We start from the raw sequence: 126193 nt of genomic DNA, 5'->3' as shown, positions 1-126193 counted from the left end.
AGTCTACTTATGGGGATATTACACAACAGAATTGTTGAGAAGAAGAATTCCATTTAGGACTTTATCCTTAAACTGTTAATTTATCTTAATCCATACCTTATCTTGAAACTAGAAAAAGGCTTAGCTTTCTGATGCAGCAAATAACTTGTTGCTTCTAATGTGTTAGAGGCTTAAAATTAAATTGACTCTGGGTTAAATTAATATCCCAGTTGCCCTTTAACTTCTGCTGTGTGGAAATTTTCCACACTATAAAATCAGCTTTCATTTTTATAATCACATCAGGCAGTGCTTCAAACGAGGTGGGTCAGGTCCACATTTCAGATATTGTAATTGAATAGAACACAGGGTACTGCAGGGCTTGTGCAATGGAACACAAAAGTCAGTGTCATCATGAATATACTTTTGTGGAATCTGTGGTCACCAATATATGTCTCAGTGCCCTCTGTGCATCAACAAAATTGTAAGTTGAAAGTATTCTATAGCTGGTTGATGAAACTTTGTTCAGACAAATACCTCAGGCTAAGAGGGAATACTGCTAATTTTGACATAAGAAGAATTTCACCTGAAAAGAAATAGAAAAGGGAGTTACATTTTTCTTCTGTTCTGGCCTCTGTCTCTTCAGATGATATGATAGTTCAAAGGTAATCAGAGGAAGCACATCACTTTCTTTACTGGAGTGGCCTGTAGGTCTGTGTTTGATTTCAGTACTCAGTTTCTCAATAATGCATCTTTGTTTATTTTTTAAATGATGTTTCAAAATAAACACAGGATTAGTTAAAGGACTATGAATTACAGTCCAATATCTTGATTAAAAGTGTGATCAATGAGCAGCATTCCAAAAGTTTCCTTGGCATTTACCTACATTGAAATTCTCTTCACTTATTTTTCCCCACTGAGAACATTGTCATAGAATATTGACATATGACCTGCAGAACATTTACTTGATAGTTTTTGTTCTTTTACTCCATTTAATTGCTTAATTTATAATCCACTTTATTATTAGGAAGTGGTATGTGTAAGTTCATTTGTGGGTATCTTTGAAATGTCAAAATAATTGGATTTTTGACTGCTCTGTTTCTTAATAAGTGTTTTGCAAAGTTAGATTTCCCAAGCTAAGAAGCATACACCTTGATTACTGCCTGAAACAGTCTTCTGAATGATCTCCTTAACAAAATTCTCACAATAAGAGAATGATACTAAAATTTCAATTACAAGGTTTTAAAAAACAATGGAAACTGGAAGCCAAGAGTGGAAATATTAAGTTTCTCTACGTACCTAATGTATACAGAAAACTGATCGTAGGTTCTGATCAATTAGAGATTTACTCCATGGAGACAAACCCTCTGCTATTTGATTGAAAGTGTACAATTTGCTTCAAAAATTTCTGAAATATTTCCTTGCTGAGTATCAGGACTATTTCAAGATAAAGACACACCTTAGTGACCAGACAATGGCTCAGTCTCCTAATTATCTGAAACAGGCAGTCATTCATCCTAAACACTGAGCTAAGTTTTGCCTGACATTCAGCGAGGATAAGAACTTTAATTAATTCACTTCAGGTTGTCCAAAATAGAATTGGATACAAAGTAGTGTTCTTCAGGAAAAAAAAATCTTAAACCACTCACTTTCATAAGACTTTCATAAGACTTTCATAAGACTTTCATAAGACTTTCATAAGACTTTCATAAGACTTTCATAAGACTTTCATAAAAATAGCCAAAAACAAAGCCCAATAGCCAGCATACTAACAGATAAAATGTGTAAAAATAGAAAACAAATGTTTTTATTTAATTGTGCTCTCTAGGTGATATGGACCATGACGTTGAAATGACAGAATACTCCTCTTCAGATGATCAACTAAACCAAAATGGAAGCGTTTCAGTGAATCCCCTCCATTTCTTCCCCTCTTGTCTTCAAATGCCTTGGACACAAAACTATTCTTCATTGGAAAACAAAGGGAATATATCTCTTTCTGCTGTCTCTGAGTACATTGCTTCATGTGACCCAAATGTACCTGATCTCTTCTGGGAATCGGGTACAGATATGAATAACAAAGAGACAGTAAACTCAGGTTATTGTTCTGAAGTTAGCTTCAAGTCAGAGAATTCACAAGAAGAGACTACTCTGCTTATGTTTGAAGGGCTAGAAGACTCTTACATGAAGGAGCCCCAAGAGAAGAAAATGTTGCTTGATGTAGAAGGGAATTACAGGTCTGCTGCAGCCAGACGTGTACAAAGCCGACGCTCTTTCCACAGGCCAAAACCTCAGCATCACCCTAAGCTTCAGAAGCTGGCATCTCTTCCAGCATCTTGCCATGTCCCTCCACATTCCTTGGAACAGGAGGAAACACAGTTGTGAGCCAGGACTTAACTGGAAGAACAAGATGAACAAAGGGCTTTTGTAAAAATAGAGAGCAACATATTGGTTCATAGTATCTTCTCTAGAAGGGCTTCAGATGGAAAGGGAGTGGGGTCCTGTGATGTCAGAAACACTGGAGCTTTTCTGCTGCACTTACATTTTTAAGTTCTTATTCATAATGAAAGGGTGCATAGTGAAGGGGAATTATGACTCCTTGTTATTTTTTCATGTAGACTGTTACAAATAATCTATTATTTTTGGAGGGCTAAACCGAGAATCTTTTCAAATGGTAAATCCTTGGTGTTTTTTTACATGGTTTATTATGCCATTATGCCATAAATACATTTAAAGGAATAGGCTGCATTTGCTGCTTCAGTAATGGAATTAAGTATTTATGCTATATGAAATTAAAGTAGGAAAAGCCAATGGTTAGCCTCTTCCCTGCTAAGTCTACTCTGATTGAAGTGGATCAGTGCCTTTTATAAGTGCAAGATAAAGAAAAATATTTTCCTGCTCTTGAATATTTTTGTCACTGAGTAATTGTGGAATATTTGCTCTTGTGTAAAACTTTCCAGGGAGAGGAAAATCCTGGCATCTTGAAATCTAAACAAGTACTCCAGGAGGGCCATATCCTTCCTTCACCTTCACTCCCTCAACTCAGTAGCACTGGAATGAAATAACATCCAGAATTAGCTCAAAATTTTAATTTGCATGGTCACAGGCAATTCATTTCATATTCTTAATTAAGCTGCTCTATTTTAAATAACCTCACTCAGACAGAAGTGTAAACATTTGTCATTTTTACTGCTTTGGAAGACACCTTCCAAATACTGTTAGTTTATCCTGTTAATTTATATATCACTTTCAATAGATGATCAGGATAGTGGTCTCTCAGATGGTGTTCTACATTTTGCCACATGGTTTAAGTGCCACAAAGACTTAGGATGTTGATGGTTCAAAGTATTGTACAGAGGCAGTTTGGCTACTGTGCATGTATTAGGAACATCCTTGTTTTTGTCCATGGTTTTCTGTCAAATGATAGTTATGATTGCACTAGACACTTACTGCATATAAATTAGATCTACATCACCTTGAAGACAGCTGGAGACATCAGTGAAAGCCAACTCAGATGAAGACTAAGTAAAAGTGAAAACTCTTAGACCTCTCATAGATGTATAATACTACATGCTTGTGTGTTGTCCTCTGGGCATTTTGCCTTGGATAATTCCAGTCCTGAAATTTTTGGCTTGACATCTTCAGTGGTATAAATTTTAAAGGTTCTATGACACTAATAGAAGGACAATGCTTTGCCACTTCTGTGATCCTAATGTGTTCCTACTTTCTATTTGATATCAGTGTAAACCATTTATAAATGAGCTGTCACCTTCAGAGAGGTATCTGAATTGTTTTAGACTGCATCCTGGACAGTGGTTTTATATGTGGTAAATTTTACTTTATCTACAGGATACTGATTGTTTCACTCTACCTACTCAGATTTTGAACAGGTTTGAGATGATTCTGTCAGATATCAAAACTGAGATTTACCCAGACACCCAAGAAGAGTAGAGCTTGTGTGAAAACTCATGCCCACATCTTTTTTCTACCTTTGTCCTGTATGCCAAAACTGTATGTTAGGATGATATGAATAGTAGAGATGTGATAGCAAATAACATATACAAACCTAGATACATACAAAACATACACCTCTAGAGACTAGATTCAGAGAAGTTCTTTTGGTATCATCCCACAAGCAGCTGCCTGTTTGTCTGTCATCATGACTCAAATCAGTGGGCAGTGATTCAAATCAGTGTCCCTAACTGGAAAGCTTCATCACCCAGAGCTAGTCTTGATAAAATTTAACAAGGTAAATACAATTTTTTTTAAACCAAGTACATGTGAACCTATTCTTTTGATGAAGTAGAGCATATTAATGCTGTTCTAGATATTATAATTGAAACAAGTATTTTAGTAGTTGGCATAGATATGTAACAGGACCATGACTGATCCCAAATGTTAGTACAGGTAAAGTGCAATGTGCCAAAATCTGTCCTCCTGTCTCATAGCATAAGGCTGAAGTACCAACACCAAAATTGGCAAGATACTCATCTTGCTTTTGTGTTGGCTTTGAAATAAAACTTTCATTGATGTTGTACAGAGGTCATTGCTGTGCTGCAGTCAGAAAGAGAACCACACTGTGGGCTGTTTTCTGCATGCTTGTTAGACCATTACCAATCTGTTTTTGTACAGGCTACCTCAAGGACACATTTGTAAATTGTCATCAACAGATGGGAGTTTTCACCACACAAATGTTGCACAGGCAAGAGTATGCAATTTTGAAAATCACAGGATATGTTTTTATTGTCCTTGTAAGCTTTTAGGCTAAAGAAAAGAGAATCCATAGACACCACCATATTTATAAACACAGCAGTTTCTGTGAAAAGCCAGCAAGACCCTGTATGATTTTGAGGGGGCTGTGGGATGTAGTATTACAAAACAGAGAGAAACCTCACATCATTTCAAACAACAGCAATGAAAAGACAAAGGGCTTGCCTCTCTGTTTTAAAGGCCTTAAGCATTTACTATATGTTGCATTCTGATAGTGAAGAGACCTTTCCCTGGAATATTTTGCATAATTCCTGAAGCTCTTGTGCTCCTGGAAGAGATTTTCTAGTAAAATTGATTCTACACCAAGGTTTTGTTTGTCATAATTTCTCACTTTGAAATGTTATGAAAAAAACTTTCACGTCCCCAGTCTCCACATTTGAGAATATGTAAAATAGTGGATTATAGTTCCTTTTTTTGTCAAGAGCAATTGCTCAAAGTATGTACCAGGGTAAATACAAAAAAGCAGGTTATAACAGTTGATCATTTGTCATATTCTTTTCCTTTTTTGCATACTCTTTCATTGTACATTCACATTTCCTGTGGTATGCGTACCTATGGGTGAAAGTGATTCTTCAGCGTGTTTTAATCAGTCAAGCACCATTTATTTCTATCACAGCAATATAAATTCAGAGCTGCTGAGGATATGGCTGTAAGTATCAGCTTTTTTCGCCCTTGTTTATTAGATTGGAATGATCAGTTGACAACTCGTTCACATCTGGCGAGGCCAGGTCAGTTCTTACTTCCCTGAAAACTCTGTCTCTAAATTTTTTTGTGACGTGTTCTGTCAGAAAAAGGAAAGCTTGGCATTCCACAGTTGCTATTTATTTAATAAGTAACTATGGCCTACCTTGTTGCAAAAAGATGAAATGAAGAAATATTTGATGTTCCTTCTACATATTTTGCTCCATGAATAAAGTCCTTTTTAACGAGGTTTATTATGCTGCACTATGATCTAGCAATGTTAAAAAAAACCCAGAAGTGTTGCCTGCATTGAGATGAATTCTCTCTGAGCTGTGAACCTAGTTATTAAAATATTTGAAATGATGTATTACAAATACATGGTCTAGTCAGAGATTTATGTAACAAAGGTTGCAAAATAATCATGTGCCTTAAATTGTCACTCTTTGGAGTGCTGTTGTTTGGAGATCCTTGTGTGTGCTTTCCAAAAGGTGTCAACTTACTTCATATATTTTTAAACAAGTCAAGTTGTTCTGCTAATGTCTTTATAGAAATGTTTTAATAGTATATCATCATGATAATTTTGGCAATAAATCGTATCACTTCGGTGGAACCACACTGCTTTGGCAAGTGATTTAGAGAATCATTTATTTATTACACTTAGAAAGGACTTTGCACTCAAGACTGCTGAGCAGTATGTATTTCTGCTCCCCAATCAAAGTTTTAAAAGACAATAGAGTGCTGCTGATAATTCATGTCATTTATAAAACACAAATCTCTAAAAGTAGCAACAAAACTGGTAGATCTCCTGAGAGTTATTCAGAGAACTGTAACAATTTTGTATAGTTCTAGCCACACTGTAGTCAGTGACAGAATTCCAGTTGACTTTATAAGCCAGTATTTCCATCCATAGAGCAGGAAGGCACATATTTTGTCAAGTTATATATAGAGATATAATCATAACAATTATTTATAATTTAAATTTTACATAAATGACATATGGCTTATTAGTAGTAGTAGTATTATGCACCTGGATCGGGGCAATTCAGCATCATAGAAGCAAAGATCTGACCAGTCCTAGAAAGCAACTTCATCAGTTTCAGCAAAGTTTCAGGAAAGCTAAGTGATAAACACAAAACCTACTGGCTCTAGGAGGTATTTATAGTTTATTATAAGTGTCATCCTCCATGCATGATCAACAAGGGAAGAGGCTTTTCAGACCCATTGCTGAATACTGCAGTGCTTTCAGGAAGCATATGTGCATGCATAAAAGGGATCCTGGAAGGCAGTGTAGCTGTACTCATGACTGAAAACAGAAATGAGGAAACTCTGAAACAGAAGGATCAGTTTAGTGCTGCTAAGGTGTAAGTAGCTAAGAATGGGAAAAAACCATATGTGGGCTAAGTATGTGCAGTGAATGCTCATAATAGAAACAACAAAAACTGAAATGGGTAAAACTGACCTCAAAGGAAGATAATGTAGAGAGGTGCAAAACACACCTACACCTGCCTAATAACTCATGCTTAATTCCTACCCACACATACATATTTTCAAAGAATAACTCTATAATGCACAATTTTCGCTGACATTTTAATACTAACATTTCCTTCAGCGTAAAAGCAGTAGAAATGCCAAATAACGTAGTCACAAATAATCCTGGATCTACAACCCAAGATATGAGAAAAATATTCACAGAACTTTTAACAAAGACATAAAACTCACTTATCCAGTGACTGCAGTAAGGTACCAAGAAATGATATGATGATTGCACAACTTGCAATCATCCTATACTCACTGTCTCAGAACATTACTCTATAGAGTAGAGAGAGTTTCAACCAGGAAATAGAAATTGATTTTGATAAGAGGACACGAATAGAATGCATTGACCAATTGAAGGGCATGATCAGATAAGCAGACTGACCAGCAACCTGTTCATGTGCAACCAGTCTCCTAAATACCATTATCTATCTCCTTACTGCTGTTCACCCTCAAAACACCTTAATCTCCCCCTTTCCCTGTCTTTGCTTCCTATTCAAAGCATCTTATACAATGTCTTGCAGAATCTCAAGATATGTCCCACAGGCAGTAATGCTCCTTGGTCTGTAAGGTGATACACAGATCCCATACACTTGACTGACCTTGATTGCTTTCACCACACAGGCAATGAGGCTGATTGTTCTATGTCAGCCCTGAAAGAAAGATCAGAGTGCCACAGTTTCTCTTATTCAGTTGTAAGGGTTTCCTCACCACTTCTGTGCTCCATTGTGTGTGTGAAGATGAACTTCATGTTTCATAATCTAACAGTTTCATTGTAGATTCTGGGGGAAACAAAAAAGTTCTAAAAGGAAAAATATTCTGAATTTTCAGTTTTACAACACATGATTTAAAATATGCCACCTGCTCAGATTTTGTGTGTGATAAGAACCACTTTTTGAATTGCTGGGATTGTCATGATAAATAGAGTTACTTGCACCGAACTGATTCCTGCTAAAAATTGGTGGATTCTATCCATCACCTGACATGCATAAAGAATAACAACATCATTACAAAATGGCAGTTATAATTTAGTCGATAAGCCTTTTCAGATAAAATTTCAGTAATACTATTATCTTGGTTTGGAAAGACAGGTATTTGTCAGGGAAAACAGAAGTTTCCCTTGGAATGGAGAATGTAAAACCCCCTCCCTCCAAATTATTACAATTTTGCAATTAGGAGCTTTCAGGCAAAAATATGGGAATAGGAGTAACAGTTCTTTACTAGGAATATTAAAAATGCAAATGCAGTAATTAAAAAAAAACAAAACCAAGCAACAAACAAAAGTCCTAGAAAACCCTGATGGAGTCAGGAATACGACGTTTCACCCTGTTGGCCGGGGTGTTGGAAGCAATCCAAGTAAGTCCTCCTGGAGTGACACATGTGGTTCTGTTGGAGTAGAGATGATCCTGCAGTGGCTGTGAGATGAATCAGGTCTTCTGAGAATCCAGTGGAAAAGACGATGCTCTGCTGTTCTTAATCTCAGGTTTCATCCATGTAGGAATGCTCGGCTCCTCTCACTGGGTGGAGCATCTCACAATGGAATGATTTATCAGTCATGTGGTGAGCCTTAATGGCTCATTAACAGCAGATATCCCCCAGAGGGAGGATGGGTCATGGAAGAGATAAGGAACATTGCTCCCCCTGGTTTTATCAGCTGGCCCATTAACAGAAGGCACCTGCCCCCTCCACCCCAGAGTTATGAGGAATGGGTTATACAAGAGATAAAGAAAAACACCTCCCCAACTAGTTTCAACAGATGGCAAAGAGAATACACATTTTTAGTTAGATGGCTTTATATGCACACTGCCTATATTTCTTAAGATAATGAAGCTATTCAGACATTCATAGAATCATAGAGTTGATAGATTCAGTATCATAGAATCATTTAGGTTAGAAAAGAGCCTTAAAATCAATGAGTCCAACTGTTAATCTAACACTTCCAAGTCCACAACTAAGCCATGTCCCTAATCACATGTCCCAGTCTTCTAAATGCCTCCATAGATGGTGGCTCAAACACTTCCCTTTCAGTGTTCAGAAGTGTCAACCCTTCCCTGATGAAGAAATTTTTCCTGTTACTCAATTGAAACCTCCAATCTGCAGCCTCTTGTCTCTTGAGGCAACTTGTTGCTTCTTGTCCTGTCACTGAGGAATGAGGCCACAGTGCTGACCTAAAAAATATTTGAGACATAGATATGTTGGAGAGCATCAAATGTAGTGCATCAAATCAAATGATTATAAAGTCTCATAACATAACACAGATAGGTCTGCTGTAGAAATATATTTCACAGGACAAACAGAACACTCAAAAGTGTCAATGGAAGATTGACACTTAATCTGTATTAGATTCATCATTGGAGTGATTGCTGAACCACATAGGATAGGTAACCTTTCTGGAGCATTGCAAAATAGATTTTTTAGATGGATTAGCATATGAATGGTATAACGAGAAGTAAGTGTGCTGAAGAAACAGGCGAAGTAAAAGTTTTTCATACACAAGAGTAAGCAAAATATTGAGAATATACACAATGATTACCATATGGATACAAAAATGAACCTAAATTGGACAGAAGATAATCCATTTTTTCAGTGCTGCAAGTCTTTTCCTATTCTTAATACAATTTTTACATTGCATAATTCCTTCTTGTTTTGGAACAAATACACCTTTTTAAGAAACTCTAATTCTTATACAAATCATTAGAGGACAATCTTGTGTTATGAATATTTTCTTTAACTGGCTTGCACTGTAAAAAATTTAGACATTTTTTTAAATGGCAATTTTGAAATTATCAGAAACTGGTTTTGATCATGATTTTGCTTAATGTTAGAACAATGTTTAATTCTTACATGAAATAGACAGGAGTACAGAGATAGTTTAACCTATGTTATATCTTCCCATGCAAACACTGCCCTTCTAGACAACTAATTTCAAAAGTTGGAAAAGGAAAACGTGGCTGTCCTCCCCTCTTTTACCCTCCCCGATTCCTTGCAACATGTAGCTAATATCTTCAAGAATTTCCAAATCATTTGGTGATTCCCACCTGGAAAGAAATCTGAATTTATCTGTCCTGCTGCATTGGATCTGGATACACTCTGGACAGGCCTAGAAGAAAAGAAAATCTATTATGAAGGAAGATAATGGTACTTTTGGTATACATTTGGTAAATATGTGAAGAGATAAGCAGTTACTTTTCTGGAAGCAATAGATCCTTTTTGCTAGATTTCACTAGGATTCCTAATACCTATAGCTGTTAGCAACACTACCAGTTTGCAGGAATGGAATAATGAGTTTGAATAGCCAGTGACCAGCAGATCAGATGTTGTGACAGTTTGTAGTAACCTTTGTACAGCACGGTCAGAAAAGGAAAAAAAAGACTCGGACCGAACACCTAGAATTACTTTGTGCAAGATTATCAACTTAAATATCTGTCATGAGAGAATACAAGCTCTTGTCTACATTTTTGCCATACCTAATGAGGAAATAGTGGCACATTTCAAGCATTCACCTGGCCCACTTGAGGTCTGAGTCCACTTCATGTTACATTCATGTTCAAACCCCCTTGAATAGGTAAATAAGAAGCAGTTATGCATTAAGAAACTACTTACATCCAGATCATGTAAAGAAATGGATACTTAGGCTTTTCAGCAATAACAAACCCATTTCCACATCCTCATTGTTGCTATTTTCTTTTGCTTTATTGGACTTTGTAGTTTGGCTCATTTTTAATGATAATAAATATGTATTGAGCAAATGGGAAGGTTAGACAGCAATATCCCTTGACATGGGAACATTTCACAAGCACAGAGCATGTGACAGGTGTTAGCAATCCATGGACAGGTAGTTTCAGAGAAACACTTTTTGAGTAGCTTTATGAGTTTATGTTTCAGTTTGTCTTGCAAACAATTAGAATTTTACTACAGAAAACTGTAGGAAAAAAACCTATTAGATTAGATTACAAAATCAGAATTAGATTAGACTAGATTAGATTACAGGATCACTAGGTTGCAAGAGACCTTCAAGATCATTGAGACTAATCCATCCCTAACACCTCAACAAAATCATGGCACCAAGTGTCACATCCAATCTTTTTTTAAACACATCCAGGGTTGGTGGCTCCATTACCTCCAGGGGCAGACAGTTCCAGTACTTAACACTCTTTCCATAAAAAGCATTTTCCTAATATCCAACCTATATTCCCCTTGGCACAGCTTGAGACTATGTTCTCTCATTCTGTCTGTTGCTGCCTGGAGAAAGATCAACCCCCGTCTGATTACAGCCACCTTTCAGGAAGGTGTAGAGAGCGATAAGGTCACCTCTGAGTCTCCTTTGCTCCAGGCTAAACACGCCCAGCTCTCTCAGCCATTCCTCATAGGGCTTTTGTTCCAAGCCCCTCACCAGCCTTGTTGACTCCTCTGGACACGCTCAAGTGTGTCAATGTCCTTCCTGAACTCAGGGGTGTTGTGGTGTCTGTTTCCCAGGACGCACACGGCAGCATTAGGGTGCGACACATTCCCCCCGGGGAGACTCTTTCTCCCCGCTCAGGAACTTCGATGGTCTCAGCAGTTGCTTTTGGGGCGCAGACATGAAGCAGAGGCAAGACGGGTCTTGGGGTAAACTGAGGAGATTTATTAAAGGTGCAACTGAAGAATAAAAACTAAAAGCTGAACCCCAAGGACCGGGAGCACATGTCCTGCCATGGATTTTATACACAGGCAATACAAAGCAAACAACCAATGAGAATGCACTCAGGGAGGAGTCTAAAGCGGGTGATACAGAACTAAATCCAATGGGAATAGCAGAAGCAGTGTAATGATATAAAACAGCAAATGATATATCGAGTGAGGGAAGATTGGCAAGGAAGATTCTAGCAACAGAGGCAGGGATACAGAGAATTGACACTTAACGGCATGTATAATTTAAATCATAACTCACAAATGAAATAGAAAGCTAGCCTGAAAACTCAAAGCAAAAACCCACACCACCACACAGGGGCCCAGAACTGGACACAGCACTAGAGGTGCTGCCTCAGCAGTGCCGAGTACAGGGGAAGAATGACCTCCCTGCTCCTGCTGGACACACCATTCCTGATCCAGGCCAGGATGCCCTTGGCCTTCTTGGCCACCAGGCTCATGTTCAGCTGCTGTAGACCAGATCCCCCAGGTCCCTTTCTGCCTTAGCACTGCCCAGCCACACCATCCTCAGCCTGTAACTTTGCAGGGAGTTTTTCTGGCCAAAATGCAGGACCCAACACTTCGACTTATTAAATTTCATTCTACTGGACTCTGCCCATCCATCCAACTGTTCCAGGTCTCTCTGCAGAGTCGTCTTTTCCAATGGACCAGATGGACATATGGTCCCAGCTTAGTGTCATCTGCAAGTTTACTAATGAAAGACTGTGTACTCTCATCCATGTTATCAGTAAAAACATTGAACAGAACTGGCCCCAACACAAACCTCTGAGGGATGTCACTAGTATCAAAGGTCTCAGTAGTAAATTCCTGTACATCTCCACCCAGTTGGTGCATGTGCATTTCAAGTGCATTTGCATTTCGAGGCCAAACTGATTCTTTTATCCTTGCTGTCCCCCTCAACTTTTCCCTGCCCTTTCCCTTTCACGCTCCCCTTTCTCTATCCCTTTGCCTTTAGCCTTTCCCTACCTTTAGCCTGCCCTCTACTATACATCCCCCAATGGATCTTTTAGTTCCTGGCCAGGCGGTGGAATGGCTCTTTGCTGTATTGTTGCTGCTATCTTGTTTTTGTTTGTCTATATTGGCGCATTTGGGGTTTGGTTTTGTTTTGGGGTTTTTTTTTGGTTGTTTGTTTTGAGTTTTTTTGTAACTGAGAAAGTTATCTCAGCATGTATCATGAAGCAGTAGAAGAACATTTTGCAGTATTTGGAAGCAGTTACTCTAATCTAGTGGAGGTGTGTGTGAATGTTACCTGGGAGCACTTAGTGTTTATAAAAATACATAAAGAAGAGTGGCATAAGCAGAAAGATATGTTAAGTGAAATTTAGAGTGACACGGATGTCAGTGCTTTGCATTGTCTTGACAAAGTACCATTTTTGCAATCACTCTTTGCATTGAAATCAGGATGGAGAAAGTCTCAAGATGCATCACCAAACCCAAGCTCCAAAGACAGGTGTTGCAAGCTGTTGGAGCATAAAGGTATGTTCAATGTAAGTGCACTCAGGGAAGTGATAGCAGATGCGTGTGGCCATAAAAAAGATCTTGAGGCAACAAAAAGTGTTTTGATGGATGTAGGCAATAATTTTATGATTATGATAAGTAATCAAGATGTTCAGGTAGCAGTTGCTAAATCCTGCATTTTGTATCCAGGTTTCCATTCTCCTATGAGAGACAAAATACATATGAGTAAACATTCACATTCTTCAAAAGTAACTTGGTCCCTGTGTGCAAATTATAAGGGAAGGGACAACACACCATCCTTCCTTCTGCCTTTTTTGCTCAGTTTTAAAACTGAGTACTGTTGGAGTCTAGAACATCCCTCTGGCCACCCTGGAGGGTTTGGAGACCAGACAGGGGGAGCTGGGATCTGTACAAGGGGGTCAACCAGCCTCACACAGAGCCCTGGAGGACACTGCCTCTGATCCCTGGCCATGGGAGTGAATGCCCACATTGTATGAAGAATCACAAGCTGAGAAAATTCAAAATAAGTAGTATTTAGTTTATCATAGAATGTAAATGTAGAATCTAGGATTCTCAGTATATGGGGTTGAAGAGGCAAGATGGAGGAATTGGGGAGTGACCCCTGTGCTCCTTGTTCTTGCTCCCGTCCCCCATGTTCTGCTGAGTTGGATCTTAAGGATTGGTTTAGAGTAGAAATGACGTGTTAACATAGGTAGTAAATATTGGTGTGATTCTGTAAATAAAAAGTACGTTTTGGATGGTGGTTGGATCAGGGGAATGATACAAAAGGCCCGGGACTCTCTGATCCGCCCAGTCCGCCGCGTGTCCTGCTCTGCTGGGGATGCCTCGCAGAGCTGAGAAAGAACTAAGATAATGTACCCTGCCAGGGAGGCCTGGCAGAGCTGAAAAAGAACTGAGATAATGAAGAATAAACAACCTTGGAAATATGCACTGGTGGACTCAGCTTGTCGTCTCTACCTCTGGTGTGAAACACTTAGGGCAAAGAGAAGACTGAAAACCTTATTACCTCTGGGAACAGCAACCCAGAGGAAACTCCCAGGGAACAGCAACCTTGGGGGAACCCTTAGTACCTTGGGGAACAGCAACCCCAAGGAGAATCTCAGGGAAAATTAACCTTGAGAGAGTACATTCAACAGGCTGCTTCTCACTTTCAAAAAAGAAAATGGGAGATTTTCACACTTCAGTTACTTCCATTGTGTTTCATTATTTAGGGAACTTTGCATTTGGCTTAACAAACAGTTATGACAATGAAGCAGAACAATACAACAATGTTACTTGCATACAGGTTTTTGAGAAAGGCTTGGATTGGGTGACATTTCAGTAAATGAAGATAGCTAATCAATCATATTTTATATGCATTCCAAATTTGGAATATGAGAACAGATGCATTTACAGATGTTTGTTGAAGAAAAGTGCCTGTTTATTTCTCTCTAAAGTTTGTGCATAAAGTGTGCAAGCAAAAATAATGCCAGAGAAATGCTTAAAAGGACAAGAAAGTGCTGGTAGTATCGAAAGACCTTGCTATTAAAGAGAAAGTTTTAAAGAACAAATTTGTCAACATTGAATCAACATTGGTCAAGTGGTTTGGGTTGCCTTGTAGTGCAACTCTATTGCTATATCCCCATAACCCACAAAATATTGTTAGTGTTCTGTGCTTGTAACTTGTTGTCACATAAATAGTGAATTCAAGCCTGATTCAATGTATATTTTTGCTATACAATATTTGCCATGAGCAAAATTTAGGCTCTTCTTTTATGCATAAGCAAATTTCTATTAAATAAAAATACAAATAATATCTGTACTGATCTTCTGTGGGGTCACAGGAAAGCTCAACAGACTTGACCTTCATCTGGTACACAATGGGGAAGACAACATTTAGCAAGTTTAACAAATCTCTCTATCATGCCGCTTGACCAACATTCTAGGTATAATCATACTTGGTTCAGTGGTTATACTCTGTGAGCCTTCTGTTCAAAATCAGTTCAGCATGGGGGCAAGTTAAAGTTCAGAAGATCTTCAAGAGAGAATTGAAATATTTTGAACTTTTTTTTGAGTTCAACAATGTCTTGCTATGAAGACTCAACTTACTACCATATTTGTCTTTGAGCTTTAATCAGCAAGTGAACCAAGTTTAATTCCCTCTGCTTTGACACATAGAGACTTCTTGGGGCAGTAAGTGTATCTTATTCAAGTGAATTGTGTATGATAGAGTGTTTTTCCTGCTTTTTGGTGTTAGCAGGTAGAAGCAACTAGACATCTTTGTAGAATAGAGAGTAAGTGGATTGAAAAAGTCAGGCAATCAAAATCTAATTTTCTCTCAAATTTCTTTCAAATTTTATTTCTATTTTGTGCATTTTCAGAGTTCAAAGTATGTGCTGAAATAGCTGTAAAAAAGACTTAACTCTAAAAGATTTAACTCTAGAAAACAGATCAAACTTTATTTTGCCTCAAAGGACCCTTCCTTTGGAAAATATTATCTCAAGATCAAGCTTGATTTTAAGGTTCAAAAAGTATTTTGTTGCTAGCAAACACACAGGATTACAATTAACTCTGAGATAAATGCAGGCTCTAAGATGCAGTTGATGAGAAGATGGATCCAAGGGGTCAGAAGGGCCAGAAGCACTGTGCTTAGAGAAAGGCTAAGTCTATGTAGCAACACTAGCAAGTGTTTCTCTGACTAGTACTTGGTATTTCTATAAACGTTTTTACTGAAATATGAGGCTGCCATTATCTCCAATCAGTACACTCCAATTGTGTATGGAATTCTTTGGCATGTGTGCCAGTGAAAATAAGTACAATGTGCCAAAAGGAATTGGGAGGTCTGTGATTGTCTCCTTTCTCCTCCTGCTTCCAGATGAGTGAGCTGGTGGGAAAGTGAGCAAAAGAAATTCTTATCTTTTCTGGTGACTCTTTGTGAGGCAAGCACCACTCTCAGGATCACTGTTTGCTCCTCTTTAAGGAAGAGAGATCCTGAAGTTAAGGAACTGCTTAGAGATGATTTCTCCCTGAACAGGTGCCCTGCATACTCTATTTCCACACGAATAACACCATCCATCCCTTTATATTATAAACCAGAAATGATGAGTACAGGAACAGATTCTGGCATACTCTGTGTACTGTAAAATATTCTGGGGGACACAAGCCTGGGCGACTCTGCTTCCTGTGGTCCAGGTTTCTGGCTTTAAAACAGGACTTGTAAAACTTATCAGACCCTTACAGTGCCAGACCAAGCTCACTCTTCTGTGAAACATCTGTGAGGCTGGGCTGGAGAATTCACTACTTCCAGCATGACCTGGAAGGGATGAATTCATTACTGGCTGAACAGCAGATCCTGGAGGGTCATGATCAGTGGCACAGGGACTAGTTGGAGGCCTGTAATTAGTGGTATCCCCCAGGGTTCTATACTGGGCCCAGTGTTGTATAACTTGTTAATCAATGATTTGGATGAAGGGACAGATGCCTCCCCAGCAAGTTCAGTGATAACCCAAAGCTGTGAGGAGTATCCAACACCCCAGAGAGCTGTGCAGCTCTCCAGAGGGACCTTGACAGGCTGGAGGGATGGGCAGAGAAGAACCTTCAGAAACTCAACAAGGAGAAATGCATAGTCCTGCACGTGGGGAGGAATAACTTTGACCACCAGCACAAGCTGAGGACCTAATTGCTGGAAAGCAGCCCTACGGAGAAAGATCTGGGGATCCTAGAGGACAACAAGCTGTCCATGAGCCAGCAGTGCAACCTTGTGGCCAAGAAGGCAAACGGCATCCTCGGGTGCATTCAGAAGAGCATTGCCAATAGGTTAAGGAGGTGATCCTGCCCCTCTACTCTGCCCTGGTGAGGCCACATGAAGTGCTGTGTCCACTTCTGTGCTCCTCAGGACAACACATGGAGCTCCTGGAGCAGTTCCAGGGGAGAGCTACAAATTTTATTAAAGGTCTGAAGAATCTCTCTTACAAGGCAAGGCTGAGGGAGTTGGCCCTGTTCAGCCTTAAAAAGAAGCTACTGAGAGGAGACAATCAATGTCTATTAGTATCTAAGTGAGGAGTGCCAGAAGATGGAGCCAGGCTGTTGTCAGTGGTGCCAGCTGATAAGACAAGATCCAATGGGCAGAAACAAGGAATTTCACCTGAATGTGAAGAAGAACTCCTATATTATTCAGGTAACCTGCTGAGACACTTAGACACTCATAAGTCTATGGGACCAGATGAGATTCATCCAAATATACTGAAGGAGCTGCTGGAAGGTTCACCAAGCCTCTGTCCATTATTTATAATCAGTCCTGGTTAACCGGGAGGTCCCAGATGACTGGAGGTTGGGCAATGTGATGCCTACCCACAGGAAGGACCAGAAAAAGAATACAGGGAACTACAGGCCTGTTAGCCTGATCCCAGTGACCAGGAGGGTTACGGAACAAATCATCTTGAGTGCAATCACATGGCACATACAGGACAACCAAAGGCTCAGGCCCAGCCAGCATGGGTTGAGGAGAAGCAGGTCCTTCCTAACCAACCTTATCTCCTTTTATGTCCAGGTGATGCACCTGGTGGAGGGGGGAAAGGCTGTGGATGTTATCTGCCCGAACTTCAGCAAGTCTGATACCATCTCCCATGGCATACTCCAGAAAAAGCTGTTAGTCTATGGCTTAGACAAGTGCACTCTTTGCTGGGTTAAGAACTGGCTGTATGGCTGGGCTAGGACAGATGTGGTGAGTGGTGCTACATCCAGCTTGTGACTGGTCACTAGTGAAGTTCCCTGAGGCTTAGTATTTGGCCAGTCCTTTTTAATATCTTTATTGATGACCTGGACAAGGAGATCAAGTGCACGCTCAGTAAGTTCACAAATTACATCAAGCTGGATGGGAGTGTTGATCTGCTGGAGGGTAGGAAGGCTCTACAGAGGGATTTGGATGGGCTGAATTGATGGACTGAGGCCAATTTTAAGAGGTTCAACAAGACCAAATGCTTGGTCACAACAACCCCATGCAGCTCCAGGGGCTGGATGAAGAGTGACTGGAAAGCTGCCCAGTGGAAAAGGACCTGGGGCTGCTGGTTGGCAGCGGGCTGAACATGAGTCAGTGTGTGTCCAGGTGGACAAGAAGGTCAAGAGGGTGTGGCTTGTATCAAAAATAGTGTGGTCAGCACGACCAGGACAGGGATAGTTCTCCTGTACTTGGTGCTGGTGAGGTTGCACTTCAAATCCTATGTGCAGTTTTGGGCCCCTCACTCCAAGAAAGTCATTGAGATGTTGGAGCATGTCCAGAGAGGAGCAGTGGAGCTGGTGAAGGGTATGGAGTGTAAGGCATATGAAGAGCATCTGATGGAGTTTGGGTTGTTTAGTCTGGAGAAAGGGAAGCTCAGGGGTACTTTATTGCTCTCTACAACTGCCTGAAATGAGGTTGTATCCAGGTGGGAGTCTGTCTTTCCTCCCAGGCAACTAGCAACAGGACAAGAGGACCAAAAGGACAAAAGGACTCATTGCTCTCACTTGGATGCAAAGAGGAGATGTCATAAATGTGCAACATTACAAACAAACTTTAAACTCTCTGGATAAAGTATTATGTTATTTGGATTTACTTAAGATTAATTTCCCAGTATGATGAAGCAATGAAGTAATTGGAAATAGGTGTTAAAAATCATGTGTATGTCCAATGAGAGGAAAAATAAGGGGTATATTAATATATAAATTATATTAGGAAAATTATGTGGAACTGTTCAAAGTGTATACTGTTTGTCATGCACAACAAAGCCATATACAGGTGTTACTTTTAAAAGCAGAATCTCGTTGAAGAGAACTTTTTTAGCTTGACATGTCATTGTACTACTTTTGCTGACAGTGTAATTAGGAGTACAGCTTTTTTAATAAGTTGGTGGTGAGACGTAATGGCTATAAACATTTACTAACAGCCTATGCCTAGACCATATGCTTTCAGACAAAATAAAAGACATAGATGATGAACTACTTTAAAAATTTCAGAGTTTTTTCTCTTGCAAATGTTTTCAGCATTTGTTTTTGGACTTGCCACCAACTCTGAGCCTGGGAATCTTGTGAGCCTGCACAATCCATCTGTTCCTTCTCTCTTTGATCCTTGGAACATGAAATGGAACAAGTTTTTCTGGCCAAATTAGTTCAAGGTAATCAGCAGTGTATCAGATTAATCAATGTCTGTCCCACTGCCTAGAGGAGAAGGCAGTTCAAAAGAACTGGCAGAAGCAAGTTCCCCCCGAAAAAACCCAGAGGCAGCAAAACATCGCAATGACAGAAAAGCTGTGATTTATGCTCAAAGAGCTTTATGCTCTTTGCTTTACCTTATTAGCATTTCCAGGAAAAACGCCTTCAGTCCTTCACCTATTCTCTGTTGCTCTGTTTCACTGGTTTAGTGTTCTTTTGCATCTAATTCATGCATGATCTAAAAAGAAGCAGAATGTGAAAGTGTACATTCTCATATAAGCTCAAAGCAGGAGAGAAGATAGTGGTCAAAGTAATTAGTATTATTTATATTATTTATATTATTAATAATACAAAAGTATTATTGACACTCTTGCCCTGAATTCTTTGAAGAGTTACAGACTGCTATGCTCAACTTTCCTTTGTTGCAGAAGACTGATCTCTGAAATGTACCATGAATATGAGGATAAGGCTGTGGAGCACCAGTAAATATACCTGCTCTGCTGCCTGGGACTGAAGCAGCATCCTAGACCATCTAGTAACTTGGAAATGGAGCACTGTGCACTGCTTGGAGAAGTTACTATGGCCAGTGAATATGCAAAAGGATTTTTTCCTGAGTTTGAAAACCATATCCACTCAAGTATTCCTGTGCCAGCTAAAATACACAGCTGTACATCAGGAAAGATGAACTCTCTCTTTCTCAGTTCTCTTACTGCAAGGGAGCAACATCCTGTTGTGCAAGTAAGCCAAGTCAACCAACTTAAATAAATGTTAGAGAAAAAGATTAGTTAACTAATACAGAGATCTTACTGAGGGATGAGTAGTTATTGAGAAAAAGAAAAAGATATGAAGTAAAGTACTGCAGATCTAGTTTTGGGCTCTAGTTAGTGCATAAGAGGCTATTGTTGGAATGAAAATGGTAAGAAATATGACATTTTTGTGAGACCTAACTAGCTATCTTATTTTTGCTCAGCTAGGTTTTTCAGAGCTGCTGGCTATGGTTCGCCAGCATAAACAGTAGGAGCAAGGCTTCACTAGGAGTTAAGGTTCTGTCTAGCTATTCAGTTTTCATTGTTTCTTTCTATGGATGGACACAGTATGAAGTGTTATTATGTCTTCTTTGGTATTTCAGCTTAATGGGAAAGTGTTTTTCTTGTACACTGTTATCTTTGCCAAGATTTCCACAAAGGATGCAGACATTCTTTGGCCTGGTGCTGCTTCTATCATGTATTTTAGATAATCTGTCTCTTAGCTGCAGAAATGTAGCAGGATTCCTAAGCTGTGGTGGGAGCTGTATGTTGTCAGTGCAATCTGAAGTATTTATTGCCTTACTCTGAGATACTGACTTTAGAACTGCAGAGCTGCAAGCAGATTTCAGTCTCTTCCTTCTGTGTGGAAACTGGGTTAACTTTGTCTCCCTGCATTCAGAGATCAAAAAGAGACTTCTCTTGATGATGGAATGTAACTGTTTTTTACAGAACATTCTTCTCATCCTTATTCAGTAGCTTACTTTGACTTATAAATGCCTTGGTGTCATCACAGCCTGCTTGAAGTGGCCAGTATTGCCTTTGATTATGCTACACATAGCTGTCACCCTCTAGTGTTAGTATGTATTGCAACAGGGCCATCAAGATTGATACAGGATCTAGAAACTAATGAATTAACCTGGTAAGAAAGGAGAATGCTGATGCACTTTGAGAGGGATGGATTTTAAAGGGCACAAAGAGCATGTTTCTTCTGGAAGGCTGTTACATCAGTGATGAGTGACATTGAGAAAACAACCAGTAAAATTTCCAGTTGATTGTCATGCCAAATGAAGAAGCAGTACACAGAAACAAAATAATCAGAGCCTCAGGTCAGCAGTTTAAGTCTCCTAAGCAGTAAACTCCATGCCTCCAACTTCCCACTAGTTAATGTGTGGCTGGATCGATGTCAGAGCAACAGACTCTTTCAGAGACTCTTCACTGATTTATACAAACAGTATAAATGAGAGGAGACATATATGTGAGGAGACTTATTAAGCTTAGAATGCTTACAGAATCAGAAACTTCTGAAATACACTAGTAATTGTTGTTGAGATGAATAGCATGAATTAATTGGAGTCTTATTGTTAATATACAAAGTGAAATTCCTGCATTTACACCTTTTTTTTCCTTTCCTTTTTTAAAGAAGGAAGTAGTCTCTCCTGATCTGAAATGGAATTTGTCTATTCTTGTGCCATTCCATAAGCATAGGTCATAGTCTAATGTATAAATTAACTCTAAAGCAACAAGTAGGAATAGGTGAATATATAACTATATAACAAAATCCCAGAATGCCAGAATGACTGACTAGGTAACGTTGAAAGGGTGCTCTGGAAGTCATCTAGTCCAGTGTCCCTGGTCAAGCACATTCCCCTAGAACACATTACTCCGAACTGTATTGAGATGGCTATATAAATGGTAGGGGAAAAGATAAACAAGACCTTGGGGATATCCATGAAATTATTAGTTTACAATCCTTATTTTAAATTTTGCATTTTATTAAAATACTTATTTTTGAAACCCAAGAGTGGCTTTCTAAAGAAGCTTGTGAAAACTGGGTACTGCAAATATTCAGTATAGCTTTTCATATCACATTATGGTAGTGTATGACATTGAAAAAACCCAAACATGATATATCCAGAGAAGAATTGCTGCATATTTTGTTGATGAACCATTTTCAACATCCCTTTTATTATTGATTGCATTATATGGCATCCCTGTGTTCTTAAATGCATGTAGGACTGAATGAAAATGTTGGTTATTAATATTTTAAGAAAAGTAAAGTATTTACCCAGTGGTGTCTACAGAAAACTCATATTAAAAATAGTATTAATATTGGTAAGGAAGATGCATCTTAAGAAACATAGTTCTTAAAATGACATTTTTTTCATGACGTCAACTAGTATTTAAATTCAGCTAAAGACTGCATGAAGAGATTGTAATTATTATTTTTTAATTTGTAAGAGGAGATATTCTAAGGTACTCTGAAATAATAAATATTCACTATGTTTTAGAACGAATGAATTTATGTAAAATTCAAATTTACTTCTGTCAATGGGCATTAATTTTAGTAGAAATTATTTTAGCATCATGGAATTTACCTGAAATTTATGGGCCAAGGTGGTATACTGAACAGACCAAGATGTTTCAGGTGAACTAAGTTGCTTTCTTGATTTTATTCTCAGTGACAATTAGACAGGGGAACTTTTCTGTTGCATCTTAGCAAATGAAAGAGAGTGCGATATTCATAGTAATGAATGTATTGTGGTTCTGGAGAGGTACATTTTTATTTGACAAGTTGAATAAAGTATTATATTTTGTAGTTACTGGCTTGTTTGCAGTGACATCCATTAAAAAAACATAAGGATTGATGCCTCCTGAAGGATGGAGTTTACTCTCTGACAAAGTCCACGTCAGATAAATTCTGTTGATCTTTCCTCCCCATCTAAAAGAGATACCATGGAGTTTGTAACCAGATTATATGATCAACTAGATGAGGAAGTCCACAGACTGTTGCTGTTGCCTAATAAGTGGCTTTGGCAGCTGGGGACTCTTGGAGAAACATGAAAATCTGAGGAAGATTGTGACCAGGTCATCATTATTTTTAAGAATTGTATTAAACAAACTACAGTTTTAGACTTCTTTTTCTCTGTTTAAATAGCTGAATTTATCTGACATGATGTATATCACTATTTATCATATAGTGCTGCTCAGAGAAAATATGTGTGCAGTGCTATTAATATTAATATGAGCAATTTATGAGCATGCAAAACAAATTATTGTCATCAAGTCAATGTATCAAGCTGGCCCAATTCAGTTGTAACATGAGGAGATAGAATTTCTTAAGAGAGAAATACATGAGATGATATATTAAGTATATTAACTTACTTCAACAAATCATCTAGTTTCTATGTGCTTTATCGGTGAATAGTGTATGTTTGGTTTGCTGAATGGGGAAACAAATTTTTTTGCATTTTTATGCAGATAAAACTGTAGTTTGTAAATGAGCAAGCTAAATATCTTGGCTCTTTAGATCAAATATCTTTCCTCTTTCACTGGAGGAAGTAAGAAAGCTGCAAGAAGATTTCCAGGTTTTGACTGACAAGGCAAAAGTGATGTTTTCTTTCCTTCTACACCCACCCAAATCCAAACAAAAAAACTCCAGCTAAACAGAGCACTATTTAAAAACTAGATGCACAAAAATATGGTTTGGGTTTTTTTTCTCTCCCTCTCCTAACCTCAATATTACAAGAAAGAAATGCAACCAGAGCCAGATGATTGTTCATGAAATATGGAAGGGAAAGATCAATTCTTTAACAAATACCTGATTAATATCCAAGTAACATAATCATTCTGACAGAGAGGAGGCAGACTGAGCTGAAAAACACAGTCAATTTGTATTAGTAACTGTGTGGTATTTAACTGCTTTTTTTTTTTTTTTTTTTTTTTTTTTTTTTAGTAAGTTTAATTGCAAATTTTCTGGTGAAAACTGTTATGTTACTGCATTCCTATGTAAAAAAATCACTATGATGTTCATGATAACATGAACTCTGTAAAATCTATGATTTTTTCAATCATTAGCATTACTTGTCCTGTGGAACTATACCTGCCGTAACTTCCTTAGCTCTTTGTAGATGCATCTGATGTAAAATCTCATCTACATAGATCAGATTCTAAGACCACATGTCACAGACTTTTCAAATTTTTCGTGACAGCTTGGCAAGTCAGAAATTTTCTGTAGAAAGTAGCAGAGTTCTGAGTTTCACAATCAATAAACACTCTAGGAAAGCAATTGACAATATGTCTAATTTACTTACATATGTAAGCCTAATTTGGTCTCACACCTATTGCTCTTGTTCTCAGGATTGTGTTATGTAACAGCTTATTGCAGTATGTGCCCCCTGATGTGATGTTTATCACCTTTTGTGCCTGGGCTGAGGTTATAATTTTGTTGTACTTAGTATTAATGCCTTGTGAGGTGATAGAATCACTAGTCATGAGCGTAATCTTGTCTGTCTGCTTGGCACTGCAACACCTCTGAATCTCGGGAGCCATCTGGTGGGAACTGTTAACAATCACACCTATATTCTCCCACATCTTCCCCTTCTCTAGGCTAATTACACTGGCATTTGGGAATTTTGAAAAATTTGAATACTCTTGGGATGTTGAAACCGGCATAGTCCTATTACTAGGAACCATGAATGTGCTTTGGGTCTTGTTAAGAGGTGAGGTTTTGGTATTATTTTGTTTTGTTTTGTTTTGCTTTGCTTTGGTTTTAATTTTTTTTTCTTTTAAATTTATTTCAATTAATAAACTGTTCTTATCTGAACCTGTGGATTTTACAATTCTCTTTTCCATTCCCGTGGGTAGGAGGGAATGAATGAGCAGCCATATGGGAGTTAATTGCCATCTGGATTTAAACCATAACATAAGGTTAGACAGAGTGCTGCAGCTGGATAGTTTTGCATAGAGAAATGACAAGATAAGGATGTAAGGGCTCTTAGACAAGTAAATAATGAAAGTCTAGACTTCAGGTCAGGTGTCCCCAGAGGAGAGAATCTTCTGCTTTGCCCTGCTGGCTTTACTGCTTTTGATGGAACCAGGGATATGGTTGGCTTTCTCAGGGCTGCTGTCAATCCTCTCATGCCTGTGTCAATACAGGGAGTTGCACCAACCCAGGTGCAGCACCTCACATTTGGTATTGTTTTACCTCATGAAGTTCCCATGAGCCCACTTCCAAGTTTTACAGGTCCTTCTGGATGGCATCTCATCCCTTGCATGTCAGCTGTAACACTCAGCTTGATGTCATCTGCAAATTTGCTGAGGATGCACCGGTTGCCACTATGTCATTGATTGAGACAGTCCTTGTCTCAATATGGACCCTTGAGGGACACCACTTCTCACTGATCTCCATTCAGCTCTTGACCAATACTTTCTGGATACAGCTGTCCAGCCAATTCCTTATCCACCAAACAGTCCACACATTAAATCCATCTCTGTACAATCAAAAGAGAAGGATTTTGTCAGGGACCATGTCAAATGGCCAACAAATGTCAGCCACAGCCCTTCCCTTGTCCACTGATGTCATCACTCCATCATAGAAGTCCACTAGGTTGGAAAGGCAGGACTTGCCTTTGGTGAAGCTGTGCTGATTGTCCCAAATCAGCTCTCTGTTTTCCATGTGCCTTAGCACAGCTCCTAGGAGGACCTGTTCCAGGATCTTCCCAGGCACCCAGAGGTGAGGTTGACAGGCCAGTAGTTCCCAGGGTCATCTTCTCTACCCCTTTTAAAGATGGGTACAATGTTTCTCGTCTTCCAGTCAACTGGGACTTCACCTGACTGCCATGAATTTTCAAGTATCATGGGGAGCGGCTTGGCAACTGCATCAGTCAATTCCCTCAGTACTCTGGGATTCATCTCATCAGGTTCCATGGACTTCTGGACATTCATGTTCCATGGACTTCTGGACATTCAGGTTCCTTAGTGATCACAAGACCAATCTTCTTTTACAGTGGGAGGGACTTTACTCCCCCAGTCCCTGCCTTGAGAGGTGTGGGAAGAGAGATTTGTCAGTGGGGGCTGAAGCAAAACAATTGGACCTCAGCCTTCTCCTAGTTTGTTATTATCAGTTTCCTAGTTGTGTTTATCAGAGGAGTACACTTTCTTCAACTTCTCTTTTTTTTTGCTGAAATACCTATAAAAGCTCTTCTTATTGTTCTTTCCCTTGCCAAATTCAGCTCCAGCCAAGTCCTGGCCTTTCTGACCCTATCCCTACACAACTAGGCAGCATTCTATTGCTGTGTTTTAATAAAAATATGGGACAATATTAGAATAGTTTATCTTGAAACTTTTGGACCACTAGTCCAAATACACCAGGTAAGCAGATAAAGAGGTCCAAATGAACTAGGCTGGAAGATAAAGAGGTCCAAATGTACTAGGTAAATAGATAACTTAAGGTCTAGCTTGTTCCATTTTGAAAGGCAATAAAACTAAACTGACAAAAGTTTCAATCAATTTGTACATTTTTCTTGTCATACAGGGATCAGTTATATGTGCCCATTTTCAGCATTCATAAAGCTGCACAAAATACTGTAATACCTACATCATCAACATCTGATACACATGAACTGGAGTAAAAAACAGAGGAAAATACTTAATACCTTGTCAAGTTCTATCTATTTCTCCTTGCATGTTTTTTACCACTCATCTATTTCAAGGTAAAATTAAAACAATACAAACCAAAAGTCTATAAAAATAAAAAGCTTCCTCAGAATGACACCATCTAATAAAGATGTCCCTTCCCTGTAATTTAAAACATATTTGGGATTTTTCTTTTGCTTTTGATAAAATATTCAAATATTACATAAAGAGTTTACTCTTTGAAGTGTGGTGCGAATTTTTCACAGCAAAATAGATGGAATTGTCTGGAAAAGCAGGATCAGCACAGCTTGAAGGAAGTCTCCATCCCACCGGCTGCCTAGCAAAACACATGAGAGGTTAGGTAGCTGTCCATCATTGCTTCCTAAGGGACAAAGTGCCAGACTGAATGAAAGAAACATCATCTCTGCTCTGCTCTGTGATAGCTGGGTAACAGAGGTTTTTATCCTCGCCTGGATAGATTTTGAATGTTCTCCCATTCAGTATCACAAGAGAACAATCATTTCTCAAATAACAGGAAAGAAAAGACCATCTTTTGCTCAAAGCAAGAGCAATAACATGCTTGCCTGGGAAGTTATGAGAGAGTTTTAACAGTGCTGTTTTGTTCAGCTTGTCTTGTAAGCAACTTTCAGTCTCCTACCACAAGCAAGTATCTTGGTCAGCATGGCTCTGAGCTCTTCTAGAGTCTTTTGTCTTTTCCACTGCAGCAACTGTATCAGCTATTTCTGCTGACAGGAAATGGAGCGAGGTTGTAGTTCAATGACCGCAGTGCCTCACTCTTTCCTTATGGTTGTAGTTTTTAGGAGAAGCTTTACGCCAACTCTGGAAAATCATCCCCATCCAAATCAGTGTAGGAATCCCTAGCAGAGCATCCTTCATGGAAAACAAGTGGAATACAGATCATGTTATGTGTTTAACTGGAACTCTGAGTCCTTTTTTGTATGGCATAAAAAAGACAAAGCAATATTCTCATGTATGTGTGCAGCACTGATCTTACTGCTCCTGCTGAGCAGCAGGCTGTATTTACTTGAGTTATCTTTGATATAAATAGGAGGGCTTAAAAGCTCTTTGACTAAAGATCTCACAGATGATTACTGCAGACTCATAGTACAGCTCTAAATAGAAAGCAGCTTGTGACTGTTCACTCTGGCTTCCAAGGCTTCCGCTAGCAGCAAACAGCAGCTGCAGATAAAAATAGAAGCTCATAAGCAACCAGGATCTTTAGTTAAATACAGAAGTCACTCTCCATGACAGTAAGGAGCCCAGAACAATAATGAAGTCTCTCCGATTCATTAGCGCTGAAGCATTCGTGTCAAATGCACAGTTTGCCAGGAGGAGTCTCGGTGCTGTTGCCCATGATCTTTTTCCGCTTCTTTTTAAAGCCAGCTATTTACTGGAGCAAGGGGAAGTGATTCACGACTTGGTAGAGAACTGGCCACTTCTTGATTTTAACATAGGAAAACTTTTGGGAGCTAATCTGGACTACCAGGAAGACCTGAGACATAGAACATGCTCAGTGTGCTTGGAAAGCTGTCTGACAGGGCTGAGAGACTATGTGCTGAATCAATCTTCTCCCTACATGAAAAAGTTGAGAGTGGTCGACCTGACAGGTATAAAAGATGTTGAAGTTCAATTTTGTAAGTGCAAGAAGACAATGGGAAGGTGGGCCAGGACACAGATGCTCTCTAAGCTTTGTTCAGAACTGCTGGTTTACCTGCAACAAGCACAGTGCAATCCAGGTACCTTTGAAATCAGTATCAATGTGCTAATTGACTTGTTTGTGACAGAGCGGAACTATGAACTGGTCATGCTGGCCCTGTTGAAGAAATGCAGTTGTCCACTGAAAATCTGCTGTGTGGCATTCAGATCTGACAACCTGACCTTGCAGAAATTCTTCTACATCATAAAGCTCATTGATCCCTTCTTGTTGCGCAAACTGGAAATAGTTCATAATGTTCACTTGGAAATGGAACACTTGGAAATGCTCTTCAACAGTACCCACTTCCCTCTATTGACGTCCTTGACTTTGCCAGCACGAACATTTAATGTGCGGAGGTTCACAGATGCAGATGAAGAGATGCTTACTAACATTGGAGAAAAGATGGGTGAAATGACACAGCTCACTGAGCTGAACATGTCATTTTCTATACTCACTGGAAGAATACAGAAACTTCTCAGGTAATGTGGTCATCCTGCTTTAGTCACACTGTAAAAAAGACCACTTTGTGCCACCAGCAAGCTGGGAATCTCTGAGACTAAGGGAAGTGAGTGTATCTTGGGGTGTGTGGGGGAAGGGCAGCAGGAAGCTAGGAAAGATCGTTTGTAGATGAGAATTGGCAGTCAATGCATACCTAATACTCTTTGAAAAACTGTTTTGATTAGTCTTCTAGAGTCCATCTGGTGGGAATATACTTTTAACTAACACATAAGAGACTGGTATACCCAGATATTTTTTATTTGAACTTATGTATTAATCAGCTTGCATTGACCTTTGGTGCATGTCCTGAGTTGTATTCCAAGTATTTTTTAGAGTATCTAGTGAATTTTTGTCCTCTAAAGAACAGTCACCAAATATATTTTTCCACAGATACTGTATTCTAAGGAGGGCAGGGGAATAATAGATTTTCATTTGAAACTTTGATTTCAGTTGTTTGTTGTGTCTCTTGATGCCAAGACAAGAGAGATCTGACATTTTTCTATACTGCAAATTAAATTGATATGTAAATATTCATTATGAATTCCTGTGGAAAACTGGCAATTTGTGAAAAGCTGAAAAGCTAGCAAACTACCAGTAAGCAGTATTCATGTTGGAACAGGAAATAAGTTAACTGTAAGCTTTTCAGAGCATAAAAAAAAAAAAAAAAAAAAAAAAAAAGGCAAAATTTCATCCAGACAAATTACCTTGGTCTAAAATTCTTTCCATCCAAGAAGCCATTTTTAAAATTTGTGAGTATCATGCTGCATATATTGATTGATGTAATTGAAATGAATTGCAAGTTTCTAAACTTGATCCAGCTGAGCCTTGTGGCAGAAGTCTCACTAAGATGTAAGTATGAAAGTGATCTCTTGATTTTCATTTGTCAGAACTATTTTATATTTAATGTGAATATCTGAGTATAATCTCCAATACACTTCTTCCAATCTTCTTCATCAGAAGGTCTCTTTGCAACTCCAGAACACTACAATGTGTAAACCTCTTGGGCATTAAAAATGTAGCAGAAAAAAACCCAGCTACAAACAAAAGCAGCTATCCTATCAGAATACTGATTGATATTAATATTGGAATTAATCTTTCCTTAATGGAAATTATCTAAATCCCTGGAATAATAGCAGCTTTCTACAAGGAGTTACCAATACTCTTATGGTAGTAGTGATCAGCATGCTGTTAATTCAGCAAGTCACAGACACTTGACAACATATAACTGGTTAAAAAATAGATACATAGAATATTAATAATTTAATCTCCATTAAAATAGCACAGTGGAATCATGCAAAGAAGGAAATAATCAATGGAACTAACTTCAGGAGGAAAGTATACTTGCTGTTGTTGGCACATACTTCTGTTTTCAAGAGAGGTTTGAAAAAATAATGTGGTAGATGGCTGCATTCATAATGTGGCTAGATGCATGACATTTTGTAAATATAGCTTTTCAATATTTTGTACCATAAATCTTTTTTTTCTCTTTAATTCTGCAGCCCACTAAAAACTCCACTGAAGATGCTGGATGTTTCTAACTGCTCCTTGAACCATGCTGATATGGCCTTTTTAGCCAATAGTTTCCATGCTAATCACTTGGAAGTCCTGGACCTGAGTGGTCACGATGTAACTGAGCTTTACCCATCAACATTCTTTAAGCTCCTCAGCCATTGCTCTTCAGTGCTCAGGAGTCTTACCCTGGAGGACTGTAATATCCAAGACACTCATGTCAACATGATGATTTTAGGTTTAAGTCCTTGTCAGAAACTACAGGAGTTTAAGTTTACTGGAAACCCACTGTCATCCCAAACACTAAAACACCTTTTCACATTTCTCTGTGAATTGCCAATGCTGAAAAATGTGGAGTTCCCAGTTCCAAGGGATTGCTACCCTATTGGTATCACCTACCCCATTGATGATGCCAGTCTTTGCAGATTTGATCATCAAAAATATGAAAGGGTAGCAGAAGAACTTAACCTCATTTTACTCCAAGCAAATAGAGAGGATGTGAAGGCTTCAACACCACTCTTTGGGAGTTATGATGCAGCTGTGCAGGAGACAAACAATGAACTGGGAGCTTACTTGATCAAGTCCTTCAAAGAGACTTTAGAGAAGTTCACTACTTCATTTAACAAAATGAGTTAAATTTGTAAAACTGTAAAGCAGTGATGAGATCATCTGCCAAGTCAGAACTTAAATTAGTCTTTTCTAGAATGGCACCTTCAGTCATTAGTTGTGAATTTTCTTTGATTTTTTTGGCTGAATTTACTAGTGTTTGAATAGCCTCTGATCACCTGAGGTATTGAAACTTATGCTACATCTAGTGTATACACCTTACAGAAGCACAACTTGCTCACAAAAGAGGAGAGGACTTAATAGCTCATTATTTTATACAAAATCACTTTTTTTTCCCAGTAAATAAAATAGGTGTTTACGCTTGGCCAATTTTTTATACAGGTTCCCTTAGATTTGTCAGCTGGTCTGCTAGCCCTGCAGAAAACCAGGGAAGTCCTTTCCCAAGTCCAGCAGGATGTTCAAAAGATTGTGCACATATCCTCACATGTGGCCCCCTAAATTGATTTTTTTTTTTCCTGCTCATGACCTGGAATCACCAATCTGTGTTTTATGCAGTAAATTCCCAGTAATGCAGGATGTGTAACAGCCTCCATATCCCTGTGCCTCTTTCTTCTGCAGAGGCAAGCACAATAACCAGAATTTGTCTTACACATTGCCCTTGGTGAGGAGTAAAATTCCATACTGAGGAGGCAGCAAACAAATAGTTGGCTGAGAGCAGGGGATCTCATCCCACTTATCCAGCAACATTAAGCAGTCTGTGGGGACTCTGCTGATGTTCTTGCAATGTGTACTTTAGAAAGGCAGACCAGGACAGTGCCACACAGCCATGCCTCTTGTCAGATGGCCAGTGCCCCAAGATACTCCCTTCCTGGAATCAGCTTCTTGGCTGGTGGAATGTACCCTGCTCCTTTCAGCTGTATTAAAGAAGGTCTAGGACTGTGGTAATACTGAAAAAAAAACTAGTGTTGAAAAGACTAAAAAATAAAATAAAATAAAATAAAATAAAATAAAATAAAATAAAATAAAATAAAATAAAATAAAATAAAATAAAATAAAATAAAATAAAATAAAATAAAATAAAATAAAATAAAATATGCAGTGCCAATTAAAAAATGTGGAAAAGAGACAAGGCTGGTTGCTGAGTAATTAGAAGTTCATCTGTGTAAAACACTGCTGGCCTTCTGTCAGGACTGTGTATTCTCTACAGACTTACAACTAATTAAGGAAAAATTGCATTTATTTGTCAAGCTTTAGTGCAAAGAAAGTATTAGAGCGACAGAGTAAACAGTGTCCCAGACTCCACACATGCAGCATTGGAGTATAGGTAAAGGGGCCAACTGGATGTCAAGACAGAAAGGGCCACAGGACACATATCTGGGGAGAGTACTCTAATTGGGCCCTGAGTGGTAAACAAGTGCTACTCAGCTTCTCACCAGTCAAACTAGAGACTTGGTTAGCTTTTAGGGTTAATGTACAACATTCTGCCATTAAATATACTTTAACAGTTCATGAAAACTTGATCAAACAGGACTGAAAGTGAATGTTTGTAGCAGGAGCTGAAGGTGTCATTGTAGTATTGAGGATCATCATTAAGATAACCAGGACAGTTTATTTGAAATAATACTGGGCCTCATCATCTGAGGGTAAGGAAAAAACTTTCTTCACTTCCGCAGTGCTGATTTGTCAAGCTTTCTGTTTATCTACAGTAGGTATATGCAAGCAACTCTTAATCTAATTTATTAAAAAAAACCCAAAACAAAACAAAAATTAATGGACTCAGTACTAAGCAGAGCTTACATGTTCCACAGCAAGAATTTTTTTTTTGATGTCAGCTTACATTCTAACATGTTTTATTGATTAAACATATGATGATAAAATTGAAAGTCGTGGTCATGACATGTTTATGTTTACAGTGCACTTAAAAAACAAAAAGATAATCTAAGTTGCTAAACTAAGGAGTTGTGAATAGTAAATGACAGAACTGGGTTCCATATGACCTTGCTTATACATGTTCCTTTATCCTTGCCTCTACTCTACCTTTACGTCCCTCTGACCTTCCCATTCTTTCCACCCAAGACTTGACCCATGACTTCTCAGTCAGATGTAAGTTACATGATTTTTGCAATGGCAAATGTCCACCTCCTTGGGATGAGTAGTGGCACTTTTGCTGGGAGAGGGCACTGTAATATAGCTGTAAAAGTGTAGTGATTCTTCCCCCCTCCAGTCTAAGGTTGTACCTCCAGGTTGTACCTGGAGGCGAGGGCTGGCCATTTTGGAACATGCTGTGCTACAACAGTCAGCCCTTGCCTTTTTCGGTACACACAAAATAGACAGCTCTTATTTCAGAATAATTAGATGCCTTATAAATTCTGTTGTCTCCCCTTCTGCTTTCTTCTTGCCATAGTTTACCCCTCTACTTTATTTCCTCCTTTTTCTGAACCCCACAAGTTCCTGCCTTTCTTCCATTTTCAGTGTCATGTCTCTATGCTGGCTCCTGGACCAGCAGAAGTATGTAGCTTTGGTTTTGGTGCAAAGTGAGGGTCACCACTATGACTATTTTAGAGTTTTAGCTCTCAGATAACCCACCTTCTTATCTTTAGTTTCTTTCTTAATTATGGTTGTTATCATTGGTTTTAAATACAGGTCAAGCTGTAGCATTTTGGTGTTTGCCTGACTTACTGCAACAAGGATTTCTGCCCTCTCTCAGAAGGGTTCCTGCATATTATGCCTCACCAGTGTGATTATGGTTTGGATCTGCACTTTCTTCCTTTTTCCGTGTGTGTGTGACTTGAAAAACTAGGAGAGAAGAAGGATTGATACTACGACGACCTAGCCATATAAAGTTACCTTATACTTGGCAAGTACAGACAGATACTGATTGAGTCCTGCTTGGTGTTCCCTTTTCTTCCTTATGAGACTATTGTCAGCTTCACTGAGTTCAGATCTGAGTGGATCCAAGTCCATTTGTACTGTCTATCCAGAAAGCTGTCTAAAACCTTAACTGCATACCACCTTGAGGTGGAGACAGTCCTCTAAGCTCCAGTTAAGGCTGGCCAGACAGGAGTTACCACAACGCTGAAACCACACAGCTGTCAATGGAGTGAAGATGTGTGATGTGTTGTGAATGGAGGTCTATTCAATTCCCTCCTGCCACATCTGCTCATGATGCTCCTTTATGTATCTGAAGAAGTCTCTTCTACTCTAAGTCCCTTGAGGTTTATTTGTGAAAGACACAGAAGAGATGCATGTAGAAAGAAACCCTGGAAAACAAAACCAGGATAAAACCAAAACAATTCTCCCCATATTCAAGCAAATGTTCTAAATGCAAAATGCAATAATGTGTATCACAGAGAAGCTAAAAGATGATTTTTTAGTTCCAATATAAAGAAAGAGACCATTAAATTTGTATTTTATTCACCATGCTTTATTTAGTACCATGTTTTATTCACCATATTGTATTTTTTATTCATTAACATATTTAGTTTCATTCACTAGGAGATATTTTGTTCCAGTCGCTTGCAAATCTTTTCTCTCTTGCAGAGTAAGAATTGCCAGAAGAGCTTTCTGCTGTTGAAATTGCTAAACTTCCCTATTCAGTAACAAGTACATAGGAAATAAATACTCTCCTTTGAAAATCTTCCTGAAACTGAAGATCAGGTAAGAAATCTTTATAAATTACCTTCTTTGTTACATCTGATCTCTTCATAATTTAAGTCTCATATTATGTTTCGGCCACACACAAAGCAAAGAAAAAAAGATGACAGTAAGATTTTTACTGTGAAAGAAGCAACACAGCAGCTATTTACTTGAAAACAGCTATCTCAACAACATAAAAACCTATCAATAGAAAAAGGCAAATAAACACTACAGTTGCAAGAAAGTTGTCATATAGGAAACTGAAACAAGCTTCCCAATATAATCTTACACCTTTTAAATGAGTATTCTTAAACTCAATTTTATGGACCACAGGTCAATTCTTCTGAACAAGTATGAACTTTGCTTACAAAGCTCCTCTTTCTCTCCTTAAAATATGCATCTGTCAACAACAGAGCAGGATTGTATGAACGATCTTGCAAAGAAACAAGGGAAGGAACATTGTACCTGATGCTTCTCTCAATACTGCTTTCAAGTAAAAGTACCCTGTGTGAAAATTATTGTGTGTAAGATAATAATTTATAACAGAAATTTAACACCTATTTCAATACATGTGTGGCCAGAGAGTCAAAGCTGCCTCTGGTTAATCCTAAAAGCTGCATCTGTAACAATTATTTTGAGAGGTTTTTTTTCCCATTGTCTTACACCTAGACAAAGAAGCTTTACTTTTGAAGAAAACATGTTGACTGTGACTGATGATTGCATTATTTTTTGAAAGTCTTTCAATAGCACCCAGTATGACCTTCTCTATCATTCTTCCAGGTACTAAGATTAAAGACAGTTTGCTGTCTAAGGTACAGCTGCATTGATATTGCCTAATTTTACCGAAGAAATTTTTAGGAAATAATCGTAAAGATAGTTTTAATCTCACGTAGAATGTGCAGACTTTACGTAACTTAGGATCACTGGATATTAAGGGGAACACCACCTGTCTATCCAGGAAAAAGAGAAATTATTTGTCTCTGTGGAAGATTAGGATATCGGCACCTCTCTCCAACTTTAAAGTATTTTTTAAATTCCAGAACTGAGAATATTCAGACATCTAAAGGCATATATCTGTTCTGGGAACTCATAATGAAGGTGGTGGTAATTTTTTTTCTTCCTTCTCAGTCTTTCAGTCAGAAGTGCTTTTTTGTTCCTATTGCCTCTGCTGTGAACTGTGGGAAGTCATGCACTGAGCTGCTGACATTTCCTTTTCCATGCTCTTCACTGGGCTGAAGGTTTCTCTTAGCCTGAGGTTCACCACACAACATTGGTTTTACTTGTTAGAGTTTTATTTGTTCACTGTAAAAGTTTTTACAGACTGAAAGACAACCTTGGAAATGCTTCTTGTTATTTTACTTTTTAATTTGAGCACCAGATAACCTGCTCCTAATGAAACAGAACCATAAGCTTCATTAATGCTTAATAAAAATTATATTTCTTTTTTTGCTTGTTTGTTTCTTTTTTGTTTTCTGCAGTGGTTTGATATTTTGGTTCTCTCGCCCATTGCAAGCTTGGAATGGAAGTGAGCTCTGCTATTCCCTTGGCTCCATTTCCCCTGAGGCTTTTCCTTGTGCAAAAGAACCTGTGCTTGGAAGGGCTCCTGACTTGCTGCACTTGTGTTCACTGCTGACTTGCTGCAGCAGTGAACACTGCTGCTTCTTTCAAGCTCTCCCTGTGTCAATACAAGTGCAGGGCAAACACCAGAGTGCTTTTCATGCATCACCAGCCAAGATACACAATGGCAGAGCACATTTGGGAAGGCAAAAAGTGTGCTTGTCATTGATACATGACCTATTTTGAAAAACATCCCATGGCACCACACACTTCTTTTGTGTGTGGTCAGTATCAATCCTCATTCATTGTTTTAAGTTCTCATTCTCTTTCATAAACCAACCTAAAGCCCTGTTTCCACTTGGAGTACTTTGTGACTTTCAAAGTGCTTTTGCAGCTGTTTTCTGCAGAAGTTTGATATTTTGGTATGCTGTATAGAGGGGCAGCTGTTCACAAGTGCAACATGTACATTGAAGCACATTGATGTGGCCTCATCACAGTGTGACTGGTGTGTGAAGTTCTTTAAATATTTAAGTCCAGTGCATTCTACTGAGGTTTAAAGGAATACGCAGTGAAGCTCAGCCACTTCCTCTAATGTGATGTGCTCTAGGGTAATTCAAGATTAGGTTCATAATACCTGATTCCTGGATATCAGAAGAGAACAAGCTCAAAACCTAGCTCCTCAATAAGGGAGAAACAAAAATTAATTTGTAAGTATTTCCTTATGTTATCTCTGGGTTATTTTTTTTTTAATGTTGGCTCAGTAGAGGGAGAGCTGAAAGTTTATATATTCAGTGTGTAACTGTTGCCTGTAAAGATGAGAAATGTGGGTGGAATAATTAATGTGGTTTTAGTATTGTAGCTCAGGAAGATGATGGATATATATTCCAAGCCACTAAGTTAAATAAGACAGATGATTTTAAGTCAGCAGTGTTAATAGTGTTACCTGAAAGCACTACCATGTAGAACATAATACAGCAGAGGCTGCTCAACCATATGCTTTGATTTGATTTGATTACCCTACAGCTTACCTTGATGCTATTTATGTTCAGAAATACTCATTTAATGGAAAAAAATTAAATATTTGTATTTCAGTTACTTTTCAGTTACCTTTTTAATACTTTGAGAATTAAATAATCTTTTCAGATTAAGTGTTGAGGGTTTTTTTGCTATCTCTGTATTTCAGTTGCCATCAAATTGGTTTCAGTTGAGCCTGAGATTCAGTCCAATGGAGCTCCCAATACAAAGGCATATGTACTTGTCTTTGAGATTGTTTCTGTGAACACAGGCCAGGTTAACCTCTCTTCCTATCTCCATTAGATTAAACTATTTATGCTAAGCCGATTTTGATAAAACCAGGCAAGGGAGTGGCTGCATGTTTAGCTGGCCTGGTAGATTTGGAAGAAAATGTAAACCTGTGCTATCGTTTGCCTTCCCAGAGCTACAGGCACCATGCACATTCAGTGAAAAGTTCCTCAATCAGTGTTTATTTCAACACACATGGGAATCATCAGGAAACCACCAGAAAAATAAAATTTCCCATTTTCCTGACTGTAATTTGACCATATTAGAAAAATCACCTATCTTGCAGCAGCCCTACTTGATCCTCCTGTTTCTGCGGTATCTCTGATAAGCCTGCAGATAAGCATGGAGCAGCACCTCTACTCTGCAGAGGGCAGAACTTTTTTTGAGCAGTTTGGCTGGGGCCCAGCTGCTCTCTTAATGGCAGACAAGGGGCCAGCTAACATGCTGCCTCTTGGGGCATGTTTGCTGCATGGCCTCCCCTGGGTGGGAGCAGCAGAGTAGAGCAGAGGAGCTGAGGAGACATCAACAGGCAGCTTGGATATATCATGATAGCACACCTGACCAAAGCTGTAGTGACCTCTGAGTCTGTGAGTTCTTTTGGCTCTTACAGTCAAGAAAGCTTTGATTTTCCTCCATATCCTTTGTCTGGAAATTAGGAGGTCTAGCATACAAATGTAAGCGTACAAAGGTGTCAGCAAAAGGCAGAGTCCAGGAGGGCTTTGAAGGATATTTTAAGTGAAGCCAAGAAATTCAGAAAAAACCCCCCACCTGTAGGCAATAAGATTTTCTTAATGTGATGACATGGTGGGCACTGGCACTTGCCTGGCACTGATGGAAAAAGTGTTTATTGTGAATTAATAGAGCATGTGACAGAATGAGGGCTCTAGCTGCATGGACAGTCACATCTCCGGCAAGGGGAGAGGAAGACACGAAAAAGATCAACACTTTGATTTGTGAGCTTAAAGATGAGCTTAAATTTGTGAGTGGCATTTTGGAAACTGAAATTGCTACTTTTACTTAATAGCTGTCCTATTGTTACCTGTACTATTAAAAGAAATGGCTTTATAAGCAAGTTTTTAACCACTGTATATGATTAATTCTGCTGTTTCTTCGGATGCATGACTGCAGGAATTGCAGTTCAGGCTTTTACCACAGGGAGTCTCTCGCTGGTAGAGCATGGCATACTTTCTGCTGTGACCCACATCCTCTCCCCACCGATAATTTCTCTTATCTGGTGAACCAAATTCTCTTCAAAGGACTTCTTTGATTAAGGAAATTCATTAATATGGTGTCTAGATAATATTAATGCTTTCCTGCTTAAGTCTTCTCACTTACTGTTTGAACAGCACATTATTCCATAGTTTCTTAAGGAAGATCAGCATCTTTGGAGTTTAATGGAAGCTCTACTATCAATTAATTAACATTTTTTAGGTTCCAGAAAAACATTTTTCAGAAACGTAAATCTATGTGTTATTATTGCAGAAAACATCCCTGCCCATCTCTTTACACATACAGATTTAATGCAAATCCTTGCGAGTGTTTACCTGAAGAACAATCTCCCACTTGGGCTTTCTGAGCTCATCTCGCAAACTGTTGTACTCATACTCAGCAAAATGTTCAAATTAAGGAAATGTTCAGGAAATTAAAAGTCCTTTTGACGCTACGAGCAGCAGCTAAAAGGTGTGATTGTTAACAGTTCCCACCAGATGGCTCCTGAGGTTCAGAGGTGATTCAGTGCCAAGCACACAGACAGGATTTGGTTCTTAATTAGCCATTCTATCATGTTATAAACCACTCCTGCAAAGAACAAGAGTTAAAATTTTAGCCCAGACCCCATCGACAATCAGCATCACCACAGGGAACACGTGCATCAAGAACACTGTTCTATAGTGCGCCTGTGAGCACACATGCAGGGAACAAATGAAACAACATGGTGAGCAGCAACGATTAAACAAATTCAGTGGTTCTTAAAGTAATTTGTCTGATCAGATCTGATGTTATCTCAATGCTCTGAGCACTACATTGGGCACCAAAAATGTTTACTCTGGTTTAACCCCAGCAAGTAAGAGCCATCTAGCTGCTACCTCCCTACTCTCACCCCAGTGGAAAGAAAATTGGAAAGAAGAAGCAAAGCTCATGGGTTGACATGAGAACAGTTTAATAATTGAAACAAAATACAATATATTACTAATTCTACTGACAATTGTAATGAAAAAAAAGAGACAAGGAGCAATAAAACCCAATAGAAACAAGTGACACTCCACACCATTGCTCACCATCCACTGACTGATGCCCCGCCCATATCCCAGCAGTGATCGGCTCCTCCCAGCCATCTCTCCCAGGTTTATATACTGGACATGATGCCCTATGGTCTGGGATATCCTTCTGGCCAGTTCGGGTCAGCTGTCCTGGCCATGCTTCCTCCCAGCTCCTTGTGGTCTCCTCACTGGCAGAGCACGGGAACCTGAAAAGCCCCTGGCTCAGGGTAGGCATTGCTGAGCAACAACTGAGCCATCAGTGTGTTATCAATATCAGTCTCATGCTGAATTCAAAACATCACACTGTACCAGCTAATTACCTTTATCCTAGGTGAAACCAGGGCAGATCCTTTTATGTATTTCTTCCAGAAAGGAAGAAACACAACAAGGAATCTGTTAAAGGAAATCTATTCATTTAAGAAATGGACTTTCTGTTTCAAACTATGAACCCAGCTTTCATCATAAGCTCAGTCATAGGCCTTTACCTTATTCAGAATTAAAATAGTAATATTCTGAAGAGTAGACAAAAAGTTAACACTGCTGGATCTGATAGAGGAAGAGCTGGGACATATATATAGAAGACAGAGCAAATTTAAAATATTTGGAGGTAATACTCTCTTTTAAAAGTAGTTGCCTAATTTACAGTGTGAACAGATTTGGGGGTTTTGGTTAAATATATAGGATTCTTTTTTCCCAGCAACATGAATTTAAGCACTTGTGGGGAATTATAATTAAGTAATATTATAATTTTTTTCTAGGTTATTGTTTTTCGAGTTGGTTTTGAAACTCATATTTATTTGAAGTTCTAGTGTATTAAGGCAAATGACACACTTGCAACAGCAGTGCAAAAAACCCCCTACCTTCGACGTGTTCAACACTGTTTGACTTTACCATGAACTTGAAATCTTGGTCTGACTTTTGGGCTGGGAGAGATTTCATATTTTTTGATAGGTCTCACTTCCTCTAGTGCAGCATTGTACTATGGCTGCTGAGATCAAGCAGTAAATTGCACCTGAAATCACTGAGTTGCAACTCAGTAGCTAATGTAGTAGTTGGAAATGGCAAATGTGCATGTGGGCCAGTGTCATCCTGTGTTGTGCCTGTCATCCACTTACTCACATCCTTCCTCTGACTTAGAAATCTCTGGAGACAATGACAAAGCTTACCTTTGGATTATTTTATATATGCGTCTACTAACAAAATAGCTGCCTATGTCAGTTAATCTAGATTATTTAAAGCACTTTTGCTCATCTATATTATTTGTTCACTTCCCTTACATGGAAAAATTTAGTATCTAATAAATTTGTTATGGAAAGTATTGTTATCTCACTTTTTTGTTTTTGATCTTTTCTAAATTTAAAGCAAAAAGAAGTGATGGTAAGAAGAGATCCTGAGTAAGATTTAACTGATACTCGCATGAGATGCAGATCATTCTACTATTAGAGTCAAAAATAATGAGAGATGTTCACAGTAAGTCAATTAATGATGAAGGGCTACATATAGTATAAATTGACATTTTTAGTAAACAGATCCTTTCATAAAAAGCAAACATTTGAAAAGATAACATTTCCTTTCTTCTATCATTTATACTTTCATTTGAGGATTGATATTAATTCATGTTAACTAAGGCATAAATACATACTTTACTTTTCCTAATAACAGGAATTTCCTTAAAACTTATGTTGGTTCTCTGTGAATCAGAGATTGAGCACACCAGTCCCAGCAGCCTACACTGCTGTTGGATATATGGCAAAGATGGTGAGTGCTACCCAGATAAATTGTCAACCCACTGTTACCACCCATGTCCTATTCTTATTTTTGTGCTGCCCCAGAAAAAACATCATTTTTTCAAATGAGAGCTACGGTCACTTGTCACACTGAGACACTGTCATTTGAGGTCAGCAGAACCTGAGCAGATGCTCTCCTTTTTGCAAGTGCAATAAACTCAATCAAATCTTTAACTGATGCACTTGTAAATGCAAACAGTAGTTTCATTCCTATGAGGGGTAAATAATTGGTCTCCTTTACTGTGATCACTTGAAGGGAATCCCAAGACATGAAAGTATGCGGTCAAAAAGTGAAAGAACCCTTGTGAATGGATACATTTGCAATTCCTGGACAGATTTATGAAAAAGATGGAAAACACAAGCTATGGTGTCTCTGAAACACCACCTTTCTTTCCTCCTTTTCCCTTTTTAACTGGGATTGTTAATTAGTGATCTTCTTCCGGCACACTGCCAGGAAATTTTCTCCAAATTTCTCATTAAGAAGTGAAAGCATTTGTTGTGCATTTCTTCCCCGTCAGGAGTAAGGGAGGTAGTACTAATAAACTGAATGCATGATGAAGGAGAAGCTCTCTGAATCTTCTCCTTAAGTAATGGAAGCTGGGGCTCTGCACCATGGCACTCGGAGGGAAATTGGTCAAGTAGAACAGCACCAGAAAATATTTGTGCCTGCTTTCACATTTTGTCCAATTTGTAGCAAGTGCTGTGAGATGTGTCAGTGAAAGAGGTGTGAGTGCTCTTTGCATGACCTGGGGTTGCCTTGGGGCTGTAAAGATGACAAGATTAAAATAGGATGATTTATTATGATAGAAATATGTGTGAATGCAATAGCAAGTTGAACTCAGCCTTAATGAAAACATGTTATGGTTTATTTTTTTTTATTTTCTGTTTTACTTTAGAAGGACAATTATACTAAGAATTAGGACTGCATAATTAGAAATGTTATGTATTGCACTCATTTTGTGCCACCAAATAACATTCTGTTTACTATACTAATATCTTCCATTTTATATAGTGCTGCATTTTTCCACAGAATGGAGATTTATGGAATTTCTCATTTAGGAAGTGTCTTAGGATCTGTTTTGCTCAGCCCTAAAGCCAGTCATTCATGCACGTAGGAAGGACAATAGTCTGTTTTCATGTAAGGACACAAGGTTTCCATGTAAGGAGATGTTTCAGAACTGCACTGATCAGAGCCCACATATGGAATCAGAAATCCTGTGCTCAAACTGAACTCAAAAGGCTTTTCTACTTTTCTTGAAGTAGGTTTATATTGCTATCTCACCAATCTCTGTGGAGTCAGCTGAGTTCCAATGGTTATAAAATGATTCTTGAATGTTCTTTCAGATATATCTTAGCCTTCAGCTTTGTAAGAGTTTGTATGAAAATAAATTCTAACAGTGTTATTATTTCTAAAAGGAAAAAAAAAAACCACACCAAAAACCAAAACCCAATGGTGTGTGTTTCTGCTTCTCTTCTAGTAACTTTCTCCCTGATTTTCCAAGCTGAGTTATTTCTCAGAGACACAACCATGTATGGGAGAGAGTCTATATATTCTTTCCTGGAATTTTCCAAACTGCTCAGCCAGCCTGTCATGAAAAAAAAAAATTTCTGAGTAGAAAGTCAGGGCCTCTAGAACGTAACAGACAGTGAAGTGTTTAAAACCTTTAAAATGAGTTTTGGCTTTATTTAGTCTAGAAGGAATAGAGCATTGTGAGCCTTTTGCTTATGTTTACACTTACATTAAAAATGAAGGCATGATTTGTTTCCCATCTCTGAGGCAAATTACAGAGATTTTCTGTTATAACAAAACTTCTGGCTGGAGTTGAAAAAGAATAGCTGTGCACAACAGGAAGAGAAGATTACAATGTGCATGACATACAGTCACCAGTGGTCTTGGGATACTCTTTTTGGTAAAAGAACAACACATGGGAATGGGCAAGATATCCCAGTTCTGCAGATTTGCAGTCGGGTCCTTTGATGGGAGAGTTTCACACTGCTGGCTGTAAAACAAGGGGTGGGTGCCTTGGTGGAGGACCCTTGACTGGGGAGCTTCTCTTCAGAGAAAGGGAAGAGGGTTCATTCCTTAAAACCTGTCTGCTTTCCGTTGACCTGCATCATGACACTTGTGGAATTTGTAAATTTTTATTTGGTAGGTGTTGGTGTTGATGGTGTAGGGTACAGAAGGTCCTTGGGATTTTTTGGGAGGGTGGGGTGGTGGTGGGGTGTTTGTGTTTGTTTGTTTTGTGTGGCTTGTGGCTTGGTTGTTTGGTAGTGGGTGGGTTGTGGTGTTGTTTTTTTTTTTTTTGTGGTTTTTTTTTTTTTGGTTTGTTTTTTTTTTTTTTTTTTTGTTTTTTTTGACACAATTTACCGTACTAGAAACTGGTATGGAAACAAAGTAACTGAATCTTCAGCTTCCTTCAAACAAAGTCCACACGCTGTGCCGTGGGAGGACTGTCATGTCAGAGCTAGGTATATAAAATAAGAGGTTCTTAGAGGTCTTAGAGGTGCTAAATACTCAGCTCAGCAGTTTTGAAATAGAGTGCAATCTGGAACATGTGAACACTCTCTAGATGCTTTGCTCTGAGCATGGAAACCCTGAAATCACAGAGCACATCCACACATGGCTTAAAATTTAAGCTTTAGAAGGCTGGCAAGATATTTGTGTGCTTCTGTATTCCATGACTGTTCTTATGTAAAAAAGTCTAATATCTTTACATTAAAAATTATTCTTCCTTCTCCTCCTTCACTTCAGGTAATATAGGCACAAAGGGTTTCAGCTTATCAGATCTGACTGATGTAAACTAAATTTGGGTATTATGTACAGTTGATATACCACAGTGGGGCCTTTGAGTCACAGGAAGAAGCTGGTTTTTAACTGGGGGGTGTGGTTTATCATGTTTTTAAAATTCCTATATTGATGGTAAAAAGAGAGGAATTATTTTAATAACCTGCAGAGCCTTGTTTGTTTGCTTGTTTGTTTGTTTGTTTTTTATTTCTGGAGCAGGAATGGCATGCTTCTAGAAACACTAAATAGGAAGGATGACCTACTTTAGTTTAAAACCACAGGTGAAATGAGCCTAGGTTTTCAAATCTCAGTCCAGCAAGCAATCACATTAAAACGTGGTCTTGAAATCTCTAATGTGTCTTTTATAGAAAACTGCTGTGGTAGGAAGAGGTGAAGAAAGCTTTCATCTGACACTGGGCAAAGTCAAGCAGTCAAGCATACAAGCAAGCAGCCTCTCTCTCTGGGCCAATTCTTGAGGTGACAAGGAAAGGCAATGTTATTTTCTGTAGTGTAATATCTCCAGCTTTTTCTTAATTAATTTTATTATTTTTTCAGTTTCTGTTGAATCAGTTCAGCTCTGGAGCAGGAAAGTTTATTACCTTATCCTGCACCATTCTGAACCCTGTAGTGCTGGCAATAATACCTGTCCTGGCCAGCTTGACTTCTTCTGTCTCTTCTTACCATGGACTCTTCAGGAATTTTCCACACTGAAACAACCACCTACATGTATGTCACTATATTTTCTACTCAGTGTCTTGTTAGCAGATTTAAGCATTTTAGAAAACACCTGAAGAAATGTGATTGCAGGACTACCTTCAGAGTACCTGAGAAAGTGTCAGTGTGATCTCTGGAAGTCGTATGTCTGGAAACTAAAACAGATTGTGGTTCTGAGGTCACTGTTAGCGCGTGTGTCAGGGATAGGATTCAGAGCTTTGTACAGTGTCGTGGTTGCGGGGGAGGTGAATTTTTCCAGAGGGATGTGGGCAGTCCAATCAGTAATCAGCTTTTTTGCTGGCACCTGGATTGGTCACTCGGAAGTTTAGACACGCCTCTGAGGACACAAAGAGTTAAAAGCAGGACCCCAAGGGGGTTCGGCCTCTTTTTAGATCCCAGTTTCAGCAGAGAGACCTGTCAGGTCTCCTTCCCCTGCCCAGCGACGAGGCTAGGTGGGGGAGGGAAAAACACGTGGTCGGGCTCAGGTAAGCCGGAGCCCCGGGGGAAGAGAAGAAGGTGGACAGGACTGGAACTGAGCTGCCCCGTCTAAGATGGAGGGGTGGAAAACTGTAGAAGTGCCTTCTGTGTGTGCTCACCTCCCCCTCCCCCCCAAACTCTGAGAGAAGGTGCCCAGCTACGTGGGAGTTGCTGAGCCTAGGAGTGCCTGTGTCTGCACCCTGCTGGGAGATAGAAGCTGTTAACTCTTGCTTGGCAGAAAGAAACTTTTCTTAGACATTGATTCTCATGACTAGTGATTTTGGAAAAAAGGAGAAGGAAGCAGCCTAGGACCGAAGTAATAAAGCACGATTAGAAGGAACCCGATGGAAGAATGAGAGGAGTAGCCTTCTGAGCTAGACTTCTCTTACATAATATCAGCCATGGACTGAACTTAAGTCTCTTTTGAACATAAACTGCATTTTGGGTAAATGCAGCTACTCTGCTTTTGCTACAGTGACCGGCACTTGAAGAGTGGAGCGAGCAGAGAAAAAGAGGGGGAAGGTGAAGTGGCGCCCTCTGCCCTCAGGGCAGACCTGCTCCTGGAACCCTGGCCCCTAGGTAAAAAGGGGGAGAGCTCGGCATGCAGCATCCTTAAAAAGCCCTGTATGTAGTTTTGGCCTATGAGACAGCGGTGAGAGCGCTAGACATAGGAAAAAGAGAGAGTCACCCTGGCAGACTTCTCCGGGCAGTGCCACGAGTGACATGGGAACACATAAGGAGTAGACCTGTGTGTTCTAAAGAACAGTCTGTAGTGCCAGAGAGACTCCTCTCTCCCTTGCTGAATTGAAGATTAGTTTGTTTTTGAGTGGTGATTGTTTGATCTAAAACCCAAAGGTTAGTCTGTGAAGAGTGGTGGGTGGGGAAGTAGAAACTGAGAGAAGAAATGTTCTAAGAAGTTTTTATTTCTGTCTCTGTGTGTGTTTAAAAGTATTTCTGTCCCTGTTCTTATGTAATTAATAAAGTTTTGGTGGGGTTTTTTTTTGTTTTCAAGATTTAAGCCTGCTCTGCTCTGTTCCTAATCACATCCCACAAGAGTTGTTAGAGAAAAAACATATATTCATGGGTGCATTAACATCTGGCCAGTGCCAACCCATGACATACAGCAAAGGGAATTTATAGTATTTCTTATTTGAAGGTGAATTGAATTTTTGCTGCTGGTGTAGGTGCATGATGCTAAGGAGGCAGATTTGCAGAACAAAAAGGTTGTTTGTAGTCATTCTGGAGTGAATCTGTTTGCATTACTGCAATACAAGGGGGGGTGGGGGAGTGAGCAGTCTTACTGAAAAACTGCAAACAGCTTCAGTTTTTTGAACCATCTTGCTGACCATTCTAATGCTGTCACAGTTTTGTTGAAATGTGAATCAGACCTACTCATTTTAGACCACATTGCTGAGGATATCACCTAGCATAGCTGGCTGTGATCCAATGCAACATGCTGCATTAGTGTATTTACCTATAAATTATATTTGTTCTACCTCTACTATTTACACCTTCAAACCACGTGCTGCAATCACAAAATAGAAAGTGCTTGCTGAATCTTGACAGTTGGAAGAAGTAAAATGCATTCACTCTGCCAGTTTTTCATCTGAAACAGATGAAGGAAGCAAATGCAATTGATGTAAAAAGACCTGTCAGCATTATCTCCACAAAAGACATTGCCTTTATACTGTATAATATACTGCACTTTAAAAACATTTAAAACATATAATATTGCATATAAAGCATGATGCTTAACCTCCTGAAGATTAGTCTAAATTATTGAAAATACTAACTGTATTTTCAGACTTGCAAGAAAAGGAATATGTGACGGAAATCAAGATCTTACTGTTAGAAATGATGCTATAGATGACATAACAAGTCTGTGGTGTATATACCTTCATGCTTGTCACTTCGCTGCAGTTTCTTCTGGCTGGGGCAGCTTGCAAACATTCCTCACAAAGCAGAAATGGCAGCCCCTCTGCTGAAGGATGATCTCCCTGAGCTATGGTTTATTTATGGTTTATGGTATTTTACAAGATTTGCTTCCAGCTAAGTGGAAGAAATGGAACACAAGAGATAGGAGGTTCATTTCAACTGATACAGTTGAAAGTCTGCAGAGCTGTTTTAACATTGGATTCCCAACCTTCTCTGTGGTTTCCAAACTCTTCCATTTCCTTCAGCCTAGATAACAGCATAAATCAGACAAAGGTTGTGTACTGAAAACAGCAGTTACAAAGGCACACGTGATGCCATAATTCTGCTCCTGTGTTGGGGTCCCACTCTCCAGAAGTGTTTGCAAGCACTGTGCTAGGCAAGCATACAAAGTCAATGTGAACAACCTAATTGATACCTAAGAGTACCCTTTGTTCTTGTATGTGGCTTCAAAATCCCTTCTGAAATTTGAAAATTTATGGTACATTTGATCTTTAATAATAGCAGTGATTTAATGTTCTCCTAAAAGGCAGTTATTGAGGTGGATTGTCCATGTACCCAGAAGAACACTCTGGGTCTTTGTTACTGAGCAATACTATTATTTTTAGGTAAGAAAATTCTCCCTTAGCAGCTTCCCACTTTAGTGTTTCTTGATGGAGATACTAATTTCCTAGAGAGAGAACTTCATGAACAGCCTTTAAATATTGATGAAAATCAGGAGCCGTACCATCTCTGAAAAGAGACAGGCAAAGAAGAAATGGTAGCATAAAAATACACTTAGAACTCCAGGCTGTTCTGGGTCTGTGTGGGGTCAGGCCAGCTCACTGCCCATGTTCAGCTGTAAATACTGAGCACGCCAACAGGTCGGTGCCATGCAACGGCTGCAGGTGGGCTTACACAGGTGGCCCTCCAGCTCCTCATATCTTCACCCTCACCGCCAAGATGTTGTGGTAGGAGGGGAGAAGCTGCTTTGGCTCCCAGGGGAAGGGGTGAAGAGTCCCTGAATCCCTCGGACACTTAAGACTAAAACCTTCCCCGTGGGGGTAGGTGCCTTCCCCCTAGGCAGCCACACAGAGCGCTGGGTCAGGAGCGGCACGCTTCCTGCCACGGCTGTTGGAGGAGCGGGAGGCACTGCCGCGCTGCTGTGGCCGCACACAGAGCACACTCACACGTGCCTGCCCCGGCCCGGCCGCCGGGCCCGCCCCGCCGGCGCTGGGAGCACCGGGGGCGGGGGAGCTGCTCCGCTGTGCGCCCGCCCCCGTTGCCGCCGCCGCCGCCGCCCGGGGCTGTACGCCGAGGCTTGAAGAGGAGCCTCCCCGGCGGGCGGGTCGAGGCAGGTTCGGACTATCTGCGGTTGTGGACCGGCCGGCACATGCGGGCTCCGTGCCCCGCGACCGCACGCTGCCTCCCGCTCCGGGATGGAGGCGCAGGGCAGCCGCTGGCGGCAGCTTCCTGTCCTGCTGCTCTGGGGTAAGTGGCTGGCTCTGGGGTGGCCGGGGGTGTCCTGGCGCAGTGCGGTGGGGGTCGCCGCTGCTGCCCCGGGACTGCTGCCCCGGGACCGGCTGTGCATCCTCGCGTGTGCGCGGTCCCTCAGAGCAGTGCTTTCTTCCGGGGCGTGGGGCTGAATTTCGGAGAAGGTGGGAGCGCCCCCACTTTGGTTAGAGCATCCCTTTGGGACGGGGTTTCTGGGCGTCCCTTGCCGGCGGGTCAGGACGCTTTCCCTCCGGGGCTCTCCATCCCGAGTAGAGTGGCGGCTTCGCAGCGAGAGCGTTCCGGCTGCTCCAGGCGAGCAGCGGGGCCGGGCACAGCGTCAGGGCCGCTGGTGCCCTTCAGCATCGCGCCGACGTCGCCGAGGGAAGTCCCCGAACAGGCGCCCAGGCCCCAGGGAAAACGATCTCAAACTTCTAGGGTTCGTCGGATCCCACATGGATTCTGGGGAGGTGTGTTTGGCTATTTGGAGAAGGTTTTTTCCTGCAGACTGCAGGGCTGATTCCTGTTAGAGTAGTTGAGTTACAAGCACGTAGTTATCAAGCACAGATATCCTTCAGATCTTTCACTTAGAGTGAAATGAAAGTGCTGCTAGAAAAACTCTTTTATTGTTCCTTGTCAGGTAGATTGTTTTAGGGTTCTCAGATTTAAAGTGCTGCAGTCATCTGAAGTTACCAGAAGTTTGCTCTGATCTCTTCAGTCAACAGTAAACTCAGAGATGTAGTTGATTGCCTGTGAGTCACACTTAAGGAACAAATATTCAGGCCTTTAGAAGATTTATCTGAGGACTTCAGAACTTTGCTTGCTTTTTAAAACCCCTTCCAAAGTACAAAGCTGGTAAACACTGCACATATTACCATGAAAAGACCCACAAACAAATGGACAGTTGTATCGAGAGCGTTCGGTAGCATCATACTTAGCTGGTCTGTCAAAAGAATGACATGGCACATCCACAAGTTTCTGATTCTCTGTGGCTTGAGGGCTTCCAAAATCTAACCTTAGTTGCTCAAATTTCTGTTACTCCTCAGCTGAAAAAGAGTAAAAAGATGGCAAACACTTGTCTAGACACATGAATGATTTAAGCAATCTTGAACTTAGGGAACTAGGCAATAATCGTTTTGCATGGGGAGACGTCTTGATGTTACTGTGATTTTTTGCAAAGCAAAATTGCCCACTGGAGATTTATTTTCAGAGATTTACTAGAGTGAAGGACAGTGTCCCTGTGGCTCAGGAAGCTACAGAAGGACATTTTTCACCAGAGAGCCATAGATAAATCAATTGTGCTAGACATTTTTAGCTAGTTCCATTCCTAATAGAATAACCCACACACAAAAGATTTTAAGAATATCTGTTAAGTGATAGTGCATTGCTTTTGCTTGGAATTGGAAAAGATAGATATTATCAAGAACTAATGAAATAAGACTAATTTCCTAGTAAAGAAACCATAGTTCTAGGATGTGAAATCAAGTTTTTTAATAAGAAAAGCCCAAAGTGGTAGATAACTGATTTTCTTCTTTGGGATGTATTAAAACCAGTTATTTTGGAAGAATTTTTTCTGTGATTGAATGCTCATTCCTAATGGTTTCTTTTGATTAAGCAGAGAGCTGTGACCTCTGTCATTAAGGTGAAACCATCTTTTCAGGGTTAAGCTCACTGAAGGCAGTGGGAAGCCCATCTGGGTGGGGTGTGGGGCTGTGGTTTTGTAACCTCAGACCACTATTTTCTGTATCTTTCTGCCTAGGACTGTTGACACATTATCTCTATGCATAACTACCTGTTGTGCTGTCCATCCTTTGCGAGGATGGCAAAAAAAGGCAGTGTGTTCACTCAGTGATTGTAGGAGAAGTTGGATTTGCCGAGTGTGGAGGGGAGAGAATGCATCAGCTGAGGTGCTTGGTACACAAGCACGTCGTCAATTCTGTGAAGTGCTGACAACAGAATGGGGCAGAGCTGGAAACACCAGCTGTGAGGTGAAATCCTCTGATTTCCTTAGCAGAGGTGTAGATTCTTAGACGACACCTACTAATTGTGAAATCTAAGCACCTGATAAATAATCTAAGAATAATGTGTTTACCGTCATACCAAATTCTCTTATTCTACTTCTGTGTGTGGAAACTGAGGTAAGGAGAAACATAAGGGCTTAACCAAGACTTTTAACAGACAAAGTGGGTTTTTTACACAGGTCATTGTTTTGGAATCCCTGCCCAAATGTTTCTCCTTCATTCTTTATGTAACCTGCATTTCAGTGGTACTATTTGTATTTGAGTTAAAAGATGCTACCAGAGTAAAGCTGGATATTTTTTAAATTCTAGGGTAATCTTTCTCAATATATTTCTATAAACCTATATCAAGACAGATGGTGTGATCCTTATGTGGAGCAGTCCTTGTATGTAGATTTCAAAGTTTGTTGGTAGGTTTTTGCATTTCATAATCCTGTTTTCACAGGGGTTAACCAAGCTTAGTGCTTTGGTCAGAGGAGAGCAGCTGGACAGTTGGAAACAGCCTGGTCCCAATTACATTTTTACTTTTAAAGACTATGCCTCATCTGCAAACAATAATGAAAAAGCTGTGTATAAAAAGTTGAAATTTTGTAAGGTCCTGAGCTCCCCTTGTGTGAAACATGGCATATGTAAGTCTGAGAGAGTTTGGATTCCAATGATGATAAAAAAGTACCCTACAGGAAACAATTTTAGCGGGTTAAAGTTTGAAAACCAAATCCAGGGGTTTTCTCACATTATTTTCTTATGAATATCATGCTGTTCTGCAGCTGCAAAGGGTGGAACAAAGAAAGGGAATGTTGTCGTAGGAGTTCTGAATTTAATAGACCCAGGAAAGTGTGTGTGTGTGTAAAACAAATAAACCTTTGCAAAACAGAACATATTATTCTGAGACAGACCACAGAGTTGTAACAAAAACCCTTCTCTACCAAAATGATAGTTGATTTTCTAAAGACGTTATTTTCCACACTAGGCAAGCAGGAAGACAGGCAGCAGACCCCACCAATATCCATCCTGAAAGGAAAGCATCTGGTGTAAATGGAGCCTGTGTTCCAATTTGTTGTTGGATCCAAGCATTCTTCCCATCACCCTTGACTCTGTTTGTGTTTCCTGATTCTTTTATTCGGGAAAGTGTTGCTTCTTTCCTAAGATCTACATGTGCGAGAGGGGACGGGTTCATACTGGTTCCCTTGAGAGGGTGAATGGCAGGACTGTCCCTGTGGTGGCAAGTGGACTGCAGGTGGTTGCACAGAGCATTGAATGCTATCTCCAGCTGGCTTGGTCCCAGCCCTCAGGAGGAATGGCACTCCATTTCTGAAGGTAAGTCCAGGCTAAAAGTATTGAAGAGAAAAGGGGCTTTTAAACCCTGACTTACAGGAATGAGATCTAATCCTGTATCTCGGTTTGGAAAGACAGGTATTTGTCAGGGAAAACTGGAGTTTCCCTTGGAATGGAGAATGTAAAAGCCCCTCCCTCCAAATTATTATAATTTTGCCATCAGGAGTTTTCAGGCAAAAATATGGGAATAACAGTTCTTTACTAGGAATATTAAAAATACAAATGCAGTTGTACAAAAAACAAACAAACAAGCAAATAAACAAAACTCCTAGAAAACCCTGACAGAGTCAGAGATACAACCTGACACCCTGATGTCATGATGTTGGAAGCAGCCCAAATCAGTCTTCCTGGAGTAACAGATGTTGCTCTGTGGAGTAGAGATGATCCTGTAGAAAAAGAGCCCAGTGCTGGCGAGATGGGTCTGGTCTTCCTCTGAGAATTCAGTGGAAAACAGGCTGCTTGGTGTTTCTAGGTCTCAGTTTTTGTCTTGGTAGAAACTGTTGACACCCCTCTGACTAGGTGGAGCATCTCCCAATGGGATGATGTAATGTGTCATGTCATTAGTGAGCCTTAATGGCCCATTAATAGAAGATATCCCACCCCCCCCCCCATGGTGGACAGTGGTGAAAGGGATAAGAAACACTGCCCCACCTGGTTTTAACAGCTGGTCTATTATCAGAAGGCATCCCCCTGGAGTTACAAGAGATAAAGAAAAAAGAAACCATCCCCCAGCTCCTTGCTACAGACAAAATGGAATACACTTTTTTTTTTTTTTGTTACATGACCCAAGACATCCTGGAAACTATTTAACTAGAAAACTCTTGCTCCTAAATTAGTAAGATCATGCTATCTACATCCTCATTAGGGTTTTAAATACCTTTGATGTCTCAGGGCTTTGCCTGTAGGTTTATTTTGCCTATGACGCAAATCACAAGAGAGTATGCAGTGGAGATAGAATTCTATACAGAGATACACAGGTACTGCTATAGGTGCAGATACACACGAACTGTGATTTGAAGGAAAGGGTCTTGAGCTGAGCTCAAAGGGAGCTATGGGAGGTTTTGTCAGTTGAACTCTGTTTAAGCATTGAAGTAGGTTTTGTACCATTCGTGTTTCAGTTTTTCCTGTCCATCTGCTGGTAACCGAGATGATTCATGGCTTGAATTGCAGACAAATGAATCAGTTTCCAGTTTGCCTTACCAAGGAAAAAATTGCAATGAGTGGTCCTTACAGAACACTATTTGCTACTGTCTGTGTCTTGGCTATTGAAATTACTTCAGAGATGCATGAATAAAGCAAACTGTGCTTTCATTTAGGGCTCAGAGAGATTAATTTTCACAAGTATAACGAAACCTGTTTTAATTCACACCCTTTTAGTTTAGTGAAAGCTGTCACATGAACCATTTTATTTCAGAACAGAATTTTAGAAGTGTATTATTTCATGTTTTATGGAAACAGCCTGTCTTTTCTAAAATAAGAATCTCTTCACAGCCAGGCTTGCATTGAGATAAACTGCAAAATATAAATGGAAAACATTGACATTATTTTAATGTGTATATATATGTAGAGCAACCTGAACACTGCTTGGAGGACTCTTAGGTCTTCTGTGGAAATGTGCAAGTGTGAGGAAAGAAAGGAGTAGCAAAGTGGAATAGGAGAAGGGTACCCTTTCAGAAGTCTTTAGGCTTAATCTCCCTTCATATGTTGGCTTTCTTGAAACCAACCAGTCTGAAAAGAGGATTCAGCTTTTTTCCTTGCTAAAAACCGCAAAAGAAAATGCAGCAGCACTGTTAGAAATAGTTCAAAGGGTAGAGAGGATCCCTAGTTGTCTTCAGAACAGCTTAATATGATCTGCCATATTGTCTTGGACCAGGGGCATGCCTGCATAACAGCCCTTGGCCTCAGTTTGTCTCCAGGAATACAGAATTTTGCCTGTATGGAGACAGATTGATGGCCTTCTGCAGATCAAGTGTCACTTGCTCCCCTATGCTCTGAGCCAGGGGGACTCTCACCTGAAGAGAAAGATGTGGTAGGCAGTGCTGAGACTCTAGCAGAGCACCAGGCTGATAAAAGCACTTCTTGTTTGCATCTAACCAGATTAATCTGGGTGAGCAAAGGACTGTGCAGAAGCACTGGGCCCTACAAGAAGGCATCTGTCTTAAGATTCTCACACTCCAATAAGTGTGACTAAATTGCATTTATTTTGCAGAGCATTGTCTATGGGCAGTGTCAGAATAAGTAGTATAATTAACATTGGCCTATAATGACTGTCACTTATTGTGTGAAATCATTTTGTTTCCAAATGTCGTAAGTGACAGATTCCTTTTGCATCCTCTTGTATCCAGAGATACTCATGCTAGAGACTCTAATTGTTATAAAATATTATCGTGTTGTTGTTGTTGTCTCAAAATACATAGGTTGATATTTGACAGGCTGTGCAGCCTTTTTTCTGGGAGGCCCTCCTGCCCTTAGCAAAAAGGGGAAGAGATTTCACAGCTGTAAAGTGTTGTGAAGAGATGGGGAGATACTGGAACAGGAAATGTAACCTTATAGAAGTCATTCAAGTGCTCATCAGTAGGATACAATGCTCAGGTTTCTTCTGAGACTTCAGCGCTTGGACTTAGGCTTTGATCTCTCTTGCTGACGCTCTGTGACTGGAGAGTGTCTTCAGGGCTGTTCTTCTGATGTGGTGGCATGAGCTTGTAGTCAGTATTGTCTGATGAGCTGTGGCTGTCTCTGGGATACCCAGGCACACTTTCTGTAGCTTTGAAGTGGAGGTGGTCCTTTTTGTGAAGGGGATCTCAGCCTTCGTGTCAGGGTTTTGCTGTCTGGTAGCCACATGGAACTGTGGAAGAGATTTTCTCTTCATGCTTGTTTTTGACAAGTTACTACAAGTGTAATGCTGTCTTTCCACATCTCTTGAGTTTGTGAGTTGTTCCAGCTTTACTCCTCAAGGATCTCCATGTACCAAGAACATAACTTGTCCAATTTAATGTTAGAAGACGTTTCTCTAAATGTATTTAGCAATGTGTATTGTAAACTTACAATGATAAAGCATTAAGCTTATGTTTTCAAGAGAAATAGGAAAAATAAATTTCTTTTGGTTTTCAGTAAAGAGATACTTGAAGCTTTTATTTCCATGAAGTCATCAAGTGTCATTCAGTGCACATGAAATCTCCTCTATTTCTGTTTTATTTTTAGGAAGCAGACCAATATTTAGTTTTTTTATAAGCTATGTCTGTATTTCAAGCTAACATAAAGTCAGAATTTACTGTATCATGTTAAAAAATAATGGAAATCTCTTATTTTTTACCAGTGAACCTAGATAGATTTGAATTCAGGAATGGTAACCTGTGCCATTAGTAAATGTGACTGCTGAACATATTTGAAGGGCTATGTTTGGGGAATTTTTTACCATCAAATACTTAGTGATACACAATGAAGTAGAGATAATATTGCTGGAATAGCTATCGGTCCAGTTTCTATTTAACTGGCTCCATTGTAAACCAGAAACAGCAAAAAAGTCAGAGAGCATTGCGAAGTAAAGGTCAAAAGAAAATTAAGCTTCTCAATATTTGTTTTCTTTCTGTATCTTAAGATTTTTGGAAAGAAATGTTAGTGCTCTTTTCTTGGATTTAAATATTTTTGAAAATGGGCAGAAAAATCTCTCTCTGTGAAGTAATGTGGCATTTTAGACTTCCTATTTTCAGTGAGTTTTAGCTAACGCAGGTTCTAACTCCTCTTTGTCTTACCTTTCTAATGGAGCAGTACAGAACAGGTGGAATGTGCACTGCAACACCGTAAAGATGCTTGATGCTATATGGCTCATATGTTCCATGCCAAATATGCCTGTACAATATTTAGGTTTTCTTTTCCTCCCAGCTACTTCATACTTTATCATTCAGTGATTTAGAAAACAAAACTTGTCAAAGAAATAAAAAGTGCTGGTAGGAACAATGTAAAATAAACACCTCTTGTAGCAAATGGGGGATTATTGCAGTCTTGAAATGTACACTGGAAATCTTTCTGAAGAATATGTCTTTGAGTAGATGTTCTAGGCTGGGTTCAGAAATTACTGTAAGATTTTCTTTACCTTGTTCTACAAAAGATCTGGAAGATAGGAGGGATTCCTTCTGGTGTCAGAGTATACCACTCCACTGCTGTATAAATAAATTGAGCTCCTTATAACTTCATGAGTAAAAGTATTGTTGACACATTTGCAAAACTAGAGGGAGGAGAGTACTCATTCTTATCTACTCTCCTTTCTACTTATTTCTTGTGTGACTCCAAAATCCTTAGGAGGATTTCCCTCAGGCTTTAGATGAAAAAGTTTGCTTGCCATATGGGAGCAAAGCCACAGAAAGTACCAGCCTTAGAACATCTCTGAGACTATGAAAGCAGGCAGATTTAGGTAAACTGTTTTGCAGGCCCACTGGTAGTATTGGAGCTAAACAAACTCTGATCTACAGATGAATCAAGAATAGCCAATATTGTTCAGTTGAATCTGCTGTTGGCCAAGGCCAAGCCCATCAGTGGCAGTGGGAACACTTCTGGGATTACATAATTATGATGGGGAAAAAACTGCTGCAGAACAACAGCTGCAGGTGTGGAGTGGAGAATATGTGACAAGCAACTCTAGTGAGTGCAGAAGGTGGGGGAGGAGGTGTTGCTGGAGCTAGAGCTGAAATTCACCTGCAGCCTGTGCTGAAGACCAGGGTGAGGCAGCTGTGCCCTTGCAGCCCATGGAGGGCCATTTGGTAGCAGAGATCCACCTACAGCCCCTGGAGGGCTCCATTCCCAAACATGTGGATGCCCAAATGAGGCTGTGACCTTGTGAGAAGTTTGCAGGCTCCTGGCAGGACCTGAGACCCTATGGAAGGACCCATGCTGGAGCAGTTCACAAAGAACTGCGGTGTGTGGGGACAGCTCATGTTGGAGAAGTTCGTGGAAGGCTGTCTCCTGTGGAAGGGATACAGCACTGGAGTAGGAAAAGAGTGTAAGGAGTCATTCTCCTGAGGATGGAGGAGTGACAGAGACAATGTGTGATGAACTGACTGCAGCCTCCATTCCCCATCCCCCTGCACTGTTCCAGCAGGAGGAGGTAGAAAAATTAGAGGTGAAATTAAGCTTGGGGACAAGAGAGAGGTAGGGGGAAGGTATGTTAAGAATTGGTTTTATTTCTCATTACCCTGCACGGATTTTTATTGGCAAGGAATGGAATTAATTTTACCACGTTGAGTTTCTTGCCCATGATGGTAGCTGTTAAGTGATTTCTCCCTGTTTTTGACCCATGAGCTTTTCATTATATTTTCTTTCTTCCTGTCCAGCTGAGAAGGTCTGTAATAGAGTGGCTTGATAGGCACCCAGTGGAATGATTTACTCCAGTAGATTGGCCTACGTAATTTCCTATGCCAGAATCTGTTGCTTTGCAGTTTCCCATATACCTATACACCTAGGAAAAATTATGATGTCCAGGGATCATGCTGCCATGCAAGGATCTATTTTCAGTGTTTATTCCTTGTAGCAAGGGTGGTGTTGTAAAAAGCTGCTCACACCTACTATGACCTGGTATATATACAGTAGTATAACTAGACATGTGAAGCTCTGAAATTTTTTTGGTGTTTCATTGTTCTTGTGCGTTCTTCATGGCAACATGTCATTTAAAACATTCTATGATCATGTAGGTGAGTATCCAGGGCTCTGGAACCCTGGTAGTCAAGCTGGGCTGTTGAAGAAAAAAACCCGTATTTGGATGGGCAAGCCAGCTTAATATTTCATAGTCAGTATAGAATTGAAAGAAAACATGACTTCACTTGACTGATGTTGATATAATGCCTCAACATGGTATGTAACAGCATTAGGAACCTGTGAGAGGAGTACATGCAGCATCAAGAGAAGGTGGATGTACAGGGTGGGAATTTTTATCATCTGGTCAGAAAAGGAAAAAATATTTTTTCCCAGGCCTTCTATGATGGTAGTATCTTGATTTAAATGTTCTGTCTGTCAAGGGAAGAAGGCACTTTAAATGTCTTCAAGTATCCTATGGTTTTAAACACTTCCTCAGGAGGGAGTATGAAGTGACCCTTGTCTATGAAATCCTCAAGGGTCATTTCCCCTTCCCAAAGTTATTAAAAAAAATATCGATTGACTTCTCTTTCAGGCTACCTCACTGGAACCTCTATTGCCCTTGCGTGACTGGTGTTTCACACTCTTTCACAGGTGGTTAGGTATGGAATAGTCTGTATTATACTGCCTTTTTTTCCTTATTGTAGGGAAACCTTACATCACGTCACATTTTCTTTTGTGTTTTCCTGACTTTTCGACTAATGACAGACATCTAGGTTGCAATAATGAGCAGCCATTAGGTCAAATATGTGTTATCAGGTGATAACAGTGTTAAGCTGAGGTCCTGGATGCAGATGGCCAATTTCAGGGGCTGTCACATTTCTCATGTGGTCTGGGGTGAGTGAGTCCCTCAACAGTAATTGTGAACTGTCTCACTGTTGAGAGCAGTGAATCAGAATTATGCCGTCTCATTAGTTGACGTACCTTTCCCATAAATTGCACTGCTGATACATTTCACAATCATCTTTTGGGCAGAGAGATTATGTTCTTCAGTTGCTTTGGTAACATTTTCTGAGAGGAGATAGTGGTGGAATAGGTACTGGCACCAGACTGCTGCTGGCTCACACTTAAGACTGCTACTGGTTTCTGCTTAGACTGATTTCTTACTAGTTCTGTCATTATTTCCGTAGTTCATGTAAAATGGAGGCCTCAGTAGTAGTACTTCACAAGGCTATAGTGAACCTGAAGAAGTAGAGATGTTTAGGGGGTGAAAAAAAGATTTTCCACTTCCATTTGTGTAGGAGATACACAAGACAGCTTGGACATAGACGAGATATCTCTGGAAACAAGGCAGCTCTGTGAACACATGGTTTGTTGCATGAGGCATGGGTGCAAGGGCACTGCTTAGAGCTGCTAGGCACAGCTAGAAGCAGGCCAGAAAGAGAGCGAAGTTCTTGTTACAGTACAATAAATCTCCTTTTGGGCTGAATATTCTGATTTACACTAACCACTCCATTGCAAGATACAAATCTTATAGCATTTACATACAGCCTATAGGATTACCATTTTCTTCTCTGCCACCTTTGGCAAGCAGGAGGGTCTTGTTTGATCAAGGGGAATTGCCTTTGGCTTAGCTACACCATTGTTCAATAGCTGGATGGCTTGGTATCTTACATGTCAAAGCTTGCCTTCATTTCCATCTCGCTTGTAGGTTTCATATTCCCAAAATCTAAGCAGTCATATTTATAACACTTTTCTATTTCATCCTTCCCAACACATTTGCTGGAAGTGTATTTATCTGGAGTCATGAATCAGGAAGAGCTAGGGTCTGGTTGTTCTAGATGTTACACACTTCTGTGACAACTACTGTATGCCAAGGCTCAGAAGACCGGGTCGTGCAGGCAGAAGTTAGATGGAAACAAAGAGCACAAAGCCTTTGGCAGACCAATAGATACATGGTGAATTACAGTCTTTGCCTTATGTCCTAGGTGACACGCACAGAAGTCAATTCAGTGAATTTGGGTTTATTAGGAACGTTGTACTTGCCTCTGCTGACCGTAGGCACCTCCTGGTGTGTGTAATCATCTGCAACTCTCTTCCTTCCACCTTGTATCATAGAATCATAGAACAGCCTGAGTTGGAAGGGACCTACAAGGTTCACTGAAGTCCAGCTCCTGGCTTTGTATAGGACAACCCCAGGAATCACACCATGTATCTCAGGGTATTGTCCAAATGCACCTTGAACTCTTTTAGGCTTGATGCTGTGACCACTTCCTGGGGGAGCCTGTTTCAGTGCCCAGTCATCTGCTAGGTAATGAATTTTTCCTAATAACCAACCTAAACCTTCCCTGACACAACTTCAGGCCATTCCCTCAGGTTCTGTCACTGGACACCACAGAGAAGAGATCAGTGCCAGGCCTTCCTCTTCCACTCATGAGGAAGCTGCAGACCACAATGAGGTCTCTTCTCAGTCTCCTCCAGGCTGAATAAGCCAAGTGACCGAAGCAGCTCCTTGTATGGCTTCCTCATTCACCATCTGGACTTCAGCAAAGCCTTTGACACTGACTGCTTTCTACATACTCATGGAGAAGCTGGCAGCCCACAGCTTGGATGGGAGCACTCTTTGCTGGGTTATGAACTGGCTAGATGGCTGGGCCAGGAAAATGGTGGTGAATGGTGTTGCAGGCAGTTGGTGTCTGGTTCTAGTGGGATTCCCCAGGGATCAGTGTTGGGCCCAGTTTATTATTTTTAATGATGATCTGGATCAGGGGATCAAGTCTATATTGTGTGAATTTGTGGATGACACCAAGTTGGATACAAATGTCCATCTGCTGGAGGATAGAAAGGCTCTGCAGAGGAATCTGGACAGGCTGGGTCAATAGGTCTGAGGTTTGACAAGGCCAAGTGTCCTACACTTTGGCCCAAATAATCTCATGTAGCGCTGCAGGGTAGGGGCAGAGTGGTTAGAAAACTGCCTAGTGAAAAAGGACTTGGGGGTGCTGGTCAGCAGCTGAACATGAGCCAGGATGGCTGAGAAGGCCAATGGCATCTTGGCCTGTATCAGAAGTAATGTGGCCAGTAGGAGTAGGAAAGTGATTCTCCCCCTGTATTCAGCACTGTTGTGGCCACACCTTTAGTACTGTGTGCAGTTTTGGGCCTCTCACTTCAAGAAGAACATTGAAGTGCTAGAACGAGTACAGAGGAGCGCAGTGGAGGTGATGACGGGTCTAAAGGGTAAGTCCTGTGAGGAGTGACTGAAGGAGCTGGGGTTTTTAGCCTGGAGAAAGGGAGGCTCAGTGGAGACCTTATCACTCTCTACAAATGCCTGAAAGGAGGGTGTGGCCAGGTGCAGGTCAGGCTCTTCTTCCAGGCAATCAGTAACAGAACAAGAGGACAGAGTCTTCAGCTGCACCGGGGAGGTTTAGGTTGGATTTTAGGAAGAATTTCTTCACAGAAAGGGTGATTGGATATTGGAATGGGCTGCTTGGGAGATGGTGGAGTCACCATCCCTGGAAGAGTTTGGGAAAAGAGTGGATGTGGCACTTAATGCTCTGGTCTTGTTAACAAGGTCATAGGTTGGACTCAGTAATCTTAGAGGTCCTTTGCAGTCTAACTGATTCTGTGATCTTTGCAGCTGTCCATTGGATGCTTTCTAATAGCTTAATGTATTTTTTATCTTGTAATGCTCAAAGCAGCACACAGGACTTGAGGTGAGGCCACAGCAGCACAGAGTGGAACGATCACCCCCCTGGACCTGCTGGTGAAGCTGCGCTTGTTGCTGAATGTCATCTTTAAACCATTTCTAATGCCACAGATTTCCTTCTAGTCTAGGAACAAATGTATTCCTCTTACCCTTCCTCAGTTTTACTTTCTGGAAGAATGGATCTCGAGTAAAGGATTACATTTGTGTACGCTAATTTTGTAAATGTGTGAAAAAAGTTTACTTCAAGCGATTGATTCCACTCTTGGGATATTTAGTTTATTTGCAGTCTGAAAGTCATTGGTTATTAAAAAAAGTATTTTACATTTCAGTTACATACTACTTCATCAAAAATGTAATGGGACAGAAGAGGCTTGAAGAAAACATTGTTATATTTCAGGCTGAGCCATGCAACTTCAAGCACAATACAGATCTTAGTGTACAGCTAAGAAACACCTTCACAAGTTAGTTGTTGAACTAGTGTGTTTAATTTAATTATTTATTTGATAAATGATTAATTATTAATAGAGAAAGAAATATTTTATTAAAAATACTGGTTATATATTTATTTAAATAGAGCATACCAGTTTCAAAGTAGTAGAAAACTCATCCAACACACTTCTGGAAGTAGAAAAACTGTTCAGAAATTGAGGTGCATTATTAATATGCTGCCAGAACTGATTTGAGACCTTCAAAAAAATGTAAAGGACAATAATTTGTACTCTTACTCTGAAAATTCTTAGTTGAAGCATGAGTTCAGAATAATGGTCACATTTCCTTGCAGTCGCTGGAAAGCTGAGGAATTCTGTACCAGCATGGGTTGGAACAGTTGATGCCCTCAGACACATTCCCTGTTGATTTCTATTGATGAAATGAAAAGGCTTTAATTTGCTTCCTTTCATGATTTTTTTGCTCTGCAGGAAAAAGTCTCGAGTGTCCAAAACAGTTAATAGTCTGAAATTACCTTCACAATTTAAAAACAATAATGTAGTTCCTCAAACTGTGATAAAGTAAGCATTGGGCTGTCCTTTTAGTTTTATATGTTATATTTCTATGGCTATATATGCATCTTCCATACCATTGACACAAGGGGATAAAAAGAGCATTAAAAAGGATTCAGCATCAAAGCAGGAGATAATGCAAAGCTGAGTTTCATGTTATGCTAGCTCTCAAGAAAACTTCTTGAACCTGGAGATAGATCAGTGTACTCTGCCAACAGATGTACCTTGCTCCTGCCACTCCATACTCTGAGACACATTTTTTTCAGGGCCAATTTTGAATGCAAGCGTAACGCTTCTTTCAAGTACTATATTTATTGCAAGCTTTTGTTTATTCCTGGCATCCTTCCTTTGTGTTGAGTTCCTGTCATTGCTTGTCTCTGTGAACTTCAGTTGCCTCATTTCCTTGGTTGCTTTCACATTATGTGATGTTGCTCTTGTGTCCTGTCCCTCTCTCCCCATTCCACTCCTCTTACAAAGAAGTGTCAAAAGTACAGTTGGTACAGCTGAGAACAAAAGATGACCTTCTGAGCCATGTATGTTGTGCAGAGAGTTATTTAAAGAGTGACAGGTGGTTTAGTTTTTGTACCAATAGTATTATTTTTCCTTTCCTTCCACTTTTATAGTGGGCTCTGGGCTTTCCCATCAAGGTGTTGGGTTTGTTTGCCTATTCAGTCTGTGTCATGTTTTGGCCGTGTGTAATTGGATTGACCCCAAGGGAGGAGTTTTAGAAAAGGCTTTGGAAGGTAACTGTTTGATGCTTGTATTAGCTCATCTTGCCTTTCTGTATTCAGACAGACCCTAGTTAAAATGATCTCTTAAAATCATGAATGCCCAGTGTCCTAGTTTAGGACAAATTTAGGGGAAAATTCCCACAACTCCCTCCCCCACCACCGGGTTCGGGAGGAATTTCCTAAGAGGAAAAGTGGAAAAAACTTGTTTATTGAGAAACAACGAAAAAACACTCCCCAACACAAGAAAAACAGTCTGAGATGACAAGAAATGTTTTCACCAGTCCAAGAGAGGGTGAGCAGTCTCTGCTGGGGAGGGTGCCAAAGCTTCTTTCAGGTGCAGACTCCGGGGGGGTTTTCCCTTGATGTTCCCGAATCAGGGCCCGAAGCAGGTCTGATGCCTTCAGGGAAGGGAGGAAGGAAAGAAGGGGAAAAACAAAAGCAGAAAAATGGCAAAAAGCAAGCAAAAAGCAGAAAGCAAGAGAGCAAAGCCAGCCAAGCAGCCTAAAGCTAGCAGCAAGCAAGCCAAAAGCAAGCAGCCGGGGGAGGGGCTCAGCTATAGACAAAACAAACTGGGCACATGGGAACAGGAAAAAAAAAACCCCACGATTTGGGATACAAAGCATGAAAATGTCCTGTCACTCCAGGACATTCCACCCCTTATCCCATATCGTGAACATGTTACTGAACACAAAAAAAACAACTTTCTTCTCACTTGCTCAAACCTTCCACACTTACACATTTCCTTCCATCTTACTTGCTCGGACCTTTGACACTTTCACGTTTCCTTCTGTCTCATATCTGTATGATCTAACGTACAGACAATGGTGGTAACGCTCAGCGAACAATGATATCATCCCACAATCAGATCTCCCTGAGGTACACAACGGGTTGTCCCATCTTTCTGCATTATCCACCAGGTATAACCTGGTCCTTGAGCAAAGACCATCCCACGAATGGGTTTGCCTGTACTCAAGGCAGGATTAATCCATACTGTCTTCCCCAACAAACCTCTGACATGGGCCACTGGGACTTTATCTCCATCTACTATATTGAGGGGCTCAGACTGGGCAGGACCTGCTCGGTTGGTGGAACCTTGAGTGTTAACTAACCAGGTGGCTCTTGCTAAATGCTGCTCCCAGTTCTTGAAAGACCCCCCACCCAGTGCTTTCAAAGTGGTTTTTAACAATCCATTGTACCTCTCCACTTTACCTGCAGCTGGTGCATGGTAGGGGATGTGGTACACCCACTCGATGCCATGTTCCCTAGCCCAGTTGTTAATAAGATTATTTTTAAAATGAGTCCCATTGTCTGACTCAATCCTCTCAGGAGTACCATGCCTCCAAAGGACCTGCTTTTCAAGGCCCAGGATGGTGTTGCGGGCATGAGACACGGGGTAGGTTTCCAACCATCCCGTAGTGGCTTCTACCATGGTTAGCCCATGGCGCTTGCCTTGGCAGGTTTGAGGCAGTGTGATGTAATCAATCTGCCAAGCCTCCCCATACTTGTACTTGGACCACCGCCCCCCATACCAGAGGGGCTTCACCCGCTTAGCTTGTTTAATGGCAGCACATGTCTCACAGTCATGGATAACCTGAGAAATGCTATCCATGGTTAGATCCACCCCTCGGTCTCGTGCCCACTTATAGGTGGCATCTCTACCCTGGTGGCCTGAGGCATCATGGGCCCATCGTGCTAGGAAAAGCTCTCCTTTGTGCTCCCAGTCAAGATCTATCTTCAACTCCCCTATCTTTGCAGCCTGATCTACCTGCTGATTGTTCTGCTGCTCCTCATTAGCTCTGCTTCTAGGGACATGGGCATCTACATGGCGAACCTTCACAGGTAGTTTCTCTAACCGGGTAGCGATGTCTTTCCATTCTTCAGCAGCCCAAATTGGTTTTCCTCTGCGCTGCCAGTTCGCCTCCTTCCATCTCTTCAGCCATCCCCACAGAGCATTGGCTACCATCCAGGAATCAGTATAAAGGTAAAGTTTTGGCCACTTCTCTGCTTCAGCAATGTCCAGGGCCAATTGAACAGCTTTGAGCTCTGCGAGTTGACTCGATCCAGCTTCTCCTTCGATAGCTTGTGCGACTTGTCGTGTGGGGCTCCATACGGCTGCTTTCCACTTCCGGTTCATCCCCACAAGGCGACAGGAACCATCAGTAAAAAGAACGTAGCGTGTGTCTTCTGCTGGCAGTTGGTTATATGGTGGAGCTTCTTCAGCACGGGTCACTTGCTCTTCTCCCTCTTCACCAGTGAGACTGAAGCTTTCACCCTCAGGCCAATTTGTAATTACCTCCAAAATCCCAGGACGATTTAGTTTCCCAATTTGGGTGCGCTGTGTAATGAGGGCAATCCACTTGCTCCATGTAGCATTGGTAGCATGGTGGGTGGAGGGAACCTTTCCTTTGAACATTCACCCCAGCACGGGTAGTCGAGGTGCCAGGAAGAGTTGTACCTTGGTACCAATCACCTCTGAAGTGGCTTGGACTCCTTCATACGCGGCCAAGATTTCTCTCTCTGTTGAGGTGTAGTTGGCTTCAGACCCTCTGTAGCTCCGACTCCAGAATCCCAGTGGTCGGCCTTGGGTCCCACCAGGCACCTTCTGCCAAAGGCTCCAGGACAGGCCATGGTTCCCGGCTGCAGAGTAGAGCACGTTCTTCACCTCTGGTCCTGTCCTGACTGGGCCAAGGGCTACCGCATGAGCGATCTCCTGCTTGATCTGGGCAAAGGCTTGTTGCTGTTCAGGGCCCCAATAGAAATCATTCTTCTTGCGGGTAACCAAGTAAAGAGAGCTCACAATCTGACTATATTCAGGAATGTGCATCCTCCAGAAACCTATGGCACCTAAGAAAGCTTGTGTTTCCTTCTTGTTGGTTGGTAGGGACATAGCTGTGATTTTGTTGATGACATCAGAAGGAATCTGGCGCCGTCCATCTTGCCACTTCACTCCCAGGAACTGGATCTCCTGAGCAGGTCCCTTAACTTTACTCTTCTTAATGGCAAAGCCGGCTTCCAGGAGAATTTGGATGATTTTCTCTCCTTTCTCAAACACTTCTGCTGCTGTGTTTCCCCACACAATGATATCATCAATGTATTGTAAATGTTCTGGAGCCTCACCCTTTTCTAGCGTAGTCTGGATCAGTCCATGGCAGATGGTGGGACTGTGCTTCCAGCCCTGGGGCAGTCGGTTCCAGGTGTACTGCATGCCCCTCCAGGTGAAAGCAAACTGAGGCCTGCATTCTGCAGCCAGAGGAATGGAGAAAAACGCATTAGCGATGTCGATTGTGGCGTACCACTTTGCTGCCTTGGACTCCAGCTCGTACTGGAGTTCCAGCATGTCCGGCACAGCGGCACTCAGCGGTGGAGTCACTTCATTCAAACCACGGTAATCCACGGTCAATCTCCATTCTCCTTCAGATTTACGCACAGGCCAGATGGGACTGTTGAAGGGTGAGTGGGTTTTACTAACCACCCCTTGGCTCTCTAACTCTCGAATCATCTTGTGAATGGGAATCACAGCATCTCGATTTGTTCGATACTGCCGGCGATGCACTGTCGAGGTGGCAACAGGTACTCGTTGCTCTTCTACCTTCAGGAGTCCTACTGCAGATGGGTTCTCTGACAGTCCAGGCAAGGTGTTCAATTTCTTAATGCCCTCTGCCTCCACGGCAGCTATTCCAAAAGCCCATCTGAACCCCTTAGGGTCTTTGTAATAGCCATTCCTGAGATAGTCCATGCCCAGAATACACAGAGCCTCTGGGCCAGTCACAACTGGATGTTTCTGCCACTCCTTCCCAGTCAGGCTCACCTTGGCTTCTAACTGAGTCAATTCTTGTGATCCCCCTGTCACCCCGGCAATGGAAATAGGTTCTGTTCTCTCATGTTCTGACGGCATTAGGGTACACTGAGAACCGGTATCAACCAAAGCTTTATATTTCTGTGGCTCTGATGTGCCAGGCCATAGAACCCACACAGTCCAAAAGACTCGGTTTTCCCTAACCTCTACCTGGCTAGAGGCAGGGCCCCTCTAAGCCTGGTTATCCTTCTTTCCTGAGACATATGTCTTGGAGGTTCCTTCAAGGGGATCGGACAAGTCATCATCATCCTCCACCCTTCGGTCAGTCTTGCTTTTACACTTTCCACCTTTTGTATTTGCAGCAACAGCCATTGGTTGGGGCTTACTCTCTGGTTTAACTACTGGCCTGGAGCCTGGGATGTTTGCTGCAGCCTGAGTGTCTGGGACAGTAACTAATTTATCTCCCTGTTCCCTTTCCTTTATCTGCTGCCCTACAGTATCTAGCAGGGTGCGATAAGCATGTGCCAGGGCCCAGTTCACTGCAATGATCCTTTCCTCCTTAGTGTTACCATGGCACCTCTCTTTCAGATACTTTACCACCTCAGCTGGGTTCTGAATTTGTTCAGATATAAAGTCCCAGACTACAGGATCAGAAAACTCCTTTAAAATTTGGCCCATATCCTCCCATTTCCCACGCCACTCAGAATTCTTCACCCTTGGTTTTAGTCCTAAATCAGGAGTCTCACCAGCCCCTCTAGAAATCTCAGCCTTCATCTTATATAAACTGCAGACAGTATAAAGGAAGCTTACTAAATTAAATGCCAGAAAGATGGTGTCCTTGGCAGTCAGGGAGGACCAAACATTTTCTAATAGAGATGTAAACAATTCGGAGGAAAAGAAGGAGAGCAAAGGCTGAAAAGCCTCCTCCCCTGCTTCTCCCCTAACAAACTGAGTACACAACCACAACCATGAACCATCCATTCCTGGAAATGATAGCAACATTTTTATAAACCTCTTGCAAATTATCACAACCAAGCCCAGCCCGATAAATATTCTGGTTAGTGCCCCACGGTTACAAAAGCTATGCATCAGGGACAATATCGGAGCTATTGCTGGATAAGAGAATAAACCTAACGACCAAAAAGGTATTAAAACTTCCAAGAACCCTAATGACCAGAAATAGAGGCAGGCTTTCACTCCAAATGACATTATACCTTCAAAAAGAGACATACCAATATGCCCACAAAACAACAGAAACCAAAATATTATTAGAATAAAGTTTTTTCCACTTTGTATGATCGCCACCCCGTACGGGCCACCAAAAATGTTTGTCCTAGTTTAGGACAAATTTAGGGCAAAATTCCCACAACTCCCTCCCCCACCACCGGGTTCGGGAGGAATTTCCTAAGAGGAAAAGTGGAAAAAACTTGTTTATTGAGAAACAACGAAAAAACACTCCCCAACACAAGAAAAACAGTCCGAGATGACAAGAAATGTTTTCACCAGTCCAAGAGAGGGTGAGCAGTCTCTGCTGGGGAGGGTGCCAAAGCTTCTCTCAGGTGCAGACTCCGGGGGGTTTTCCCTTGATGTTCCCGAATCAGGGCCCGAAGCAGGTTCCGATGTCTTCAGGGAAGGAAAGAAGGGGAAACACAAAAGCAGAAAAATGGCAAAAAGCAAGCAAAAAGCAGAAAGCAAGAGAGCAAAGCCAGCCAAGCAGCCTAAAGCTAGCAGCAAGCAAGCCAAAAGCAAGCAGCCGGGGGAGGGGCTCAGCTATAGACAAAACAAACTGGGCACCTGGGAACAGGAAAAAAAACCCCATGATTTGGGATACAAAGCATGAAAATGTCCTGTCACCCCAGGACACCCAGGAAACAGATAATAAAGAAACCCTACGCCATTGTAAACAGTGGGGTTTTTGATGTAGTAGGATGCCTCTTGACATTGAGTGAGAGCAAAGGAGAAGTAATTTCCACAGGGAATTTCTTTTGCATTAGATACCCTGAAGTATCTGTGCATTATATGTTCTTTTTACTTATGAAAATTATGATGGATAAAAATGAGGTTTTGAATAAAAATCACAAATTTTGAAGAATATGCACAGTATTAGACTGCTGTAATTGCTGGTTAAAAGGTGCATACAGCAGTTTTATCTGTTAAAATAAGAATTATTCTGAGACAGTATGGGAGCCACTCAAAATATCTTATATATTGCCAGTAATGGCATCTTGAAGAAACATTCAGACAAGGAAAAATTTTGACATTTCACTCACATATTTACGCAAGATTTTCAGAATTGTTCATAAAACATGTTTAGAGAAAGGTGGAGTAGGGAGAACACACTGCAATTCATATGATGCTTCAGATTTATTGAAGTAGTTACAAGGCAGACATTTAGTGCTTATTTTAAGCCTCTGGAAAAATATCAGTTAATAATAACAGTATAGAAAGAAAACAAACATTGAGAAATGTTTTTCCATTTCACAGAAAAAGCTTACATACTTGACAATATTACAGGATAGTTACCATGTTGTGTATCCCAGTTGTGTATTTACATATAGCGGTGAATCTCATTTTGAACTCCCGTTTTTAGTGTCAGAATGATGTCTTTTTGCAAAAGGAGTATAGAGAGTAGATAATAAGAGGTTCTAGTGAACGTCTAGATGAGATTTTTCATATACAAGATCTTGAAGAAAGTTCTGAAAAAAAAAATTGGGTTTTTTTTCCCTCAGTTTTCTTATTTTCCATTACTCTCTCCTGCCACCGCGGGACCTGACAGTAAAAGGGGGACTCCATAGGCATTTTCTGAGTTGCGAGCAGGTCAGGGCCGGAAGCCGGAACTTCCGAAATTTATTTACAAAGTCACTTATATACATTTCCTATAATGTCCATCCATTGGAGGATGGAATCCCCACCTTCGAATCCACACTGGTCAAGCTAACCATCAGTCACCTTTCTCCTCCCAGCTAGAAATATGTAAACAATGAGAGACAGTTAGCAAAACATGGCCAGTGTTTACATTAACAAGCGGGAGAGAAGCTGCACATTCTCTTTCAATATGAGCACTCGACACACAGGAAAAAACCTCATGGCAACATCTCACCCTTTTAAGTATATTAAAAAAGAAAACAGAAAAAGAAAAATGAACAATAATGTTACAGGAAAAAAGAGAAAGAAAAAACCTGTATAAAGTTCACCGACCTTCCTTTTGGTGGCGGTGTGAGGGCTACACGTTGGTCTGATTCTGCCTTTGCTACGCAGGGTTTCACCCTGAATCCCTTGCGATAACCTGTTCAAAATATCTCGAGCGTAGTCTAACATAATTTAACCAACAACCCTCTTTTTTTTTAAAAAAAATTTTTATAAGATGCAAAGGAATATATGGTGCAAAGGCAGGAGCATTCCAAGAAAAATCAACCACCCAATTCAAAATTCTGAACCTCAAAAGTTCTGTCCCAAAACCACAACCCCAAACAACATGCACTTTCCCCACAGAGGTCACAATGGCTACAGTACATAAAACTGACCATAGCAAACAGTTCCTCTGAGTCCATGATTAACAGTCCGCTGGCTCTCACAGCATCACACTGCTCCAGTCCAATCAGTCCTGCAATGGCAGTTCCACGGGATCCAAAACCACTATGGAAACCATATAGGAAATGAGAGGATGCCAGTCTGTGTCCATGTCAATCAGATCTCGAAGAGGCTTCTCTGATGGGTGGCACAGGGTGCACAAGGTTTCAGGATCAAACAGGATCAGTCCAATGCACCTAAGGCAGCTCAGCAGACTTGCAGCGGCCACCTTCATGGCAAGGATCCCAGAATCTGAGGATAGAGAACTTAGAAAACACAAATTGAGCAATTGAATTTCTCTCAAAGAATGCATGCAACATAGGATGTGGACGTAGAAACCACTGCAAAGGTCCAAAGAAAATTCGACCATCGCTATGTGGCAACATCAACACTTCCTACACTTAAGATGCTGGCTGCAGGCCAGCCAGAGAATTTTGCTCGTTCTAGAGCTTGGGAAACTGTTTCGTTCCCCTGATGTCTTCGGCTTTTTCTTCGCCTCCGACTTTTCGGGCTTGGCATGGGCTCGGCCTCAACGTGACCCACTGCTTTGCATATTTCTGCAGTATGGTCTGAGCATCCGCACTGTGTGCAGAAAAACAAGGGAGTCACTTTCTGTGCCTCCTTTTCCTGTTCTCCACTGGCCTGAATATTTGCCTGTGTCTTATGTTCATTATTCAGCCCCTTATCAGCTGGCTGTGGAGCAGCCGCCAGGGCAGGCACCATAGAATCACAGGTGTTTAGAACTGCACAGGTCTGGACCATTTCCAGGACATTAGAAGTCTCTGGAATGGTTTCCAGGAGCCTCTGGCAAGCAGAATTAGCATGGCTCTTTGCTAATTGCTCTACCAATATCATTCTCAAAGGGCTATCCTTGACTCTCGTCTTTAAAAAATGCATCAGACGCGATAGAAATTTATGAAAGGCTTCACCTGGCTCCTGTGCTATGTCTGAGAAGTCTTGCTTTGGGGAGAAGGATAACATGGTTTTTATCAATGCAGATATCCCTATGTATCTGCACAAATCTAAGACAGTGCGAGAAAGGCCAATCTGTACAGCAGGGCAAGCATATTCGCTCCTCCCAGTAAGTAGATCGGCCCCGACCCCAAACAAGGGATCGTCTCGAGGCAAGTGGCTATTTTTGACAGCCATTTCTGCAGCTAGGAATTTCCAACTTTCCTCAAAGGTAGAACCCTGTTTAGGTTCGAACAATGCTACTACCAAGCCTCTTATTTCATAGGGAAATACCAGATTCTCAAATTCTGCACTAATCCATTGAATTGCCTCAGTGAAGCTTGTATTATTTTTTGCCACATCCCTTGATAAGGGAAACGGGACTGCCCACGATGGGGCATCATGGCTCTGAGGCTGTGGAACCATGCCCACAGGTCCCTGGACTGGCTCGGGCACAGCTGCATCTTCAGGCAGCAGCTCCATTAGCTCAGCAGCCTGATTCGGCTGGGATGCTGGACTAGGAGCCGCATCCCATTTCATGACAGGGAAAGCGTGCATATCTGACAACGCTTTTGCCCCGTTATCATCCCCCACAGCCGGCTCGACCCCGTTGGGGGGGCGGGCGGGGGACAGCGACACACTCAGCCTCTGCTCTGAGCGGGGGGGTGATGGGCTGGGGGTCGTGGCTGATCGGCCACAGCTCTTGGCTCCTGCTCGGTCAGGAGGCAATGGTGGCAGCACAGATGCCACCCCCGCTCCCCGCTCAGCCTGCATGTGCTGGCTGGGGACGCGGGAGCGCGGCATGGCCACCCCGGTGACCAGCTCGGTCTCCACAGGCGGCATGGGGATGGCCGGGGCAGGGGGCAGTGGCAGCCCCGCGTGCTCCGCGCAGGGCAACCGGCGCGGCGCTGGGACAGGGCAGGCTGGTGGTGGGGGGGTGCGGCGGTGGCGCGGAGCCGTCTCGGCGCCGTATGCGTGGCGAAGGACACGGCGGGACGGGGCGGGCCGGCGCCGCATCTGCGGCGGCGGCTGCACCCAACCCGCTCCCTGCGGGCTGCCTTGCGGCACGGGCCGGCGGGGGCAGGGCGGCACCGCGCCGCAGGGCGGGACACAGAGAACCCGCCCTGGTAGCGGCGCCGGTGGCGGCGAGGGGAGGTCAGCAGCCACCGCAAGCGGCGGCGGGGACCCCGCGCGCGGCCGGGCTCGCAAGGGGCGGGGTGCAGCGCTGATGGAGTGGCGGCAGCCGAGCCCGGCGGCTGCTTGGCTCGGCGGGCGCCGACATGGCGCGCTCTGCCCCCGCAGCTCACCAGCTCCCCCCGTGCCCAGCGACCCTGGAAAAGGACCCAAAAAAACCTCGCAGCCCTTCCAAAAACCCCGCTGGCCACGCCCAACCCCCGATATGGGGGTGGGGGCCTCCTGCTTATCCCCTGCTTCAAAGCATTCATCGTCGAAAGCGACAGAGCTAGAAGAGGAAATCCTGCTCTCTGTCGAAAACCCAGAGTCTGTTTCAAATTCTTCCCCAGCCTCTTTTAAAAACAAGAAAACTGTGGTCCATGCTTTTAAAAGGGTGTCTGCTCTCATGTCTCTGTCCAGGACGGATGAAAAAAGACTTTTCCCCAGGGTTTTCCATGGCCCAATATAAAGTGCATTTCCAGCACTACAAAAAATCCATGGGTTTCTCCCCAGGCATACAGTTCTCTTACGTGAGTCCTCATCAGGTCAGCGTCATGGGACATCAGAAGGGACTGGAACAGTTCCAACAGAATTTCTTCTCTGAGAACATCGTGGGTTTCTCGCAGCTTGTGGAGGGCAGATTTTTTTCTTCTTTTTTCCTTGTCTCACGAGCTTGCTACTTGACCACGGTTGGGCACCAGATGCCACCGCGGGACCTGACGGTAAAAGAGGGACTCCATAGGCATTTTCTGAGTTGCGAGCAGGTCAGGGCTGGAAGCCGGAACTTCCGAAGTTTATTTACAAAGTCACTTATATACATTTCCTATAATGTCCATCCATTGGAGGATGGAATCCCCACCTTCCAATCCACACTGGTCAAGCTAACCGTCAGTCACCTTTCTCCTCCCAGCTAGAAATATGTAAACAATGAGAGACAGTTAGCAAAACATGGCCAGTGTTTACATTAACAAGCGGGAGAGAAGCTGCACATTCTCTTTCAATATGAGCACTCGACACACAGGAAAAAAATCTCATGGCAACACTCTCCTGCTTTGTTTATCATCGCTTTTTCTTTCCAAAAGCCCTTCAAATCTATTTTTCCTCATCCTTCATTTGATGATACTTTGCTTCACCTCTTGCTCTGGCTCTAGCCTGGTTGTTCCCATCCCATTCAGCTGATGCTGGGGATGATAGCACATGCTACTACCGTGTATGGAGAAAAAAAAAGTGAGCAGCCAGTTCAGGCAGCTAGTACGGTTAATCCGAACCTCCTTTTCTCTCCCTAAATGTTAGTTGAGGTGGGAGTGTATGCCAACTGTTTTATCTTGGGGTCTTGGTAACACCTTTCAACACTGACCCATTTTGCTGCTTCTCTGAATCTGCTGATGAGAGAATCAGCCTTTCAAGAAAAAAGCTAAGCTTCCCCCATCTTAAAAGAGCTACTGGAAAGTTTTTGGGTAAACTATCATGGCCAACATGCGTAGTCTCCTAATTAAATTTTTGTTATGAGTTGAGTATCTCAGAGGAAAGAAAATAGAGGGGTGGTGCATGGTAATCTAAAGGGCTGTTTTTACCCTTCTCTGAAGGTATCCGGACTCTTTTGGTTAAGAATAGGTGGAAAACATCCTGTGTTACTTTGTTATCAGCAAAGCCAAAAATGCAAACAAACACATTTTCTTGTGGGCAAGAGGATTTGTGAGCACTAACCTGTAAGCCTTTTTTCAGTATTTAATTTTCCATAGCTTTCCTCACTGACACTTGGGGCAGTCTGGTTCTTTCTAGTTGTAAACCCTCTCTTTATATATATTGCTGTGGTCTTGTGTGGATTACTGCAGCCATAACTATGAAAGATCTGGAGCACATTGATAGGAATTGATAGAATAAGAATTGGAGGTGCAGTCTGTGATCTTCCAGGGTAGTACCTGAGATACCTGTGTGCACTCTATGCTGTTTAATTAGAATGAGTGGGTTTGGGTTCATTGTAAAGTGTGTGCCTTTAATGGGATCTTCAGTCTTCTGTGGTCAGTAAGGCACATTTTCAAATGAGGATTCAAGAAAAACCTACCTAGGGAATCAGGTATGTTTATTAGTCCATCTACTAATAGCCTGGAAAGAAAGTGCTTTATTTGTGAAACAGATACAGCCATCAGAATGTATTATGGAGTTTCATCCCTGTGTGTTTGGACGCAGAACAATGTTCTGATGTGTGGATTCCTGCTCTTCACATCACATTCTGGCTCATTTGTAACTAAGACAGAGATTAATGCTCTTCTGGAAGAAAAATATGTTCCTTAGAAGGATCTAAATTCTTCTTGCATGCATGTACACAATAATTTTCAGTTAACTCAGTTGACAGCTTGGCACTTCTCAGTGACCATGGTCTAGATTAATGATTGGTACTGGCACTCTGCTACATATATCTTGATTCGTTTTGCTGGGGTACTATGTATTGTATTAACAGGGAGGCACCCATCTGTGTGAAATCATTAATTGAATTTCTGATGTAAGATTTGTCAGCAATTTTTATTTTTCTGTGGGACATCAAAAATAATTGAATCAATGTCCATCTTAGCTATTACAAAATTCTGGGTGTGGCTGGAGCTGTGCAAACACAGTGGGCTTCTGTTAATTTAATCCATTTGGATATACTGCAAATCACTAATCAGACGACCTCTTCTGTTGGTATAGTCTGTTTCCATTTGGATGCTCTTCCGACATACCTGTGTTAGCATAACTTCTGCGTAAGAAGCTTATAGGTTTTGATTGTAATGTTTTTTGAAATGTGTGACTTCGCTGTGCAAAAGCTGGAGATTTAAACACAGCAATATGCTTTTAACAAAGAGAGTAGATGCTTACTTATGGTTGCGTTTGCTTAACAATGAGAGGATTTTTTTTTTCTCTACATATTAGAATGTGCAGTATACCTATGTTTTAAGTGTATGTGTTATATTCTTGAGCCTTTTCACCCTTAAGAAGCTTGAGGTAAAAATTGCCCTGTCCCTAATCCTTAATACTAGAAACTAGAGGAGGGGGTGGTATATGCAGACCCATAAGAAGTCTGACTCAGGCATTTAAAGGATAGATAAAAAGGAATTTTAAAACATAATGTTCTCTAAATGCTCATTATTTCATTCAGACATACTCTTTAAGAAAACTGAAACTAATATTTGAGTAAGCATTTTGAATATTCTGTAGTTATCCTCTGAAACGTAGTTATCCTCTACTTGTCTTGTAATTGCACTAATCCTTTTATATAAGAGTGTAGGGGTGTCTAACTCATCTCTTTTTTTTTTCCCTTCCTAGTTAATGGTTTAATGACGCTTGGATTCGCAGGTGAGCTTTACTTCAAAAATTCAAACTTCTGTTTCTGTTTTGCTAATGGTTGACATCTGAGAAACACTTCTATCTCATCTCAATTAGTCAACTGTCATGCATTTTTTACAGCTGGTCTTGTGCATTGGCTGTATGCAAAGAGAGTGTTGTAGTGTTTTGTAAAGGTCATTCTCAATAGTGATGGTGAAAATGCAAAATTATCCATGATTTTGAGCTCTTCTGGTCAGGGGTTTAGACGGAAATTCTTAAGTCATCAGACTGTGCTCAAATGACTCTGATAGAGGGTTTTTTTTCTATGACCCTGCAAAACACTGAAGTTTTAAATACAGATAGCCAAAAATACCAAGGGCATTGAAAATCCATTCTAACACCCTACTGGGAAGGGACTGGAGTAAATTGTCAGCCCACGTGACAAACTGGAAGAAAAACTTAATACTTTGTCAAATTTAGTTATAAATCAAATTATAGCTGGCTGTTCAGAATACCCTGCCAGAAAAAGAAGCTTTGCATAACTTTTGCAAAGCGTCAGTGTCAGATTTAAGTTGTGAGCTATGCAATTTTCATATCTAGTTTTGAATTCTGCACAGCTTTAGCATTCATCTGCAGGTCTAGCTTCGGAAAGTGTAACTGTTAACTGCTGCAGCTGCCAGATGAATTGACGGGAACACTTAAGTAGGCAGGATCCATATTATCATGTTAACCTCCCATGAATAAAATTATGCTGCGTCTGTGTGGTAATTTTCGCCATTTCTATCAGGGGTGATTAATTGTAGTTCTGACTTTTTGCCAACATGGATGAAGGCTTCATGTCAGCTTTAAGAGCACTGACAGTCAGACATGATGAGGGAGCAAGGATTAAGTCCCAGTGAGTGAGACAAACACCTGGAGAGGTTTGTGGTCTGTAGGAAGTTGTAGACTTACGGTTTCAGGTGCAGCATAGGCTGTCCTGTTTTGAGCCTGCTGCTTTTAGCAAATAGATGAAAGCAAAGTGTTTATTTGGCCAGATGAGATGATTGTCATTTGTCATACAGCATCACGGAGAGAGTGGCCAGCTAAAGAGTCAGCTGTGAGAGCTGGAGTTAAATTGCAAGGTGCTCCTGCCCAGGCTCCAAAGGAGCCAGCTCCTTCCTCAGTGGAATGATCTTCACTCAAGCCTGTTTTACAATCACATGCCTCATTTCAAATGGAGATAGTCAAGCTTCTGAGTGATGGCTGCATTATTATGTGAAGCCTGAGACCAGTCATCTTGCCTTAGAATTTGGGGTTTTCTTTACTAGATAGTAATGAGTGGGGCCATTAGGACTTCACTTCTTACCAAGCAAAGTCCTGCATGATTTTGACCTCAGTTAGCCTCAGGCAATGTGTTTGGCTGTTACCACAGAAAATTAGAACTACCAGCTCTTTTCAGCAGTGATAGGATCCTGCTTTCAAAGTATCTAATAGAAGCAAAAGAAATACCTTCTCTCTCTGGTGTAAATATGTTCTCAGTGAAAATTTTTTTTAGGAGAAAATTGTCTATTCTCCTTGGCTTTATTATTAAAAAAGCTGTTCCTCCAGAGCTCTCGGGCATTCCCTGATACACCAGTTTGTTAGGGTTGCAGTTTTGTTCAGGTAAATGCATTTCTTGGATTTGAGCTGCTGTGAAGGGAAAATATTACAGTGTTTTTTCTAACTAATTTAGTTTAGACATTTGTATTAAAGATATTTATATGCATATATTTACAGGTAACTTTCAGTGTTAATGCATTTTTTCTACAGAAGAATGGTCAAAATAGGGCCATCTATAGAAGTAAAGCAAGACATGTTTAATGGCTTCATCAAAACGTTTCAGGCTTATCAAAATCAAACACATTAGTCTGAAGAGAATTTTTTCAGAATTTCAATTTTATAAGAAATATCAAAATATTATCTTTGTACTCCAATGCAGGCATGTGCTGGATGAGAAAAACATTTGACTGACTGAATGTACTGGAGTTGCCATCATAGGTTGAAAAAGTACAGGCTTGCTCAAAGTTAACTCTTTTTTTGCTAGTATCTATATGCTGTAATTTCAGCATTTGATAATTGTAGATAATTCATAGAATTATAGAATTGTTTATATTGGAAAAGACCTCTATGGTCTTTGAGTCCAACTGTTACTCCAACACTGCCAAGTCTGCCACTGAAATTTGTTCCTGAGTTCTGCATCTACACATCTTTTAAATACCTTCAGGGGTGGTGGCTTAACTACCTCCCTGGGTAGCCTGTTCCACCTCTTTTGGTGAAGAAATTTTTCTTAATATCCAATATAGACCTCCACTGGCACAACTTGGAGCTGTTCAGTCTTTTGTTACTTGGGAGAAGAAACCAAACCTCGCCGGGATACAGCCTCCTTTCAGGAAGTTGTAGAGAGCAATAAGGTCTCCCGAGCCTCCTTTTCTCCACATTAAACCCAAAGGTCCATCATCTGCTGCTCATAGAACTTGATCTCTAGACAATTCCTTTAGTGACTATATTAAAGGAAAAAGGTGTGTTTGTGGAAATTCACACCATTTAGCTGGTAAGACATACAAATATTTCCAATGCTAAAGTAATTTGACAGTAATATAGTTCGTTGAAGGTGATGCATCTGTGTAAGCTTGAAAAGTGCTTTCTACACTGAAATTTTGGGTTTAGGAGATCCAGATAGCTTTTCACTAAAAATGCAAATGCAAATGGGTGGTAATGAGTTAGTATGAGTAGTAGCTAAGTAAGATTAGAAAAGTGATTAGATAGGTTCCTCTATGCTAGGTTTAAAAGGCAGTATTATATATGGTAACCTTTAGATTTTTATGGTAAGTTATGTTTTTAACATATTTATGTAAATACATATTTTGTCTATTTTCTAAAATTGCTTAGAAAATTAAATGCTAAGCTCATGAGAATGTAAGTTGTAAGTTGGACTGTGTGAACAAATTTGAGTGATGTGTTTGTGCTTCTATTTCAGTGTTCGTGATTAAAGGTGCTTCTATGTTTCCTAGGTGCACATCAACAGACTGAGCTCTGCAATGAATCTCTCATGTTAGAAAAGTTGCCTACCTGTGGAAAATCCTTTGAAGAGATGATGAAGAAAGTGGACTCAAAAAAGTGGTGCAACCTGACAGAATTTATCATGTAAGAGTTAGTCTCGGTTTTAATAGTTCTCCCCTAGTGCATATAAAATGTTTCCATTCCAGAAAATAGAAAACCTTCTGTATCTTGTTGCCACTTGCAGAGGGCTAAGCTGTAGCTCTTAAGCCCTGCAGTAAGGCCATGTGCACACAGAGACACCTGGCTCTTAACTCAAATAGTATGCAAAATAATCCACTTTCATGAAAACTAACCAATGGGCTATTTAATACCAGCTGGTATTGCATTTAATCTATATTTCTGTGCTTTTTAAGCAAATGTTCCCTAAGTAATTTCTTTTCTGTGAAACCACTAAAGCAATAATGCTTTTAGAATAATGCTGTTCTCTCTCCTGACAGCAATGCAGTTTCCTCCTCTGATTTCCTTTTTTTCAGTAAGATGACACTTTTTCAAAAATTCACCTCACGTGAAATTCCCTATCTAAATTTAAAGTGATTTATCCTATATTACCTGCTGTCATATGTTTCTTTGCCTGCCAGCTAGCATGGAGAGAGTGAGCACCCCCCATTCTGTTTGGATGTCTAAAATACTGCTAGACTGACAGTAGTGAGCGTGGCATTATTATTCTCTAATCACTTCTCCTGTTCCATAGTTACTGGGGATATTTAAACATCCCTCTATAAAGCTGCACACTTCAAATTCTGATCTGGAGAAAACTCACAGGGTTTGTGAAATTGGTGGCATTTTTTGCTTTGTGGAGCATCTACTTCTTAAGACCATGTCTGCTCATGCATAATGCCTGGTTTTCAGAAGCGTTGAGTACCCTCTACACGAACTGAAATCAGAGGAAACTGCAGGTGTTCAGCACTTCAGAAAACAAGACTCAAGTGAACTAGAGCTGGTATGGTACGAGCTATCCTGAAGCAGAACATCTTCCTGCATTTGAAACTGTGCTGATGCTGTTTCTGGAGGCTGCTGTGGAGGCAGAGTAGCCCCAAGCCAGCTGTCCCCACACCTGCTAAAGTGTCATTGAGCCCCAGATATGTTCTCGTAGGATCATTGCTCTCGTGTTCTGTTTAGTGTCATGTCATGTGATGCAAGACTTTAACTAGCTGATCACCAACGGACTTGACAGATAATGAAGTGTTGGACTGCAGTGCTGTGTTGTAGCAGTTCCTTATGACTCCCTTAGTGCCAACACCTGTTGGTGTTGAAATACCCCACCTGTTGATAATGTTTCATAATCTGACAGCATATTATCAGTTTAGATGCTATTTCTTCTTAGCACATTTATTTGCCCACCTTGATGACTTTAAAATCTTGCAATCTGTTAAAAGGTAGATTCTTAAATCTTATGGAGGGAAAGATACACTCATGCAGCTCTCTCCAGCTGTGAGGAAGAGCAAGAGAAAGCTAGCTCTTCTAAACCAGCTAGCAGAAATCACAGTCAAATCTGACAGAGAAATGTGTGTATACAAAGAAAAAGAAAATACTTGCAGGGCTGGGACTGCTAAATTTATTTAATACATATCTGTCCATTACGGAACAATAAATTTAATGTTATAACTCATCTAGGTACAAGATGTTTTATTTATTTTGAGGAAAACACTAATTTTTCTCCATTTTGTCTTCATTACAATTCTTTTAGAATCACAAGATTTCTTTGCTGGTATCTTGTTTGAACTGATAAGTGACCTCAACTAATGGGATTACTTGCAGCAGTGAAAAGTACCTATCAGAGCCAAAATACTAGACTGGGCCTTTATTAATGCAGGTGAAAAATCAGGCAGCTTTTTGCCAGCCTTCCGCTAAAATGTCTTCAGTAATTTACATATTTTGGTGCACAAATTTTTCAGGGTTTGGAGGTGACTGAAGTCTCTGAGGTAAAGTTAAGAATCCCCCTTGATTTTATCCTTTCCAGTTGTGCACACTGTTTGGTGTCATTTTCATTCCCTGTAAAATTTTTCTGAAGAAATTGATCAGTCTGAGGCTTTGCTCATTTTTCCTTGAAAGCAGTACCAGAAGAATTCAAGGCTCTTACAGGAGAAAAGTATTTTACATTTTTACATAATACACATTTTCTTCAAAGCCTTTTTATTTTTCAAGTTCTACTTTAGAAGAGAGTAGCAGGAGGAATTTGTTTTGAAATTTATCACCTGATTCAAGGATTAATCAAGCATTAGAAGTCTGATTACAAACTTATGATAAGGGTTCATTGCACTGAAGAAGCAGCAAATGTGCATCTACCTTTAAGATTTTTACTATTTTCTTATTTATGTCATGCATTCTGTAAGAAGCAAATAGAATCACAGAATGGCCTGGGTTGGAAGTGCTTGAAAGATCCTGTAGTTCCATCCCCCCTGCCATGGGCAGGGACACCTACAGGCTAATTTATTCCAGCTCATTGGAGGAGCCCTGAGAGATGGGACAGAAACACTTATTACTTTGGAGTGATCTGACAAATTAATGAAACACTGGTGGATCTAGCATGAGCACTTAAAATTGAGATGTTTACACCTGGTAGTATTAGTTTGTGCTAGTTTTATATCTGGCCTCCAGCAGTAACAATTAATCAGCCGGATGAGATAGTGGGTTAAAACTGTGAGTTTTGTATAAAAGAAACTATTTCTTCAAGCAGTAATTTCTACATGGCACTTATCACTTAGAATTTAATCTTTGTAACTTATATTGAAATGTAACAGTTAATGGAAATCTGCTCATTTTCTAAATTTCGTGTTTCATGGAGGTGTTTTAGCTATTCAGTGTAAATGGCTGTCCTTTGGTTACTGGATTGTAAATAGCAATTATCTCTAGTGCTTCACTCTTTGGCCAAACATTTGTGAGAGAATTTGCAGTGACTCCAATTTGCTTTAACCTCATTAAACTGTAAGATTTTCTGACATCTCTGACATTCTTAACAAACTTGTGTTCTTTCAAAAGCAGCCTTTTCACTGATTTTGAACAGACGAGGCTTCTGTGTGCGGCAGCTGGTACTGCAAACCAGTATGAGAGTTTTAGCCTCCACAGCTCATACTGATCTTGCTGGAAATGTTAGATGATCACATATAAACAGTAAATTCTCAGGTAAAGTTTTACAGAAGCACTGTTAGATGAAAGTTTCCCTATTAATTTTTGCATATTTCTGTGAGGATTTGCAGCTAGTTAGGATACAAGTATTCTGGCTCAAATTGTCCAAAGGTTAAAAAGCTTATTTCAAAGCTTAAATATGATGAGGGATCAAAGTGGGATTTTAAAATATTTTGAGTCATTTAGACTTGGTGGGTTTCAGTGGTTCTAGCTTGGACATCAGAGTATGAAGGCCAGCCACAAACAGCTTACAAGAAAGGTAAAAACTTCAATACATAGCCAGAGGTGTTCATTGACAGAAGAGTTTGCCTAGGCACAGTTTTACTGAGGCCTTTATATTATTAAAAGAGAGCTCTGAAGATGAAAATACAATGAAGTTGTTTAAAAGACTCAAAGTTATGGTACATGGCAAGCAAATGAGCAGATACTAGAGTGTGGGTGAAAGCTATATGAGAATTAACAAAAGCAAATATACTTTTCATTTGCCAGAAGACTGGAAATTGCAGGAAGGATTTTATTTTTCACGTGTAGTATTTGTTATGTCTACTTACAGTAACATGTTTGTTAATAGTGCTGCATTACATAAACTGTGTATTGTATTTCTGTATTATCTTCTTAATATTTAGCAACTACAGCTGAATATGTAAAATCAACTACTGTCCACAAGCCAAAATTCATTATTAACAATCAGATTTTTTTTTTTTAGTGTGCTGTGATAAATCATGGTGTGGGATTAGAATTGAGAGGGCCCGGTATGACTGATTCCTGAAGCAAGTGGCCAGATGAAGGCGAGAGTGCCCAGAGCTGTCTTACAGGAACCTGAAAAAATGTTCCTTATTGTAGCTTAGATTACTTTCTATTCTTAGTTCATGAAACAGTTTTTCAACAACTCATCTGCAACAACAGTCTCTAAACAAATCTGCATGTGTCTCCTAGGCCTAACCCCTATGGAAATGTGAGACCAAAATGTACTAAAGATGATTTTCAGTGGCTTGTTAAGCTTTTGGCCCATTCCCAAGCATCAGTCTTCTCTCTTCTGCATCACCATTTTCCAGATATTTCTGAGTGTAGTTGCCAGCATTTCAGTAATTTTCAGGCCAGAGAAATGGCTGTGACCAGGTCTGCACTGTTGCATAATACAGGCCATGCAATCTGCCCAGTAGTCCTATTCTAAACCCTGTAAGAGTGAGTGAGTATGTTATGGAAAGACATCGAATCTTCATTTAAAAGATTAGTATTGATCCATTACACCTATAAACAAACACATTGTCATCTGTGAGGCATTTTCTTATTTCAAGCCATTGCTACTGTTACAGCATTCATTTCACAAGTGTCTAGGATTGCATACCTGCTACTTTGGGAGCTCCCAGTCAGTCATTCTGTGTTTACCAGCCAAGGAATAGCTGTGGGTTTAAGTTCAAGGGTGAAATAGCAATTTGTGTTTTGGAAGAGATTTCTAGCGAAGTAGTGCATGTAACACATGTCAGATCTGGATTTTCTGTTTGAGAAAAAGAACTGATTGTAACAAACTTCTTCCTCTGATCCTTACATTTCTTTTTACCTATTTTTACAGCTCTATGAGTCCCTAAGTTGCTGTGAGCCAGTCACTATGTGACATTGTGTTACATCACTTGGAAGATGTTAAAAGTCTGATTTTTCTGATGTTTTAAATTTCAGTTCATAGCAGAATAGGAGAGGGAAAACTTTTTCTTTAACTGTAAGTCTGAAGCAGATTCATTGCAGATATATGTCTACCTGATGAAATTCCCTGCTTTGCTGTGTGAATTGTCCAAGGTCTGTGCTGTAAATACTGTAAATAACTATTCTTTTTTCTGTACAGTCTTAGTGTGGTTTTCCCATAACACTTGACATAAAATGTTAATTCTATAGACAGTTTTAGTCCCATTGAAGAGGATGAGGGAGTCCACCCATATTCTGTACAGACGCTGAGGATGTGAAAAAAGAAATAAGGAAAAAATCTATATGACTAAATTTGATGTAATTTGGAAAAGTAATCCTGTTGTTCAATTTTAAAGTCAGTGGAAGTTTTGCCCATTACAATTTGGCCCAAGAAAGCTAACTATAAAAGTGCCTAGTTTCCAAAGAAACTTAGTAAAATAATACATAAAAGAAAGCCAGATCACATTAAGATCAATGGGAAGGCAAATTCTGGAAGAAACATGTGCAGCCCAAAATGAAATTATGTGCCCACACTTCCTTAAAGCTTGGAGCTAAGAACCTCTGCTGGTTGAGTGTGCATGTAAGAACCCTCCAAACTGAGTAATTTTCTTGGTTGGTTATCTAAGTTTTTTCATCTTCCCCACTGACTGCTTCAGGAAGCCTAGACACCAATAAATGATTGCATCCAGCTGCTAATGAAAAAACTTCTACAGAAGAGGAAAGTACTATAACAACCATAGAATGGCTGAGTGGTATGGGTTGAAAGGGACCTTAAAGATCGTTTGGTTCCAAGCTGTGGAGAAGGACATCCTCCGCTAGACCAGATTCCTCAAAGCCTCATCCAGCCTGTCCCTGAATACTTCCAGAGATGGAACATCCACAGCTTTTCTGGGCAACTTGTTTTAGACAGTAAAGAATTTTTTTCTAATATCTGATACAAACCTACTCTCTTACAATTTAAAGCCATTCCCCCTTGTTCTGTCACTACTTTCCCTCTCAGCTCTCTTTAGTCCCCTTTAGGTACTCAAAGGTACTGTAAGGTCTTCACAAAGCCTCTTGGGCTTAACAATCCTAAATATCTCAGCCTGTCTTCAGAATGTGAGATGCTCCTTTTAATTTTCCTTTTTAAAAATGGGGGTTGTTTCCACTTTTTCAGTGGGAACCTCACTGACCTGCTGTGGATAGTGAGTTAACCACTTCCTCTGCCAGTTCTTTTAGAACCTGCAAATGCCTCTCATCAGGTCCTGTGGACCTTCAGGTTCCTTACATATTTTTACTTGATCTTCTACTGTGGGTAGTTTTTCATTCTCCAAATTCCTGCTTTGCCTTCTGCAAGTTGAGGGGTCTGACTGGAGCATTTGCTAGTGAAGACCAAGGCAAAAAAGGTGTTGAGTATCTCAGCCTTCTCATTTCCTGGGTAACGACCTCTTCCGTTTCCTTCCAGTTAGGGTCGGCATATTCCCTAGCATCGAATCTCAGTACAAATGCCTAGCGAAAATCCCAGACAAACCACTGGGTTTGTTTTGCAGCTGAGGTGAGCCACTGATTGGTATGAGCTAATATGTTCCCATGGTAATGGTTTCACAATTAGAAAGTCGACACGTTTGGTTCATTCTTTGAAATATTACCAGAAAAGTCTTGATTCTGGATTTTTGCCTGTGATTTTCTGTCTTGGTTTGGAAAGACAGATATCTGTCAGGGAAAACAGAAGTTTCCCTTGGAATGGAGAATGTAAAACCCCCCTCCCTCCAAATTACTACAATTTTGCAATTAGGAGCTTTCAGGCAAAAATGTGGGAATAGGAATAACAGTTCTTTACTAGGAATATTAAAAATACAAATGCAGTTGTACAAAAAAACCAAACAAACAAGCAAACAAATAAAAGTCCTAGAAAACCCTGACAGAGTCAGAGATACAACCTGACACGCTGTTGGCCAGGGTGTTGGAAGCAGTCCAGATAAGTCCTCCTGGAGTGACAGATGTGGTTCTGTTGGAGTAGAGATGATCCTGTAGTGGCAGAGAGATGAGTCCAGCCTTCCTCTGAGAATCCAGTGGAAAAGAGGATGTCTGGGGTCCCTGTGTCCCCATTTTTATCTGGGTAGGGAATGGTTGGCTCCTCCCCACTGGGTGGTGCATCTCACAATGTGATGGTGTAATGTGTCATGTCACTGGTGAGCCCTTTAACAGAAGACATCCCCCACAGGGTGGACAAAGTCAACGAAAGAGATAAGGAACACTGCCCCACCTGGTTTTAACAGCTGGTCTATTACCAGAAGGCATCCACCCTCCTCCCCCTGGAATTACAAGATATTAAGAAAAAAAGAAATCATCTCCCAAATGCCTTTTACAGATGAAATAGAATATACATTTTTTGTTTGGTTACATAACCCAAGACATGTTCTCATCTGAAAGACAACCTGTGGCTGCTGGAAACTGGATGTTTGAGTGACCAGCACATGAAGTCTTAGATCCAGAACAGTACTGATCAAAGGGTGTCCCACCCTTCCTCATTTGTGTCATGTAGGTGGGAGGTGTCTGTGTTGGGATCCATATCCCTGTAGACAAACTAGTACATTGGTCATGGTTTACACTGGGCAAAGTCATGATAAAAATGCTGCAAATCTCAAATGTGCTTGCACAACAAAAGGCCACCATATCACCTGGTCTCTGGGTAATTTTCTGCAGTGTTGTTGCCTAAAGTTCTGTATGTGTCGGAGGAGTAATACCTGTTTTTCCTGTGAAGATCTGAGAAGTGTGATCAAAATTCCACATTTAGCCAGCTGTAAGTCCTCCCAGTTTTATTAGTCGAGATTTTATAGAAGAAAATATTCTTTGTCAATTTAGTGTCTCTGTGAAGGGAGGTTGAGTAAACCTGCACTTTTTGTTGCCTCATGTCAGCTGATTTATGGTTTAGTGTTTGGTGGGGTATAAAAAAAGGACTGGTGTGGTAGACACCAGCATTTGGTCTTTTTTGGTGGGATTGTTTTTGAGTTTCTCATACAGATACAGTTGCTGCTTTTTTTTAAGCTCTCAGTGAAAGCTGAGAAGATGATACTGATATTTAATAGTTTTTTACCTGTGTATTTCTTTCACCTCTTTACATATCAATACTAGCAGTAGTTTTGTACTAAAAAAGCCATCTAAAAACTCCTAGAGGTCATGGCAGCAATGGCAAAACCAGGCTGGTAATCTTTATTACCCCAAGAACATACTATTTTCCTTCCATGACCCATGCCTTTCTTTTCAAAAGCAAAGCAGAACATCTATAAACCAGTTAGGTGTGAGGAAGTAAAACAGTGGAAAAGAATGTCGTATTTGAGCGCTTGTGTTGCCATCATGCTGGTAGCTGACAATAGCAGTTTTTCATTGCAGAAATAATAATGCTTGCCATCTTGTCCTGGTTTAGGACAAATTAGGGGCAAATCCCCACAACTCCCTCCCCCACCACCGGGTTTGGGAGGAATTTCCTCAGAGGAAAAGTGGAAAAAACTTGTTTATTAAGAAACAACTAAAAAACACTCCCCAACACAAGAAAAACAGTCCGAGATGACAACAAGTGTTTTCACCAGTCCAAGAGAAGGTGAGCAGTCTCTGCTGGGGAGGGTGCCAAAGCTTCTCTCAGGTGCAGACTCCGGGGGGTTTTCCCTTGATGTTCCCGAATCAGGGCCCAAAGCAGGTCCGATGTCTTCAGGGAAGGGGAGGAAGGAAAGAAGGGGAAAAACAAAAGCAGAAAAATGGCAAAAAGCAAGCAAAAAAGCAGAAAGCAAGAGAGCAAAGCCAGCCAAGCAGCCTAAAGCTAGCAGCAAGCAAGCCAAAAGCAAGCAGCCGGGGGAGGGGCTCAGCTATAAACAAAACAAACTGAGAACATGGGAACAGAAACACACGATTTGGGATACAAAGCATGAAAATGTCCTGTCACCCCAGGACACATCTGTTATTTAAAACATTGTGACCTAAAATTTATAAAATCTCATGGAATAGCCAGGTACAGGGCTGTGCTGGGAATGTGTACAGTTGTGTGCTGTTTTGGGATCAGCCATTCTAGTTGCTACGAAGTTAATGCAAAGGTACAGTTGGTCCCGTAATGGGGCTATAGTAGAATGTCTTCCATAGGAACTGTATTTCAGGTCATACTTTCATATGAAATGTATTTGCTTTATTTTATATTGTGTAGATAAGAACATGCCCTGATAAATATATGTAAAGTGGTTGGTTTAAATTCATACACCAGGGTTGGACATGAGGCAGGAATACTTCCCTTATAACTGCTATCCTTCTGATGGATGCAGAGGCTGAAAAATGGTTCTATAGTGCAGTTATAATTATCACCTTTACTATAAAGAAGAGGCATAGGCATTTTATATAATATATGGCTGTGAAAATAAAGTCTGTATTTGATAATTTCAAGTGAGGTATTGGAAATCCTTTGGATACTAATTTCTAATACTTTTTTCTGTCTTTAGTGCAGCAGTGCATTTCTAAAACTGTGGTTGCTGTGGCCATCTTACATGATGCAGAAGGGTGGTGAAAAACATTCATGAATGTTGAATTTTTAGTGCATTACTCTGACTTCTGAATTGTAATGCTAAATTAACAGCACTGGCATTTCTAAATTCTGTGATGACCTGCAGATCACTTTGCTTATAAATGCAAAGCCATCAGTTTGTTTTGCAGCATCTTACACATATGTTATGCTACAATCTGGCAAAGCCTTATCAGTTTTTTGTCTGACGAGATTTCTTGGGTTTTCATTTTAAACAGTGAAAAATCTTGTTTTTTGCAAACAAAACCTGCTTTGAAGAGCTCACTTGAAACTGGTAAATGGGTTTATTGCAGAGGATTAGGAGAAATTTGCCAATATTTTGGGAGGCTGCTGAATTATATACACTAACTACCAAGAAGTCAGATCTGGTGAACTACAACTATGTATTTGTTATTTATACCACAATACATGTTGTAATCACAGTCTACAAGAGCCACCATTTGGGGACACCAGTGCAGTGGAATAGGAAGAAGAGAAAACAACTGGAATTTATTTGTCACGGATAACTGTTTCTTTCTTTGTTAAGCCACGGGAGACATTGGGTCGTCCATTAAAGAAACATATCACGACCATATTATGCCACAGTAATGTGCTTTTTACCCTATTATCCATCTTTTCAAAGTTTTTAAGAGCTCAAATCTTTCTGTTCTTCAATTTACCAACAATATTGCAAATCTTTGTGAAAGTTCTGTTAGTAAGAAAAAAGAGAACGATCATCTGAGCCTGCTCCTAAGTAGGAAGAGAATTACCTTTTCATTTTCAACAGCTGAAAACTTTTCAGTTTTTAATGTTAGGTTTCAGTTTTTCTAGTGCTTTTTTTCAGCAAGTTCTATCACCTGTGATGTTTATTTGTCCTGATTTTTTTTTTCTTTTCTTTGTTTTTTTTTCTTTTTTTTTTCTTTTTTTTTCTTTTTTATTCCCCCAAAAAGGGAGTGAAATCTGGCATTTGCCAAGAGGTCACTGATATAAACACCAATATTTTCTTAAAGTTCTGGAAGAATTTTCAACATTGGTGAAATTGATGTCACCTGAAGACCCCAGTAACAATATTTTAGCAAGGGTGCTGTGAGTCAAATTGATGTGTACTTCAGTTGATGCCTTGGACTAATAGTGATAGTTTACACTTAAAAGGTGGCATCAGTATGTCAGTGCTTGTATTTCCAAGTCAACTAACAAATAGTTGAAGATATAAGAGTATAAAAATGTAAGCAATTTAGAGGTGATGTTAGGAAGCAGTCTGCTGTTAAATCTCAGGACTGTCAGCTGATATACCTTTCATCACCTTTCATGACCTTTTTGAATTTTATTGTGGTAAGATCAATAACTTAAAACAGTCTTCATGGACCTTATTATAAAAGGCTGTATTTTAAAAAAAACATTGCATAAGATTTCTGTGTAAAGTTGCATGGTGGTAAAATAATATGGTGAAACACTGGACTGGTATGAAGTATGCAATGCATATATCATGGACAGTATATTTTTAGAGGCAGTGGAAATGAAAATATAAATGTATTATTAAAAGGAAAAGTTAATGCAAACTTTTGGTACTTCTGGATTGCAAAACAGTTTCTACATTCTTGTTTTCTAAATGGATCAACTATGAACATATAATAATGGAGATTAACTCAGCAGAGAAAAAAAACAGATTTGCTTGCTCTGGACTACATGTGGTATTATTCCTGTGGTTAACTGTTGACAACACAAAAGGTATTAATTAATACTAGTAGTATTAATTAATACTAGTAGTATGTTTTGTATTCAGTGTCTTGTTTCAATTACAGAAGTTTATTATGTAATAATACCTTCTTTTAAAAAGTATTTTACATGGTTATTTGCTGAGGCTCTGTCATTTCTATTTATCTTTACAGAATAGTATATAATTCAGTGTTGGAAAGTAGTTCCAAGACAAGAAATTCAGTCTTCTGCACTCTTAAGCAGATAGGTCACCTTCTCCAGCCTGTTGTGTAACCTGCAAAAGGCAGACACTTGTTGCTGGCTGCATTGACAAACTTGAAGGCGATGTATGAGGTCCCTGTAGTTCTTATAAAAAATAAGAGAGATATGGCATCTTTGTAAAATTAAAAATTTTCTCTAAGATAAGTGCTGAGAATAGAAGGAGTGGAAATCAAAGGTTGTCAAGGCATAGTGCATTGATGAACAATTATGAGCACAATTCTTTGCAGCTTTCAAGAAATTGGTGTTTTGCCTTTCAGATATACACATATCTTTCTTCCATTTCACTGACTGTTAAAATGTACCATTTCATATTAAGATATTGTTATAAAATAAACATAGAAATGGTAAAATGAGCATTCTGACATCTGGAATTGTTTCTATGTTTGCCTGTGGGACTGGCGTTATCAGTGAGGCACTGAGTCTGATTTTTACCTGTAGGAAGGTAGCTTAAGAAGCACACTGATCTTAAGATGGTTCTGTATTATGTCTAATTTACCATGTTGCACTGTAATCTGTCATGGATTTTTGCTTCCTGTTACTGGAGATGATATAAATCTAATACATATCTAGACCGATTTGTAGTATGCAGGGGTAAGGTATTACTATTATTATTACTACTTATAAAAAATAGGTACAAAAATGTGAAGTTCTTTCTGCTGTTGACGATTTCTATGCAGGGAAACAGATTGGTTTTTAACCATCACTGTGAAAATACGTCATTGTTTTCATCAGCCAAAGAGGAGTTTGATAAAGGCTAAGAAAATACCCTACTACTTGGCTGTGGGAATACACAAGACAGAGAGTCAAACAGACTTGATTAGCATAGCTGGTTTGATAATGAAGATGCCATGGCAGGAACAAACAGAACTGTGAAAATTATAGAAGATGGGATTAAACCTGCTTACAGGAAGAGAGAAGATTCAGTCAACTTCTGGAAGCAAAGAGTTGTTGTAAAATGCATGAGCTGTCTGTGTGATTTTTAACTTGATTATTGTAGTAGAAATTATTAACCTGTCTGAAATAGTATATAAGCTTTTGGGAAACCTGAGTAAAATGGAATTCTGATCACCAAATCGCCAATAATTGGTGCTCCATGTGACCAGAGAAGAACCGGCTACCTGACAGCAATTGGTGACACCCCTGGAACAGATTGTGACGGTGAAAGAACTGCGTTTGGGCCTGCAATCGCCTGTATGCTGCGACGTGACAGGTGAGCCAGGAGAACTCAAGGTATGGGACAGGATGTGTCCAACGAGAGAGACATTAATAAAACCATGCTATGCTTGCTGAGCAAGCATGGATTCCCCATCCTTAAGCAGGACCTTAAGTTGGTCCTACGATGGGTGTCACGCATAGTCCCCGATACCCCTTTCTCTATTTTTACTCTTCGCCACTGGGACAAGGTCGGTGTAAAGCTCTACAACCTGGCTACGCTACCTGGCCACGAGCCAGAACTACACTTGCTTCCTGCCTGGAGGGCAGTCACAGACATGATTAAAGAAGAGGAGGGGAGTGAGGCAGCGTGCGAGGCTACCATGGAGACAGCCCCAGCGGCTGTGCTGGACTGAAACCTGCCCAGGTCCCGTCCCCCGTCCGCACCCCTTCCCCGACAAACACCAGGGATAGAGTCCAGCTACCACCTGCAACCCTACTGGTATCCCACCAGCAACCCCAGAGCCGCCGAACACTAATTGCTTATGAGGACTCTGACTCTAGCAGTGATGGAGAGTCTTATGACCCCAGCCCTGAAAAAGATCTGGACTTATTTCCTTCAAATGTGCATAACAACTGGTTAAGGATAAAAAAGAAAGCCCTTAAAGATAGATACTTTAATACTACAGCAGAAATACTTGTAGTCCCTGTACGATTCGGTCCGAGGGGGGCGAAATTCACAAGGGGAGCCCTTGGGCCACTCAGAAGTTAAGGAACTGCGCCGTACCGCGGCAAAATATGGTCTGGGGTCCTCTTCAGTAATTTGTTGAGAGCAACTTTCACTACTCACCTCATGACCCCTCATCATGTTAAATCCTTAGCAAACCTTTTGCTCACCCCAATGCAATATGCGATATTCATAACACAATAGAAAAGGAGACTGGAGAAATTAATTGTAACGTATTCAGGGCATGTAAACCAAGCCCTGGTTGCCTTAACTATTGATAACTTAGCGGGGGTTGAGTGCATACCAATCTTAATGGCCAGGCTGCCTTGCCGAGAGAAGCCCTGGAAGGGATCACAGAGGCAGCTCATTTTGCATTTCTTAAAGTCCCTGATGCAAAAACCCCCGCAACAGTCCTTCATAAATATTAAACAGGCTCCCCAAGAACCCTATATGCAGTTTGTGAACAAATTGAAACAAGCACTAGAGAAAAAGATTGATAATGACCAAGCCAGGGAAGTTGTGCTCCTTTAACTGGCTGTAGAAAATGCTAACGATGACTGTAAACGCCTCTTGAAAGCCCTGCCCCCAGAACCTGAGCCCACACTGCTTCAAATGATAGAAGCCTGCAACCGCCTGGGGGCATTGCAGCACACTACAGCAGTGACCTATCAAGCTGTAAGACAAGGCATGGCTGATGCTTTTGCTGCTTTAAAGATAATACCCAAAAGGCAGCCAGTTTGTTTCAGCTGTGGGGAGCCCGGGCACATTAAAAAAGACTGTCAAAAGGCACAAAACCCGAGAACACCGAGTATGTGCCCTCGCTGCCAGAAAAGTCCTTACTTTGCTAATTCCTGTCGCTCTAAATTTCACAAAAATGGCCAGCCTTTGCAGGGAAACTCATCTCACAGCGTGGGATAGCGACGCATGAAGACACAAGTCCCACAGCCAACCCAGCAGCTGTCGCAACCGGAACCAACCTTCAGCTTCCAGCCAGCGCAGGCCCTGCCTGCCAGACCATCTCCGACCTACGTCCAGCAACCCCAGGGAGCACCAGACTGGACATTTCAACCCGTGATACAGTAACGTTGACGAATTCCTCAGTGTTTTGTCTCCCCACAGGAATTTACGGACCTTTGCTACCAGGTCACCATGCTTTGCTTTTAGGTAGATCTTCTACCTCAGTAACAAGATCGTTTGTTTTAGCAAGAGTTATTGATTCTGACACAGTTGGGGAAATAAAAATCATGGCTTGGACCCCACAGCCTGCCTGCATGATCCTGGTAGGGACCAAAATCGCCCAGCTTGTACTTTTCCCAGCAGCCCCCTTATCCACACCCCCAATAACTAATCAGCGGGGAAGCAAGTTTAGTTCAACAGGGGTACCACAAATGTTTTAGACACAGCGCGTAACTCCTGAATGTCCTATATGCCAATGCAAAGTGTCTCTGAGAAGCAAAGATTTAATTTTAACCAGACTCATTGACACGGGCGCAGATATTAGTCTTATCTCCCAAAATCAATGGCGTAATGATTGGCCATTAAAGCCTGTCCCCCAGGTCCTCTCAGGGGTGAGTAGAAACAGTCAAAGCTATCAAAGCCAACACCTGGTACAGGTCACAGAGCCTGAGAAGAGAGTAGCTACTGTCAGGCCTTATGTGTTGTCTGTGCCGCTGATTTTGTGAGAGAGATGTTCTATCTCAATGGAGAATTTTTATGCAGTCACATTTTATATAAGGGTCATTGGGGCGTACGATACTCCCAAACTGACTTGGAAATTCTCTGATCCAGTCTGAGTAGACCAATGGCCCATGTCATTAGAAAAACTGCGCATATTATAAGAACTTGTCCAGGTACAGCTGAAAAAGAGACACATAGTCCTATCTAATAGCCCTTGGAATTCTCCCATGTTTTTAATTAAAAAGCAGTCTGAGGAGTGGAAGCTGTTGCATGATTTGAGGAAAATAAACGAAGTAATTGAAAGAATGGGGCCCCTACAGCCAGGCCTCCCTTCAATTTCTATGATTCCTAGAAATTAGCATCTAACAGTAATTGATTTAAAGGATTGTTTTTTTGACATTCCGCTGCATCCAGATGACGCACCCAAATTTAGCTTTTCTGTGCCGAGCATTAATATGTAGGCACCACTAAATCGATATCATTAGTTATCACTTCCCCAAGGAATGTGAAATAGCCCAATTTCACATTGGTATGCCAGTGGTACGTGGCAAAAACCCTGAGCCCAATCTGGGAAAGAATGCCTGATGTTCTGTTGTATCATTATATGGATGATATTCTTATCTTTGCAGAAGCTGTGAGTTGAATGAAGGAAGCAGTGCAGACTGTCTGCCAAGCTGTTACCTCAGCAGGCCTCACCATTGCTTCTGAGAAGGTTAAAAAGACATCTCCCTGGAAATATTTGGGCTGGTGAATAAGCATGCATTCTATTTCTGCACAACCCCTGCAAATTTCAACTGAAAGCAAAACTTTACATGATGCACAAAAATTGCTGGGAACAATGAATTTGGTCCGTCCCTTGCTTGGGATTTCAAATGCAGATTTAGAGCCATTGTTTGCCCTCCTTTGCCCTCCTTTGCCAATGCCCTCCATTGTTTGGGAGGAGAGCACAACCTCTTATCGCTCAGATGCCTAAACAAAGAAGCACAAATTGCGCTTCAAAAGGTAGCTGATGCTATCTCTCAGAGGCAATCAGATAGGTGGGCTCCCAAACTGCCACTGTGGCTAATCATTCTGAATCCTAACAAACAGCCTTATGTCTTAATATTTCAGTAGGACTCAGAAAAACCAAACCCTCTGCTAATTATCGAATAAGTCTTTTTGCCTAACAATATGCCCAAGACTATTTCCATGCAAGATGAACTTATGGCCATGTTCATTGTCAAGGCTCGTCAAAGACTGACCTCTTTGGCTGGGAAAGATTTTGATCGTATCTATCTACCTCTCACAATATTTTATTTGAATTAGTTACTACTGATGTCTGAAAAATTGCAGATTGTGTTAACAGATTACCCAAGGCAGATATCTATCCATCCACCTAAACATAAATTGTTAAATTCGTCTTTTAATTTAATCCCCAAGCCAAAGAAAAGTGAGACTCCTTTGCAAGCTATGACAATATTCACAGATGGGTCTGGGAAAACTCATAAATCAGTGATTGTATGGAGAGACCCTGAAACTGGAACTTGGCAGTCTGGTATTGCTGTTGTTGAAGGGTCTCCACTAATAGTGGAGTTAACTGCTGTGGTCAGAGTGTTTCAGAAATTCAGCACACCTTTTAATCTGATTACTGACTCCGCATATGTTTCAGTTATTGTACATAGAGCAAAGAATTCTGTTTTAAAAAATGTTAAAAATTACATTCTTTTTTCCTGGTTAAAACTGCTGGTCTCTCTGTTAGACCAAAGGACAACTCCTCACTTTGTGATGCATATCAGGTCACATTCCAATTTACCCGGCTTTCTCACTGAAGGTAATGCTCAGACAGACTTGTTAACCTTGTCACTGCAGCATGTTTTACCTAACAAAATAGAACAAGCTAAACTGAGTCACTCCTTTTTTCACCAAAATGCTGAAGCTTTAGTAAGACTTTTTAGATTAACTCCAGCACAAGCCTCTAATATAATTTCTATATGCCCTGACTGTCAGTGTTGCTCCCTTCCTAATTGTGAACACAGAAGTCAACCCGAGAGGTCTACAGAGCCTTAAATTTGGCAAACAGATGTGACACATATTCCTGAATTCGGCCGCTTGAAATTTGTGCATGCTTCTATTGATACCTTTTCAAGTGCTCTGTTTGCCTCAGCTCACACGAGAGACAGAGAAAGACGCTTGCCGTCATTTCGCTGCTGCCTTTGCCACCTTAAGAATTCCACAACAGATTAAGACAGATAATGGATCCACATACATTTCCAGTAGAGTTGCAAACTCCTCTTTATAGAGTATCACCCATAAAAAGAGCATACCTCACTCACCCACAGAATTATAGAACTCACTCACCCAATTATAGAACGCGCCCATGGCTCTCGCAAATGTCTCCTGATACAACAAAAGGGGGAGCCAGGGAAACTCCTGCTGAAAGATTATGCAAAGCCCTGTATGTTTTTAATTTCTTGAATTGTTCAATGACCGACTTAAATCCTCCTATGACTAGGCATTTTACATCATCCACATCGCTTTCCTGCAAGGAGAAACCACCAGTACTAATCCATGACCCAGAATCTGGTGAAATCCTTGGCCCTTACCCTTTGATCACCTGGGGGAGGGGCTATGCTTGTATCTCCTCAGAAGAAAGACCTCGCTGGATTCTGGCAAAAAATGTAGCCATTCTGAGAACCTCTACTGATAGCTGATGGAGGCCAGGATGCCACCAAGCCCCTGGGAGAGGAGGAGGAGGAGGAACCCCACTCAGACTGCAGTTGATGACATGCTTAGTCCTACCTGGAAAGGAAACTGTGAACTTTGGGTTTGGTGTCAGTGGTGTCAGTGTAAAGGGTGTGGGAATTGGTGATATCACAGAGCCCTTTTTGGCAAAAGCAGGTAAAACAGGTATAAAACCATTGAATTTTTAGTTACAACTGGCCACCAGGAAAGGATAGTCCTCACCTCCCTAGGGAAGTTTTGAAGAAATCCAAAAATAGCCATGTTTGCACAATAAAGTGCAGTCAGAACAACTAAGTGCCTGATATTTATCTAGTCCTTGAATGAGGACCAAAAGGGGATAAGCTAAAAAAGGTTTTTTTCTTTTTACCACCACATAGTTCTAAACAAACAAACAAAGGCACAATGGAGTTAAATCGAATGCTATTCTTACTAGCATTGCTTGCTTTTTATAGCACAGCCTGGTCTGCTGATCAACCCAAAACAAATGTTTGAATAACTCTAGCTAATGCAACCAAACAAGATACCTTATGCCTGGCCACCGCATCCCCAGAAAATCCATTTTCTACCTGTTTAGTCGGTTTTCCATTAGATGGCTGGCCAATACCAGAAACTACCAAAAGTATTGTACAGAGCTCAAACCCCATTGATACATGGACTCCTTACCTTTCTATAACACCCCTGGAGCCACAAGAATTAGAACTCCTGAGTTCTGTCAAAATGGATTTTTTGTGTTAATTTTGATTACACAGGAAAAAATCAGTCAAAGCCTGAGATGTTTCTCCCTATCATCCTGCATATAAGAATCAGACCTCTTGGTGCAATTACACTTCTGGCAGCCCTTCTAAATCCAGCAACACCCCCCTGTGGCTGCCATCAGGAATGTTTCTGGTTTGTGGGGATTGGGCCTGGGCTGCTATCCCTTCACACATAAAGAGAGGTCCCTGTAGTTTAGGATGACTGACTGTGGTAACACCAAATATGTCCATGATTTTACAGCACAAATATCCCCGCAGAATAAGGCACAGTCTGCATGCATTTGATGAATACTGCGATGATGACTTATCTTTGTAGTCTGTGACCCAGATGAATTTAGCTTCTTTGCTTTTGCCAAGACTGGCTGCAAAAAAGGCCTTAAGTCAATTAAATAAGATAGCCTGCTGGCTGGCAAAACAGATGAATGCCACCAGCTCAGCTTTATCAAATTTATTAATGGATATTAACAGTATAAAGCATGCAACTCTTCAAAACCATGCCGCCTTTGGCTTCATCCTCCTTGCCCAAAGCCATGGATGTGAAGATTTCAATGGAATGTGTTGTATTAATCTTTCAGATCACTCAGAATCTGTTCATAAAAGCATTCAGCAGCTAAAGGACAGTGTGTTCAAACTAAAGGTAGAATCTGGATCTTGGCTAGATAACCTGTTTAGTGGCTGGGGTTTGACACTTTGGCTAAAAGATTTTCTTCAGATAGGAATGCATGTGATGATTTTAATAATAATTGTATTAGTTATGATACCTTGCTTGCTTCAGTGTGTGCAGAGATTAATTAATAAAGCCATCAAGGGGGTGTTCTTGGTTGATACAGGACGGGGAGATATGGGAATACACAAGACAGAGAGTCAAACAGACTTGATTAGCATAGCTAGTTTGATAACCAAGATGCCATGGCAGGAACAAACAGAACTGTGAAAACTACAGAAGATGGGATTAAACCTGGTTACAGGAAGAGAGAAGATTCAATCAACTTCTGCAAGCAAAGAATTGTTGTAAAATGCATGAGTTTTCTGTGTGATTTTTAACCTGATTATTGTAGTAGAAATTATTAACCTGTCTGAAATAGTATATAAGCTTTTGGGAAACCTGAGTAAAATGGAATTCTGATCACCGAATCAATCTTCCTGTCTCTCAATCAATTGCCAATACTTGGCTACTTACAGTGCTTAAATATAATCAGACCCACCCAAACAGCTTTCTTATGTCAAGGGTTTGTAACATTTCAGGGGTGATGTGCCATGTTACGTTTTTCTTCCTCAAACTGAGGTAGAGTTTAACTGGACCCAAGAAGATCAATGAACTCAGCAGATCCAGGAGCTGAGAAACTGCTACCTTTCCCAGGTGACAGTCACAGGATGCTGGTCCCTCTGCTTCTGGTCTGCAGACAGTCTGTCTGGACATTGTCCAAAATCCGCTGACGAAATATTTTTTGCACCTGCTTAGGATGTTGCTGGCTTTCCCTTGAGCAACTCCAGGGAGTGTTGCAACTCTCAAATCTTTCATAGACAGTGGATAAGGAGTAAGGCCCTTTGGGCCTTCTGTTTGTGTGTATGATATGTTGGAATAGTCTTGGGAAACCATGAAGCACATCAAGAAGTTACATAAGGATAAGAAATGTGTATTTTCCACCACAAGTAAGAGGGGAAGACAGGAAAGGGAAAAAAAACACATTCAGTGGTGAACATGCTATGCTGTTAAAGTCATGCTAAAACATAATCATGTACTTGAATAGTAGATAAGCAGAAATTTGCTACATTAAGCTTCTTCCCTAGCAGTCTTTATGCTTCATTTTAGATCAATTTCTAAAGAGTTGTTACCATTCCTCTGATTTTATGGCTAATTTTTTCATTAGTGACACGGTTGTTATTATCTGATTTAGTGGAAAGATAAAGTAGAGGAGAAAAAGTGTGTGTGCTCTGAAAATGAAATATTGTTCTAGTATATCGAAAATTGTCTTTTTGATAAACATGTTTTAGCTCAGAGATTGCTCTGAATTATTTTTTGTATTCTCTGACAGTATTTTCAATAATGTGCAGTATGACAAAGGAGTTGGTTCCTCAGTAGAAATTAAAGTCGTCCTGAGCGTATCAGGGTAAAGCACATTGTTACATGAATCTTGCTGCTCAGACTGTGATTAGATTTTGGGTTTTCTCTATTGGACTACTTAGCTGGGTTGAAACTCATATTAATTTTTTGGCCCATTTGTCACAAAGCTTGTGACCTGGCTTCCAGTGAATATCCCTTTCCTGAGTACTACCTAGGTCCATGTAATTAGACTGAAAGAGATGAAAATGTGTCTCAGCACAAAGAATAAGAATGTTCCCACACCCTTTTATAATCTGAAAGGTGAAGGAGCTTGAGCTCCAATGTGCTCTCCAGTTATTTGTTCTGGGAATAAATAGAAGCTACAATTTCTTGTTCTTTCCTTTCACAAGTTGTGTAACTTTAATGCACTTCTCTTGAAGTATCTCCGGTCAGAGGCCAGGACATCTTTGTTGTAGCCATTTTGTTACACAGAGTGAAAAGTTTCCCTATTCCAGCCTTTACCATTTGAATAAAGAGAATTACATGAGGCATAAAAGAACTAAGCATAGGAGAATTGAACTGGAATTAAATATCTATTAACTCCCATCTCTCTCTTAAAAAAGCCCATCAACTTGCAAACCAATTGATCAGCTACAAGAACATCCTTGCTGTGGTAATGACAATGCAGTTGCTCCCTTCTGAGGCAGCTGTTCCACAGTGCCATGTGGAGTATCTTTTTTTTTTTAATACAAACTTTCTGTTGCAGTGCATAAATTCTAAATTACTAAACTATATAAATATTTAAGTGAATTCAGCTTTATGGGCAGACATGCAATTCTCCCACAGCTGAGATTTTCCTTTATGTACCTTCTCACAGTTGTGTGAATTATGAGTAATAGTGCAGGTAGCTTATTTTTTTCTTTTTTATTTAATGAGAGAAGGTTTTAAGGAAAATTGTAGGGAATTCCAACTATTATGATAACATTTTTATTCTACTTTGGCTCTTAGGGATTCAATACAGTGTATTACAGTTTTATCTGGCCTTTTGGCAACACTTAACCAACATTTTCTAGGTATTTTGTATTGTAATCAAAAATTAGTGGAAATATTTTTGTTCACACTATCTATCATGTAAAAAAATCTACAGAATTCTTGGTATAACACTGAATTTTCTATAAGATTTTAAACAGAGAGGAAAAAATAAATATATCATCAAACCTTGAACTTAGGGTACTTCTACACAGAAATCACCTGGATTTATTGTTGGTTTCCTTATTGAGGTGGCTGTAACAGTAGCCATTGATGGCACAAGGATGCCCATGAGAGCATGGCCCAGAGCAGGCTGGAGCAGAGTCCAGCATTCTGGAGTCTTGCCTAGTGTGTCTGTGCCAGCTGCCTATCTGAGCAGCTGGATGCTCCTCCGTCTCTACATTGTATCCTGCTGAACCTTGTAGCCTTGCCTTCAGACATGTTGCTCTTCAGGTCCTCTGGGACTGCATCTCCCACATTCAACTAGACATCTCCAGCTTCTAATTTAGTCCAAGGACATAAAGGCTGGTTGTCATCAGGTCACAGAGAAGAATGACACTATTAAAATTGCAAACAGCTGATATTTGTATTTTATTTTTAGCTTATTTCCTGTTGTTTTCCTGTGGTTGCTGATGTCACAAAAGCTTCCTTCCTAGTCACTTTGCTTAAAATATACATACATTGTGCATATATGCATCTTCATGCTGGAGTTTGGTGTTAGATTGTCCAATGTGTTTGTTTATGAATGAAGGTAGTATTGGCTCAAACTCCCTGAGAATGAGAACTGCAAGGAACTTTCAGAAGGACATTTCTGTGAGGCTTTCTCTTCTCTGGTGGACGCAGCTGTGAGAATATAGATGCTTGGCAGGCTGTGTTCCCAGCCTTTGTGCTTGTAGCATGGGCAGGCAGACATTTCTCCTTACAGACAGTAGACAGTAGACAGTAGACTTCAGTCTTGCCTCAAATACTGAATGTCTCTTCCCCTTTAACAGCAAAGGATTAAACATTACTCCCCTGTAGGACTTAATGTCAGAACGAGTCACTCATCAGGAGTTACCATATTTATATGGACCATAAGGGTTACTGTAGGGTCTTCAGATGCTATAACAGGATGTTGTCCCTGGAGGTGTAATGTGGCTTTTTCCTCTCTCTATTTTTAATTCCCCTTTGAAGTGAGTTTAATGAGTCACACAGGACTAAAATAAATGCAACACACAATAATTCAGCTTCTTTATTTCTTGCCCTGTTCATGTACTGACCAGACACTCTTCATCTTCCTAATTTCCTATCTCCTCCCCCATATCCATTCACTTCCTGAGTTTCTTCAGCTCAACACCACAAAACCCATGTGATTACTCATTTAGGCTTATTGTTTCTTTTTTTTTTTTTTCCTGAGAGGTAGCCAATTCTCATAAATATGTTATTCCTGGACAGGTAAATTTTAGCACATTCAGCATTGAAATCACATGAAGGAGTACAAAGAATTCCCAGCCTTTCATAAGAAAACATGTAATTAGAAATTATTCCCTGCTGGCATTTGCTGGAGTTGGAAAGACGAGGAATTTTTTCAAAAGCTAACTTTCTGTGTGTTTATTTTCCCATTTTTTTCTTACTGCATAAGACTGCAACAGAGCCAAAGTTTTTACACAGTACTGCATGTTGTGGTTCAGTCCTAGTGTCACATCATAATTTTCACCACAGCAACATGTCCGCTGGCAGTTGAGGCATGAAATATCTATACTGTGTTCAGAATGTCCTGTTCTTGGCACATTTGTGTGCATGTTTTTAAATGAATCTGTAGATGTCTCTAGTTAGGGAGTTCTATTTGTACTTAAGTGGCTGTAGTCAGGGTTTGATTATTGTCCATCTGAGATCGCAGAACTTCACATAAAGTCTCTCAGTTGCATTAGTACATGTGAGTCAGTTCTCCTTCTGCCTCACTGTGTAGCCACAGCTTCCATTAGAGGTCCTTTAGCAGAGTACCTACATGATAGACACACTCTTAGAGATTTTGTATGGCACCCTCCGTAGTGTTCTCCAAGAGTAATATGCATGTACATCCTATTTCAACTTGTCTTGATTTTCTTCTACTCCCAGGTATTATGACAACTTTACCCAGTGCACAGAACGTGAAGCCAACAATGCGAGTTGCTTTTGGCCAAACCCCCTTGCAGAAGGCTTTATCACTGGAATTCATAAACAATTCTTTTCAAACTGTACGTCAGAAAAAGTTCACTGGGAAGATCCACCGGATGAAATTCTCATAACACTGATCTTGATCCCAGTCATGTTGACATGTGCCATGATAACACTGGTAGTATGGTGCAGCAAGAGAAGTGATATCCTCGTGTAAGTTCTTCTGGGCTTTCTTTTTCTTAATTTCTTTCTTCCCTGAACACTAAGAAAGGAGGATGAAGAGAGGAACACGATATAAAGATTTCAGATCTGCTGAAATGGAACTAGTTAGATACTGAGATGCTCCTGTAAATGAAGAGCTGCCTGCTGCTGCTGCTGCAAGTCACTGCTTCTGCCTTGACCATGGTGGAAAACTCTGCTTCCAATGAGCCTCATCAGGATGGAATTCACAGGCAGCTCCCAGAAACAGGAGAGTTCCCAGGCAAAGGGACTCCTTGTCTGTAGAAGGTGTAAAGTTACTTTCCTGTGGATAAAGGTGGCTGGTAAAGTTTTGCAGAGCTGTATGTGTGTAATACTGACTGTGGGGGAAGTGATATCTCTTGAGGTGTTGTGCAGGACACTGAAGGTTTTCTTCTATGAATCCTGTGACTTGGAGAGATCACTGGCAAAGGAATTGATTATGGATGTAACCAGGTGGCAGCTTTTCCTAGAAGCTAGTCAAAATCATCATTATCAAAACTGGGAAGTACTGTTCTGGCAAAGAAACAATTTATGTGTCCATTGACTATCTGCACAGGGAAATTATCATGCCACATTATAAAATAGTTTATAAAATTCATTTAAGCATAGCTACTTAGAATGTTATGTCTTACTAACAAACTCTGGGAGGATGTACAGGTCTTACTTTACAGAGCTGGAAAATGTGAGAGGAAATTTACTGATTATAAGTATTCTACGAGGAAATAAAGAAACATTCATATTCCAGACTCTTTATTTTTTCCTCTTTTATAATTATTATTCTTGATGACTTATGTTCACTGTATACTCCCCACTCTCATTTCAATTTGTGCAAGTGATATCCTACAAATAGATATAAAGGCATCATGTTGATTGAGGTGCCTTTCAGAGTATTGTACATAAATAATTCTTTGTCCTGTGAAGAGTGTGGGAACTAAAGTATGAACATCAAAACTTAGAATAGAAGTATGAGGAAAGAGAAGAAATCTTATTCTCTAAAGTTATGTAATCGTTGAAGTAAAGATCATATGTCCAAAACAAAAGAACTTCTCTTGTTGCAAACCTTCCTTTCACAACATGCCTTTCAGTCCAGTGCTCTTCTGTGACAAGTGTGCAATGTCTGTTACAAGTGACTTTTCATTTTTCTATACCTTATGCACACAAATAAAATACAGTTGAATGGCTGAGTAATATTGTGTTTTATATATTTTATAGTTAGATTTTCTCCTTTAAGATTCTGGCTTCATGTTTGAGACTTAGGTCTGTGAATATTAAAAGCATTTCCACGCTTGAATCAAATTAGAAGTGCTCAATTTACTGGATTATTTATCTACATATATTGTATATAGATAAATAAATAACTTCTGTAATCTGTATTGGTTTGTTTTCACATCCTTTCACAAGAGCTGAAGACACCAACTTTTCATTATTCTGATGTTGAAATGATTCCATTTCAAAAGTGTTTCCTGTGTGTTTTACCAAAGACTCTTCCTAATTCTCTATATGCTTGCAGAAATTGCTCTTTGTAAAAAAGAAAAATGAAATAATGTATTAAGCAATTTGGTTTAATTTTCTATTTAACTGTTATTTTCTGTATTAAAGTGCATTGGACCACCAAAACTAAAATGCCCAGCAGTATTTAGGCAAAAGAGAAGTGACAGCTGACATTGCTGTGAGTTGTGGAATTTTTTGCATTCAGTAACAACTGTAGAAGTGTGTATTTCCATGGAGTATAAGAGCTTCAGCAAAGAGTTAACAGAAGAAGATGATGACTAGCAGGACCAAAACAAAGGCAGAGACGACTGTCATCTCTTTCAAGAAAAATAGCAGGAGGCCAAAGGAGGCACAACTCCTTCAGGGCAAGGACAAACATGATCGAGAACACAAAAGAAATTGGTACTTTCTTTCAGGAGTATGACCTCACCATAAGCAGGTTAGTAGCAAATATCCCTTGGGGCATTCCTTAATGGTGAGGAAATCCTGCATGCTGTCTGTGTCTGTCCTGCATTTCTTCATTCATGCGGAAGGAGTCAACAGCCTTTTTAATTTCTGGCATCCCTACAACTAAATGAATGTATATGGTGTTAATGCCCTTCTACATGGACTGGGCATCCAAGATAGATTTACAGGAATGCTCAACAGGTGTGCCCATTTTTGTCATGTGTGGATCCTGGCAACACGTGTCCACCTGCTCCAATACATTGGCTCTTTTGGAAACTGAAGAAACTATGAATTTTGCAAGGCAGCAAGATGTAATGATGCAGTGCTGGACATTATTTTGCTTAAGCCTTGATCATCCAAAAGCTTGAGGCTCTTTCAGAAAATGAAAGGTCCTGAGCTGTATTTGCAAAGTCTGAGTTCCACAGAAGAAAAAGAAAATGTATTTTTTAAACTTATGGGTGGTTTGGAAGGGTAAGGGTAATTAGTGACTGTCATTGCTTCTGAATACAAGAATGGAGCTCTCTATGTGCTTTGACAGAAATACTTACGAGTATGCAGTGGTGTCTTAATATTCAGAAGTGGACGTAGAAAAAGCTATTGAATTTTAGTTAAAGAGTCTGTTTCTGCTACTCTAACAGAATTTTGAAATAAGAAGCTGAGACCCTCAAATAGCTCTGTGGATTTGATAACAAAAGCAAATTATCTTCACAGGAGGAAATCTGAGGAGCATTGAGGCTACTACCTTGTCTTTGGCTAAACTCTCAGCAGAACATTTTGAACAGACACAAAGAGTAATGGTGCATAACAGGCATAATCTGTCAACACCAACTGTGCCAAAACACTTGGGGAGTGCAGGCAGAGCCAGGTGGTCACAGGCAGTATAGAGGTACCACCCTGCTTAGAGCTGTCTGCAAGAGTTAACACTGCTCGGAAGTGTCTGGAGATACATCAGTGTGGTGCCATACTAAGCTTTGAGTGATGTGCCTTTTTTGCCTTATGCAGAAACCATCATTAATGTGATGGCCTGACTGCTGGAATGGAGACAGCTTCAAATGAGTTTGTAGAAGATGTGCCTTTGTAGAGTTTCATGGGAGTAGGTGTATATAGACAAGACTACTAGTCTGTTGGGGGTTTTATTTTGGAACTTGCAGGCATGGCAGCAGCATGGCTGGAATTACTCCGTAAGATTTGATATTCAGATATAACTGAGTTCTGTCTAAATCTTTCATGGTGGGATATTTTTTTCTTTTTAACTGTTTAAGTTGTAGATATCTGCATGAGAATAGGGTCTCTTACTTTGTTGTCATTACATTCTAAGGGAAACTCTTGGTTTTGGTGAGATTAATAGTCAGAAATGCTCTTAAAGAACCATGGATCCTAGTGACAGTTCCACTGTAGCCTCAGCTACAATGTAGTAGACATTTAAATTATAGAGGATGTTAATCATGCTCCTAGGTACCTCAGATCTCTTTCTTCAGTGCCCTGTCTGAATAATCTTGGAAGGATGCTATAAGCATAAGAAAGTGAACCATCACAAGTTGCTTAAAGAATACTGAGTTGTAGAACATACTTACAACAATTTAATGATTAGAAATAACAACAGTCAGAAAACCAGTGAGAAATACAGATTTTTCCTGATTCAGTCCATTTGGCTAATTGTTTTTCTTTGTTGTTACTTTTTTTATTTGCAGTTATTTTTTTTTTTTTAATTAATGGGCTACAAAGGGGAAATAAGGAGCCTGTGCCTGTTTAACCAGAGCCCTAAGTTTCCAAAAAAGTCATTGTATTTCTCATCTATGGTTAATATTAACATAGGTCTTTTGTCATCTTCTTTCTCCTGCTTCTCAGAACAGCAGGAGAATTTAATTTTTGCCTGACAGTTTCAATATCATTAAAGATTCAGAATGGCAAGTCAAAGCTTTTTAGCACATAGCTGCTTAAAAGTGTAATATGTTGAGTGACTTGGAAACTAACTGAACTATTCTTGGAGAGCACACCAGGGAACTGCTTAGATCTAGAGAGAGTGAGTGGGAACAAAGATAATTCCATCAACACAAATCACTTTAAATCCTAGGAAATTATGGTACATTTAATTGCTCATAGAAACAACCTTATCTTGTATTCAAAAACAGCAATTAGGAGAAAACCTAATTATATATGTAAATATATACCTTATTTCTCCCTATTCTTCAACAGGACTGTAACATAACTGCAAGGGGAATGTGCTGCTATTTTCCAGCTAATAGTTGTTGTATATGTTATGGAGACTCCATGACTGAGTATGAGAGGTATATCTGCTCAACATTTCATTTATAAAGAAATCCTGTATAAACCAGAAAAAAGTTATATGGGTTCCTGTCACTGCAAAGTGGAAATCCCACTGGTTTATGTGCATGAGAAGCCATTGGAGACACATGAGCACAGAGCCAAGCTTCACTAAAACCAAGACACTTGGGGAGACCAACTGATACCAGTGTTGGAGCATGCCTGTGTCTGGTCAGACTCCTGTAACACCAAAGTATTTAGATTTTGATAGATAATATTGGTCAGTTGTTGTAAAAACAAAGATATGTATTTCATGAGAATTGAACAAACAGGTTGTTTTGTTAGGCATTTGGATAAGAACTGAATTTGAAAGCAATAACACATTCAGTCATTCTCATTTCACATAACTGTAATGAGGCTTGGACTTGATCTGTAGAAATCTAATTAAGCTAAATATTTGCTTCTAGATTAATAATGCATGTGTCGTGGTTGGGGGGGAAGGTGAATTTTTCCAGGGGGATGTGGGCAGGCCAATCAGTGATCAGGTTTTGTGCTGGCACTTAGATTGGTCACTCGGAGGTTTGGACACGCCTCTGAGGACACAAGGGCTTAAAAGCAGGACTCCAGGGGGGTTCAGTCTCTTTTGGGTTCCGGTTTCAGCAGGGAAACATCTCCTCTCCTCTGCTCAGCTTTAGGCTGAGTGGGGGAGGGGAGCCACGTGGCCAGGCTGAGGAGAACCACGCGGAACTGAAGTAAGCTGGGGCCCCGGGGTGGGGAAGAGAGTGAACAGGACTGGAGCTGAGCTGCCCCATCCAGGATGGAGGGGTGGAAAACTGTGGAGGTGCCTTCTGTGTGTCCCCACCCCCCCCTCTGGGAAAAGATGCCCAGCCACCTGGGAGTTGCCCAGCCTGGGAGTGCCTGAGCCTGCAGCCCCCTGCCAGGAGCCAGAGACTGTTAACCCTTTCTGAGGCAGAAGGAAACTTTTTTCCCAGACATTGATTCTCATGGCTAGTGGTTTCAGAAGAGAAAGAAAAACAGCCTGGGACCGAGATGATAAAGCACGATTAGAAAGAACCCAATGGGCAGGGAATTTAAGAAGAGTTGCTTCTGAGCTGGACTTTTCTTGCATAATGTTAGCCATAGACTGAACTCAAGTCTCTTTTGAACACAAACTGCATTTTTGGGTAGATGCCGCTGGCTCGACTTTGCTACAGTGACTGGCACTTTAAGAGTGGAGTGAGCAGAGAAGAGAAGGGAGAGGGTGTGGTGGAGCCCTCTGCCCGCAGAGGAAAAAAAGCCCTCAGCCCAAGGGGAAAGATGGGGAGAGCTCGGCATGAAAGCATCCTTAAAAGAGCCCTATATGTAGTTTCAGCCTATGGACAGTGGTGAGAGCACTGGACATAAGAAAGAGAAAGTGTCCCCTGGCAGACTTCTCTGGGCGGTGCCACAGGTGACATGGAAACACACAAAGAGTGCACCTACGTTTCCTGAGGAGCAGTCTGTGGTGCAGGAGAGACTCCTCTCTCCCTTGCTGAATTGAAGATTGGTGGTTTTTTTGAGGGGTGATTGTTTGATTTAAAACCCAAAGGTTTGGTCTATAGAGGGTAATGTGTAAAGGGTAGAAACTGGGGGAGGAGAAGAAATGTTCTGAGAAATTTTTATTTCTGTCTCTGTGTGTGTTTAGAGTTTTCTATCTCTGTTCTTATGTAATGTAATAAAGTTTTGTTTTTCTGTTTTTTAAGTTTAAGCCTGCTCTGCTCTGTTCCTGATCACATCCCACAGTAGTTGTTAGAGGAAAAAACATATATTCATGGGTGCATTAACATCTGGCCAGTGCTAACCCCATGACAGCATGCAAAGTTACACTTTGCTTTTTAAGTTGGTCTCTGCCCATTGCATGAATTTTAACCTGAATGAAGAGAGAAGAGTAAGGAAAAAAACCACACAAATTATTTTAGGAAGTATAATGTATTTTACTAATTTATTTAAATTATTTATTTTTTATTGCTCGGTTTATTTTGCAATTTTGATTTTGTATAGAAGTACTTCATTTCTTTAAGGTCAGCATGGATACTTTTTCAAAGGCATGAAGGTATTATCACAGACATCTGGTGCCTTGCTTTCCATATTATTTTTGATGAAAATATTGGACACAGTTGTGTTAGGGTCACAGTCTGAGCCAGCAGACCTGAAGGAATAGCCAAGTCAGATTATAAAGGAAACCGTCTTAGTCCTAGTGGGGCACTGTAGTAGAGTGCTGCCTGGGGGTATCTGGAGTCACTTTGCAGACTGAAAAGCCTCAGTTGGAAAGACTTGAGTTTGCTGTGTTTTGACAAAAGGTAAACTTTTTAAGGACAACTATTAGTCATTGAGGTGACACTTTATAGAAGCTTTATAGGATCAGCATCTTAGAGACCTGTGTACTGGGATCCCCATGCTGGGATTTTGAATAATCTCCTTGTCATGAGTTTGAGTGTCTAAGGAGAGGTACTTGCTTAGGGTATAACATTGCAATGATTTTTCCTGTCAGCAGGGAGTGAATTCTAGTTCTCTTGGACCGCCTAATTTGTCCCAGTTTACTTTAAAGTGAAGAGTTCTGCCAGCACATTTTACCCTTTTTAGGAATTAATCTGGGCATTTCAACTATTTTAAAAAACATTTGGAGAAACACCAGTATTTGACAATCATGTTGGCAGACTATCTGCAGACTGTTTTTTTCTGTCTTTCAACAATTTGGTTTTACTACCAAAAATAACATGTTTTAGGAGTACTTTCTTGAGCAGAGTAGCAGAACTGTCAGTTCTTTTTAATAACTAAAGCCTTAATACTTAATTCAAAATACTTTGATAAATCTACTACATGCACTTTCTTTTCCCAAAAAGAGCATAAGAAAATCAAACCATTATTCATAATTTCAGTACTTCAGATGTGATAATTATCACTGGATCTTCTCCATCTGCATGTTGTATATAATCTGAAATAATTATGATTTTTATTTAGCTGCAGAAAAGTGAAGGAAAGTGCTTCTGACTCTGGGTGTGTACTATGGTAGATTATAAGACTGAAAGATACAGTGTTTTGTGTAATATGCAGTACTGTCAATGTATACCGTAAGGTAACAGTTTAGTAATACAAATCAAGGGCAACAATAGGTCACAAATACTTCTAATACTGCAAAAGCGAAGTAATGAAACAGGAGGGTTTTGCTGAGAAAAAGTCAACATTATAGTATTTCTTTACATAATGGATCCAGTATAATAATTTATGATGCCAGTTGAGGCTTTCATTAAAAAATGAAACCCAAACTCTGGTAAAGAGCAGAAATACAGTTAGATGAATGCTTGGAAAGGCAAAGACCTAGATCTGTGTCAGCTGCTAAAATTTCCCAAATGTAAACTTGTCTGATTTGAGTCTGTTAAATCTTTTTGCCCTGCTGTGGATTCTTGCAAATAATTGTCCTGGGTTCCAGAAGTTTTAAGAACACTAAATTCAAGAGAAAAAACACAGCTAATCAAATAAAATTTATAAAACATTGCAACTTAACTAATGTGTGTTCAGAGACCATAAAGCAGTTAATTCTGTGTTGAAAAACTGACATTGTTCTTTTTTGGGTTTGTTTGTTTGCTTGTTTGTGTGTGTATGTGTTGGGGGGTTTGGGTCTGAAATAACACTGGTCACAGTCTAGTGTTATCTGTTGTATTACAGTTTTAACCACAGAATGTCTATTGAATTGAAGTCCAAAGTCTAGAGTAGTACAATTGAAAGATGATGCATTTTTGTGTTTAGAGTACAACATTATCAGCAGTTGAAAGAAACAGAGGTTGGTTAAGCATTGCGGTTTCTCTGTACTTAAAAATCAAGTTACCTTTAACTTGGGTGTCTCACTTCAGGCTTTCAAATGGGAAAGCTTTGATTTCACTTGGTTAGAGGTAGGTGAATTGTATAGGTCCAAACTCTGTTTTACATTCTCTAATTGTATAGTATTTACAGAGCGTTATGAACATGATAATTTTCTGCCAGTGTACTTTATGGTAACAAATCAGAGTTGGACCCCCTGGCTCTCAGAGGAGTAACAAAAAGGGTCAGCTCTCTGTCTGGAGACACAAGGTGTCCTTTTTTGTGCAGTTTATATCATTCCAGTTGGCAGGATGAGAAATTTCAGAGAGAAGTGTAGTAAGAAGTAGTACAGTGCATCCTTTCTGTTGGGCTCCAATTCCTTTGAGTTCAATAACAAGGACTGGAGTCTGGAGAATTCAAAGAACAAGAACTTTCCTTTTGGACCACAGCATGTGCCTGTCTTAACAGTCTCCTGTAATGGGGTTAACCTTAATTTTAATTCAATGACTTTAAAAAATGTCTATCAAACATTATCTCCACTACTGCATTTCTTAATGCTCTTTCATTCTTAGTGCAGCCTACAGAGTCTCAAAAATTTTTGCCCTTCAGAAATACACCAAGCAGCATTTAAGGTTCCTTTAAAATGTTGCTGGTATTTAAAAATGTTAGCAAATGGAAAATATTACCTATTCCCCTTTATCTTGATTTCTAGATAGGTTAGAAAGATGTATATAAGAAGAAGTAAAAAGTAACAGATATATTTTCTTGAGGAAAAAAACCGAAGTTCCAGCTGATGTAATACTTGACAGACATTTTACAATACCTGTAACAAGTGTGTCAAAAATCATATAATCAGTGTAAGTATTCATTTAAATTTTTATTATATTTGCAAAATTAATTTATGCAAAAGTTATACACTGATGTTTTCCTTTGGTTTCTAAATTTCCCTAGTATATTAACGCACACTGTATATTGTACAGAGGTTTTGTAACACAAGTCAGGACATGTAGGATGAATTTGTCATACTCATATTCTGTTGTTCCCAAAGCTATTATTAAAATCAAAGTGTTCAGAGAAGAAAGGCCAGTGCAGTAACCAACTGGACCACCCAGCTTACAGACAAAAATAGAGCACAGTTCTCTTTGTTGAATATATGCTATTCTTGCTCATGGGGATATGCAGTTGGAGGAAAAAAATGTGGCTGTTTTTCTTCCAAATATTTGTTATAAATGGAATGTACCATTTTACTGTTCTGTGAAGTACTATCCAAAGTAAAAGCCTTGGGAAAAAAAATATGCAGTTCATGGTGTCTCTTTTGAAGCATTATTTCAGTGTTCAGGCAAGGGAATTGATGCCTAGCTGTCTGGTGGAATTTGAAAATGGCCAGACAATATAGTGTGATGAGCAACCAGAAAAACTTGTCTCTGTTTTGCACTTGTGCAATGTACTTTATTTATGAAGAATGAATCTGCTTCTTAGGGGAGATGATTGTCACTTGTAATTCATGCACATACTTTTCCAAAATTATTTCCTACATAAGGGAAAAAAAAGAAAAGGGGCCAAGAACATTGATCATGCTCGCCTGCTCTCACATCACGCATGTAAGCTGGTATGGCTACTGCAAAGCATGAACTACTATTATTTAGCTAAAAACCATGGCCAAAAAGTCAAGTAATAGAGTCATGTGCTTATGTGTGTGTGAAACTCACGAATACTGGAGAATTTTGAGATGAACCAAGATACTCCATTAATGAAACAGTTCTAAGGGGATGGAAAATTGCACCAAAACCCCCTAAAATAATAAATTATTTATTTGTGTGCCAAAGAATACATCATAGATTTTGTATGAAATGCAGTAGATGCTGTGAACAGTCTTTGGTTTTCTGATTATTTTTTCTATTAACCACATTTTCCCTGGTGTGTAACATAGGCTCTGGAAATATTAAGTAGATCTGATAGGTACAAAATTCTAATCTAGAGGGCTTCTTCACACAAAATATGAATAAACTGTGGAACTTATTGGCTCAGGACTTTTTTGAGATAGCAGCAGCAAAAATCAAACTGACTTACTGTATGGAAACCAAGAATATTAATGTTATCAAAGTATACAGGAGTCATTGGTAATTTTGGAGTCCATGTAGGTTTCTGCCTCAAAATCTAAATAAAAAATGATACAATGCTGAGAGTAGTTTTGAACTCAAAGCACATAATTGTGTGCATGCTTCTTGTAATTCTTGTATAACTTTCAACTTTCATTTGGTCTCTTTAATACACAATATATTTGGGTTCTTTTACCTAGTCAAATAAATATATTGGCTGCTGGAGACGGAGAAGGCATTTTAGAAGTAGAAGTACTAGCTTTCTGGAGTATGACCTCAGAGAAGAAAGTGTAGATGTGAAAAATGTGAAATGATTAATTCATGGTCTTATAGTTAATGAAATGTTATTGAAAACTATAAAACTATATATCTGTGTGTGTTATATGAAAATGTAAGTTTCAGGACACCTTGTAACATTTGGCTAAACCAAATGTTGAAAAGGCAGCCGCCACCTGAGAAACCCGCATTCTGAAAGAGACAAAAGGTTTACGGGAAACCAGCAGCCTCCTCGTGCACCGGGAGGAGACCCATTGAGATAATGTGGCAGAAACATCAAGGGTTCCTGACTACACCTTCTCCCTTCATCATCCATATCTCGACCATTCATCAGCCATAAGGATCTATAGAAACTGGACATTAACATATGAACTGAGAAAAGAACTCTTTCCAGCCTGGTCAGAGACACCCTTGGATTTGAATAGCTAGCCGGGAAACAAAGGGAAATATGGGGAAATATTGTCGAGGGCAGAATAAAGTGTATAAAAACTAAGCCCCGAACTGGGCAAATTTGTGAACCGAAGGGGAGACAGCAGACTGTGTCTCACGGTTCACCCTTGGCATTTTCCCGGGAAAAAGACTGTCAAGTATCTCCGCTGTTGGTGGGTTTATCGAAATTCTGTAATTCGATCTTTATTAATAAACCAAATTATTATTTTAATTGGAATATTGTATTGGCATTTATAACATAGAGAAAATTGTACCTGAAACTGATGTGAAATTTTCCCTAAAGGAACTCTTTTAGCTCATTGGCCATAGCAGATTTTTGTGAGGGTGAAAAAAAAGATAAGAGAAGGAGGAAAGAGTTCTTAAAAAATACATCCTTAAGAATTCCCCTGCTTTTTCAAAAGAAAAGCTACTGACAGAAAAACAACAACAACAACAACAACAACAAAAACCTGGACATATTTAAGCCTGGTCTGGCTGTGAAGTAACTGACTGAGGTATTTTAGTGCAAGTCTGCTTTGCCTGACATTCAGTGCTTAATTCTGCAGTACAAGCATGTTACAAGTGAGCTAATTTCAAGGAACATTTTACATGTTTGCAGTGTATGTGAAGTATCCCTAGAATGGAGATGGGATGGCTCTGGTAATCAGTAGCTACTGCTCACTTAGATCTGTTAATCTGAAGTATTTTCTGCATTAAGCAATATGCTTTGTTCTCTGCAAACAAAATATGCTTTGGTCTTTGAGAGGACTTGAAATTATATATAAGGCAAGTGGGTTTAGATTGGATTAAGGAAGAGATTTTTTGTGGTGAGGGTGGTGGGACCCTGGAACAGGTTGCCCAGAGAAATTGTGCATGCCCCATCATTGTAAATTTTCATCATCTAGTTGGATGGGGCTTTGAGCAACTGGATCTAGTATGAGATACCTGGCAAGGGAATGGGACTAGATGATCTGAAGATCTTTGATGGTCTCTTCCAAACCAAACCATCCTCTGATTCTATGTTTCTATGTCTCTTCTGGCTTAATTTTTTTTCAATTAAAAATACCTTTTTTTTTTTCTTTGTCATGAATTGTGAGGATGGTTTCTTTGTTGCCTGATCATAGGCTTGCTTATATAACCTAATCTACATGATCCTCATTTCCTATTAGATTAATACCTGCCTAAATGTCCTTGTGATTTTTCTTCTAAATGGTGCTGCACGTTATTGGGAAACCAAGGTCAAAAAATGATTGCTGCAGTGATTTTGCAAGCAGTTGCCATTTCACTGGCCACAAATAATCTGAAATTATCAGAAACTAAAAGTTTGATTAATCATCACAGTATGCCAATTTTATTCTGCAGTAAATGCACTGATTTGACTGAGCAACTATGAAATAAAAATAAGTGGTAATGAATTATGGTGGGGTTTAAAATTTACTTATTTTATTTTATTTTATTTTATTTTATTTTATTTTATTTTATTTTATTTTATTTTATTTTATTTTATTTTATTTTATTTTATTTTATTTTATTTTATTTTATTTTAAATATAATAGTTATATAGTAAATAAAGTTTGCTCTTCATAGAGTAGTTATGTGGGGAAACAAGCTTTCTGTGGATGTAAAAGATGCAAACCTGGCAGCTGTTAAAAGAAAAACATTAGAGTGTAGAGGGTTGGATTGGAGAGCTCAGTGAATTATTTGCTTTGCAGTACTGCTGTTGATGTTCTTGCCTCTCTCAGGATCCCGTTGGAAATAAATTGTCTTTTGGAAAGGAGGTATGTGGAGCAGAGCTAGGGAAGGGATTATACTCTATAGAACTATATCTTCAATATACTTTGTACCCATAAGGAAAGAGGGAGCTTCCAGAATCAACTGATGTGGTCTGTAATCTCCTGTTACCTTAAACTGGCCAACTTCTCAGAGTCTGGACATTCAGTACTTCCTAAAACCAGGGTCCTTTAAGGCTAATGGTAGAATCAAGCCCTCTGAACTTAGCTCCAGTGCCCTGTCCCCAGGACCATCTTCCCTTGGACCGTCTTCCCCCTTCCAATTAATTTTTTAACTCTGCAAATTTTTACCTGTTGTACTACCAATGCTTTCATTCCCTTTTGGATACAGACATGTCCTTTACATTCTAATTCAGCTTCCTCTTGTGAATTAGTTTTCAGTTGGAAAACGAACTTTATTTTGCAAATAAACTTAGGACAATTGACTCTTGCTGACTTTATGTTTCTAATAACTGAAACAATCACTTGGCTTCTGCTTTGCTTATCCAAAGAGCACACTGTAATTTTGTAGGCCTGTCTGCTGAGGTGGTCCCCCAAATGAGGACAGCTGTATTTTCCTAGTTGGCTGTCTGGATTCAGTTATGTAAGGAACATAAAAAATTCCCTTGGACTGTTAACAACAGTGCTACATCATTAAAAGAAAAAAAGTAATATTCCATGGTTTTAACAAAACATTCTCTTCTTTGCCATAGCTATTTATGAGGAAGAACTCTGTGATATGTCTTACTTCACCAACGTAATCTTCTGGGAATCAGTAAAGGTATGACAACTTAAGTCAAGCTAATGGTGCCAGATAGTTAATGATAAGTGTTGTGTAAGGATAACAACAGTTTAATTACTTGGATGGGCAATTCAATAGATATTTTCCGTTGCTATACACAGAACTGCTAGCATCCACATTTATATTGCAAACTGTACAGGAAAAAATGTTAGTGTCTTGTGTCAAAAATTAAAATGTCTTACGGGGCATACATCCTGTTTTTGTATTAATCTTTAGGCTACAATAGGCCCTCTTCTGTTGCATGCTGAAGATTTTTATAGGTTTGTTCATGTTCCAGTTCTTTACAGCATTTTACCTGTTGAGAAATCCATCCTTTGGCATTTTATACTTGTGTGTGGTGCAGGATCCTAATATTTACAGTTTGCAGTCTGCAGCAGAACTGAATTTTGTCTTCCCTGGGAGGCAGGGTTTCATTTTGCAGGCTTTTTCCTGACAATGACACAGACATTATCAGCTTCTACATCATGAAAGACATATAATCCAAAATTTATTTGGACTTTTGAAAATATATTTGGCTTGATGCAAGCTGTGACTTTTTCTGGCATCAGATAAACTCTGGGTAGGAGACTGAGAATATAGTATGCTGTGTACCAATGGGTTACCAATGGGTTATAGCCTTCCATGTGCTCACTTCCTCTTGCATCAAAGCAAGGCAATAGGCTTTCTGTAATAAGGATGTGATGGATCTAGCAGTTTCTGACATGAATTCTTAATCTGTATCTGCCTGATCTTTTTTTTTTCCTTTGAAAGCTCATGAATGTATCTTTGTTATATACCTAGGATGGTGCTTGAATTAGAACTGTGATTAATTTCATGGAAAAACATGTACTTGCTCTATGTCCCCCAAAGTAAATAAACCAGTAGTTAGTCTGCAAGAAATTGCTGCAATAATCAAGAGAAGCTAAGTGATGAACAAAAACAATGCAGTGATATATACATTTGTTGAAATGTTGATTTAGCAGAGACGAGTCCTTGTTTGGAAACTTTGGAGATATAATACAACAATAGCTTATTGAAGATGAGTTTGTGGTTTGAGAAATTATAAAGTTGAAGAGAATAGTGAAGGAAAGGGAAGCTGTTGTTGCCACTCTTATCACTGGTGGTACCAAACTGAAGTACGTTTGGGTATTCATGAGCAAAAGCATTTCAAGGACCTTGAATAAAGCAGATCTTTGCAGTGATCTGAGGTCTTCCACTTACAATAATCCTGACGTATTTTTGATGCAAGTACTTGAAAACTTGATTGGGATTCTAGCACATGACTTGGCTGACTATTATGACTGGGTGTGCGCAATAACTTCTCCAACAACAAAAGATGATTCCTCTGTATCTCTGAAGACAGCAGTAGAGCAATCTTTTAAAAAGATTCATTCCACATCTGGATTTTGGTTCATTAAATAAAGCAGATTATTTGGTATGTCCTAAGGATATCAAGTTAATAAAAAATACTGTATTTCTTTTGTAAATTATTAATTAAAACATCCCTGGAAAGTAGTGGTTTCTTTATGAATTAGATTAAAACTTCGAATAAATGTGAGAGAGAAACACAAATGAAGAGAAAATCAGTAATATCTTTGGGGTATTTTTAGTTGCTCTTTTCGTAAAAACCCCTCTCTGGAGCACTTAGATCACATCTCATTGAGACATTTAGTTTCGATCTGCAAACTATAATTTCCTGTGGGATTTATAATGGAAAAGCTGGACCCAGATGTAATTTGACTATATTTTACTGTTCTCAGGGAGTTTACAGTGTTTTTGCTTTGGAACCCATCCTCTTTTAGAAAATGCTACAGAATAGCAGTTTTACTTTTTCAGTTAATAGTTGGGCAGTAGTAGCTGTAAAATAAGCTTTATATCCTGTACTCAGACTGCTGCATGGGGATAGCAATACTGCTGTTTATATCAACTTTAATTTTGTCATAGAGTCTGCAAGGAATAACATTACATTCTGGTAAGACTTTCAGTGGCTTGCTGAGTATATGGATCCAAGCATGATGTTTGGCTTTGAGTTCTGTTCATTTTATGTGAAACTGAAGAGCCCAAGTATAGTTCTTAGCTATCATGGGGAGTAGAAATGTGCACTTTTGTTTATGAATCACATCCTGGTTTTCCAGAAACAGGAAAATATTTCACTTTAAAAAAAAATTCACAGTCAAAGGCTGAATGCAGGAATCATAAGTTTAGGGTTTAGGGTAAGATCTGTCTTAAAGATTATTCTGTGAACTAATAAGTCATCTCAATTTCATTTGACTTTAGAAAAACATTCTACAACCTGGCATCTAGTAAAGCACAGCATTTTACAGGGTAAGGTTGGGAAAAAGCTGTAAAGCATTGGTAACTTCAAACAACTGCAGAATTAAAATGTGTCTGACTATATCAGTCAATAAAAATCACAGAGTTTTTTTGGTTCAGTGATACTTAGGTGTTCTAGAATAATGTCTTTTTGCTTTCTCATTGTATTACTACAATTACCACTATCTAATATTTAGGCAGGCCAGTCTTCATAATTGATTACCTCTGTGGTTCCCTAGGGGGTAGACATTAAGTCAGAACAGATGAAGAGGCCACAAACATATGTACCCTTATCACAAATTCCTGTCTCTCTGCTTTAGAATAAAATTTTGTAATCAAATTCAAATGATTCAGCAACATAGAAGGAATGGGGAAGGTTGGGTTGCATTGCAAATGTATAAGTGATGACATTATCATAGTTAATACACATACAAAGAATACTGCCATATTAGAAGAGCAATGGAAACAGCTCAAGTTAAAAACAGCTACAGAAATCAAAATCAAACCCATTGGGTTATGGAGGTAGTAAAGAACACAGTACATGCCATCACATTATGGAGTATAAGACCATATGGCAACAATGTAAAAGCAGTGGAAAAAATATAGTAAAGAAGAAAGGGGAAGTATTGTAATTTATAGAAGCTTACAACTTCAATGAAATTAGAATTGGCTCAGTAGGTTGCAGAAAGATTATACAAAAGTCTCACAATGAATGTATTATCCTGAATAGGATAGTTTCTGCTTTAGATTTCCCTTATCTAAGGGACAAAAATGTTTTTAAATAACTGAAGAACTTGATTGTAATACAACTGTATTACAATTTGTAAATTGTAATACAATTTCAATGTAATACATAAAAGTACTTTTTGTTTACTGCGTGATAAAGATGTTAATCCGGTTATGTAGATACAAAGTGGTGATCTCTGATCCCTCTGAACTTGAGTTTACTTGAGTTGTTCAGTTTTGTTCCCAAAAGGAGACGTGCTCATACATTCATCTGTTGTCAACCTTCCAGACTTTCTGAATGCACTTAACTCCAGCACACGAACAGACAGTATCCCATAGTTATACAGCCACTCTAAGGACTATGGAGTTTGAAAAACAAATGTTTATGACTGACCTATTAATCCCAGAGGTTCAGAACCATAGCACAGGAAAATTCTTATGTGTAGTGGTACAACATCATCACCACAATAACATTTCCAATGGGTTTTATTAAAATGGAAAGTACAGCTTTGTGGTTGTAAGGAAACTTGTCAAAGAGAATAAAATCAATACTTCTTAAGTAACAAACTAAGGTGTTTACTTTTAGTACTAAGTTAGAAGAGAAATAAAATCCCCATCTCAGTAGGAAAACTCATTCCAGAGGGATTAAACCTTCAGCAAAAAGTAATCTTTTTAGTATCTTTAGTTCTACAGATTAGGATAGCAACATCCCATTTGATTGAATCCTTGTTTGAAATACACAATTCTTCTGTATGTTTGGTAACATTATGTCTTCAAAAAGCCAGACTTGCTGTTTGCACTGGAGCCTATGCTACCTTACTACTAGGGGAGGTTTACATTCTAATTGAATTAGCAGGGAAGTAAGGAAACAAAGGAACCATTATGTCAATATATCTTCTTCATCAGACTCAAACAACTACTTTCTCTTTTAGTGGTCCTTGCAGTATAACCAAGTTAGATAGTGCATTACCTCCAAGACCATTGTTCTCTTGAACAAATGTTGCAAAGATAAGCAAATGCCATGTTGTTGTGCTGTTTAAACAAACATGCAAACAAGAACAAATTCTTCTGAACTAAATCAATGTTTGAGTCATAGACTGGGTAAAATCATTCTTTATCAGACATCACTGGATATGGAATAATGAAATGATGTAATGACTACACTCCTTTTGTAATGAGAAACAGAGAATTGTTTTTATTGCTGGAAGCAAAGTTATGCCTGACACATATGTATTTTGTGTCTCTCTTTTTCTTTACATACACAATGAATCTCCTTGCAAAACAGGAAGTGAAATGTGAGTAGGAGAACTGGTGAAAGAAAATATTAATTGCAGGCAAGAGGGTGGTTCCTTTTTACTGAGTTTATTTATAGAAGGTTATCAGCAAAGAAGAGTATGCAAAAGACTAAATTGCATTTTGATAATTTGGCCCAGACCCACAGAACAAACTGGCTTATTCTGAGTTAGGTGAAGAGCAGGCTGTATAAGAACATTCAGTTCACTTTCTTACAGTACAAACCCCTACACTTCCAGCTACATCTCTAGAGGTAACAGCTCTAGCTGTGTAACAGCTACATCCTGTTTCTTCCTAAGTGCCATGATTTCATATGGCTGCACTTGCAGTCCTTTTTATTTTTTTCTCTTTTCTGGTAGAACTGTGACAGCATAAAATTATTCTGCTGTGAATATACAGATTTTACAGTAAATGTGGATGTTCCAGGATATCATTAGGGTCTGTAGTGGCTCCAGCCAAATAAGGCTTTTGTGCTATGGTGGAAAGCAGATTAGCCTTTTTTTAGAAGTATATGTAGTCAGCTCCCTGTATCAAAACATATAACACATTCAAAACAAGGCTATTTTGAGGCCTTATTATTTAGAATCTACATATATTGTTCATTGAAGAGAATGGAAGATTGTCTGTATATCCTCATCTTGGATGGCTGTTATTACTTAAGGTTAGTACAGAAATTAAATTGGAATAGGATGACTCTTCTTTTCCTGAGTAGCAACTGATCCAAGTGTATGTTCTGTCTAAATTACATAGCCTCTCCTAATCAAGGAGTTGGCCAGATTTGTTGTATTTATTGTTTATAGCTCCAAATTTCCAGTCTTTAAAATTAGAAACAGTCCTCCTGCTCCTCCATGGCTGTATTGAACAGCTGCTGTAAGTAAGGCTTGCTCTTTCAGTAGTGCATGAAGAGTGCTTATAGGCAGCTCTGTGCACAAGTACAGACTCCTGCTATTGCCATAGCCTGGGTATGCATACTACAAAATACAACACAGTCTCTGGGGTTTGACATGGAAAACATGTATAAATGTGATTCAATTAAAGAAGAGCAATATCTTATAGATTAATAAATTGATTTAGCCTATAAATTTTGTGGTGAGAATTACCGTTACTTTGATTATCAGCAAATATATGGGTGTGAGTATAATAATCTAGCTATGAAAATAAATACAAATTGTCCTGTTTGCAGCTTGAAGTTTGCCTCGTGTTTGGTAAAACAAAATCATGGTCAGTTTAAAAGCTGATTTTAATATGGAAACCAAATTTTAAAATGCAAGGAATTTTGACTATTTACTTAGTGCTTTCCAGTTAATATTTCTTGAACAGTCATGTATTCCATTTAAGAACAGTGGTGACTATTAAAAGTAAAGCAAAATCCCATTTTCAGTATCCATGTTTTAATTTCAGGATTTTACTTTTTAGAAAGGCTCAGCTTTTTAGCTGCAAGTTCTGGTCTGTTGTTAACCAAGACATTCAAGTAACTACAACTAAATAATTAAGTTATCAATCAATCTAATTATTACTGATATCACCTCAGTAACCTGGTGATCAAGTTTTGAAGTAGCAGTACCTTCCAACCATGATGATGCACTGATTCTTTGATTCTATTCCTCATTTAAGCCATAAGCTTTCACATAAATTCAGACATACACAAATGGTATAGCTATCCCCTAATTGGAATTTTTTAAGAACAATCTGGAATGAAATTAATTGGTTAATTTTAGGTACCTTTTTTCAGGCTTTGTTTATGTAGCTATAAAAAGAGAAATCATCAACAGTGTAGGAAAGAAGGGTTATTTAGAAAAATAAATCTTAAAATTCTTAAATATAATTGAAGAAATTTGTGTTGGTATACAATACCTATGAAACTATTTCACATGTAATGTGGTGACATTATACTGTTGCCAGCTTCTAAAATATGTGTGTTGTACATCTGAGAATTTTTTAGTTGCTTGACTCCTTTGTTACTTTCTAGAAATTACCTCCTTTCCTCTAGGAGGAAGACTTTTCATTAATATCTTCCTCCAGGGTCACATCTATGTATGTTATTCAAGGCACAATTTAAGAAAGGTCAGAACTTCTATAATTTTCTATTATCTAGGAAGAGTTAGAATTGAGTGAAATATGATCTGCACACAAACCCAGAATCAGTCTTGTTAGAACAATGTAGTCAAATAATTAACATAATTACAAAGTCACTTTGAGAATTAGAACAACATTTGCATCTGTACTGCATATTTCATATTTGAAGTTCAGCTTTAGCTCTCTCTTTATGGTCTTGGTCCAGTTAAATGTTTTCTCTCAGAAAATCCAGATCCAAAGGTAATGTGGTTATTGCCCTGTGAGAATATTTAACATCTGGCTTGGTTCAAATACTTCAACTGCCAAAAGCTGGAACTTCAAAATATAAAACGGAAACATTATTTCAATTTTAATGCTTTCAGGAGATATTCACAGTTAGAGTCCTCATAAAATCGTGTTCACTCATGGAAAACAAGTCCTCCTCAAGGATGGGGAAACCTTTTTCAAAGGCACCTGACAGTCCCTGCAGACATGTGGCAGCATAAGTCATCGCACCTATGGATGTTGAGATATTTCAGCCAATGTGGAAGAAAACTAAGGAGTTGAAAGGCTGGCAAAAATTTATCTGCAGCACTACCAAAGACAAATACTTCAGAGTGAAGACTGTTGGACTTCTATGAGACTGGGGCGTGGTTGCCCTTTTTACAGGTAAAGGAAAGGCCAGAGCTGAAATGGAAACCTGTCCAAATGTCCTGAAGAGCTGAACACAGTGTTCTTACACTGTAAAATTTGGTGTGAAGTAACCACTGCTCTTGGAGTAGTGTCTTGGTTTGAAAGACAGATATCTGCTAGGAAGGGGCAAGACCTCCCTAGAGATGGAGAATTCAAATCCCCTCCCTCCAAATTATTCCAATTAAAAAAATTAAAGGAGCTTTCAGACAGAGGTATGGGGGTAGGAATAACAGTTCTTTACTAGTATATATGACAAAACGACAAACAAACAACAACTATAGCATCAATAATAAACAGAACCAAGAACTTTGACGGCTTTCTTTTACAAAAGCCCAGAGCAGTTTGATCTCGGCGCCCCTGCAGGACTCCGAGAGGCCAAACTGGAAGGAAGGAAAGTCCCGGACCAGTGGATGAGATGAGGAGCTCTGCGCTGGCAGCTGGAGCAGCAGGGGTGTCCCGGCAGGGCTGGGCAGTGCAGGGCTACAGAGTAGCAGGGGAACCTCAAAGCTCCGAAGAAGCAGCGGCGGTGGAGGGAGGCTGGAGAAAGCGAGCTCAGGATTCCCGGGTACACAGCAGATGACTGTAGATTTCCCAGGACGAGACAGAGGCAGAGGGCAGCCTGACCGTCCTCCTCGGCTCTGAGAGCAAGAGTGCCTCCCCCTCCTCCAGATCTGTCTTTTTGCCTTTCCCAAAGCTCATCATCTCTCCCCTCTGAGGGACACTCCCAGAGACTCAAAAACAGTAGGTGTAGCTTCGTGCTGCCATATCCCTCAAGTACTCCTTTTGTTCTGACTAAGTAGTCATCAAGGCTTCTTGGAAACTTATGGGAAAAAATTCTGTGAGAAGAAAAAAAACCCAAATCTAACCCCCAACAAGTAGCAAGCACTAAAATCCAAAGTACTTGTTCTGTTAAATGTGCACATTCTTTTTGAGTTTTGTAAACGGCAAAACAAGCAGAAGAGCCACCCTGTGATCTTTCCCACCATATATAGAAGCTAACTGTCTCTCTAGCTATACTTAAGAGCAATTTACCTGAATATAAACCATAATGCAAGTTATATTAATCAGATTAAATTTCAGCTTTACAATTACAGATTAATGCAAAATATATTGTTTCTGCACCCATGATAGAGAGCAGTAAGGATTTTACATTAGTTGAAAAATAATCCTTGCATCTATTTTAAACAGCAACTGCTTGGAGAATTAGTCTTGACATTATAGAATATTTGTAGCCTTTGAGATTTTACGTAACTGTTAGGACCATAGAAGGCTAAGCAATGAAGTTGCAGTGTTAAGTACCGGTTTCTGTCTTGAAGGTTTTATAATCTTAAATAGGCAAAAACAGAGAGACAAAGACATTAAAGGACACAAAGAGTCACAGAAGGAAAATAAAAGAAAATTCACAGTAATGATTAAAATAGAAATAGCTTTTAAAGTATTGCAGTCTTGTCACCTCAAATTGCTCTACAGATATTAAGCAATGTTAGATGAAGAGAGTTTTTTTCAGAGTGTGATTTATTGAAGTCTACAACTACATCCAGATGAAACTTTTAACATGCGTCTTGTTTGCAAATTCTCAGCTTTCTGCCCACAGACTGGATATCTTTCATTCCTAGTAGTCCTGAGCATTGGAACTGTGACTGACAAATGAGAGGATATGTTTTACATGAACACATCCAGAGCCTTATCTCTGGATGGAAACCAGTGGAAGCCATTGATATGAGAAGCTGATAATGTGAAGAACAGGTACTTTGCTGATCATAATTTTGCTTTACTGCTTAGAGTTTGTGCTTTGCTTCATAACCCAAAGAGAGAGGGAAAAGTTTTAAACATGAACTGGACAATATTTCCAATGCAGCTCTTAGCTGATGAAAATTTTCAAGGATTTACAGCTGCTGATTGTTGTAATAAAGCACCTGGGACTCAGTTTCTTCATGCAGGAAAATCCCCTTCTTTATTCACATTAACTCATACAGTTTTCACAGACCTCGTTTCAACTCCAATTGGCTAGTAGTTTTCTTGCCACTCAGTTCATTGGTTGAAAGGTGTTTCTGTGTGTACATGCTAAGCCTCTCTCTTTTACTCAGGAATTTACATATTTCTTTGTGGATTCTCATGGGACAGATCTTTTGTTATTATAGGTGCAACTTATTTTTCTCTACAAGAATAGTTTGTTATGCTAACTGTTTCTCATTCCTCTAATTCTTGCTTATGGGAACTTACAGGCCAGCTGGTAATTCAGCAAAGCAAGGCATGATTTTATAAGGCCTTTCTTTTATATCTCTACCTCTATGCTGCAGCTGATGACCTGTCCCAAATCGTGATGCTCAGTTTTGAACATCTTTTCTTTTGGCTAGTGCTTTGTCTTAGTGTGCTGAGCTGTCTATGGTAGATTTTAGTGGCTTTTTAATCTAGCACTAAAAGTCTTAGATTTATTTACCTTGATTGATGAAAAGCTAAAAAATATTCTTATTTAATTTTTGTCAATTATATATATATTTAATATAAGAGATAAATATATTATAAGAGATAAATATAAAATTATATAAGACAGTAATAAGAAAATATAAGAGTATGAGAGATTGCAATCTTAACAAGAGAGACCAAACTGGAGAACATCTTTGTAATATTCAGGTTATACTGGAATTGTGTATTTACATATTTGGTTTTATGTAATTTGAAACACTTGAAATCCATGCTTCCTTCCCAGCGGTTCACAGACAATAGTAAAAATGAAAGCTCAAAGACATGAAGCCTAGCTAATACCAAAGCAAAACATGATCTTTTATCTCATATCTACTGCACCTTATAGAGATGTCTCTTTCACAATTGTTTTGGAGCACACTGAGGAGGAAACATTAAATATCCATTGGTTAAGAAGTAAGACTTTCCTTCAGCAATGTTGGACATCCTTTCCAAAAAAGTTTTCGATGTTCATAATTCTCATTATAAAAAGAACAGCAGTTTAACATGAGACCTTATATACTTATGAAGTGAATAATAGATGTATTAAAAAATACACTAAGGAAATAGCACCACATTACAGTATCAGT

General features: G+C 39.9%; 2 protein-coding genes across 4 annotated transcripts; both read left to right on the top strand.

The window, feature by feature from the left end:
- Window positions 1–27482: 27482 nt before the first annotated feature.
- Window positions 27483–31835, top strand: LRRC14B (leucine rich repeat containing 14B). Its single transcript, XM_063420266.1, has 2 exons — window positions 27483–28646; window positions 30165–31835. The coding sequence occupies exons 1-2, from the start codon at window positions 27742–27744 to the stop codon at window positions 30808–30810; spliced, it is 1551 nt and encodes a 516-aa protein (XP_063276336.1). The 5' UTR covers window positions 27483–27741; the 3' UTR covers window positions 30811–31835.
- A 16509-nt stretch (window positions 31836–48344) lies between these two features.
- RAMP3 (receptor activity modifying protein 3) lies at window positions 48345–104039 on the top strand. Of its 3 annotated transcripts, none has more exons than XM_063404784.1 (4): window positions 48345–48659; window positions 75803–75832; window positions 78832–78964; window positions 90863–98663. In XM_063404784.1, exons 1-4 carry the CDS (start codon window positions 48608–48610, stop codon window positions 91056–91058), a joined length of 411 nt encoding a protein of 136 aa, XP_063260854.1. In that variant the 5' UTR covers window positions 48345–48607; the 3' UTR covers window positions 91059–98663. The 3 variants fall into 3 exon arrangements, with proteins under 3 accessions (XP_063260854.1, XP_063260864.1, XP_063260844.1); XM_063404794.1 differs by lacking the exon at window positions 90863–98663 and adding an exon at window positions 79730–82193 and having other exon boundaries at window positions 48355–48659; XM_063404774.1 differs by lacking the exon at window positions 90863–98663 and adding an exon at window positions 102388–104039 and having other exon boundaries at window positions 48373–48659.
- The last annotated feature ends 22154 nt before the right edge of the window (window positions 104040–126193 follow it).

This window comes from Prinia subflava, chromosome 1, assembly GCF_021018805.1.
Source record: "Prinia subflava isolate CZ2003 ecotype Zambia chromosome 1, Cam_Psub_1.2, whole genome shotgun sequence".
Lineage (NCBI taxonomy): Eukaryota > Metazoa > Chordata > Aves > Passeriformes > Cisticolidae > Prinia > Prinia subflava.
Note: the sequence above shows the minus strand (reverse complement) of the source record. Positions and strands in the feature narration are given on the sequence as shown.

Excerpts from the sequence above, each read along its gene's own strand:
- RAMP3 (XM_063404774.1), top strand. The coding sequence starts at position 48,608 with ATGGAGGCGCAGGGCAGCCGCTGGCGGCAGCTTCCTGTCCTGCTGCTC. Across the intron at positions 48,660-75,802 it reads TCCTGTCCTGCTGCTCTGGG|TTAATGGTTTAATGACGCTT; the intron begins GTAAGTGGCTGG and ends TTCCCTTCCTAG. Across the intron at positions 78,965-102,387 it reads AACCTGACAGAATTTATCAT|GTATTATGACAACTTTACCC; the intron begins GTAAGAGTTAGT and ends TTCTACTCCCAG.
- LRRC14B (XM_063420266.1), top strand. The coding sequence starts at position 27,742 with ATGAAGTCTCTCCGATTCATTAGCGCTGAAGCATTCGTGTCAAATGCA. Across the intron at positions 28,647-30,164 it reads AGAATACAGAAACTTCTCAG|CCCACTAAAAACTCCACTGA; the intron begins GTAATGTGGTCA and ends TTAATTCTGCAG.